This window comes from Lathyrus oleraceus, chromosome 1 (genome assembly GCF_024323335.1).
Source record: "Lathyrus oleraceus cultivar Zhongwan6 chromosome 1, CAAS_Psat_ZW6_1.0, whole genome shotgun sequence".
In the NCBI taxonomy this organism is placed as follows: domain Eukaryota; kingdom Viridiplantae; phylum Streptophyta; class Magnoliopsida; order Fabales; family Fabaceae; genus Lathyrus; species Lathyrus oleraceus.
Window position 1 is genome coordinate 350676395 of NC_066579.1, and position 144179 is coordinate 350820573.

At 34.8% G+C, this 144179-nt stretch overlaps 8 protein-coding genes, 1 long non-coding RNA gene and 1 other non-coding gene across 12 annotated transcripts; 5 read left to right on the top strand and 5 right to left on the bottom strand.

Annotated features, from left to right (window-relative positions):
• The first annotated feature begins 5154 nt into the window (after positions 1 to 5154).
• LOC127115738 (defensin-like protein 183) lies at positions 5155 to 5822 on the top strand. The gene is made up of 2 exons (XM_051047208.1): positions 5155 to 5297; positions 5429 to 5822. Exons 1-2 carry the CDS (start codon positions 5234 to 5236, stop codon positions 5752 to 5754), a joined length of 390 nt encoding a protein of 129 aa, XP_050903165.1. The 5' UTR covers positions 5155 to 5233; the 3' UTR covers positions 5755 to 5822.
• A 4704-nt stretch (positions 5823 to 10526) lies between these two features.
• LOC127136070 (increased DNA methylation 1) lies at positions 10527 to 11167 on the bottom strand. Its single transcript, XM_051062677.1, has one exon. It carries the CDS (start codon positions 11086 to 11088, stop codon positions 10579 to 10581), a length of 510 nt encoding a protein of 169 aa, XP_050918634.1. The 5' UTR covers positions 11089 to 11167; the 3' UTR covers positions 10527 to 10578.
• A 1148-nt stretch (positions 11168 to 12315) lies between these two features.
• Positions 12316 to 30119, bottom strand: LOC127106385 (centromere/kinetochore protein zw10 homolog). The gene is made up of 3 exons (XM_051043685.1): positions 30075 to 30119; positions 29810 to 29882; positions 12316 to 13941 (listed from the first exon to the last, which is right to left on the bottom strand). The coding sequence occupies exons 1-3, from the start codon at positions 30117 to 30119 to the stop codon at positions 12542 to 12544; spliced, it is 1518 nt and encodes a 505-aa protein (XP_050899642.1). The 3' UTR covers positions 12316 to 12541.
• A 6422-nt stretch (positions 30120 to 36541) lies between these two features.
• Positions 36542 to 37209, top strand: LOC127136081 (defensin-like protein 183). The gene is made up of 2 exons (XM_051062684.1): positions 36542 to 36684; positions 36816 to 37209. Exons 1-2 carry the CDS (start codon positions 36621 to 36623, stop codon positions 37139 to 37141), a joined length of 390 nt encoding a protein of 129 aa, XP_050918641.1. The 5' UTR covers positions 36542 to 36620; the 3' UTR covers positions 37142 to 37209.
• Positions 37210 to 41153: 3944 nt separating this feature from the next.
• Positions 41154 to 41259, bottom strand: LOC127116629 (small nucleolar RNA R71). Its single transcript, XR_007801440.1, has one exon. It is a non-coding gene; the product is annotated as a small nucleolar RNA R71 (small nucleolar RNA).
• A 13311-nt stretch (positions 41260 to 54570) lies between these two features.
• On the top strand, positions 54571 to 55281 carry LOC127136091 (defensin-like protein 183). Its single transcript, XM_051062691.1, has 2 exons — positions 54571 to 54703; positions 54940 to 55281. Exons 1-2 carry the CDS (start codon positions 54640 to 54642, stop codon positions 55263 to 55265), a joined length of 390 nt encoding a protein of 129 aa, XP_050918648.1. The 5' UTR covers positions 54571 to 54639; the 3' UTR covers positions 55266 to 55281.
• Positions 55282 to 63700: 8419 nt separating this feature from the next.
• On the bottom strand, positions 63701 to 82635 carry LOC127136097 (uncharacterized). The gene is made up of 4 exons (XR_007808666.1): positions 82411 to 82635; positions 82271 to 82322; positions 82063 to 82179; positions 63701 to 64010 (listed from the first exon to the last, which is right to left on the bottom strand). It is a non-coding gene; the product is annotated as an uncharacterized LOC127136097 (long non-coding RNA).
• A 1679-nt stretch (positions 82636 to 84314) lies between these two features.
• On the bottom strand, positions 84315 to 84981 carry LOC127136102 (uncharacterized). The gene is made up of 4 exons (XM_051062701.1): positions 84902 to 84981; positions 84742 to 84811; positions 84539 to 84634; positions 84315 to 84442 (listed from the first exon to the last, which is right to left on the bottom strand). Exons 1-4 carry the CDS (start codon positions 84970 to 84972, stop codon positions 84350 to 84352), a joined length of 330 nt encoding a protein of 109 aa, XP_050918658.1. The 5' UTR covers positions 84973 to 84981; the 3' UTR covers positions 84315 to 84349.
• Positions 84982 to 95656: 10675 nt separating this feature from the next.
• LOC127136107 (defensin-like protein 183) lies at positions 95657 to 96293 on the top strand. 2 transcript variants are annotated; one of them, XM_051062706.1, is made up of 2 exons: positions 95657 to 95824; positions 95909 to 96293. In XM_051062706.1, the coding sequence occupies exons 1-2, from the start codon at positions 95761 to 95763 to the stop codon at positions 96232 to 96234; spliced, it is 390 nt and encodes a 129-aa protein (XP_050918663.1). In that variant the 5' UTR covers positions 95657 to 95760; the 3' UTR covers positions 96235 to 96293. The 2 variants fall into 2 exon arrangements, with proteins under 2 accessions (XP_050918663.1, XP_050918667.1); XM_051062710.1 differs by having other exon boundaries at positions 95668 to 95824; positions 95924 to 96293.
• Positions 96294 to 116720: 20427 nt separating this feature from the next.
• Positions 116721 to 117357, top strand: LOC127115739 (defensin-like protein 183). 2 transcript variants are annotated; one of them, XM_051047209.1, is made up of 2 exons: positions 116721 to 116888; positions 116973 to 117357. In XM_051047209.1, the coding sequence occupies exons 1-2, from the start codon at positions 116825 to 116827 to the stop codon at positions 117296 to 117298; spliced, it is 390 nt and encodes a 129-aa protein (XP_050903166.1). In that variant the 5' UTR covers positions 116721 to 116824; the 3' UTR covers positions 117299 to 117357. The 2 variants fall into 2 exon arrangements, with proteins under 2 accessions (XP_050903166.1, XP_050903167.1); XM_051047210.1 differs by having other exon boundaries at positions 116732 to 116888; positions 116988 to 117357.
• Positions 117358 to 144179: the final 26822 nt, after the last annotated feature.

Genomic DNA, 144179 nt, shown 5'->3' on the forward strand with positions numbered 1-144179 from the left:
TTTCCTCTTTCTCTCTTTCTCCTTTTCTCTACTTTTCTCTTATTTCTCATTTCTTGATAACTCTCTTTCTCTTCTCTTATCCACTTCTTCTTTTCTTTTATTCTCATCTTCTCTTTTCTTTCTACCACTTAAATATATAACATATAATTAATATATATATATATATATATATATATATATATATATATATATATATATATATATATATATATTATAATATTAGATAGTAATACAAAATATCTCAATTGATATTTTGTCTTCTAGTACCAATTGACCAATTATTAATGTTACCAAAATGTCCCTTCTTGAACTTATTAATAATGGTCATTCTCTTTTAATAAGGATTGATCTCTTCAGAGTCCACTAGTTACTCTATTGGTTCAAAATGACAACTAATTGAGCATTTAAGCGTATATGGGATATTACATTATCCCCCTTTAAATTGAAATTCGCCCCCGAATTTCTTCTACTTAACAATTAAACACTTCTTGCATCACCGTCTTATGTCAAAACTTGACTTTGATTCAGTTTAATCCCCTGACATACTCAATCTTCCATCTTGTATTTATTGGAAATTTTCTTCTTTCACAAGCTCTCGAAACTTCCCGATCTTAATCCATATTCTCATTCCAATATTGGATTAACTTTTAACCTTTCTCCTACTGAATTCATCTGATATACCGCTCAATATCACTGGGTCACTTTCCTTCCGAAAACCACGACTTCCCTTCCTTGCACTAAGTTCCACAAAACATAATCACGACACCCTATCTTTATTGGTTAGTCAATACTTACTAAATCTTCAAGAGATAATTTACTGATTCCTTAACTACATGCAATACTGACGACTCTTTTCTTATAAATACTTCAACAATTGTGACAACTTTGTAATCCATCTATTGATAATCCCATCAACTTCACTTGATATGATACTATATGCTGCAAGTGTTTACTCCCACTGTTTCACTTCTCTCGTACTACTCCAATAAGATTACACCCTTAACATGAGATTGTCTTACTTCCATTCTTATGAGTAACTATCTTTCTAATCCCCATAATCTTGATTAAGCTCTTTCATCCATCACCTTTCACTGCGCTACTTTGATTCCAACAGTGGAACACCTGTGATTCCTAGGCACTAATGGTTAGATAACATTCTACATATAAGGTTACATCTATCCTCCAGAGTACCCACCACCCAAAACATTAATAGGACCTCACTGACATCCATTAGTAGAATAAATTTCTTGCTGACTCACAAAAGTTTAGAATATGACCAACACCCTCCATAAGATAGATATGCAGGAGTAACACGACTACAACCATAAAAGTGTACAACATTCATATTTATCATGTGCTCGAAGTAAATAATCCAAATTAGTTTGACAATATACGGTTTTGGTTACTATATTCCATATCAAATCCTCTTATAGGGTTCTGATTCATTTAAGGTTTATGCTGACACAAGATCTCGACCAATAACAGAATAACACCACCAAGGAACTTCAAGTCACTAACGAGACACCACTTCCAAGAAACCTTAAGCAATTTAGAATGTAACTGTGAGTTTCCATACTACTCACAGAGTCACACAACACTTCACACCTTTACAAATAACATTGCACTTCCTATCTAGAACCCTTCATCTCAACGTCCTGATCCATCTCCAATAATCTTAGCTCATGCTCTTACTAATATACAACCCGAGTTACATGGTTAACTTCAGTAATATCTGATTCTCGTTCCTCCTCGGAAGTATAACTCATGAATCCTTTCAATAGGATAGAGTATCGTTGTATACAAAAAAATACTACTCTCCTAGGGGTCCATATCTGAAGCAATGAATCCAAGAAATTATCAAATTCCATATTCCGACTAACCACTTTACACCTTACTAACATATATGTAAAATACATAACTAACCTCCTCAAGATCACCACTCGATAAGTCTCTTCCAGCTTCTCTCCTTATAGTTATTAGTAGTCATAATAATGGTACTTCCAAGACTTACTTAAACTGAGCATAGTTCACTAGGTTGGTTTCCCTTTGGACTTTTGTGATATCTCTACAGATGATCGACTACACATTACACCTTCAAAATTCCAATTTCAAGGCTATCAATCTGACTCGTAGAAACTTGTAATGCCATACTTAAATTCACACATCCATAATGGTACACCAATGAGATTTAGGATACACTCAAATTTAACACGATGTGAACATGATACTCCCGAATTAAATAATCCAAACACTACATAAGAAGATGAACGAAAACAACCTGACTTTCATTAACTCACTTTTACTCTTACAAACCATATAATACACACTTAAAGGTGAACCTTGACATTACCACATACTCATTGACTTGGATTGTCTCCCAAACCAATATCCATTGAACATTTCATCACACAGAAGCCACTTATCTGAATAACTCGTAACTGAGAACTCTTATCAACTACCTGCAGGACAACCCGATATAGTCCATTCCACGATTCACACTCAGTCCAGTATTCAATCTTGGTTTGTCTTCTTTTGCTTTCCACGACTCAAACTCCTCAAGTCACAAAACTCACAACTCAAAATAAAATAAAGAATGTGATACTCCACAACCATCCCAAGGAAGGATAGTCAATTTGACATACGTGTGACCATAATGCTACTACAACATACTTCATAATAACAATGTATAACTTCCTCCCCTCCATTTCATACTCTAGAAATCTTTGATATGAACAATCATCAACTACATGCTCATAACTTAGCCTTAATGAACCTTGATAATCCCATTGTGCCTTTATCTAAAAGATACCCCATTACAACAGTTGTATTACAACATTCACACTACTTCCACACTCCGCATTCACTTATCTTCATATGGTAATCATCTCAATTCCAATCACAGAACCATTCTACTAGAATTCCTTAAATCCAAATTACTTATTCTTTTCCTCAACACATATCTCCTCCAACCAATCCCTTTAGAGCTTCCGTTGTTATATAATGCTTGTTCTCTCTTTGACACAAATCTATTTCAACTGATCCTTGGGAAACCCAACATTTCCATAAAGGTCTCTCACTGAATATTGAATCTCAACGAACCTTCCTAAATTTGATTTCCCTTCTAAAACTGGGTATACTTGGTTTATCTTCTACTTTTTGCCTGATGCTTATGTGTTCCACTTGGGGTAGACAGTCATACCCTCGAACCTCTTCTTATACTTCACCACTACTTTAGACCCTTACAAAGATGATTAACTTCCATACCTCTCGAGACCTCACCCTTTTTGGAGATACCATTCTGAACAATTCCCTGAAATACTCATGTTCTCCCAAGATGTCCTAGTGACCTTAGAAGCTGAAACTCCGACACACTAGCTCACCTCCAAACCTGATTATTATTCTTAACACTCCCCTTCAAGTGTGAGTCCACAATGCTACTCTTCTACTCCTCAAGTGGAAACTCTTTTGCCCACATACATTTGACACTTGTACCGTCGTTGGCACCTCTTCCTGGGAATTTCGATTTCAACGGGACACCTCTTCTTGGCCATTTCGATAAAATTAAGTCGCTCTGTTTATTTGAACCAGACTCTGATACCATTTGTTGGGTCATGAGGAGGAGCATCAATATTGGGCTAAGAGCAACACACAAATGAGAGAGACACCACATATCCACAAAAAACCGTAAGGTGGTAGGTGTGTGAGTTCTTCCACTTATAAATGCTCAAGTCTCCACATTTATAATTAATGTGGGATTTCAACTCACACTTGATTATTATTCTTAACACACTTCACAATTGTTGCCTATTTCAAAATTCAAGCCTACTGCAACACTCCATAAGTGTTGCTTATTTTTAAACTAAAAAATTAATCTTTATTTAAATATTTTATTATTATTTTAAAACACACTCAAGATTATTAATTGTTAATAATTTACAACAAATATTTATAATAAAATTCCTTTTTAAAACAAACGACTATTTTTGCAACACTTCACTTTTTTTTTGGAGAGGCTTCCAATCATGTAGATATGCATAATGAAATGCATAATAAATTATTAGGTAATATTCAACTAAATTATCAATTTTTTAAATACTTATAAAAAAATTAAGGATTACTAACATCACAAATTATTGATAATTTTAAACAAATGAGGTATAATATATTCCCTTTTATAACAAATATAAATTTATAAGTATTGAATTGAATACTAAAAAGTTGCTTTATTTTATTAAACATTGTTTTCATAAATAAATCATTCATTCCTTATAATCCATTATAGAATAGAGAGTCGTACGATATGCATATGAAATTAATATAAGACACTATAAATACACTTTCGAAGCCAAAAAAAAATTAGGATTATCAAATTATGGCAAACCACATTATCTTTTAATATCTTTGTCCTCCTAGTGACCATTGCCGCAGGTAATTAGTCTCTTCTCCAACATTTTAAAATTTTAAGAACGTTAAAAAAATTAAGATAATATTATTCTATTAAGAAATAAATAAATATTTTTATTAAGAACGTTTATTTTCGTTGATAATTGTCTGTGACAATGTCCTTACTTATTTTATAGATTTTTTATTTTATTCCGTTGTGGATAATTTGTACGGATGACCACTAAAAATAAATTCAATTATCATTTCTAATACTCAATAATACTTTAGGATATATGGGTGTTTTATTAGGTACATCTAATATTTTTTAATATTTAGAATAAGAGTTTAATGGTAATGCACGGTCAGTATAAAAAAATGTTATATATGCATCCAATTAAAATACTTTAAAGTGTCAAATTATATAAATAATTTAAAATTTAACAGCAGATTTGACGGAATACGTGACTGTCATTGGTTGACAGTGTAAAAATAATGTACACAGTCGTATAACAACCTTTTTCTCTTAGACTAAAACTTATCTTTTAAATAAGCGGTAATTGAAGAATATCTTAAAAAGAATTTATTTATGCAAAAAAACTAAAAACCCATTAAAAGGAATTTATAGAGCACAATACTAAAACCACATTAAATTTTTTTTATTAATTGTTTATGTTTTTATAAAAATTATGTGTCAGGAGATAGTTTTTACAAACGTGTCAGAAATAATTTTTCTATAAATGAATTTTTGGTTCATTATAAAATAGAGAGAGTCGTATGTTATACATATGAAGTTAATATAAGACACTGCAAATACACTTTCGAAGCCAAAAGAAATTAGAGTTATCAAAACATGGCAAACCACATGATCTCAAAATGTTTTAATATCTTTGTCATCCTAGCAATCATTGCCGCATGTAATTAGTCTTTTCTCCAACATTTAAAATGATAAACTTCCAATTTTATTTTACTTTCTCTAATTTATTAGGAAAATCAGACATACACGATGTTATATAACTAAATTATTTATTTGTTTATGTGATGACAGTGCAATATTCAAGAGTGGAAGCAGGCATATGCTCAGAAGTTTTTCAGAGATGTGATGATATGGATTGTCCTTCACACTGTAAATCAACATACGGCAGTCGTAGTTTAGGGCATACATGTGATCTGTTCTACCTCTGCACTTGTTCTTTCAATCAAGATCCTTCTTCACCCAATTTGTGTCACATTGGGGATGGAACATGCTTTACTGGTGAATGTGATGCAGCTTGCTGTAATGCAAAGTGTGCTGGCAGTTTGAAGCAAGGTTCTGGGATTTGTATTCCAAACCAACATACCAAGGATAGATGCGTTTGTACTTATAGAAGCTAGATTACTCAGATTGTAGTTAAATAATACTATGAATCAAAATATTTTCTTTTGGAAAATTTTCATTTCAATTTATTACTATCTATACATTATTTTCTATCTAGTTTTCTTCTTTCTTTTTAACTAAAATGAGTGTTTAATGTCCATAGATATTTTTCCGTCACAATTGGGGAGAGAGGCGATTAGTCAACTATTTTCCTTTTTTTTACAAAGAGGATTGGTCAAAATTCAATTTAAAAATACCAACCAAGATTTTTAACACGGAGTTTGATTATGTAGAACGACATTTAAGAAGTATTTGACAAACATTAATAACACATAAAAAAACGTAATTGTAGAAAGATAGTCCATATTTCTCTTTTATGTATATTTTATAGACTTATTTATATTATAAAAAAATTGTGTCAATTGTTATGTGGTGGAATGTGAATTGGATAGCTAGAATGGAGTGAGTTCTTTTACTGTAGTGATGAAAGTCTCTAACGTTGCGGAAGAATAATGAAAATGTAAAATTAATATTCTAACGTTTAAGTCAGTAAAATCAGAGATATGTAGTTTGTGAAGTAAGAGTGAGATCATACATGTTCTAGTCCGTGGTATGACTTATTTATGGTTGACAGTTAAAATTGTCTTTCTACATAACTTCTACATAACCATCGATGTGTGAGTAGATGATATTAGGTGCCCGACTCTTTGACGAGGCTCCACCTATTTATTTGTCTTTCTGTGACGAGACTCTAGATTGAGCCTGCTAGATTGGGACGACTTCTATGGGCTTTGTATATTCCGAAACAGTTGCCCACAATTTCTTGCTACCACTTAGTGAGGTAAGGATTGTACTGACAGACATGAGACCGGTCCCAGGCCCTTTCTCCTCTACTGCTTCAAATTTCTTAGGTAGGTTTTCGGTTTAAAATGGGAAGCAAAGAAGCCTGTTGCTGAGTGGAAATAATTGATTACAAAAACATGTGCATTATATGCTTGCATAGTAATTGAAACGTTTTGTAGAGCGAACCCTACACATGGACATAAGTTGAAATGTAGAAATGACCTTTTTATAGTATCAAGTATCAAGGGATTTGAGGTTTAATCAGGTTTGTAGATGGTGCTGGTGCGTTTCCTTAGATCTCATATCAATAATAATTTGGTAATGACCAAGTAATATATGAAGGTTCAAGGGTATATTTGATGTTCTTTGCATTTTCGCCAATTATGAAGCTTATGGACTCTTGCATTGCTTTCTTTCTCTGATCAGTGGCATTTTGACTATGTTTTTAGTATGTTTTGCTTGCAATTCTTAAGTAGTTGATCTTTGTTAATGTGCACTTTTATGCTTGTTTGTGTGTTGTTTATATATTTCAGGTGACAAAGGACCAATCGTGGCGAATTGGGTGCCAAAAGGTATGAAATATGTTAGTACGTGAGGCACTTTTAATGAGGAGAGAAAGAAAGAGAGGATGAAGAATAAGGATTGTTATTATTGAATGTTATTGTCGTACCTCAAGAAAAATGAGAGACACGACCTAAGCGAAGCGCGATCGCACGCTCGCAATGATGGACTGAACAGAGTCGCCACCGAACTTTATTTATTCCTAAAAAGGAAAGGGGAAATATCGATAAAACCCAAGAAAGAACGACAATGATTATTGGTCGTCGCAACCAAATCAGGGTTCAGGAGTCGATTACGCAAGGGGAAGGTATTAGCACCCCTCACGTCCGTTGTACTCAACGGGAACCATTAGGTCAGTTGTCCGCGTTAATGTTAGTTTGAAATGTTAGGTTTTTCAAGTTATTAAGTGGGAAAGAAAGAATAGAAGAGAGAAGAAATGTTTTTGGATTTTTGACGAAGGACTAAACCTAAGTTTTTTATTAGTGGGCCTGACAAGATTTACAAATCTTGCTCCTACGTATCTCAACAGAGAAATCAAGGCTTACGTAGTTCTGGGTAGAAAAATGTTTGTTTGTTGGTCGATTTTAGCGAAAGCTACTTTGTGTTAAATCGACGAAAACATTGTTGGACTACCCAAAACAGGTGGAAAAACATTGCCTTGTATTGTTTTGAAACAAAGTACCTTTCGTTTGAGAAAAAGTTTGAAGGGTTAATCGCACGGCGCGCGAGAAAAAGAAATTGATTGGTTTGATGTGTTTTGAGTAATGGCGAGAACTTGGATGAGCGAGATATCCATCTCGAATCCTAGTCTCAGGAGTGCATGGTATACACCACGTTCCATTTCCATCTTATTTGCAAAAATGTTTAATAAGCATTAAGTGTTTTTTGAGGTTTGATTGAGAAAGGGTTTAAAGAAACCGTATTGATAATTTTAAATGATGGCGAGAGCTAAGATAGGCGAGGCATCCGCCTCGAATCTTAATCTCAGGAGTGCGTGGTATACACCACGTTCCATTTCCATCTTTATTGAAAAGTCTTGAATATGAATTAATACTTTTTTTGACTTTTGATTATGAAAAATGGCTTGACGTTGGATCAATCATTTGATGAAATTTTTGAAAGAAATGGAATAGAATGGGAAGAAGAAATGAATTGATTTGTTTATTGAGAAAATACTCGACGTTGGATCGAGTCATTATTTTTTGATCTTTTGGAAATGATTGATTTTATTCTTGTGTTAGTAGCTAACTAAACAGTCAAGCAAACAAAGAAATAAGAGCGATAAAATTATTACATGCCATGGGAGTGGGGGTACATTTTGTCAAATGGGGATTCAAAGTAATGAAATAATTAAATCAGATCAGTCAAAGAATAAATAATGTATGAGTGTAGGTGCAAGGAAGCTGTCTCATTGTAAGAAGGCCCAAGAGTAAGCCATGTAAAAAAATAACACAATAAGTTATATCTACAACACACTTAAGAATTAAATCGAAAAAAGGTAAAATCGGGATTTGTACGGATGGACATTGAGGAACACACAAAACCTAAATAATGTGCTCAAAGCCGGTTTGCACATATTGATAACAATTGAAATGTCATATGCGATTAATCGAAACGCGGCGAAATACTATCAATATATCGATAAAAATAATCATGGATAAATAACAAGAAAATTGTCAAATCCATAAATTAAAAAATCGATGTTTAACATTAAAATCAACAAGTGTTTAAAAAAGGAGAAAAAATAAAAATAAAAAATAAATAAAAGGTTTAAAATAATAAAAAAATGGTAATAATAATAAAAACTAGTAGAAAATAAAAAGTATGTTAAAAATGAGAAATGCTGAAAACCAGGGATCGAACCCAAAACCTAGGGTTTGCCAAAGCATCCATTTACCAACTCAGCCATACAAGCATCCTTGTTGTATGAACTCAAGCACTAATATATAAGATAAAAATGAACCAAACTCCTAAATAAAGCACAAAGTTAAAAAATAGTAGCAGGTTCTTATAAACATTTTCATTTTCATCCAGCGATATTTTTCTTTCCATTTTGAAACGTCAATTTTAACAGCAAGATAACATCACAAACAAACATGGCGACGGTATTGTTAAATCAAACATGGAGGCTTCGATGAAACCGAATCAGAAAACAACCATGGTTTCCTCGGAAGGATGCAAAGCAGAATCGAAACATAGAAATAAAACTCGGAAAGGAAGCTAACCGGTTGCGGCGAGCACGACAGGTGAATGTAGACAAGCGTTGCCTTCAATTATCTCCTTTTCTTTTCTGAATGGTAGCCGCCAATCCTCTACGGTTTTTTGTGAACAATGATCCTCCTTTTATATGCCATTGCTAGGGTTTTGAATTGGCAGCTGAGATCAAAGGGATGTCGGGCTTGGAAGTGCTTTTGGTGCCGCCAGTTTGTCTACCCTGTTTGGTGCTTATTATGAAAAAAGTAACATGTACCTTGTACTTCTTCTGTGAAAATGTTTCATTTTTGTTGCTTGTGAACTTTTACTGCCTTACTGAGTTATTTTGATTTTTTTTTATGCAGCGAAATTTCTCGACACACTTGAAGAAATGGAGTGTGTGTAATATTGATATAAAATGGGCATCCTGTCTACTACTTCAACAAGAAATGGAGCGGGTAGTGCAACACGGACATGTTCAAAACCATTATGAGAAGGCAAATCATTATCCACCACTTGAGAATCCAACACAGGATTTCGGGCAAGCCCCGACAAACCACAATTCATATCGGTAATAGCATGGAGTTTCCCGTTCGAAACAAGTTCAATTTTTATGGTACCTAGGTCAGAACACGCAGTAGCTTGACATAAAGCTGGAAGTTCATGGCAATCTGAGGGATCCAATGGAAGGCCATTTGTAGATTTGCCATTTTGTGAAATGAGTAGACATTTGGGTGACATATTATCGATAGGAGAAGACGTCGATATTTTCTTTTTCTTTTTGAGTACGCCATGACTAGAATTAGAAGGAGAAGCACAGTTTTCTGAAACAGAATCAGATAATCTTTATTCAGAATGAGATTTGGAGCATACAGTCCTGCCAGTCAAACCTTGACTGCTTATATCTTGAGAAGCATCACTGCATTCAGTGTTAATCTTATTGGCAGGATTAGAGCTACCATCCTCACTTTCATGGGGATCTTGCAAAGCCAAAGAATCAATACCTAACCTATTGACCACAGTGGGATTAACAGAAACCACGCCGCCATTCTCGAATTGCTCAGCATCATCAAGTTTTCCTTGCTCCATTAGAAGCTTCTGTAACATATCAATACCAGGGAACACCAACATATTCAATAACCTCATTTCTTGCCTGAGCGATTCCTCGAGATGTGTGAAGCCAAAAGCTGTTGTCCATGTATGAACAAGTTCAAAAATTGCAGGAATGACCAGTTTCTCAACCTTCAAAGAGCAGAGAGCATGTTCAATGGCAGGAAAAAAAGCCGGCGGCACATTCCCTGATGCCTATATATATGGCGAGTTCCAATGAATGGCATTTCTGCTAACTTAGTCCCATGGAACCTAATAGATACTGCAGATATTATTTCATCCCCCGGCTCCAAAATAGCAGTATAAAAGCCAGTGTAATTCAACCGACTGAAATTTGACCCGCTATTGTATAAACTATTATGGATTAAATTGATCCCACTCCTTCTATTAACAACAGGTAAAAAGCATTCGTCCATCACAGTCAGTGTAACAGCCAGCTTGGAGTTGCATTCCACCCACTGGGTAACTCCCCTACTAGCTGCCTCCGAATCATCGTCTGTTCTACGAACAAGACACCATGTAAAGCCTGCATCAAGTTCATGCTTGGTACCAAGGTACTTCTTCAAGTGCTCAAAAAGCTCTTTGCAACTTTTTCCACAAAAGGAATGCCCTGACATATTGGAGTTGGCATGCAGGGCACTCATATCCTTAGTACAACAGTCATGATATTTTTTCTCGCACAAATCACAAGTCTGTAGGGCATATACAGTTGCATCATTATTTTTATCATGACTTGAAGGTTCTAAGTTAGGAATCACCGCATTTGTTTGAACATTTGTCTGGGCTTCAACTCTGGAATTTTTCACATGATTTGCTCCATCATTTTTCAAGGTTTCCCCCATGGTTGGTGTTTCAATTTTTTCAGCATTTTGATTCAAAGAAGCAGCTTCTTATGGTTAACAGATGCATTGGCAGTTATTGGATTGCTTGCTGCAAGTGCAACGACATCATCAGAACTATGACCGTGGGATTCTGGATGTCGATTTTCCATTTGATTTTGCTTAAGCACTTTAGGGGTCTTCAATATATTTGAATGTGTACCATTTGAGGTGACACCATCAATTTCACCAGCAGTCCTTTTCCTGCTACTAAGAGCATGAGCAGATGGGTGAAGAGGGTTTCGTCGTTGACGAGGAACAAGAGAGGGTTATTAACAAACAGGCTTGCCAAGTATGTTCAGGTAAAAAGAGTAAAACTTCAATGAAAAGCTATTAATCATTCTCTGAATAGAAAGAACTTAGTGATGCCACATATTTTAACATGATTTATTATGCAAAAATTTATGAAGGGACCGGTTGATGATGATGGAAGTATTGACCTCGAGTGGCTGAGAGACGCTCCACTACTTGCAGCGTAAAGTTCGCTTTTATGAGTTTGTGAAATTTGAATTCATGCTTCATCATCGATCTCAGGTGGCGTTGTAGCAGAAATACTCCAACATGAATTTCGGGCTGGGGCGGCTGGAAGCATTGCAGAATTGGCATGGCTTTGAGATGGAGAGAATGCTATGGATTATGCTCATGGAGGATTGCAATTGCTGCAATGTGTTTTGCTCTTCATAACCAAAGATTATTTTTGAAGTATACATCAAAATGCATTCGACATATAGCGTCTTCATTGAACCATCTATTTCAAAAGTTTTAAGAATGCGACGAGCCACCAAGAGACCGGTGCAATAGGCTGCAACATAATTGGTAAGACCTACTTCAGACCATAGTGAGGAAGTTCTTGCGCATAAGCCTCTCTTCTCTGAAACTTGACTTGAAAACTCTTGAAATAAGCCTTGCTTGAATATTTATTTTGACATTTCGCTTCTTTGATCGATTTGGCAGGTTGGTGGCTCGAGTTGTAAAACATGGACATGGCGGAGAGCGTATTCAAATCTGAAGCAAACTCTTATCTTGAAGTAAAGAGCTCGATTTAGAACACTACATGTAGCTGACTAGGTGGACCGTAATCATTCAAAACCCGCTGAATCGTATTAATGTTGTAGGTCTCCGCATTTTCTGCAGTAGCATCAAGTTCATTTGTTCCGCGAAAAGATGGCCATCCAGAGTGTTTTAAGCTTTACGTATCATGTATTAAGTTAGGTTTATCCTAAAAGCTTGTATTTTGTATCTTCCGCAAACAGTCTTTTCTTAAAGGTGAGTCTGCAAATATAGCTTTTATGAAATCTTCCACCTCCGTTATAGAAAAGCCACAACTGAGCAATTCTTTATTCTCCCAAGACGGCAAATTCGGATCACCCGTGGCCAAGGACTCAAATAACGATGATAGGCTTTCCAACATTAAATGGATTAGTCTTTGTAACTGTAAAGTCTCATCTGCAGCTATGTCATCTAGCAGAAGTATATCTCTTGAAATTCTAGAGAAAACTGATTCTAATACTGCACACATGCCTTTCCTGTAAGTTGAAGGAAGCAAAAATGGTTCCCATATGATATGAACTTTTTCCAGAATGAAAATAACCTGATCAATGCTGAATTTAGCAAACTCAAATTGTTGCATTTGATGAGTATTCTGAAATCCATTAGCATTATCTATAGCCTCCTTCAAGTCATAAATAACCAAGTGGACTTGCCTCTGCAATATTTCTTCTGCCAAAAGCTGAAATCTTGGGGCCAATTCAGCAAACACGGCATGCTCCTTCATCGAACTAGGAAAATCTGCCCGATACTCAAATGCAAATCCAAGTGTCTCCTGGGAAAGATAAAGGCAGTCATTATGCATCAGAACAACAACTTGATTGAAGCTACCAAGCTGCCTCTCTAGCTTGACAGGTACTACCACTTCATAAAGAAGTATAGCATCTCTAGCATCATTACAAAATTCCAAAGCAACTCTTGTAGATGACAGGCAGACATCCTGCAGTGTCTGATGAATTAGTTCCATCAATTGTTTGGCTGCTTTGGATACCAAACATTTCTCTAATGAGAAAAGCAAATCAACCACATGGCTGGATGAAAGATCAGAAGTTTCATCATTCTTCCAAATAGAACCGTCCCTTGTATACTCTTGAGGAATGGAAAAGTCACATTCAATGAGAAGATTTCTAGCTTTTGCCAAGGTTTCTGTCTTTTTCTTAAAGGCAAAGTGAACTTCAACATTTTCAGTAAAATTGCTTAGCCTATTATCCTTGTCATCTGATGAAATGAACATGAGCTCCTTTAAAGCTGTTTCAAAGTCAGATGTACATTTGATAATCTTCTGAAAGTCAGGTAGTTTTGAAGCACCGGTTGGAACAACCTTTAAAAGAAAGCTTGATATTATTAGCTCTGATATCCTAGGCCATGTCAAACGCCCAAAACATCGGATCCAAGAACTGTTCTGGAAGCAAATACTTCTATAAATAAACTTAATAAAAAGCACAATCCCTGAATAGAGAAGCTCCCCATCCAAATACTCGAGCTTACAATCTGGTCTTGGAACTATCTTCAGTACGGCTGAATCTTGATTTGACTCTTCTATGAATGAAAGAGGTTTCAAATCTTGTATGGCTAAGGAGATTAATCACCTTATACCGAATAAAGTAACAAAAACCCAAAAGACCAACACGGACTGGTCGTGGTAGTGAGTCCAACAACAAACGTTTTTTTTGGGTAGTATCATGACCAGATGGAATGGTCATGAAGAAAGAACGCAAACGAATGATTGATGGGGAAAAATTTTCAGGGCCAAAATTGGGGTATGACAGTTATAAAAAGCTGAATTACAAAGTATCTATTTACATACAAATAAGTGACTTGTCTACTAAGTAACAATCCCTAACCCTAACTAACTTGGGCTTGGACTACAACTTGGATTATATCATAAAAAATGCACAAAGGAAATTGAATAGCAAAATCTTTGGTACAAAAAAATAGATACCATTACGGGTGACCTACAGTGCCTGCTGCGGGACTGTAGTGGCACTGTCCATTACCCTATACAAAATGTAGAAGCTGTTGTTAGATGCCCAAAAGTGCTTATTTGAGCTATCATATGTGGGCATCTTTCACTCCATTTCCTTGCTAAAATGTCGAAACCACCTTTGTTTCAGATGAAATGCAATACAATGATAATCTATCTTGGTACCTTTGATTTGTGTGTTATTATGCAGGAAGTAGGCATGAAATAATAGAAAATGAAGACACAAGAAATGTGGCAAAGGAATCAAATAAAACAAGCATTCATCAGCTTCCTCGCTAGGCGAGGGCTGTGGCGAAGGACTCGCTAGGCGAGCGTCCAGCGAGCGTCCAACGAAAAGCTCTAGTATTCAACAGAGGCAAACATCACCACACTCGCTAGGCGAGCTTCCAGCGAGGAATGTGGCGAACACGTCCAGACTTGGTGAAAAGCACAGCCAGCACTCACTCGCTAGGCGAGCCATTAGCGAGCTCCCAGCGAGCATTCCAGTAGCAAAACCTCTCAAGCTCGCTGGAGCGAAGGTTGAAGCGTGTCCTTCGCTAGGCGAAGGTTTTGTTCGCTAAGCGAACATGACAGTCTGAGAAAGGCTGTTTCTCTGGGCGCAGGTGCCTCCTGTGCCTCATTTAGGGGCTCGCTAGGCGAGCCATTCTGCTCACCTAGCGAGCATGACAGCCCAGTAACAGCTCTATAAGTAGCAAGTGCCACTTTTTGGAGCCATACCTTATTTTTCCATACTTTTGTACTTTTTCTAGATATTTTACAGCATTGTTCCAAGGATCTTTTGTGACCTAAAAACCATTTCTCTTCATCTCTTAACCATCTTTCACAAAAAGAAGGTGGATTCCCATCAAATCTCGATTATTCGACCCGGATGTTGATCAACCTTCTTCCGAAACTTGTTGACCAAGCTACCATGAAAATGAGTAGCTAAGTCCTTCATTTTGTCAAGGTTAGATGTAGATGATCATTAGCTTTGTGTGTAAATGTAAGGATCTTCATTTGTAAACTCTTTAATGGTGAATATATGGTGAAAACTTTGTTCTTATTGAAAACTCTTTGGGTTGGTTTATGATCGAGAGATGTTTACCAACTCTTAACCTAGGTTTTCATCCAATCTTGTTTGTTAGCTAGAGATAGTAATGAATGATTTTGTTCACCATAAGGTTGAACCAAAAAGTTGTCATTTTGATAGATTGTGTTAGAGATAAACAATGGATCAAAATGGGAAAACACACAATGTGTGTTAGAGATAAACACATTGGGAGGACTTTGTGAAATAATTTATCATCTAAAGGAGTTTATAAGTTTTGTTGATCTAACATATACATGCAAAGTGATCGTCGAACCCTAACTTTGGCAATATTTCTCAAATATTCAAACCAAAACTTTTACCGCTTTTTATTACATTTTTATGCAAGATACCGTGACAAATACCAAAACCGCATTGTTACCTTAAGCAAAGAATAAAAACAACTGTCGAAAGGCGGTGATATCTCACAATCCCTGTGGATACGATAACAAAAACCCGACACTTAAAATTTCATTTCAACAAAATGGCGCCGTTGCCGGGGATTGTGAATTGATATTGCGAGCATCGCAATAGTTGTTTAAGTTCTAGCTTTCGAATTTTTGACTTGTGCTTGTAAATTGTTTGGTTTAAGTGTGAAACTTACGTTTTATGCGAGGGCAAATCCCTGTGGACGAACTTCTTTTTGATCCTGAGATCGAGAGAACCGCAAGGAGGCTTAATAGCAAAACGAGACGTAGGAGGCAACAGGCTAGACAACTTCAAGAGCAAGGAGAAAGTTCTTCTACCAAAAATCCACCACCATTCATACCTAACATGGAGCCACCACCACCGCCTATTTCTACTCCATGCATAAACAGTCCAAGAAACACTGCTCAGTTTGCCAACCACACGGGAAGGCAAGCTGAGATGAAAACGGGAACTCTCAATTTATTATATGGAAGTCCATTCATCGGAATGGACCATGAAGATCCCTTTGCTTTCCTCACAAAATTTTATGAGATAGCATTGGCGGCCGGAGTGGATCAGGCTCAGGAGCTACCGTTATTCAGAAGACTATTTCCACACGCTTTGCTCGGCAAAGCAAAAGATTGGTACCTAGATCAAACACCAGCCGTCATGACAGACTGGAACGTGTTAGAAGAGAAGTTCATCGAAAGATTCTTCTCCCATAACCGGTTCATGGAATCCAAGACGGCCATCTCTGTGTTTGCACAAGGAATCAATGAATCCTTAAATGAAGCGTGGGAAAGATTCAAATCCATGCTTCGGAAATGTAAAGGGCATGGATTTGATGAGATGACTCAAATCCATATTTTCAAAAATGGACTTCAACCGAATTGCAAGACGTTGTTGGATGCTACCTCGGGTGGCTCTTTATTGTCTAAAAGTGCCGAAGAAGCTACAAATATCATAAATCGAATGGCTCTAAATGATCTTCAGAGTCAAAGTCGAGGCAACTCTTTGAAAAAGCCAGGAGTGCTTGAACTAGGGACGAACGATGCCATCCTTGCCCAAAACAAGCTCATCTCACAACAAGTGGAACTCTTAACGCAACAGATAAAAGAGTTGAGAGAACCTTCTAGATTGGTTGCTCCTCAAAGAAGTATCCAATGAAGGTGCATCCGAGCTTGGATGGCAATGATAAGAATAAACAAGTGAATAAGGCTAAGGTACATGGTTACCTCCGGCTAGAATTTTAGAATGCACTTATAACTTTACTGTTTTTTTGTAATTGAGTATTGTCTTTTTGCAACATAATTGAATGAATGTTTCATCTAGGACTTAAAACCACAAATTGTGAGGAAACCTCCATTGTACACTTAAATGCTGGATTCTAATAAGTTTTGTTGATTCATTTGATTCATGCTTTGTCTTTTATTATTGTGAATATGTGGAAGCAATTAGAAATGATCAAGGCACTTGTTTTCTATCGAGCACAACCAGTTCCAAATACAACTTACCTGTGAGCAGAGAGAGTATTCATTAACCCCTTTGAGCTTAAACAGTTGAATCTCAGCTTGAAATAAAGCGAGATTTCAAAAATCTTTTTTTTACAACCCGGAAAATCTTGATTATTGTTCTTTTGCCGTAAAAAGTTAAGAGCATTCACTTAGGGTGAGTAAGAAATCAGTTGGGGAGAACGAAAATGAGAATTGGTAAGTACCACAACTCTTGAAAAACCGAGCAAGCATAAAAAAAATATATATATATATATATATATAGAAAATATAGAAAAGAAACATCTGTTTTGTAAATATGATGTGAAAGAAAAGAACAAAAATAGAAAGAATGAAAATTAATGCTTGCTTGGAAGAAAAATAGTGAAAAACAAAAATTGAGTTGTGAAATAAGAGTTGTGAAGGTTTCAAATGAGAAATAAATGGAACGAAGTTGAGATGTGTAAATAATGTACAGTGCATGTCTCTTTTGCATCGGCAATCTCGTTTTCAATGGCCTAAGAAATGACCCTTGTTTGTTAACCTAACCAAGCTTCAACCGAAAAGCCCTTAGTGATCTTCGTGCTTCCACATTACCATTTATAATTGTTAGACATTGTATGAATCGAATTGATTTCTTCATTATTTGTTAGAGAGTGAGATTATTCCCGCGGTTGCAAACGCGTAAATTCTTCAATCCTTATTCGAAGAGGAGAGATAGGGTGATTCATTCAAAATAATATTGTTGTAGATAGATACATATTTCGCATTACTATTAAGTTTTAGTTCTTGTGTATTATTTTATTCGAACCGTTGGAAATTTGTACCTGCTGATTCGCTTGTGTTTGAGCCGTTTTATCCGACTTCGGAGAAACCTTTTTCTTAAAGCAAATCCTCTTGTCCTTCAAGGGGCATACTTTGCTTGAGGACAAGCAAGAATCTAGTTGGGGAGAGTTGTTAGATGCCCAAAAGTGCTTATTTGAGCTATCATATGTGGGCATCTTTCACTCCATTTCCTTGCTAAAATGTCGAAACCACCTTTGTTTTAGATGAAATGCAATACAATGATAATCTATCTTGGTACCTTTGATTTGTGTGTTATTATGCAGGAAGTAGGCATGAAATAATAGAAAATGAAGACACAAGAAATGTGGCAAAGGAATCAAATAAAATAAGCATTCATCAGCTTCCTCGCTAGGCGAGGGCTGTGGTGAAGGACTCGCTAGGCGAGCGTCCAACGAGCGTCCAGCGAAAAGCTCCAGTATTCAACAGAGGCAAACATCACCACACTCGCTAGGCGAGCTTCCAGCGAGGAGTGTGGCGAACACGTCCAGACTTGGTGAAAAGCGCAACCAGCACTCACTCGCTAGGCGAGCCATTAGTGAGCTCCCAGCGAGCATTCCAGTAGCAAAACCTCTCAACCTCGCTGGAGCGAAGGTTGAAGCGTGTCCTTCACTAGGCGAAGGTTTTGTTCGCTAAGCGAACATGACAGTCTGGGAAAGGCTGTTTCTCTGGGCGCAGGTGCCTCATTTAGGGGCTCGCTAGGCGAGCCATTCTGCTCGCCTAGCGAGCATGACAACCCAGTAACAGCTCTATAAGTAGCAAGTGCCACTTTTTGGAGCCATACCTTATTTTTCCATACTTTTGTACTTTTTCTAGATATTTTACAGCATTGTTCCAAGGATCTTTTGTGACCTAAAAAAACCATTTCTCTTCATCTCTTAACCATCTTTCACAAAAAGAAGGTGGATTCCCATCCAATCTCGATTATTCGACCCAGATGTTGATCAACCTTCTTTCGAAACTTGTTGACCAAGCTACCATGAAAATGAGTAGCTAAGTCCTTCATTTTGTCAAGGTTAGATGTAGATGATCATTAGCTTTGTGTGTAAATGTAAGGATCTTCATTTGTAAACTCTTTAATGGTGAATATATGGTGAAAACTTTGTTCTTATTGAAAACTCTTTGTGTTGGTTTATGATCGAGAGATGTTTACCAACTCTTAACCTAGGTTTTCATCCAATCTTGTTTGTTAGCTAGAGATAGTAATGAATGATTTTGTTCACCATAAGGTTGAACCAAAAAGTTGTCATTTTGATAGATTGTGTTAGAGATAAACAATGGATCAAAATGTGAAAACTCACAATGTGTGTTAGAGATAAACACATTGGGAGGACTTTGTGAAATAATTTATCATCTAAAGGAGTTTATAAGTTTTGCTGATCTAACATATACATGCAAAGTGATCGTCGAACCCTAACTTTGGCAATATTTCTCAAATATTCAAACCAAAACTTTTACCGCTTTTTATTACATTTTTATGCAAGATACCGTGACAAATACCAAAACCCCATTGTTACCTTAAGCAAAGAATTAAAACAACTGTCGAAAGGCGGTGATATCTCACAATCCCTGTGGATACGATAACAAAAACCCGACACTTAAAATTACATTTCAAGAGCTGTCATGGGTGATATGCATCCCCTACTACAGGTCGTAGCAGCCCCGATGCGAGCTTCATATTCTTTTTCTTTGAACCATATTTCTTATGCCTTTTCCTATTCCAACAATTATTATGATTGTAAAATGCTCTATGAAAGCCAATAATGAGAAACGAGTGTCATAAGCATGTTTTAGTACCTATAAATGGCTAGGATTTGGAGATAAAAAAGCCACACTTTCTATAATTCAGTCTTTACATTGTTTAATTTCTCTTCATTTTACATTCCCTCATTTTTTTCTTTCTTGTTTCTCTTTGTAAAAGTATCAATGGAGCAATATGTTGTAAGTACGAGACGCAACCTAATAAGGGGTGAATTAAGGTTGCTTGAATTTTTTCGAATTTGCGCTTATGTTCTTAATTTTCTTTTATCATGAAAATGATAAGTTTTTATCATGATAAAGTGAAGAAAATTAAAAAAAAATGAACACAGGGAAGTATCCTAGTTTCCTTTATCAACCAAGAGTACATCTAATCCCGTCATACCTTGAAATATTTTGCATTATGTAGATCTTTGTATCAATCTCACACCAAGACCTCTCTTACAATCTTATAACATAAACACCAAACACTTTAGTGGATATAGAATATCCCCGAATCAAAAAATCTTTTACAACAATCACCAAACACTATAGTATACTTTGAATTACACCAATTTAAAGAACCTTTTACAACATACAACTTATCACCACAAATTTGATGATTAAGTCATAACACACACTTCGAATAATATTGAATAATTTTTATCTTGGCTTGATTACAAGTATAACAATTTTCTCTTCTCTTTATCAATATTAAAATTCAAAATAATATATTTTAAATGCTCATAAATATTTAATGGAACTTTTATAAAATATATGAAAGTTATGTACAAGTTACCAAACTCAGCAGTTTGAACACTTTGAAAAATATGTTTGAATTGAATAAAAAATGATATGTAAAAGAGTAAATTGATTTTATGATGTATAGACCTTTATATACATCATTATGAATCTCTATGAATGTATGCACAAGATTGAGACATTTCAATGAAGTCTTGCAATGGTTTAGAATGACAATGGATCACGAAAAGATATAATTCAGCATTCTGTACGAGGTTTTATAAATCAGGTAAACGGTTACTAGATAAAAAAAGTGTTGAATAATTTTCAAATGTCAAACAACAACGGTTATGTAACTGGTTTCTTAAATTAGTTAACTGATTACCTAATTTAAAAAGTGCAGAAATCAACAACATCGTGTAACCAGTTACTTAAATAAGCTAACCGATTACCTAATTTAAGTGCAAAAATCAACTTTTGATGACTTATCTTCAAAGGTTTTCATGAATGATGTTCATGGCTTTTATAGATAAAGATTGATATTATTTTTTTGAGCATATTAAGAGATATATTATGAATTGTAATGCATAATTTAATCAAGATCAATTATCTCAACTCTTTCCTTTGATTTTCAAAGCTTACGATCACTTAAATTTTGACTTCAAACTTTTTCTTCTTTGATAAGCTTTTGTCTTCATAAAAACTAAACTAAGATAGATAATGAATATCTTCTTCACAATTGTAACATTGAGAACCATTGCAATGCATATCTTGTTTTCTTTATTGTTTATCATATTATGTTTGTGTCTTTACTTATTTCGATGCTTGTTTTATATTTAATAATGTTAAAGTAGGTTAGTAGGGACTAAAGGTCATGAGGATTGTCTTGTCACACACCACGTGTAAACTCTCTGTTATTCCATTACGAGAAAAATGTATAATTTGTTCTAGATTTTTGGTTTTTCACTTAGATGTCTTTATGAAAGTAATACATTTAGATATCATCCATTTTCCGAAAGGGTGTAGTTTGATATTTGATTGCAAAATCCCAGACAAGTGAGTTGAGGCGACTAAAGTATCTTGAACTCAAACGAGAATCTCATTTTAATAGTTTCTCTAAAATTCTTCTTAACCAAATAAACTACACTAACGAAAGTGGGTAGATTATTTATTTATGACAGGACAACACGCTGACGAAAGTAGGTATTGTCCAACTTTTCTAATTTTCGAGAACCTGATCATTTTCGTATTGAATTCAAATGTTTGCGCGATTCTATCAGAGATAAAAATCATGTACCTCAGGCTCTGTTTTAAGCATTTTATTCACTCAAACAAGAACATTAGTCTGGAGCATGGTTGCAATCTCTGCCAATAAACACCGTTACGATATGCGTTATTCCCACCGATTAAAATGACACAAATAAGAATCCAAATTTCTAATTTTAGGCAAGAAAAAGATGAGTCTCTTTTTTAGGCTTGGGAGAGATTCAAAGACTTGTTGAGGATATCCCTATTTCATGGGATTTAAAAATGGTTTGTTGTCCACACCTATTACAATGGTCCGCTTTATTCTACAAATATGACCCTTGATGCAACGGTAGGAGAAACCCTTATGGATTGTTCTAAGGATGTAGCTTATGCCCTTATTGAGGACACGACGAAGAACCACCACTATTGGGGAAGAGATTATGCTCTCACTACAAAGTCCCCTCAAAATGGAGGACTTTACAAAGTCATTGCCTTTGGCCATATGAATGCTAAGGAAGATGCCATATACAAAAAGGTTGAAAACGTAATCATCACCCCCTACATAATTTGTTGTGGATCTATGTGCTTACATGTATAAATTTTATAATCTCATAAAAGATCGTCTTTGAAGTTTTGATGAAGACAAACAATTATTTATGTTGAAGTCGGTAGAAAAAGCTTTCAACTCTCTGATGATGGTGACCAAACTCGAAATCATCTCAAGCATTATAAAGAAAAGAGAACCAAGATTGAAGTGCGTATACGATTGATTTATTTGGAAAATAATCTTGAAGTCTCAGAGTAATGAAAGAGAGGAAGTCTGAAAGCCCTCCAGGTTATGTTTGTCTATGTCCATTTGAGTGACTAGAGTTCAGTAAAAGTAAGGAAGTAACTTTTAAGTTTTAGGGAAACTATCTCATAATCCCCCCCCACCCCCACCCCAAACAGACTTAAAAGTCTTTTTCTAACCTTTTTATATCATAAAAATGTTTTCAAGAACTAACCAAGTGATTAAGAAATTGTCCATTATCTTTTTAAAGGTTTTTTATACTACCCAATCGATTAGGGGTTTTTCTAATCGATTAGAAAAACTTTTAACTAGCCAATCGATTGGACCATTAAGCCAATCAGTTGGAGAAGACTTAAACGATTAAGACATCATCTTAATGACTTATAATGTCTTTATATCCTTTCTCTCTTTTTAAACTTTGGCAACCAATTATTTTGAAGGCTTCCAATAGATTGTAGCAAGATATTAATCAATTGGCAATTCAATTCCACCCAGGTTTTTTTTTTTCCTTTTTTGTATTTTCCTTTTCATATATAAAGGTGGTTCGCCTCCTCTTCATTACACACCAAATTCCGAAGCTTTTCACTTTCTTTGGAATTTATCTCTCTAATTTCTCTCTATATAAATATTTTTTCTTTCACGTAAGTTGCCTTGGTGTTTTTGAGCAAAATAGTACTTGTGAGGAAGAATTTGTAAGTGGCTGTGTTATTGTTTTAATTCTTGAGATCACGATACTCTTATAAAATTGAGTTTGGTTTGTGAGATAAACCAGACATAAAATCTCTGTTTTGGTTTTTTGAACTTTACCGGAGAAAAGTTATGTTTTAGTTATTGAGATAAGTCTATATATCTCTAAAACAGTTTGTTCACTTAGCCTGTGGTAAAAGCTATCTTTGGTTAAGGATACGCCTGTGAAAATCTCAAGATGAGATTATATTAAGGTTTGTGGGAATAAGTTGTAAAATCTCAAAGTTATAGTAAAAATCTCAAGAAGATCTCTTGGGGACAAGACCAAGTCAATGTTCAGTTATTCCTAGATAAATATCTGATGCAATCTCTCTAATCATTATCCTCTTTAACTTATGCTATTTACCTTTACTATTTTTATTTTCTCAACTATTTACTCCACTCAAAATAAATTTCTGACATGATTTCCAGTAAAACTAAAAATATCACTAAAGTAATAGCGAATTTTAAATACCAAAATTCACCCCCTTGTGCTTGAAGTGTCTTGTCCAACACCTTATTCTCCCGTAGTCTTTACCTGTGAGACTTACAAAGTTAATCAACACTCCGCTATTGATTTCTAGATGGTCCTCACCAGAGAAACTGGCCAAGATATTGTTAATTATGTGAACAATAGTCAGCTCAACAATCCATACTCTAATACCTACAATCTTGGACGGAGAGATCATCCCATTGTTTCTTATAAAAATAATTCTCCCCAGTTTGTAGAAAATTGTAGTCCTCATGTTTCCCAAGGACATATGGGTGGAAACACCCCTATAAAGTCCAATCTAAAAGTAATTATAGAAATTTTCATCATATGTTAGACACAACAGAATAATGAATTCAAAAATAAAAATTTGCATATGAGTGAAGATCCGAATAAGCTAGCATCCATAGTAGACTCCATAGCTAACCACAACATGATGCTAAAAACACAGATCTTCCAAGTAGCATAGTAATAAGCATAACCGTTTGTCTCTCCCAGATTGTTTTTTGAATAACTTGAACCCAATCCCAAGGGACACTTGAATGTTGTTACACTTGGAAGTGGTAAGCAACTAGAGGATAATAGTAAGAGGGATGAAATGAAGGAAAATGAGTCAACATTGATAACACATAATTTTCATAGTTTATTTAGCTTGATTTAAACATTTTTTAACGTCATTTGTGTCTCATTTGTTGTGTTATACTGGTCTTGTGCCCTATATTTTAGGTATTATTCACTCAGTAACGTTTGCAAGAAAAAATAGAGGAAAATGAAGAAAAAAAAAGGAAAACAAATGCTAAGTTCAGACTGCCATGATGGGTACAACCAGGCCATGAGGACCGTCATGGCTCTACCAAGGCCACCTGTTAGTCTTTAAAGGAACAAAATAAAAGTGTGCATGTTCAGCCACAATGACAAGCATGACATCATCCCTAGTGACGCCCATCATGGACCCACGTTTAGTGACCTATTCAAAGAGTCATGTCGGACAGACGGTTTGACACCCATATAACGTTCAGGCTTAAATAAATAAAAATAAAATAAAATAAATAATATATATATATATATATATATATATATATATATATATATATATATATATATATATATATATATATATATATATATATATATATATATATATATATATATATATATATATATGGAAAAAAAGTTAATTTATTTGAATAAAACAAAAGGCTAGTGCTATATTTTTGTTTTGAGTCAAGTCAATTTTAATCCTTTTATTTATTAGAAGTCAGTCAATTTTAATTCTTTTATTTATTAGAAGTCAATATTAAAATTAGAAAGACCAAAAATTAATAAGAAGAATGGACTAGATACATATGGCCGGTAAAACTAAATTTAAAGGCATGTTTGTTTCAATACTACAAACATTTATGAGAAAGTAAAGTTAACATTTATGAGAAAGTAAAGTTAACATTTATGAAATTTATAAATATTATTTTTTAGGTATTATTCATTCATAAATATAATTAATAGACAATTTTCAGGTTTAATTCTCATATTAAACCGTGAGATTTTTTTATTTTCAAGAATAAAATATAATTATCAATAAGACGAGACTTTAAGTTGAATCTCTCATATAAGACTTTAAGTTGAGTCCCTTAAACGAGAGTTTTAAATTGAGTCTCTTAGGTGAGACTTTAACTTAAGTCTATTAGGCGAGATTTTAAGTTGAATCCCTTAGACGATATTTTTAGTTGAGTCTCTCAAGCTAGGCTTTATATTCAGTAGTTGTTTCATGCTTCACGGAAATCTTTCTATGGAAGTTCAATATTTATTTTTCTCATAAGGGCAGCAAGGATCTTCCAACGGAAGTCCAACATTTATATTGTCCTTGGTAGGCGATAAGGATCTTCTAATGGAAGTCCAACATTTAGATTTCCTCTTTAAGGGCGACATTGGTCTTCCAATTGAAGTTCAACATTTAGATTACCTTTTGGAGGAAACAAGGATATTCCAATGAAATTCCAACATTTATATTGACTAAGGAATGAAATAATATTTATTAATAAAGACTCGTAAATTGGCTGGCCAATCGCCTTTCTCCTTAAAACAAATAATACAAAAATAGCTAACTGTAATAATATCTCAAGTTAACAGTGTTCCATGTTTTAGGGATGAGTCATCCGCTCAGCTCTTCGAGCTTGTAGGCTCCATGATGTAGTTTCTGACATATGCAGTATGACCCCTCCCAGTTAGGCTATAGCTTCCCATACAGGGAGGGCACGATAACCTGCCTAAGTATGAGGTCACCTTTTTGCATTTCTCCCATGACCACCTTTGAGTTGTACCTTTTGGTCGCCCTTTGCATAGTGAACTCCCTCATACAGGGGAAGTCTCGCGTCTTATCCCTTCCTCGTCTCTTCTCCATTTAATTGAAAATGCCGCCAAGTAGGCATGTGTATTTCAACAGGCAGCGTGGCGTCAGCGTTGTACACCTTCATGAATGAAGTATCTTTGGTGGTTAAATACGGGGATTGGGGGTATGATATGACCATAATACCTTGTGAAGTTGCTCCGCCCAGATTCTTTTGACTTCATCTAACTTTTTCTTTATTCTCTATAATATTACTTTTTTTGCAGACTCGTCATGTTTGTTTGCTTGTGTATGGACAACGAAGATAAACTCTATTTGTAATTCAAGTTCGCTGCAGAAATCAACCACAATAGAGTTGGAAAATTGAGTTTCATTGTCTGAAATGATAAACCCTGGTAAGTCGGACCTTCACATGAGTCGATGCCAGTAGAAATTGCTGACTTTTTTTTGTTGTGATCTTGGAGACGACTTCAGCCTCCACCCACTTTATAAAGTAGTGTATTTTGACGACAAAAAACTTTAGATGGACACACGTTAGTGGGAAAGGACACAAAGTGTTTATCCCTCATTGGTAGAATGACCAAGGAGACATGACAAAATGGAGGATTTAAGTTGGTGCATGATGCATATTGGCGTGTTTTTGGCATTTGTTGCATTTCCTGACGAATATTGCACTATCCTTCATGAGGGTGGGAAATTAATAGCGCTCACCAACATGGTTGCCACAAGCTCCCTAGTGTACTTATTTGAGGACCAGGGAGATTTCATGTTCTCCTAGACACCTCAACTTTAAAAAATATTTGACAAGTTGAGGTTCCTTCACCTGATACTTTCCAACAAATTAATTTTCGAAATATTTGATAATTTTGTGTGAAGACGATAGGCATTTTTTGTTAGGTTTTGTGAATTCGAAATGAAGTATTTATAGGTCATATGGACATAGTTTCAGAAGGTTGCGACCCTTGGTGAAACACTTCCTTTTACCAAGAGTTACAAACTTTTACAAAAAACTTGTGTATTTTTTTACCAAAAGTTACATTGTTTCGTCCAAAACAATATTCTTCAAGAGTTGCATACTTTCATTCTGTAACACTTCACGAAGTGTTTCCTATTTTAGAATTCAAATCTACTATAACACTTCACAATTGTTACCTATTTCTGAATTCAAACTTATTGCAACACTTCACAAGTGTTGCCTATTTCTGAATTAAAAAATTAATCTTCACTTGAATATTTTCTTGTCATTTTGGAACACACTCAAGATTATTAATTGTTAATAGTATACAACAATCCCCCACTTGTTCTAATAATTACAAGACCAATTCCAAAAAAGGAGAAACAAGGAATGTTAATACAGTTAGATATCTTTCTATTTAAACTTAACCTTAGTAAGGATAATGCAAAGTCTAATCGGAATGTTAGGTAGCAATACTTTGAACCATTATCCCTTGTGATTATATCGATGTTACCTTACACACACTCTTTAATTGTTCTTCACCTACATATCTCTCATAGAACTATTTATGCCCACGTGACTTTCCTGTTTTTATGAATTTTTCATGAGAGAAACTTCAACTCTCACTTTGAGACAACACCATCTCAAAATTCATATAGGTAAAGTTCATTTTGTATCTATTTCTTGAGATATATTTTCTCAATATGTAATAGTTAACATTATCATAAAATGTTGCACAAACATCCAAATCAATGACTTATTATTACCCATTGAATCTTAGGTTAGTGTTTGTTAACTTCAGATTGGGTTGCTACCTTTGTCGGAATCCTTATTCAAGGAGTTTCAATCCTATACCTCCTGAGGTAGTCTTTACTAAATCTCTAACTAGTGGTTTAGTAAATGGATCAAGCAAATTATAGCTCGATTGTATATGAACGAAATGATTACATTCTTAATCAATTTTCTCACGAAAGAATGTCTAAGTTCTACTTGCCTAGACTTTCTGTTCTACAATATTTGTATGCTCTATGTAAAGTGGCTTGACTACCGCAATGTATCAACACCTCTGAAACACATTTCTTTAGTCAATGGAACTTCCAACATAAGGTCCCTTAACCCTTTAACTTCTTCACCAGCGGAAGAAAAAGCCTCGAACTCTGATTATATGGTTAAGATAATGATTCACATTTGTTTCTTGCTCTTTCAAGAATTTGCACCCCCGACTATTGTAGATATCTACCCAAATGCAGATTTATGATATTCAACACTCGATATCCAACTCAAATCAGTATATCCATCTAATATAGATAGAAATATACCATAATGGAGACCAATATTTTTGGTTTTCATAAGATATCCAAAAATCCTAATGATAGACTTCCAATTCTCACCATTTAAATTGTTAGTAAATTCTACTGTTTTTATGAATTGCAAATGCTATGTCGGGTCTAGTACATTGCATGCACTTGCATATTTTAATTCAGAGCTCTTCCATCATTCTTTTGAAGTTTGACACTAGGATCAAATGTCACTTTCTTGAAATGTAAGTGTTTGCACTTATCAAGTACTTTCTCAACATAATGTGTTTGACTAAGTTCATATCCTCACTATTTTGCTTTAATTTGACACCAAAATTGTGTCAACTAGTATAAGATCTTTCATCTTGATATTTGGAAGTTAGAAACCTCTTTGTTTCTAAAATTTTATTCATCTCGTTACTAATGATCAATCATATAATAAATATAGAGACAAATGAATATCACAATATTCTCACACAACTTTGTGTACAAACACTTGTAACAAGAATTAGATGAAGAATATTTTTAGATAACCATGCATGATGATGCAATAAGGTTTTTAAATGAAGTGATAGATGCAATTATGAGAAATTTATAAGAATTTATATGTTAAACCTTATTGATCAACTTCATCATTGATGTGCATGGATCTTTTGAACCATTTCTTCTTTGAAAATCTATGCCTTTATCAAAACTGAACTAGATATAAGACGTATTCCTCATAATCTCCCATTTTTTATGATGACAAACTCTTTGAATTCGTATTTTGATAGTGATTGAACGGTCTCCATTAAGTTGTGTGTATCCTCTTAATTGGTGAATCTTACAAAGACAGAGTCAAAATGTTGATGTCATTCTTTTGGTGCTTGTTTTAATCCATACAAGGATTTTTTGTCAAACTTGCACACCTTTTATTCATTTCCACATAATCTTCTAGCTGCTCCATGTAAATCTTCTAATTGAGATCTCTATTTAGGAATGCTATTTTGACATCCAGTTTAGGAACTATAAGGTTATGCAAACGATGTTCTAATTTTCATTGTACTTGATACTAATGCATATTTGTCAAATGATAAACACATGCTTTTTATTTAAAACATCCTTGTTCATTAATCTTGACTTGTAGGTTTTTAGTGTATCATCACACTATGATACTTCGTTCTAAACAAGAAGAGCCCCTTGAAGTTATTGCTTCCTTATAAGTCTTAGGATCATCTTCCAAGATCGGGTTGTTTTTCAACAATCCATGAAGAATCTTCCTCACGAGATTCTTCATTAGTGACAAACTTTTGGTTTATGTTTCAACAATCCGTGGAGAACCTTCCTCATGAGGTTCTTCATTTGTGGGAATCTCGAATTCCTTATCCTCCATAAGGTTATCAAAACTCCACATCTAGGATTCAATAATTACATTAGACTCCAAATTCAAAAGTCTACGTGCTTTAATGTTAGGTGTATCGCCTACAAAAAGACATTTGATCCCACGATGATCCAACTTGTTCCTTTTAGGGTCTATGTTCTTATAATAAGCTACACACACTCACACTCTAAAATAATTGATATTTTGCACTCTGCCTTTTCATACCTTATATGGAGAAATAACATTTTTCTTTAAAAGAATTTTATTCATTATAGGATATAAGGACTTTGTGACACAACAAATTTTATGTCATTCTTCCATTGTCAATAAAATATTTAATAATAATCATTTTACTTTGAAGTTACACTGCTACTTGAATACATCTAAAGTATATTCAATGGATTAAATATTTATAACAATCGACAACCATGATCATAACTTTTACCTTATAAAGAGGTTTAAAACATAAAAGTCATATACACCATACTAACTAACACCTATTTATTTATATTCTCTTAAAAATAAATATTTTAATACATAACTAACATATGCATAATAAATTAGATTGCTTAACTTCATTTTTAACAATGTTCAATGTTATATCCATTTAAGAATCACATTAGAAAATAAATAATGAAACAAAATGATTAATATTTTCTATAACTTTTTTGATTAACATTTGTCAACTTTCAATAATAAAGAAAATGTACAAATTACTTTTAATATCAAGATCATCAAAAAATAACTTTTTCATATTAACATGCACATATAGAAATAAGTAATTTTAAATTTACACAAACAACAATACAATTGAAACATGTCCTTCAAATAATAATAATAATAATAATAATAATAATAATAATAATAATAATAATAATAATAATAATAATAATTATTATTATTATTATTATTATTATTATTATTATTAGTATTATTATTATTATAATTATTTATACCATTTTATATTTCCAATACATGAAGCATAATCTCACATTCGTAATTTGTTTATCAACAAATAAATGCATTATTTATCTTATGCCATTTTAAATATTAATTATAAGTTAATATAATTTTCTTATAGAAGAAGACACAAACAAATGTCAAAATAAGAATTAAAGTTAAATGATTAATTTATTTTTATGATACATACAGTATTTTTCTCATGAATATATGATTCATTTATCGTCCATTTATCGTCCACTATTTTTTTTTGACAAAGATGATCGATTAAAATTCAACTTTAAAATACCAATATTTTTAACACAGAATTTGATTATGCAGAACAATATTTAAGAAGTATTTGACAACATTAATAACAGATAGAATATGTAATTGTACAAGGATAGTCCATGTTTCTCTTTTATGTATATTTTATAGACTTATTTATATTATAAAAAAATTGTGTCAAATGTTACGTGGTGGAACGTGAATTGGATAGCTAGAATGGAGTGAGTTCTTTTAGTGTAGTGATGAAAGTCTCTAATACGGTGGAAGAATTATGTAAATGTAAAATTAATATTCTAACGTTTAAGTCAGTAAAATCAGAGATATGTAGTTTGTGAAATAAGAGTGAGATCATACATGTTTTAGTCCGTGGTATGACTTATTTATGGTTGACAGTTAACATTGTCTCAGTCCAACCCGACGTGAGATGTGGTGGGTCGTCCGATAAGATCTAACGATAATCGATGTGTGAGTAGGTGAGATAGGTGTTCGACTCTTTGACGAGGCTCCACCTATTTATTTGTCTTTCTGTGACGACACTCTAGATTGAGCCTGCTAGATTGAGGCAACTTCTATGGACTTTGTATATTCCGAAACAGTTTCCCACAATTTATTGCTACCACTTAGTGAGGTAAGGATTGTACTGGGAGACATGAGATCGGTCCTGATCCCTTTCTCCTCTACTGCTTCAAGTTTCTTAGGTAGATCTTCGGTTTAAAATGGGAAGCAAAGAAGTCTGTTGTTGAGTGGGAATAATTGATCACAAAACCATGCACATTATATGCTTGCATAGTAATTGAAACGTTTTGTAGAGCGAACCCTACACATGGCCATAAGTCCAAATGTAGAAATGACCTTCATGATAATTAGAAGGAAGAAGATATTGTCTTGATTCATCACTTTGATACTTGAAACATAAGCCTTGACTGCCAATATATATACTACTTATAAGATTGTTAGAAAATTAATTTAAATCGAATGGACGACCTAGATTAGAATCGTGAATGAAATCACTTTCCTTATAAGTATTTCAAGCACTCTTAAATTTCTTAGAGTTGTAATGTAGGAATATCCAAGATAATTCAGCCTATACTCGAGTTTTCATAAGACCGATGAAAACTCGAAAGTAGGGAGTTGAATTCTGAAAAATTTGTGTGAAGATGATATGCTTCTTTTTATATTTTCTGAATTCGAAATGAAGTGTCCATATTAGTGTTATTTCTCAAGATTGCGGCCCTTGGTGAAACAACTTCCTTTTACTAAGAGTTACAAGCTTTTAACAAAAGTTACGTACTTTTTACAAAAGTTGCATTGTTTCGTTCATAACAACATTCTTCAAGAGTTGCATATTTTCATTCTGCAACACTTCACGAAGTGTTTCCTATTTTAGAATTCAAATATAATACAACACTTTATTGGGGAGCCCGGGGAAGTCGGGAGCACCAGCAAAACTAATGCTCTAGGACCACAAGAGAGGGAGATATCATATCTCAACCCAAAACCTTAAGATGTTAGGTAAATGGGTCCCATCTCTTATAAATCAAACATTCCACCCATTCATAGACAATGTGAGACTTTAACCACTAACACTTGCACCTAACACTCTCTCCCACATGCATGATTTATCCACATCCTATAACAGGATCCAACATCGGATCCAGCTCCTGCTCCCCCACAAAGCCAAACCACAACTCTGATACGACTGATTGGGGAGTTCGAGGGAGACGGGAGCACCAACGGGACTAATGCTCCAGGACCACAAGAGAGGGAGACATGAAATCTCAATCCAAAACCTTAAGGTGTTAGATAAATGAGTTCTCTCTTTCATAAATCCATCATTCCACCCATTAATAGGCAATATGAGACTTTAACCACTCACACTTTGACCTAACACTCTCTCCCACAAGTGTGAGTCCCCCACATCATATAACATGATCCAATACAAGATCACATTTGTTGGGTCATGAGTAGGAGCATAAACATTGGACTAAGAGCAACACACAAGTGAGAGAGACACCACATATCCACCCAAAACCTTAAGGTGATATGTGTGTGAATTCTCCCACTTATAAATGCTCAGGTCTGCATATTTATAACCAATGTGGGACTCCAACTCACACTTGATTATTATTCTTAACACTCCCTTTCAAGTGTGAGTCCACAATACTACTCTTCTTCTCCTCAAGTGGAAACTCTTTTGTCCACATACATTTGACACTTATACCGTCGTTGGCACATCTTCCTGGGAATTTCGATTTCAACGGGACACCTCTTCTTGGACATTTCGATAAAATTAAGCCGCTATCTTTATTTGAACCAGACTCTGATACCATTTGTTGGGTGTTAGATACCCAAAAGTGCTTATTTGAGCTATCAAATATGGGCATCTTTCACTCCATTTCCTTGCTAAAGTGTTCGAAACCACCTTTGTTTTAGATGAATTGCAATACAATGATAAACGATCTTGGTACCTTTGATTTGTGTGTTATTGTGCAGGAATTAGGCATGAAATAATAGAAAATGAAGCCACAAGAAAGTTGGCAAAGGGACCAAAAAAGGATGCATTCATCAGCTTGCTCGCTAGGCGAGGGCTGTGGCGAAGAGCTCGCTAGGCGAGCACCCAGCGAGAACCCAGCGAAGAGCTCCAGTATTTTACAGTAGCAAACATCAACAAACTCGCTAGGCGAGCATCCAACGAAGGGTGTAGCGAACACGTCCAGACTTAGTCAAAAGCGCAGCCAGCACTCACTCGCTAGGCGAGCCATTAGCGAGCTCCCAGCGAGCAATTCCAGTAGCAAAACCTCCTAAGCTCGCTGGAGCGAAGGGTGAAGCGTGGGCTTCGCCTAGCGAAGGTTTTGTTCGCCTAGCGAACATGCCAATCTGGCAAAGGATATTTCTTTGAGGACAGGTGCCTCAGGTGCCTCATTTTGGGGCTCGCTAGGCGAGCCATTCTGCTCGCCTAGCGAGCATGACAGCTCAGTAGCAGCACTATAAGTAACAGGGGCTACTTTTAGGAGCCATACTTTTACACCTCCATACTTTTGTACTTTTTAGATATTTTTTCCAGCATTGCTCTAGAGATACTTTGTGACCTAGAAATCATTTCTCTTCATCTCTTAACAATCTTTCACAAAAAGAAGGTGGATTCCCATCCAATCTCGATTATTCGACTCGGATGTTGCTCAACCTTCTTTCGAAACTTGTTGACCAAGCTACCATGAAAATGAGTAGCTAAGTTCTTCATTTTGTCAAGGTTAGATGTAGATGGTCATAAGCTTTGTGTGGATATGAGATGATCTTCATTTGTAAACTCTTTAATGATGAATATATGATGAAAACTTTGTTCTATTGAAAACTCTTTGTGTTGGTTTATGATCGAGAGATGTTTACCAACTATTTACCTAGGTTTTCATCCAATCTTGTTTGTTAGCTAGAGATAGTAATGAATGATTTTGTTCATCATAAGGTTGAACCAAAAAGTTGTCATTTTGATAGATTGTGTTAGAGATAAACAATGGATCAAAATGTGAAAACTCACAATGTGTGTTAGAGATAAACACATTGGGAGGACTTTGTGAAATAGTTTATCATCTAAAGGAGTTTATAAGTTTTGTTGATCGAACATATACATGCAAAGTGATTGTCGAACCCTAACTTTGGCAATATTTCTCAAATATTAAAACCAAATCTTTTACCGCATTTTCTTACACTTTTATGCAAGATACCGTGACTAAAACCAAAAACCATTGTTACCTTAAGCTAAGAGTTAAAACAACTGTCGAAAGGCGGTGATATCTCACAATCCCTGTGGAGACGATAACAAAAACCCGACACTTAAAAACACATTGAACATTGGGTCATGAGGAGGAGCATCAACACTGGGCTAAGAGCAACACACAAATGCGAGAGACACGACATATCCACAAAAAACCGTAAGGTGGTAGGTGTGTGAGTTCTTCCACTTATAAATGCTCAAGTCTCCACATTTATAATCAACGTGGGATTTCAACTCACACTTGATTATTATTCTTAACACACTTCACAAGTGTTGCCTATTTCTAAATTCAAACCTACTGCAACACTTCATAAGTGTTGCTTATTTTTAAACTAAAAAATTAATCTTTACTTAAATATTTTCTTATTATTTTAAAATACACTAAAGATTATTAATTGTTAATAATTTACAACAAATATTTATAATGAAATTCATTTTTAAATCAAACGACCATATTTGCAACACTTCACTTTTTTTGGTCGGAGAGGCTTCCAATCATGTAGATATGCATAATGAAATGCATAATAAATTATTAGGTAATATTCAACTAAATTATCAATTTTTTAAATACTTATAAAAAAAACTAAGGATTACTAACATCACAAATTATTGATAATTTTAAACAAATGAGGTATAATATATTCCCTTTTATAACAAATATAAATTTAAAAGTATTGAATTGAATACTAAAAAGTTGCTTTATTTTATTAAACATTGTTTTCATAAATAAATCATTCATTCCTTATAATCCATTATAGAATAGAGAGTCGTAAATTAATATAAGACACTATACACTTTCGAAGCCAAAAAAAAAAATAGGATTATCAAAATATGGCAAACCACATTATCTTTTAATATCTTTGTCCTCCTAGTGGCCATTGCCGCAGGTAATTAATCTCTTCTCAAACATTTTAAATTTGTAAGAATGTTAAAAATATTAATATAATATTATTCTATTAAGAAATAAATAAATATTTTTATTAAAATTTATATAATTTTGATAATAATATATTTAATAATATTTATAAGTTAACATGTATATTAATAATTGAACATATATGGAACGTGGTGTGTACTAAAGTGTCCATATCTACATTCGTATCCGTTTATTTTCGTTGATAATTGTCCGTGACAATGTCCTTACTTATTTTATAGATTTTTTATTTTATTCCGCTGTGGATAATTTTTACAAATGACCACTAAAAATAAATTCAATTATCATTTCTAATAATCAATAATACTCTAGGATATCTGTGTGTTTTATTAGGTACATCTAATATTTTTTAATATTTAGAATAAGAGTTTAAAGATAGTGCACTGTCGGTGTAAAAAAATATTATACATGCATCAAATTAAAATACTTTAAAGTGCCAAATCATATAAATAATTTAAAATTTAACAACAGATTTGACGGAATACATGACTGTCATTGGTTGACAGTGTAAAAATAATTTACAGAGTCGGTGTAACATCCTTTTTCTCTTAGAATAATACTTATCTTTTAAATAAGCGGTAATCGAAGAATATCTTAAAAAGAATTTATTTATGCAAAAAAACTAAAAACCCATTAAATTTTTTTTATTAATTGTTTATGTTTTTATAAAAATTATGTGTCAGGAGATAGTTTTTACAAACGTGTCAGAAATAATTTTTCTATAAATGAATTTTTGGTTCATTATAAAATAGAGAGAGTCGTATGTTATACATATGAAGTTAATATAAGACACTGCAAATACACTTTCGAAGCCAAAAGAAATTAGAGTTATCAAAACATGGCAAACCACATGATCTCAAAATGTTTTAATATCTTTGTCATCCTAGCAATCATTGCCGCATGTAATTAGTCTTTTCTCCAACATTTAAAATGATAAACTTCCAATTTTATTTTACTTTCTCTAATTTATTAGGAAAATCAGACATACACGATGTTATATAACTAAATTATTTATTTGTTTATGTGATGACAGTGCAATATTCAAGAGTGGAAGCAGGCATATGCTCAGAAGTTTTTCAGAGATGTGATGATATGGATTGTCCTTCACACTGTAAATCAACATACGGCAGTCGTAGTTTAGGGCATACATGTGATCTGTTCTACCTCTGCACTTGTTCTTTCAATCAAGATCCTTCTTCACCCAATTTGTGTCACATTGGGGATGGAACATGCTTTACTGGTGAATGTGATGCAGCTTGCTGTAATGCAAAGTGTGCTGGCAGTTTGAAGCAAGGTTCTGGGATTTGTATTCCAAACCAACATACCAAGGATAGATGCGTTTGTACTTATAGAAGCTAGATTACTCAGATTGTAGTTAAATAATACTATGAATCAAAATATTTTCTTTTGGAAAATTTTCATTTCAATTTATTACTATCTATACATTATTTTCTATCTAGTTTTCTTCTTTCTTTTTAACTAAAATGAGTGTTTAATGTCCATAGATATTTTTCCGTCACAATTGGGGAGAGAGGCGATTAGTCAACTATTTTCCTTTTTTTTACAAAGAGGATTGGTCAAAATTCAATTTAAAAATACCAACCAAGATTTTTAACACGGAGTTTGATTATGTAGAACGACATTTAAGAAGTATTTGACAAACATTAATAACACATAAAAAAACGTAATTGTAGAAAGATAGTCCATATTTCTCTTTTATGTATATTTTATAGACTTATTTATATTATAAAAAAATTGTGTCAATTGTTATGTGGTGGAATGTGAATTGGATAGCTAGAATGGAGTGAGTTCTTTTACTGTAGTGATGAAAGTCTCTAACGTTGCGGAAGAATAATGAAAATGTAAAATTAATATTCTAACGTTTAAGTCAGTAAAATCAGAGATATGTAGTTTGTGAAGTAAGAGTGAGATCATACATGTTCTAGTCCGTGGTATGACTTATTTATGGTTGACAGTTAAAATTGTCTTTCTACATAACTTCTACATAACCATCGATGTGTGAGTAGATGATATTAGGTGCCCGACTCTTTGACGAGGCTCCACCTATTTATTTGTCTTTCTGTGACGAGACTCTAGATTGAGCCTGCTAGATTGGGACGACTTCTATGGGCTTTGTATATTCCGAAACAGTTGCCCACAATTTCTTGCTACCACTTAGTGAGGTAAGGATTGTACTGGCAGGCATGAGACCGGTCCCAGGCCCTTTCTCCTCTACTGCTTCAAATTTCTTAGGTAGGTTTTCGGTTTAAAATGGGAAGCAAAGAAGCCTGTTGCTGAGTGGAAATAATTGATTACAAAAACATGTGCATTATATGCTTGCATAGTAATTGAAACGTTTTGTAGAGCGAACCCTACACATGGACATAAGTTGAAATGTAGAAATGACCTTTTTATAGTATTAAGTATCAAGGGATTTGAGGTTTAATCAGGTTTGTAGATGGTGCTGGTGCATTTCCTTAGATCTCCTATCAATAATAATTTGGTAATGACCAAGTAATATATGAAGGTTCAAGGGTATATTTGATGTTCTTTGCATTTTCGCCAATTATGAAGCTTATGGACTCTTGCATTGCTTTCTTTCTCTGATCAGTGGCATTTTGACTATGTTTTTAGTATGTTTTGTTTGCAATTCTTAAGTAGTTGATCTTTGTTAATGTGCACTTTTATGCTTGTTTGTGTGTTGTTTATATATTTCAGGTGACAAAGGACCAATCGTGGCGAATTGGGTGCCAAAAGGTATGAAATATGTTAGTACGTGAGGCACTTTTAATGAGGAGAGAAAGAAAGAGAGGATGAAGAATAAGGATTGTTATTATTGAATGTTATAAAAAGCTGAATTATAAAGTATCTATTTATATACAATTAAGTGACTTGTCTACTAAGTAACAATCCCCAACCCTAACTAACTTGGGCTTGGACTACAACTTGGATTATATCATAAAAAAATGCACAAAGGAAATTGAATAGCAAAATCTTTGGTACAAAAAAATAGATACCATTACGGGTGACCTACAGTGCCTGCTGCGGGACTGTAGTGGCACTGTCCATTGCCCTATACAAAATGTAGAAGCTGTTATGGGTGATATGCATCCCCTACTACAGGTCGTAGCAGCCCCGATGCGAGCTTCATATTCTTTTTCTTTGAACCATATTTCTTATGCCTTTTCCTATTCCAACAATTATTATGATTGTAAAATGCTCTATGAAAGCCAATAATGAGAAACGAGTGTCATAAGCATGTTTTAGTACCTATAAATGGCTAGGATTTGGAGATAAAAAAGTTACACTTTCTATAATTCAGTCTTTACATTGTTTAATTTCTCTTCATTTTACATTCCCTCATTTTTTTCTTTCTTGTTTCTCTTTGTAAAAGTATCAATGGAGCAATATGTTGTAAGTACGAGACGCAACCTAATAAGGGGTGAATTAAGGTTGCTTGAATTTTTTCGAATTTGCGCTTATGTTCTTAATTTTCTTTTATCATGAAAATGATAAGTTTTTATCATGATAAAGTGAAGAAAATTAAAAAAAATGAACACAGGGAAGTATCCTAGTTTCCCTTATCAACCAAGAGTACATCTAATCCAGTCATACCTTAAAATATTTTGCATTATGTAGATCTTTGTATCAATCTCACACCAAGACCTCTCTTACAATCTTATAACATAAACACCAAACACTTTAGTGGATATAGAATATCCCCGAATCAAAAAATCTTTTACAACAATCACCAAACACTATAGTATACTTTGAATTACACCATTTTAAAAAACCTTTTACAACATACAACTTATCACCACAAACTTGATGATTAAGTCATAACACACACTTTGAATAATATTGAATAATTTTTATCTTGGCTTGACTACGAGTATAACAATTTTCTCTTCTCTTTATCAATATTAAAATTCAAAATAATATATTTTAAATGCTCATAAATATTTAATGGAACTTTTATAAAATATATGAAAGTTATGTACAAGATACAAAACTCGGCAGTTTGCACACTTTGAAAAATATGTTTGAATTGAATAAAAAATGATATGTAAAAGAGTAATTTGATTTTATGATGTATAGACCTTTATATACATCATTATGAATCTCTATGAATGTATGCACAAGATTGAGACATTTCAATGAAGTCTTGCAATGGTTTAGAATGACAATGGATCACGAAAAGATATAATTCAGCACTTTGTACGAGGTTTTATAAATCAGGTAAACGGTTACTAGATTAAAAAAGTGCTGAATAATTTTCAAATGTCAAACAACAACGGTTATGTAACTGGTTTCTTAAATTAGTTAACTGATTACCTGATTTAAAAAGTGCAGAAATCAACAACATCGTGTAACCAGTTACTTAAATAAGCTAGCCAATTACCTAATTTAAGTGCAAAAATCAATTTTTGATGACTTATTTTCAAAGGTTTTCATGAATGATGTTCATGGCTTTTATAGATAAAGATTGATATTATTTTTTTGAGCATATTAAGAGATATATTATGAATTTTAATGCATAATTTAATCCAGATCAATTATCTCAACTCTTTCCTTTGATATTCACAGCTTACGATCACTTAAATTTTGACTTCAAACTTTTTCTTCTTTGATAAGCTTTTGTCTTCATAAAAACTAAACTAAGATAGATAATGAATATCTTCTTCACAATTGTAACATTGAGAACCATTGCAATGCATATCTTGTTTTCTTTATTGTTTATCATATTATGTTTGTGTCTTTACTTATTTCGATGCTTGTTTTATATTTAGTAATGTTAAAGTAGGTTAGTAGGGACTAAAGGTCATGAGGATTGTCTTGTCACACACCTCATGTAAACTCTCTGTTATTCCATTACGAGAAAAATGTATAATTTGTACTAGATTTTTGGTTTTTCACTTAGATGTCTTTACGAAAGTAAATACATTTTAGATATCATCCATTTGCCGAAAGGGTGTAGTTTGATATTTGATTGCAAAATTCCAGATAAGTGAGTTGAGGCGACTAAAGTATCTTGACCTCAAACGAGAATCTCATTTTAATAGTTTCTCTAAAATTCTTCTTAACCAAATAAACTACACTTACGAAAGTGGGTAGATTATTTATTTATGACAGGACAACACGCTGACGAAAGTAGGTATTGTCCAACTTTTCTAATTTTCGACAACCTGATCATTTTCGTATTGAATTCAAATATTTGCGCGAGTGTATCAGAGATAAAAATCATGTACCTCAAGCCCTGTTTTAAGCATTTTACTCACTCAAACAAGAACATTATTCTGGAGCATGGTTGCAATCTCTACCAATAAACTTCGTTATGATATGCGTTATTCCCACCGATTAAAATGACACAAATAAGAATCCAAATTTCTAATTTTAGGCAGGAAAAAGATGAGTCTCTTTTTGAGGCTTGGGAGAGATTCAAAGACTTGCTGAGGATATCCCTATTTCATGGGATTTAAAAATGGTTTGTTGTCCACACCTCTTACAATGGTCCCCTTTATTCTACAAATATGACCCTTGATGCAACGGTAGGAGAAACCCTTATGAATTGTTCTAAGGGTGTAGCTTATGACCTTATTGAGGATACGACGAAGAACCACCACTCGTGGGGAAGAGATTATGCTCTCACTACAAAGTCCCCTCAAAATGGTGGACTTTACAAAGTCATTGCCTTTGCCATATGAATGCTAAGAAGGGTGCCATATACAAAAAGATTGAAAAAACCTAATCATCACCCCTACATAATTTGTTGTGGATCTATGTGCTTACATGTATAAATTTTATAATCTCATAAAAGATCGTCTTTGAAGTTTTGATGAAGACAAACAATTATTTATGTTGAAGTCGGTGGAAAAAGCTTTCAACTCTCTGATGATGGTGACCAAACTAGAAATCATCTCAAGCATTATCAAGAAAAGAGAACCAAGATTGAAGTGCGTATACGATTGATTTATTTGGAAAATAATCTTGAAGTCTCGGAGTAGTGAAAGAGAGGAAGTCTGAAAGCCCTCCAGGTTAGGTTTGTCTATGTCCATTTGAGTGACTAGAGTTCAGTAAAAGTAAGGAAGTAACTTTTAAGTTTTAGGGAAACTCTCTCATAATCCCCCCCACCCCCCACCCCCACCCCTAACACACTTAAAAGTCTTTTTCAAACCTTTTTATATCATAAAAATGTTTTCAAGAACTAACCAAGTGATTAAGAAATTGTCCATTATCTTTTTAAAGGTTTTTTATACTACCCAATCGATTAGGGGCTTTTCTAATCGATTAGAAAAAAATTTAACTAGCCAATCGATTGGACCATTAAGCCAATCAGTTGGAGAAGGCTTAAACGATTAAGACACCATCTTAATGACTTATAATGTCTTTATATCCTTTCTTTCTTTTTAAACTTTGGAAACCAATTATTTTAAAGGCTTCCAATAGATTGTATCAAGATATTAATCAATTGGCAATTCAATTCCACCCAGGGATTTTTTTTCCTTTTTTGTAGTTTCCTTCTCCTATATAAAGGTGGTTCGCCTCCTCTTCATTACACACCAAAGTCCGAAGCTTTTTACTTTCTTTGGAATTTATCTCTCTATTTTCTCTCTATATAAATATTTTTTCTTTCTCGTAAGTTGCCTTGGTGTTTTTGAGCATAATAGTACTTGTGAGGAAGAATTTGTAAGTGGCTGTGTTATTGTTTTAATTCTTGAGATCGTGATACTCTTATTAAATTGAGTTTGGTTTGTAAGATAAATCAGACATAAAATCTCTGTTTTGATTTTTTGAACTTTACCGGAGAAAAGTTATGTTTTAGTTATTGAGATAAGTCTGTATATCTCTAAAACAGTTTGTTCACTTAGCCTGTGGTAAAATCTATCTTTGGTTAAGCATACGCCTGTGAAAATCTCAAGATGAGATTATATTAAGGTTTGTGGGAATAAGTTGTAAAATCTCAAAGTTATAGTAAAAATCTCAAGAAGATCTCTTGGGGACAAGACCAAGTCAATGTTCAGTTATACCTAGATAAATATCGGACGCAATCTCTCTAATCATTATCCTCTTTAACTTCTGCTATTTACCTTTACTATTTTTATTTTCGCAACTATTTACTCCACTCAAAATAAATTTATAACATGATTTCCAGTAAAACTAAAAATATCACTAAAGTAATAACGAATTTTAAATACCAAAATTCACCCCCTTGTGCTTGAAGTGTCTTGTCCAACACCTTATTCTCCCGTAGTCATTACTTGTGAGACTTACGAAGTTAATCGACACTCCGCTATTGATTTCTAGATGGTCCTCACCAGAGAAACTGGCCAAGATATTGTTAATTATGTGAACAATAGTCAGCTCAATAATCCATACTCTAATACCTACAATCTTGGACGGAGAGATCATCCCATTGTTTCTTATAAAAATAATTCTCTCCGGTTTGTAAAAAATTGTAGTCCTCGTGTTTCCCAAGGACATATGGGTGGAAACACCCCTATCAAGTCCAATCTAAAAGTCATTATAGAAATTTTCATCATATGTTAGACACAACAGAATAATGAATTCAAAAATAAAAATTTGCATATGAGTGAAGATCTGAATAAGCTAGCATCCATAGTAGACTCCATAGCTAACGACAACAAGATGCTAAAAACACAGATCTTCCAAGTAGCATAGTAATAAGCATAACTGTTTGTCTCTCCCATATTGTTTTCTGAATAACTTGAACCAATCCCAAGGGACACTTGAATGTTGTTACACTTGGAAGTGGTAAGCAAATAGAGGATAATAGTAAGAGGGATGAAATGAAGGAAAATGAGTCAACATTGATAACACACAATTTTCATAGTTTATTTAGCTTGATTTAAACATTTTTTAACATCGTTTGTGTCTCATTTGTTGTGTTATACTGGTCTTGTGCCCTACATTTTAGGTATTACTCACTCAGTAACGTTTGCAAGAAAAAATAGAGGTAAATGAAAAAAAAAATGGAAAACAAATGCTAAGTTCAGATTGCCATGATGGGTACAACCAGGCCATGAGGACCGTCATGGCTCTACCAAGGCCACTTGTTAGTCTTTAAAGGAACAAAATAAAAGTGTGCATGTTCAGCCACAATGATAAGCATGATGTCATCCTTAGTGACACCTCTCATGGACCCACGTTTAGTGACCTATTCAAAGAGTCATGTCGGACAAACGGTTTGACGGCCGTATGACATTCAGGCCTAAATAAGTAAAAATAAAATAATATATATATATATATATATATATATATATATATATATATATATATATATATATATATATATATATATATATATATATATATATATATATATATATATATATATATATATATATATATATATATATATATATATGGAAAAAAAGTTAATTTATTTGAGTAAAACAAAAGGCTAGTGTTATATTTTTGTTTTGAGTCAAGTCAATTTTAATCCTTTTATTTATTAGAAGTCAGTCAATTTTAATTCTTTTATTTATTAGAAGTCAAAATTAAAATTAGAAAGACCAAAAATTAATAAGAAGAATGGACTAGATACACATGGCCGGTAAAACTAAATTTAAAGGCGTGTTTGTTTCAATACTACAAACATTTATGAGAAAGTAAAGTTAACATTTATGAAATTATAAATATTATTTTTTAGGTATTATTCATTCATAAATATAATTAATAGACAATTTTCAGGTTTAATTCTCATATTAAACCGTGAGATTTTTTTATTTTCAAGAATAAAATATAATTATCAATAAGACGAGACTTTAAGTTGAATCTCTCATATGAGACTTTAAGTTGAGTCCCTTAAACGAGAGTTTTAAATTGAGTCTCTTAGGTGAGACTTTAACTTAAGTCTATTAGGCGAGATTTTAAGTTGAATCCCTTAGACGATATTTTTAGTTGAGTCTCTCAAGCTAGGCTTTATATTCAGTTGTTGTTTCATGCTTCGCGAAAATCTTTCTATGGAAGTTCAATATTTATTTTTCTCCTAAGGGTGACAAGGATCTTCCAACGGAAGTCCAACATTTATATTGTCCCTGGTAGGCAATAAGGATCTTCTAATGGAAGTCCAACATTTAGATTTCCTCTTTAAGGGCGACATTGGTCTTCCAATTGAAGTTCAACATTTAGATTATCTTTTGGAGGAAACAAGGATATTCCAATGAAATTCCAACATTTATATTGACTAAGGAATAAAATAATATTTATTAAAAAAGATTCGTAAATTGGCTGGCCAATCGCCTTTCGCCTTAAAACAAATAATAGAAAAATAGCTAACTGTAATAATATCTCAAGTTAACAGTGTTCCATGTTTTAGGGATGAGTCATCCGCTCAACTCTTCGAGCTTGTAGGCTCCATGATGCAGTTTCTGACATATGCAGTATGGCCCCGCCCAGTTAGGCTATAGCTTCCCATACAGGGTGGGCATGATTACCTGTCTAAGTATGAGATCACCTTTTTTCATTTCTGAAGGAGAATTGCCATCCAAGGCGCAGCGGAGTATAAAAATTTCTCCTTTAATGATCCTTACAAATGGGCATGATCAGTGATAAAATCGTTACCTCTTGTGGCGATTCAAACCTTTGGTGCAGATTCCTTGTAACGATCAAAACCTTGGATACAGATCCACGGGGTGATCACGAATGTTGAACGATGACAACGTCTCTACTCAGTCCACACGAACGGATTCCTTCAATCTCAGTGCTAGCTGGTACGAATGAAGGCTTTGAGTGAGAGAGAGAGGGAAACGAAACTCCAAGTCTTCACTTGAGTTTGAGTCTGAGTGGAGTGACAATGCTTCTACCCAAGGGGTTCTATTTATAGAACCACTTGTGTGGGCTTCAAGCTAAAAAGCCCACTTAAGTGTATTTTGGCCCATATCTCATAATATGCCAAAATCACTTAAGTATTTGGTACCTTACCATATTTCGTCTCCCACTTAAGTGCACCGTACCTTACGGTGTTCCTTAGTTACTCTATTTCTCATCAATCCGTCCTTTGTGTGTGACCCTGTAGGTTTTCGCGACGTTGGCAATTATATTAAATCACGCATTTAACATAATAAATAGTGAGCGGTATCTAGCAACACATCACTGCTACCCAAGACACGAAAATGTCATGTGATCTGACAAAACCTCCTGTGATAGTAATTATGTGTATAATTACCCCTTTGCCCTTATGTCTATATTGAACACAAGGTATAGACTGTGTCACCCTTGTCCAGTTCAATATTGGGCCCATAGACATTTATCCTGTTACGTAGGATTAGCAAATTCCATCTAGGACACTCATGTTCCTCAGCATGCTTTGTGGAGTACCCATCAACTGTCTTTATGGTTCTCCAGTTACGGACAATGTTGGCTCAACAATAAAGCACTCGACTTTACATCTAGGATCCATAGTGGTTTCAGGTCGAAGAGTGGTATACACTATTATCACCATGAGAATAACTTATGACACCTTGCATAAGTTTCTATATAGTATTCTCACAGTGGGTCAATCCAGTATAAATATTACTCTTAATATTCATACCTATGTTTAAGACTTGATAACTCTTTATCCATGATCCATGAGATGTGATCATCAGTCTACAAACATAATAGTCTTAATGCTTTAATATTATCCCACTTCACATTAAAGCTCGACTACGGATACTTTAAGAATAGTGTCCTTATGTTTAATGTGTTCTCATGATTAATTCACATTTAATACATTAAACGGACTATCTATTCCAGCGACTTTATTAAACAACCATAATAAAGAAAAAGCCTTTTATTATTAATAAATAATTCGATACAAGTACCAAAAGTATTGGCCTCTAGGGCTTACACCAACAATTTATCCTATGACCACCTTTGAGTTGTACCTTTTGGTCGCCCTTTGCATAGTGAACTCCCTCATACAGGGGAAGTCTCGCGTCTTATCCCTTCCTCGTCTCTTCTTCATTTAATTGAAAATGCCGCCAAGTAGGCATGTGTATTTCAACAGGTAGCATGGCGTTAGCGTTGTACACCTTCATGAATGAAGTATCTTTGGTGGTTAAGTACGGGGATTGGGGGTATGATATGACCATAATACCTTGTGAAGCTGCTCCGCCCAGATTCTTTTGACTTCATCTGACTTTTTCTTTCTTCTCGATAATATTACTTTTTTTGCAGACTCGTCATGTTTGTTTGCTTGTGCATGGACAACGAAGATAAACTCTATTTGTAATTCAAGTTCGCGGCAGAAATCAAATAGAGTTGGAAAATTGAGTTTCATTGTCTGAAATGATAAACCCTGGTAAGTCGGACCTTCACATGAGTCGATGCCAGTAGAAATTGCTGACTTTTTTTGTTGTGATCTTTGAGACGACTTCAGCCTCCACCCAATTTATAAAGTAGTGTATTTTGACGATAAAAAACTTTAGCTGGACACACGTTAGTGGGAAAGGACACAAAGTGTTTATCCCTCATTGGTAGAATGGCCAAGGAGACATGACAAAATGGAGGATTTAAGTTGGTGCATGATGCATATTGGCGTGTTTTTGGCATTTGTTGCATTTCCTGACGAATATTGCACTATCCGTCATGAGGGTGGGAAATTAATAGCCCTCACTTAGGAATTTATGGGATAGAGATTGCTCACCAATATGGTTGCCACAAGCTCCCTAGTGTACTTATTTGAGGACCAGGGAGATTTCATGTTCTCCTAGACACCTCAACTTTAAAAAATATTTGACAAGTTGAGGTTCCTTCACCTGATACTCTCCAACAAATTAATTTTTGAAATATTTGATAATTTTGTGTGAAGACGATAAGCATTTTTTGTTAAGTTTTATGAATTCGAAATGAAGTATTTATAGGTCATATGGACATTGTTTCATAAGGTTGCGACCCTTGGTGAAACAACTTCCTTTTACCAAGAGTTACAAGCTTTTACAAAAAACTTATGTATTTTTTTTACCAAAAGTTACATTGTTTCGTCCAAAACAATATTCTTCAAGAGTTGCATACTTTCATTCTGCAACACTTGACGAAGTGTTTCCTATTTTAGAATTCAAATCTACTGTAACACTTCACAATTGTTACCTATTTCTGAATTCAAACTTATTGCAACACTTCACAAGTGTTGCCTATTTCTGAATTAAAAAATTAATATTCACTTGAATATTTTCTTGTCATTTTGGAACACACTCAAGATTATTAATTGTTAATAGTATACAACAATCCCCCACTTGTTCTAATAATTACAAGACCAATTCCAAAAAAGGAGAAACAAGGAATGTTAATACAGTTAAATATCTTTCTATTTAAACTTAACCTTAGTAAGGATAATGCAAAGTCTAATCGGAATGTTAGGTAGCAATACTTTGAACCATTATCCCTTGTGATTATATCGACGTTACCTTACACACACTCTTTAATGGTTCTTCACCTACATATCTCTCCTAGAACTATTTTATGCCCACGTGACTTTCCTGTTTTTATGAAATTTTCATGAGAGAAACTTCAACTCTCACTTTGAGACAACACCATCTCAAAATTCATATAGGTAAAGTTCATTTTGTATCTATTTCTTGAGATATATATTCTCAATATGTAATAGTTAACATTATCACAAAATGTTGCACAAACATCCAAATCAATGACTTATTATTACCCATTGAATCTTAGGTTAGTGTTTGTTAACTTCAGATTGGGTTGCTACCTTTGTCGCAATCCTTATTCAAGGAGTTTCAATCCTATACCTCCCGAGGTAGTCTTTACTAAATCTCTGACTAGTGGTTTGGTAAATGGATCAAGCAAATTACAACTCGATTGTATATGAACGAAATGATTACATTCTTAATCAATTTTCTCATGAAAGAATGTCTAAGTTCTACTTGCCTAGACTTTCTGTTCTACAATATTTGTATGCTCTATGTAAAGTGGCTTGACTACCGCAATGTATTAACACCTCTGAAACATTGTCTTTAGTCAATGGAACTTCCAGTATAAGGTCCCTTAACCCTTTAATTTCTTCACCAGCGGAAGCAAAAGCCTCGAACTCTGATTATATGGTTAAGAGAATGATTCACATTTGTTTCTTGCTCTTCCAAGAATTTGCACCCCCGACTATTGTAGATATCTACCCAAATGCAGATTTATGATATTCAACACTCGATATCCAACTCAAATCAGTATATCCATCTAATATAGATAGAAATATACCATAATGGAGACCAAGATTTTTGGTTTTCATAAGATATCCAAAAATCCTAATGATAGACTTCCAATTCTCACCATTTGAATTGTTAGTAAAATCTACTCATTTTACGAATTGCAAATGCTATGTCCGGTCTAGTACATTGCATGCACTTGCATATTCTAATTGAGACAGAGCTCTTCTATCATTCTTTTGAAGTTTGACACTAGGATCAAATGTCACTTTCTTGAAATGTAAGTGTTTGCACTTATCAAGTACTTTCTCAACATAATGTGTTTGACTAAGTTCATATCCTCACTATTTTGCTTTAATTTGACACCAAAATTGTGTCAGCTAGTATAAGATCTTTCATCTTGATATTTGGAAGTTAGAAACCTCTTTGTTTCTAAAATTTTATTCATCTCGTTACTAATGATCAATCTTATAATAAATATAGAGACAAATGAATATCACAATATTCTCACACAACTTTGTGTACAAACGCTTGTAACAAGAATTAGATGAAGAAGATTTTTAGATAACCATGCATGATGATGCAATAAGATTTTTAAATGAAGTGATAGATGCAATTATGAGAAATTTATAAGAATTTATATGTTAAACCTTATTGATCAACTTCATCATTGATGTGCATGGATCTTTTGAACCATTTCTTCTTTGAAAATCTTTGCCTTTATCAAAACTGAATTAGATATAAGATGTATTCCTCACAATCTCCCATTTTTTATGATGACAAACTCTTTGAATTCGTATTTTGATAATGATTGAACCGTCTCCATTAAGTTGTGTGTATCCTCTTAATTGGTGAGTCTTACAAAGACATAGTCGAACTGTTGATGTCATTCTTTTGGTGCTTGTTTTAATCCATACAAGGATTTTTTGTCAAACTTGCACACCTTTTATTCATTTCCACATAATCTTCTGGTTGTTCCCTGTAAATCTCCTAATTGAGATCTCTATTTAGGAATGCTATTTTGACATCCAGTTTAGGAACTATAAGGTTATGCAAATGATGTTCTAATTTTTATTGTGCTTGATACTAATGCATATTTGTCAAATGATAAACACATACTTTTTATTTAAAACATCCTTGTTCATTAATCTAGACTTGTAGGTTTTTAATGTATCATCACACTATGATACTTCGTTCTAAACAAGAGGAGCCCCTTGAAGTTACTGCTTCCTTATAAGTCTTAGGATCATCTTCCAAGATCGGGTTGTTTTTCAACAATCCATGAAGAATCTTCCTCACGAGATTCTTCATTAGTGAGAAACTTTTGGTTTATGTTTCAACAATCCGTGGAGAACCTTCCTCACAAGGTTCTTCATTTGTGGGAATCTCGAATTCCTTATCCTCCATAAGGTTATCAAAACTCCACATATAGGATTCAATAATTACATTAGACTCCAAATTCAAAAGTCTACGTGCTTTAATGTTAGGTGTATTGCTTACAAAAAGACATTTGATCCCACGATGATCCAACTTGTTCCTTTTAGGGTCTATGTTCTTATAATAAGCTACACACGCTCACACTCTAAAATAATTGATATTTTGCACTCTGCCTTTTCATACCTTATATGGAGAAATAACATTTTTTCTTCAAAAGAATTTTATTCATTATATGATATAAGGACTTTGTGACACAACAAATTTTATGTCATTCTTCCATTGTCAATAAAATATTTAATAATAATCATTTTACTTTGAAGTTACACTTCTACTTGAATATATCTAAAGTATATTCAATGCATTAAATATTTATAACAATCGACAACCATGATCATAACTTTTACCTTATAAAGAGGTTTAAAACATAAAAGTCATATACACCATACTAACTAACACTTATTTATTTATATTCTCTTAAAAATGAATATTTTAATACATAACTAACATATGCATAATAAATTAGATTGCTTAACTTCATGTTTAACAATGTTCTATGTTATATCCATTTAAGAATCACATTAGAAAATAAATAATGAAACAAAATCATTAATATTTTCTATAACTTTTTTCATAAACATTTGTCAACTTTCAATAATAAAGGAAATGTACAAATTACTTTTAATATCAAGATCATCAAGAAATAACTTTTTCATATTAGCATGCACATATAGAAATAAGTAATTTTAAATTTACACAAACAACAATACAATTGAAACATGTCCTTCAAATAATAATAATAATAATAATAATAATAATAATAATAATAATAATAATAATAATAATAATAACAATAATAATAATAATAATAATAATCAGTATTATTATTATTATTATTATTATTTATACCATTTTATATTTCCAATACATGAAGCATAACCTCGCATTCATAATTTGTTTATCAACAAATAAATGCATTATTTATCTTTTGCCATTTTAAGTATTAATTATAAGTTAATATACTTTTCTTATAGAAGAAGACACAAACAAATGTCAAAATAAGAATTAAAGTCAAATGATTAATTTATTTTTATGATACATACAATATTTTTCTCATGAATATATGATTCATTTATCGTCCATTTATCTTTATTCATTTTTTAGTATATTAAACGTATTAACAACATCTTAATTTATTTAATATCAATATCAACTTGCATAAAAAATAACTAATAACCAACAAAAATTATTTACATGAAAGAGTAATCTAATATCACATGTTAAATATGTATCTTTCACAATGGTTATTAATAAAGAAACATGGATATTTATTTCTCCATAAAAATTGCATCCACAAATTAATCACAAAAAAATTATAAATTAAAACTTTATAAATTTTAAAATATTATATGAATTAATTATGTACCTTTCACCATCATAGAGAATTGATATCAAATTTTTTAATGTAGAAACATTTAATATTAATCGCAAATAAAAGATCTTCATGACAATTAAGAGGAAAAAGATCTTGTCTTGATTCATCACTTTGACACTTGAAACGTAAGCCTCGGTTGTCATTATATGAACTACTTATAAGATTGTTAGAAAACTAATTTAAATCGAATGGACGACCGAGATTAGAATCGTGAATGAAATCACTTTCCTTATAAGTATTTCAAGCACTCTCGAATGTCTTATAGTTGGAATGCAGGAATACCCAAGATAATTCAACCTATACTCAAGTTTACATAAGACCGATGATAACTCGAATATAGGAAGATGAAATCTGGAATATTGTGTTAAAATGATAGGTTTTTTTGTTAGATTTTCTGAATCCGCAATGAACTGTTTATAGGCCATATTAGTGTTGTTTCACAAGGTTGCGGCCCCTGGTGAAACAACTTCCTTTTACCACGAGTTACAAGCTTTTACCAAAAAATTACGTACTTTTTACCGAAAGTTACATTGTTTCGTCCATAACGACATTCTTCAAGAGTTGCATACTTTCATTCTGCAACACTTCACGAAGTGTTGCCTATTGTAGAATTCAAATATACTGTAACACTTTGTTGGGAAGTACGGGGAAGTCGAGAGCACCAACGAAACTAATGCTCCAGGACCAAAAGATAGGAAGATATCACATATCAACCCAAAACCTTAAGGTGTTAGGTAATTGGATCCTCTCTCTTATAAATCAAATATTTTATCCATTCATAGACAATATGGGATTTTAACCACTCACATTTGCGCCTAACATTCTCCCCCACATGTCTGAGTCCTCTATATCCTATAACAGTATCCAACATCGGATCCAACTCCTATTCCCCCACAAAGCCGAACCACGACTTTGATACCACTGATTCGGGAGTCTGGGGGAGGTGGGAGCACCAGCGAGACTAATGCTCCAGAATCACAAGAGAGGGAGACACCACATCTCAACCCAAACCTTAAGGTGTTAGATAAGTGGATTATCTCTCATATAAATCCCACATTCCACCCATTCATAGGCATTGCGAGACTTTAACCACTCAGACTTGCACCTAACGTTTTCTCCCACAAATGTGAGTGCCCCATATCTTATAACATTATCCAACATAATATTACATTTGTTGGGTCATGAGTATGAGCATCGATATTGGACTAAGAGCAACACACAAGTGAGAGAGACACTACATATCCACCAAAAACCTTAAGGTGATAGATGTGTGAATTCTCCCACTTATAAATGCTCAAGTCTCCATATTTATAATCAACATGAGACTCCAACTCACACTTGATTAGTATTCTTAACACCTCGTTCAAGTGTGAGTCCACAATGCTCCCCCTCAAGTGGAAACTCTTTTGTCCACATACACTTTACACTTGTACCGCCGTTGGCACCTCTTCTTGTACATTTTGATTTTAACGAGACACCTCTTCTTGGGTATTTAGATACAGTTAAGTTGGTCCCTTTACTTGAACCAGACTCTGATACCATGTGTTGGGTCATGAGGAGGAGCTTCAACATTGGGTTAAGAGTAACACACAAGTGAGAGAGACATCACATATCCATACAAAATCTTAAGGTGATAGGTGTGCGGATTCTCCCACTTATAAATGCTCAAGTCAACATATTTATAACCAATGTGGTATTCCAACTCACACTTGATTATTTTTCTTAACACACTTCACAAGTGTTGTCTATTTCTGAATTCAAACCTATTGCAACACTTCACAAGTGTTGCTTATTTATGAATTTAAAAATTATTCTTTACTTGAATATTTTCTTATCATTTTGAAACACACTCAAACTTATTAATTGTTAATAATTTACATCAAATATACATCATGAAATCCCTTTTTAAATCAAACGACTATTTTTTTGCTAAAACTTCATTTTTTAGACGCTCACATTATGTAGATATGCATAATAAATCGTTAGGAAAATTCAAATAAATTATCAATTATTTAAATATTATTATAAAAAAAATTAAGGATTACTAACATCAAATCATCTAACAATTAAAAAAATTATTGATAATTTCAAACAAATGAGGTATAATATATTTCCTTTTATCACAAATATAAAATCCCTTTTTATCAAACAAATGAGGTATAATATATTCCCTTTTATAATTTTGATAATGATATATTTAATAAAATCCATAATTAACATATATAATATTAAAAATAAAAATATGTTGTGGAGGTATGAGGCGAGGTGAATACTAATTAAGATATCCGTACTCATGCTCATACCCGTTTATTTTCATAAGTAATTGTCCATAATAATGTTTGTAACTATTTTATAGATTTTTATCCTATTGGATATAGATAATTTTTGCAAATGTCCACTAAAAATAAGTTCAATTACTATCCTTAATACTCCATTAAACTCCAAGATATCGGTGTGTTTTATTAGTTACATCTAATATTTTTTAATGTTTAGAATAATACTTATCTTCTAAATAAGCGGTAATTGACCTTATGATAGGTAAGAATATATTTTAATTTATTCATGCAAAAGAAACTAAAAACTCATTAAAAGAAATTTATTGAGCACAATACTAAAACCACATTAAAATAAATTTATTAATTGTCATAGATATGTTTTTATAAATATCGGAAATATTTTTTTTGGAAATGTGTCGGAAATATTTTTTCCATAAATGAATTTTTGGTTCATTATAAAATAGAGAGAGTCGTATGTTCTACATATGAGTTAATATAAGACACTACATATACACTTTGGAAGCCAAAAGAAATTAGAGTTATCAAAACATGGCAAAGAACATGATCTCAAAATGTTTTAATATCTTTGTCATCCTAGCAACCATTGCCGCAGGTAATTAGTCTCTTCTCGAGCATTTTAAATGATAAACTTCGAATTTTATTTTATTTTCTCTAATTTATTATGAAGTAAAGCACGGACAGATACAGGAAAATCGTACACGCTTACATATTGATATCGATAATAATATGACAAAAATGTCGGTGTCGTGTGTGTCCACAGATTGACACATATTTTTTTCGGAGGTCAGTGTTACATAACTAAATTTTTATTTGTTTATGTGATGATAGTGCAATATTCAAGAGTGGAAGCAGGCAAATGCTCAGAAATTTTTCAGAGATGTGATGATATGGATTGTCCTTCACACTGTAAATCAACATACGGCAGTCGTAGTTTAGGGCATACATGTGATTTGTTCTACCTCTGCACATGTCATTTCAATAAAGATCCTTCTTCACCCAATTTGTGTCACATTGGGGATGGAACATGCTTTGCTGGTGAATGTGATGCAGCTTGCTGTAATGCAAAGTGTGCTAGCAGTTTGAATCAAGGTACTGGGATTTGTATTCCAAACCAACATACCAAGGATAGATGCGTTTGTACCTATAAAAGCTAGATTACTCAGACTGTAATTAAATAATACTATGAATCAAAATATTTTTTTTTGGAAAATTTTCATTTCAATTTATTATTATCTATACATTATTTTCTCTCTAGTTTTCTTATTTCTTTTTAACTAAAATGAGTGTTTAATGTTCATAGATATTTTTTCTTCATAATCGGGTAGAGAGGCTATTAGTCAACTATTTTTTTTTGACAAAGATGATCGGTCAAAATTCAACTTTAAAATACCAATATTTTTAACACAGAGAATTTGATTATGCAGAACAATATTTAAGTATTGACAACATTAATAACAGATAGAATATGTAATTGTACAAGATAGTCCATATTTCTCTTTTATGTATATTGTATAGACTTATTTATATTATAAAAAAATTGTGTCAATTGTTACGTGGTGGAACGTGAATTGGATAGTTAGAATGGAGTGAGTTCTTTTAGTGTAGTGATGAAAGTCTCTAATACGTCGGAAGAATGATGTAAATATAAAATTAATATTCTAACGTTTAAGTCAGTAAAATCAGAGATATGTAGTTTGTGAAATAAGAGTAAGATCATACATGTTTTAGTCTGTGGTATGCCTTATTTATGGTTGACAGTTAACATTGTCTCAGTCTAACGCGACGTGAGATGTGGTGGGTCGTCCGATAAGATCTAACGATAATCGATGTGTGAGTAGGTGAGATAGGTGTCCGACTCTTTGACGAGGCTCCACCTATTTATTTGTCTTTCTGTGATGACACTCTAGATTGAGCCTGCTAGATTGAGGCAACTTCTATGGACTTTGTATATTCCGAAACAGTTGCCCACAATTTATTGCTACCACTTAGTGAGGTAAGGATTGTACTGGCAGACATGAGATCGGTCCTGAGCCCTTTCTCCTCTACTACTTCAAGTTTCTTAGGTAGATCTTCGGTTTAAAATGGGAAGCAAAGAAGTCTGTTGTTGAGTGGGAATAATTGATCACAAAACCATGCACATTATATGCTTGCATAGTAATTGAAACTTTTTGTAGAGCGAACCCTACACATGGCCATAAGTCCAAATGTAGAAATGACCTTCATGATAATTAGGAGGAAGAAGATATTGTCTTGATTCATCACTTTGATACTTGAAACATAAGCCTCGAATGCCATTATATATACTACTTATAAGATTGTTAGAAAATTAATTTAAATCGAATGGACGACCTAGATTAGAATCGTGAATGAAATCACTTTCCTTATAAGTATTTCAAGCATTCTTAAATTTCTTAGAGTTGTAATGTAGGAATATCCAAGATAATTTAGCCTATACTCGAGTTTTCATAAGACCGATGAAAACTCGAAAGTAGGGAGATGAATTCTGAAAAAGTGTGAAGATGATATGATTTTTTTTTATATTTTCTGAATTCGAAATGAAGTGTCCATATTAGTGTTATTTCTCAAGATTGCGGCCCTTGGTGAAACAACTTCCTTTTACTAAGAGTTATAAGCTTTTAACAAAAGTTACGTACTTTTTACAAAAGTTGCATTGTTTCGTTCACAACAACATTCTTCAAGAGTTGCATATTTTCATTCTGCAACACTTCACGAAGTGTTTCCTATTTTAGAATTCAAATATAATGCAACACTTTGTTGGGGAGCCCGGGGAAGTCGGGAGCACCAACAAAACTAATGCTCTAGGACCAAAAGAGAGGAAAATATCATATCTCAACCCAAAACCTTAAGATGTTAGGTAAATGGGTCCTATCTCTTATAAATCAAACATTCCACCCATTCATAGACAATGTGAGACTTTAACCACTAACACTGGCACCTAACACTCTCTCCCACAATCATGATTTATCCACATCCTATAACAGGATCCAACATCGGATCCAGCTCCTACTCCCCCACAAAGCCAAACCACAACTCTGATACGACTGACTGGGGAGTTCGAGGGAGACGGGAGCATCAACGAGACTAATGCTCCAGGACCACAAGAGAGGGAGACACGAAATCTCAATCCAAAACCTTAAGGTGTTAGATAAATGAGTTCTCTCTTTCATAAATCCACCATTCCTCCCATTAATAGGCAATATGAGACTTTAACCACTCACACTTTGACCTAACATTCTCTCCCACAAGTGTGAGTCCCCCATATCATATAACATGATCCAATACAAGATCACATTTGTTGGGTCATGAGTAGGAGCATAAACATTAGACTAAGAGCAACACACAAGTGGGAGGGACACCACGTATCCATCCAAAACCTTAAGGTGATATGTGTGTGAATTCTCCCACTTATAAATGCTCAGGTCTCCATATTTATAACCAATGTGGGACTCTAACTCACACTTGATTATTATTCTTAACACTCCCTTTCAAGTGTGAGTCCACAATGCTACTCTTCTACTCCTCGAGTGGAAACTCTTTTGTCCACATACATTTGACACTTGTAACGTCGTTGGCACATCTTCCTGGGAATTTCCATTTCAACGGGACACCTCTTCTTGGACATTTCGATAAAATTAAGCCGCTCTCTTTATTTGAACCAGACTCTGATACCATTTGTTGGGTCATGAGGAGGAGCATCAACATTGGGTTAAGAGCAACACACAAATGAGAGAGACACCACATATCCATAAAAAACCGTAAGGTGGTAGGTGTGTGACTTCTTCCACTTATAAATGCTCAAGTCTCCACATTTGTAATCAATGTGGGATTTCAACTCACACTTGATTATTATTCTTAACACACTTCACAAGTGCTGCCTATTTCTAAATTCAAACCTACTGCAACACTTCATAAGTGTTGCTTATTTTTAAACTAAAAAATTAATCTTTACTTAAGTATTTTCTTATTATTTTAAAATACACTCAAGATTATTAATTGTTAATAATTTACAACAAATATTTATAATGAAATTCCTTTTTAAATCGCACGACCATATTTGCAACACTTCACTTTTTTTTGTTTGAGAGGCTTCCAATCATGTAGATATGCATAATGAAATGCATACTAAATTATTAGGTAATATTCAACTAAATTATCAATTTTTTAAATACTTATAAAAAAAAACTAAGGATTACTAACATCACAAATTATTGATAATTTTAAAAAAATGAGGTATAATATATTCCCTTTTATAACAAATATAAATATAAAAGTATTGAATTGAATACTAAAAAGTTGCTTTATTTTATTAAACATTGTTTTCATAAATAAATCATTCATTCCTTATAATCCATTATAGAATAGAGAGTCGTACGATATACATATGAAATTAATATAAGACACTATAAATACACTTTCGAAGCCAAAAAAAAAAATTAGGATTATCAAAATATGGCAAACCACATTATCTTTTAATATCTTTGTCCTCCTAGTGACCATTGCCGCAGGTAATAAGTCTCTTCTCCAACATTTTAAATTTGTAAGAACGTTAAAAAAATTAAAATAATATTATTCTATTAAGAAATAAATAAATATTTTTATTAAAATTTGTATAATTTCGATAATAATATATTTAATAATATTTATAAGTTAACATGTATATTAATAATTGAACATATATGGAACGTGGTGTGTACTAAAGTGTCCGTATCTACGTTCGTATCCGTTTATTTTCGTTGATAATTGTCCGTGACAATATCCTTACTTATTTTATAGATTTTTTATTTTATTCTGTTGTGGATAATTTTTACAAATGACCACTAAAAATAAATTCAATTATCATTTCTAATACCTCAATAATACTCTAGGATATCTCTGAATATTTTTAATATTCAGTGTAAAAAAATATTATATATGCATCCAATTAAAATACTTTAAAGTGCCAAATCATATAAATAATTTAAAATTTAACAGCAGATTTGACGGAATACACGACTGTCATTGGTTGACAATGTAAAAATAATTTACACAGTTGATGTATCATCCTTTTTCTCTTAGAATAATACTTATCTTTTAAATAAGCGGTAATAGAAGAATATCTTAAAAAGAATTTATTTATGAAAAAAAACTAAAAACCCATTAAAAGGAATTTATAGAGCACAATACTAAAACCACATTAAATTTTTTTTATTAATTGTTTAACGTTTTTATAAAAATTATGTGTCAGGAGATAGTTTTTACAAATGTGTCAGAAATATTTTTTCTATAAATGAATTTTTGGTTTATTATAAAATAGAGAGAGTCGTATGTTATACATATGAAGTTAATATAAGACACTGCAAATACACTTTCGAAGCCAAAAGAAATTAGAGTTATCAAAACATGGCAAACCACATGATCTCAAAATGTTTTACTATCTTTGTCATCCTAGCAATCATTGCCGCATGTAATTAGTCTTTTCTCCAACATTTAAAATGATAAACATCCAATTTTATTTTACTTTCTCTAATTTATTATGAAGCACGGACACATACAGGAAAATCAGACATACACGATGTTATATAACTAAATTATTTATTTGTTTATGTGATGACAGTGCAATATTTAAGAAGTATTTGACAACATTAATAACAGATCGAATATGTAATTGTACAAGGATAGTCCATATTTCACTTTTATATATATTTTATAGACTTATTTATATTATAAAAAAATTGTGTCAATTGTTATGTGGTGGAACGTGAATTGGATAGCTAGAATGGAGTGGGTTCTTTTACTGTAGTGATGAAAGTCTCTAATGTTGCGGAAGAATAATGAAAATGTAAAATTAATATTCTAACGTTTAAGTCAGTAAAATCAGAGATATGTAGTTTGTGAAGTAAGAGTGAGATCAGACATGTTCTAGTCCGTGGTATGACTTATTTATGGTTGATAGTTAAAATTGTCTCAGTCTAATCCGACGTGAGATGTGGTGGCACTACTAGAAAAACTGTTTTTAGCGTCGGCCATTTACAGACGCTAACGGTGAAAAAACAGACACTAATATGTGGTTAGCGTCGGTTTAGCGTCGGTGTCGGGCCTTGAATAAAAGTTGCGAAGCTACTGTGTAACGTCGGCTAAAGATACACCGACGCTACGTAGCCTCGGGGAGACGGAGGCTAAAGCGGACACTAATGGAACCGACGCTATGTTGTTTCAAAACCATGAAAAGTCAATATTATGTTTAGCGTTGGCCGGTCCGACTCTAAAGTCAACAAAAAAAGTCAACAGATAGCGTCCGTGTCACCGACCCTAAAGTCAACATAGAAAAGTCTATACTAATATTTAGCCTTGCATACACCGACTCTAAAGTCAACAAAAAAGGACAATAACGGGTTGCAACATGACAACCTCACTCGAACAAATTTTTTCAATCCACAATATCATATTTATGGTAAAACATTTGGAAACAATTTTAAACATTCGTGAAAGTAACTACAAAAGTTCTACCCACATTAACTTTCAAAAAACATACACAAAAAGTAATCACATCCGAGATTAATTCGTTCTACTAAAAGTACAAGATCAATCTTCATCTAATGATTGATCATCCAAATCGTCATCATAATGATGAGAATGTGATACAAAAGTTGAAGTGTCAAATTTCTTCATCATAAATTCCTTCCAAGCATTCATCTCCCTCTCCATCCTTTGTGCAGTCTCGGTAGCAGCTTTTGCAGCCTCGGTAGCAGCTCGCATTGCTTCGTTAGCCTCTTGTAATTGGGTCGTTGCAGCCTCGGCAATTTGTTCAGCTCTAATTCTAGCTGCTCTTTCAGCTTCTAATGACATCCCAAACATAGAGTGTTGAGGAGTTTGAGATTGTTGGGTAAAACTTTTTGATCCACGTTTTAGATTAATAGCTAAATCTGCAGCGCCATAAACCCGACCACGGTTACGGCCCCCAGCAGCCTCTGTCCATAGCTGATTTACACGCTCTCCATCTAACACCTGAACAACCTCTCCATTCCCTTCTTCAGTTGGCTGAAGTTCTGCATCAAACTTCTCTTTAAAAGTCTTCTGCATAACACAACATTATAATGCTAAGTTAGTGCTCTGTTAAGAATTTAGAGATGATATGTTGGTTAGAAGTTAGTGCTCTGTTAAGAATTGTTAGAATTTGTTAAATGTTGTTAAAAGGTTGAATCAGTTAACTATTTATAATGCTAAGTTTGTTTGAGTTACATAGTTAGTAATAGTTAGTTTCCTAATTGATTTTTCAACCTGCGTTTCAATTTCATAAAAAACTGCAGCAACAACAACTTAACCAAATTTGTTCAATCACATTCATTTCCTAATTGATTCAATAACTTCGTAATTCAATAAAATGCCAACAGTAATAACCATCCTATTTAATATTCAAATAAGTGTGACAATAATGCATAATCAATTAACAGTAGGTTTTCATAAATCATGAATCAAATCAATTTGCACCACAAGATTGCTAGCATTTTCATGTGACTGAACCAATTAAGCTAGTTTCCATTTGATCAAAATCGACTTAGTAAACTCATGCATCTAGAAGGTAATATATGTGACAGAATTTCATTTTCAATGGAATCGATTCCCTAGCAGAATTCAACTTGTCCAAACATCTAACAAATTAACTCTAACCGAATTAACATTCCAACTGTCATCTAACAAAAGTTATAATTAATTGCATTTTAACAACTCTTTCCTAACTTCACTCACAGTGTAACAACCAAACAAAAAAACTAATAAAAAATATTACTAACTATGCTCCTTGTTGATTAATAGAACGAATTATCACAAAAGTTAGAGTTAGTTTACATGGATAGAGTTAGCAGTTTTGAAACTCTATTAGAATTATATACCAACCTTAATTGGACTGCAAGTAAAAAAAATAGTTCGAATTAGTGGTTAGCATATGGTTAATTGAATGTTTGATTTCTGTTAGTGTTAGGAGTCGGATTAGTGAGTAATGTTGAGTTGTTAGCACGTCACTGTCAGTAGGTTGAAAAAGTAAGGAATATTTAACAGCAAGATAACACAAGCAGGAATTTCAAACTGATTGCAGGAATTTCAAACTGATATCAAACAGCACAGCAAATATTGATGCAGGAATTTCAAACAAATATCAAACAGCACAGCAAACTGATTGCAGGAATTTCAAACTGATAGTTAAACATAGGACTTGTGCTATTATATCTAACTTACATTAGACTATAAAAATGGATAACTAGATCCTTTTTGGAGAGTTTAATTTGAATAAGTTTGCTTCTGAAAGCATGGATGCAAATATTGATGCAGTAAAATTTACGAGAACTTACATAAGTAGATGCAGCACGACTGTCAACCCATTCACCATTTTTCCTCTTGTGTGTTTTTAAAAATAACTCATCGGGACGCAGATCCCTTTGAAGTTCACGTGACTACAAAAATCAAATAATCCAATAATCAATACAGAATACGAGTAAAACTGTCAAGATATAAAGAATCTTCATAATAATAATAATTTGTTAGGATTTTATTACTTACAAGTTGAAGTGCAACATCAATATGAGCCTTACGGCCTGTGGTGTGGACTGCTCCGCCTCTTGCGGAAGCTCGATTGGTCTTGTTTTGAGAAGACACAGCCAAAAACTCGGTCTTTTTCCAATAAGTTTGAAGTTCAACCCAAGCATCATCACCAATCCATGAAGGTCGAGTCCCTTTTCTCCTCGCCTTCCCCAACATGTCGTTTAATCGTTTTCTTCCTTTTTTTTCAAATGCGCTATAGACAAATGCATGATCGAAAGGATCCCACGAAACCTTCTCCTAAAAATAATTAAAATCACATAATTAATATTAATAACCAATTAGTTACTTTTTTAAATATAATTTGATCAACTTAAGTGACAAAAGTCAATAAATACTTACTCCAAACAACTTAAACCAATCAGCTTTCGTATCAGGATCGAGTGCAGACCAATGATGTATAGGTTTATAAAATTGTTTGCGTATCGCATAATTAATGGCACCAGCAACTTCTTTGGCAGGAACTAGCCTACAAAATACAATAATAAAACTACTAAATTATTAAGAATCATATGGATAGTAATATTCTCAACTTTCTTAACAGGTTATATATATTTTAGACAAAATACAATAATAAAACTACTAAATTATTAAATTATGAGAATATATATGACTTACCCAGTACCAGATGGTTTTATAATAACTTTCCCATTCTCATCTATTGTTGGCACAAGAGGGGTAATAGTTTCTTGACCCACCGCCTCATCCTCATCAGCATCCACATCTTCCTCCTCTGCCAAATTTGAAGGGCTAGCCATTGTTTGAAGGTTTATACTTTGAGGGCCAGCCATTGTTTGATGGCTTAAAGTTGGAGTAGGCATAAAACTAAATTTCTCAGAGGTAGTGGCATGAACAGGTACTACAGTTGGAGCTGGTGTTGGCATCGACGATGCAGCCTGCACAGACGATGCTGCCTGAGCTGGTGTTGGCATCGACGATGCAGCCTGGACGGACGATGCTGCCTGAGCTGGTGTTGGCATCAACGATGCTGCCTGCACACACGATTTTTTAGAAGCTGATGTTGGCATTGATGATGCAACCTGCACGGACGATGCTTCCTGAGCTGGTGTTGGCATCGACGATGCAGCCTGCACAGATGATTTTTTCGAAGCTGATGTCGGCATCGACGATGCAACCTGCACGGACGGTGCTGCCTGAGCTGGTGTTGGTGCCGATGATGCATCCTGCATAGACAATGTTGTTTGAGCAGGTTTCCTAACGATATGCTTCTTGTTAATTATGCGATTTCGTTCTTCTTGAAGTTTTCCTGGTGCTAATACCTTAGCTTTTCCACCTCTTTTAGTCATCTGTTGTCATAAAAATAAAAGGATTAGTCAGTCTCACACTCTTAACAGTATCATAACATTATCAAATGCAGTTTCTGATAAAATTAAAAGTAAAAGAAAAGATGTGGCGAGTATAATATTAAATTAATTTTAGTTCAACAAATGCATAGTAAAGTCACTGCAAATTATTTCATCAATTGTGAAAGCATCACTTCTGAAAACAACAAAAAGCACACATCCTGCAAAATATCTTGGGTATGTGCATAGAACTACATAGAAGATACCATAGACATTTTGGAAGATGCAACAAAGGAGCGTGAAAACTATCATGTTGGAAAGAATGCATAAGATACATTTACACAACAGTGGATATGATAATATAAAATAATTCCTCGCAAATGTAATTTAACAGTCTATACTTGGCAGCATCAAGTTACAATGATATATCAAAATGAAAAGTTTAGTACGATATCCTACCTGCATCTGATTGAAGGAAAAGGTTGCAAAGTGGGAAACATAAATGCAACCGAAAAAGGACAAAATAGAAAGTACTCACAAGTCATCAGAAAATCAATTAATCAAGGAAATCTACAGTGTTCAAATATTCCATTATAGAAACCTTGTAATCATATCATACATACCAGTATTTTCAGGTTCACCAATATCAAAAAAAGTGTTGAGTAATTCAAGGATGCAAATATCTGCCTAAGCATCAAGTAATTCAAGGATATTAGAAATGGAGCCATTTCAAATACAAAGGAATGCTGCTAACAAAGGAGGGGTAAACAAAGAAAAAGTTCTCTACAGGGAAAAGATAAATGCACAGCGACTTAATTTATCTTCATCAATGCCCTCTATCTGCTTCACTAGTAGAGCAATCAAAAATCTCTTCAAACACATCTAATTGTGACATGTCACGCAAACAAGATATTGCTTCAATTTCTACATTGGGTAGCGCCGGTAACATCCCATCAGATTGATAAGGTACTTCATCCTCTATGTTGTCAATCTCTACGCGACCCCTTGGTTTTGTGGTGATTGCCGCACACCATCCACGCATATCTCTACACATTTCTGGATATGGGACATAATACACTTGTCTTGCATTTTGCACAAGGATGAAAGGATCATAAGGACGATAACGTTTATCCATCTTAATATCCACAGTTTTATATTGTGGGTGAACCTTTGTGCCCGTATTCCTTGTTGGATCAAACCATTCACAATAAAAAACTGGAATCTTATGCTTCAGACCAAAGTAATCTAGCTCAAAGATATGTTTGATTATTCCATAAAAATCAGTATTTCCTCCTTCTGCAAGACCTTTCACGTGCACACCACAATTGCTAGTTTTTCTACCTTTGCTCCATTCTTCAGTATGAAACTTGTACCCATTGATAAAATACATGTTCCATGATATGGCCATTGATGCAGGACTGCGAGACAAGGCAATTATATCTTGGTTAGTAACTCCATTTGTCTCCTCATTTACATATTTCTTCAGCCATATGGGAAACTCTATATGTATGCTCCCAGATGAATCTTCTATATCTAGAGAGTGGTTCTCTAAGAATATGCTGAAATAAATCACACGATTCATAAGTAAATATCTATTATGATATGCATCAATAATTTGATTGAATATATTATGATGCACACTTACTCAAGATATGGTTTAACCTCATCACAATTTATCAAGACATGCACATGTGAAGACTTCCATTCCTTATCAGATAGAAAATATTTTCGTGACTTCCCACTTGGTCGACCGCCACTTTGTAGAATGGACATTGTAGGTAGAATGTCATCATTGTCTAAATGAGGTTTGTTACTAAGATTTATGGTTGGCAACAAACGGAAAGAGTTGAAATAATGAGAGCAAAAGTAATTTGTCTCGCGATGTATATAATCACTGCATATGGAACCTTCAACTCTAGCCTTATTTGTCACTGCCCTCTTTGAGACTCCCATAAATCTGCACATTCAATCATTCCACGTTTATTAATTTATGATAAACATGCAATAACTTAATAAAATCAACCACAACAATTACCTTTCGAATGGATACATCCATCGGTACTGTACTGGACCACCTAGAATTGCTTCTTTGGCAAGATGGATTGGAAGATGCTCCATTGAGTCAAAGAAACCTGGTGGAAAAATCCTTTCCAACTTGCATATGATAATTGGAATATTCTCATCCAACTTAATTAAGTCGTCCATCCTCAATGTATTGCAACAAAGATCTTTAAAGAATCGACTTAGCTCAGTTAATGGTTTCCAAACCAAATCTGGCAATGAATGGAATGCAATTGGGAGTAAACATTCCATGAAAACATGACAATCATGGCTCTTCATCCCATGCACCGTACCCTTTTCTACATTGGCACACCTACTGAGGTTTGAAGCATAGCCATCTGGCATTCTCAATTCCTTAAGCCATTTACAAACCAACTTGGCTTCAGATTTGGTTAGAGTGTAACTAGCCTTTGGTTTACCATTCTTTCCGTTTTCTAAGGGTTGGAGCTCCAAGTCCCCGCGAAAGCATAATTTAGCCAAGTCTTCTCTTGCCTTTTCATTATCCTTTGTTTTATCCTTAACATTCATGACAGTATTAAATATATTATCGAAGACGTTTTTTTCTATGTGCATCACATCGAGGTTATGCCTTAACAAGTTATCCTTCCAATATGGGAGATCCCAAAAAATACTTCGCTTTTTCCAATTGTGATCCACTCCATACCCTTCGAATTCTTTCCATTTCGCCTCCCATCCAATTTCAGTAACTTTTGGAAAATTACTTATTACCGCCCATATATCTTTCCCTGTGGAAATGGGAGGTGGCTCATTGGTCACAACCCTATTTTTTAGGAAACTTCTTTTACTCCTTCTGAAGGAGTGATTAGATGGCATGAAACGACGATGACAGTCAAACCAGGAATTCTTATGGCCACTTTTCAAGGTGAAAGCATCAGTGTGTTCCATACAATGAGGGCATGCCAATTTACCTTGTGTTCCCCATCCAGATAACATACCATAGGCCGGAAAATCATTAATTGTCCACATCAAGCAGGCTTTCATGATGAAGTTTTGTTTTGTAGATATATCATAGGTCAATATTCCATTGGACCACAATCGATGTAGATCATCAATCAATGGTTGCAAGTAGACATCTATCTTTAATTTAGGGTTTTTAGGTCCGGGTATGAGGCATGCCAAAAACAAGTATGGTTTGGTCATGCACATTTCAGGGGGGAGATTATACGGAGTAACTATTATTGGCCAACATGAGTATGGAGAAGCAGACGCTTGAATGTAAGGAGTAAAACCATCTGAACACAGACCCAACCTTACATTTCTGGGTTCCCTAGAAAAGTCAGGATATACACTATCAAAATGTTTCCATGCTTTTCCATCTGACGGGTGGCGAAGGATGTTGGAACTATTTTTGTTCATGTGATGCCATCTCATTTCACTTGCCGACTCAGTTGATGCATACAATCTTTGTAATCTGGGAATGATTGGGAAGTAGAACATTCTCTTCACTGGGATATCTTTGTACTTTCCCATGCCAGTCTTGCGAGGAATGAACCTAGGAGCATTACAAAATTTGCACTCTGATAGATTGCTATCATCCTTGTAATATAACATACAACCATTCTTACAACAATCAATCTTCTCAACCTTTAGCCCTAACTTAGATACCAACTGTGTTGCTTGGTAATAGTTATCGGGCAAGCATTTTTGAACTGGACATACACTTTTAAGCATTTGTGCAACAAAATCTAAACCTTTTTGTGGTACATGCCAATTAGACCTAATTTCAAGAAGTTGAGTAGATATTGATAATATTGATTGGGTAGCTCCCTCATAAATGGGCTTGTTGAAAGATATCAACTTGTCATAAAATCGTTTGGCATCTTCGTTGGGAAACTCATCCTCCGTATATTCCTCAACTTCTATGTTATCATTCACGTGAGAGAATACTCCATAAGGCCTAAAAGCATCATACACCATCTGATTCATTGCCTCAATTTGGTCATCATGATGCACATGCTCACTACTATTTGAATCATTCCTTGTATTAACATTGAGCTCTACTTCTCCATGTTGAGTCCAAATCCAATAGTCTGGTTGAAATCCATCTCGATACAAGTGAAGTCTAACATTAGTTGGTGTTCTTATCTTGAGACACTTGCAATTTATACACGGACACCTTATCCCTCCCTCAGATTTACAAATAGGTTGTTGCAAAGCCCTCTTTACGAAGTCTTTAACCCCGCGAACATACTCTTCTTTCAATCCGTGTCTATTGGAATATACTCTATCGTACATCCAAGTACGATCCATTTTCTATAAGGCAAACAATTAACTCGTCAACCTCTGAAAATTAAAACATATATTAGACAAAAATGAATGGCTGATAAGTTCCTAATGGGTATTAGGAGAAAATCAGATAACTTCCTAATGGGTATTAGGAGAGAATAGAATACATGCATTCCAAGGGATTTTTATTTTATTTTCAGTGGTTCAAAAATTAAACATGACGAACATACCAAATTTTAATACTATTGTACATTATTATTTCAGACCGTAAACAAAATTGCTGCACAGATTTATAAATCTATTAAACTGCTGTATATTTTAACAAATCCAATAAGATATTGTACTCACTTCCTGAAATCTAACTAAAACAATGTAAGCCTTAATTCTTAGTTTATTTTTTAATGTAAACCGAACCAAAACTACATGTTAATGGAAATAACTAACAACTTGCAGTATGTAGTCACTATATAGACTGTAAGAACAAAAAGTGTTCTACAACAGACTCCATGATTTTGATGATAACAAAGGATGAAACCAAAAATGGCACCCTAACGAAAAGTTTCTAAGTGTGCAGGGTTCTAAAGAAAGAAGAAATAAATCTGATGATGTCATCAGATGCACAACAAGATCAGATACAAATTATCAAGTATCAGAAGCATCTAAAGTGGAATCTCATTCAAGAAGCTTTGACTCTGGACAAAACTGCAAAGTATCAGAAGCATCTGAACATGAAGTAAAGTCTAGAAGCTCTGACTCTGAACAAATGTCTTCTGTAAATTCTGAAGTTATCAGCGCCATCTGAACTTTCAAGAGATAACATCAGAAGCCAGTTTCTCCAGATACACAAAGACTCTAATCAGAATTGTTAATCATGATGAAGTAACGTTTAAGCCAAGTTAAAGTTCTGCAAATGGATTTCCTCAAATAGAAAGAGACGTTAATCTCCACTTCCAAGATAGAAGATACTAATTGTGGTAAGTAGTCACTTCTAAGAGAAAAAGTCTACTGCAGAAGCTATTAATGGAATGGCGTAACTACATCTCAATATCCAACAGATTCAACGCTACTTCAACTCTACTTCAACTCCTATAAATAGAGAAGAAATCTCATTCAGTAAATACGAAGAAATCACTAGCCAAAACTATACTGAAATCATATCACGCTCAAGAAAAACACCTTTGTTCTTCAAAGATTTTCACTAAGCTTTTGCTTATCAAGTGAAAAATTTGTTCTTAAGTTTGTAATATTTGCTTTCTTAGAAGCACTCTAGATTACACATCTTGTATCTAATTTTTATTTGATTTCCTCAAGTGACTCTTTGTAGTCTGTAGACTTGAGAGGACTAAGAGATTTTCTTCTCTCTTAGGGGTTGTTTGTAATCTTTCAAGATTAGTGGATTAAGTCCTTGTTGAAGGCGAAATCACCTTGGCCGGGTGGACTGGAGTAGCTTTGTGTTATAAGCGAACCAGTATAAAATCATTGTGTGACTTCATTTTGCAAAAGCGCTTATTTTTCAAACAATTCAAACCCCCCCTTTCTTGTTTTTCTCACCTTCAATTGGTATCAGAGCTCCGGCTCTGTTATTGATTTTCAAATCAAACACTTAACCGTGTAGAGAGATCCAGTGCGAGAAAAACAAATGGCCCACTCAAATGAGAAAGATTCTTACAATGCCAAGCCTCCTGTTTTTGATGGAGAAAAGTTTGATTACTGGAAAGATAGAATCGAAAGTTTCTTTCTGGGTTATGATGCTGACCTCTGGGACATTGTCACAGATGGATACAAACCTCCAACCTTAAATGGAGCTGAAGTTCCCAGAAGCAAAATGTCAGAAGATCAGAAACGTGAGTTCAAAAATCATCACAAGGCCAGAACAATACTTCTAAATGCTATATCATACAACGAATACGAAAAGATCACCAACAGAGAGACGGCTAAAGATATACTTGACTCTCTGAAGATGACCCATGAAGGAAACTCCCAAGTCAAGGAGACGAAGGCTCTGGCGTTGATCCAGAAATATGAAGCCTTCAAGATGGAAGATGACGAAGCTATAGAAGCTATGTTTTCCAGATTCCAAACTCTTATTGCAGGTCTTAAAGTGCTAGACAAAGGATACACGACTGCAGATCATGTTAAGAAGATTGTCAGAAGTCTGCCAAAGAAATGGAGACCTATGGTTACTGCTCTGAAGTTATCAAAGGATCTGAACAGTATCAGCCTTGAAGAACTTGTTAGTTCTCTCAGAAGCCATGAGATAGAACTAGAGGAGGATGAGCCTCAGAAAAGGAACAAGTCAGTGGCGCTGAAGTCCAGACCTGAAAGACGGAAGTCAGACAGAACCAAAGCTCTCCAGGCAGAAACTGCAGATACTGACGACTCTGAACCTGAAGACTCTGATGATGAAGAAGAACTGTCCTTACTAACCAGAAGAGTTAAGCAACTCTGGAAAAGAAGGAACAACAACAACTTCAGAAGATCAAGACCCAGAGGGGATAGATCAGAGTCAACTTCAAAAGGTAAACCTAATAAAGATATTACCTGTTTTGAATGTAAAGAAACAGGTCATTATAGAAATGAATGCCCCAAGCTGAAGAAAGATAACTCTAAGAAAGAAAGCTTCAAGAAAAATGCCTTCAGAACAAAGAAGGGATTAATGGCCACCTGGGACGATAGTGAATCAGGATCATCAGAATCTGACTCTGATGAACAAGCCAACGTAGCATTTATGGCTACCACATCCAGCAGCTCAGATGAAGAATCTGAAGAGGTATTTTCTGAACTTTCTAGATCTGACTTAGAATCATGTTTATCAGAAACTCTTACCTCTCTTCAGAAATTAAAACAAAAAGTTAAAAGCATTAAAGGCCTTCTTAAAGCAAAATCTGAAGAATGTAGTGAACTTGAGACAACAATTCTAGCACATGAAGATACAATCAAATCTTTAACGTTAGAAAGAGATGGAGCTAAAACAAAAAGCTTAAAATTAGAAGAAGCGTTGTCTCAAGCACCACAAACTTCAAATGAAATTATTTATAAATATGAAGAAGCCTTTCAGAAGTTTCTGAAGAGTGGAATAGATAGGAGTATTATGGCATCCATGATTTATGGAGTAAGTCAGAATAATAAAAGGGGAATTGGGTATGATTCTGATTCTGATAAAACTTCTACCAGTAACCAAATTAAATCACCTTTTTCATACCACTACACACACACACAAGAACACAAATTTAAAAATGCTAGAAGACCCAAAGTTGTAAGAAACTCTGGGAAAACTAATCTGAAAGGACCCAAGAGATTCTGGGTACCGAAAGATAAGATTATCTATGTTGCAGATATCCTATGCAGCAAAGTTCAGACACCAGTCATGGTACCTGGACTCTGGATGCTCGCGACATATGACGGGAAGAAAGTCTATGTTCCAAAGCCTGGAACTTAAAGACGCTGGCTTTGTAGGCTTCGGAGGAGATCAGAAAGGAAGGATCAGAGGCTCCGGAACTATTGGTAATGGTACTCTTCCCTCTATATCTGATGTTCTTTATGTAGAAGGATTAATGCATAACTTGTTATCCATAAGTCAATTAAGTGATAACGGTTATGATGTAATCTTTAATCAAAAAACGTGTAAAGCCATTAGTCAGAACGATGGCTCTGTCCTTTTCACAGGCAAGAGGAAAAACAACATTTATAAAATAAATCTTTCTGATTTAAAAGATCAAAATGTTAAATGTTTAATGTCAGTTCACGAAGAGCAATGGGTATGGCATAGACGCTTAGGCCACATTAGCATGAGGAAACTTTCTCAGCTAACTAAACTTGAGTTAGTCAGAGGCTTACCTAAACTGAAGTTTTCTTCAGATGCTCTGTGTGAAGCTTGTCAGAAAGGAAAGTTTTCAAAAACATCTTTTAAAAAGAAAAATGTTGTTTCTACCTCTAAGCCTCTGGAGCTTCTTCACATTGACTTATTTGGTCCTGTGAAAACAGCATCAGTCAATGGAAAGAAGTATGGACTTGTAATCGTTGATGATTACAGCCGCTGGACATGGGTAAAATTCCTAAAGCACAAGAGTGAGTCTCACTCTGTATTCACCAGTTTCTGTTCTAAAGTGCAAAAAGAATTTGACTCTAAAATTATTAGAGTCAGAAGTGATCATGGTGGAGAATTTGAAAATAAAGATTTTGAAGAATTATTTGATTCTAATGGAATATCCCATGATTTCTCCTGCCCTAGAACTCCACAACAAAATGGAGTTGTAGAGAGGAAGAATAGGACACTCCAAGAAATGGCCAGAACCATGATCAATGAAACAAATGTAGCAAAGCACTTTTGGGCAGAAGCTGTAAATACAGCGTGTTACATTCAGAATAGAATCTCTATTAGACCTATTCTGGATAAGACTCCCTATGAACTGTGTAAGGGAAGAAAACCCAACATTTCATATTTTCATCCTTTTGGATGCATTTGCTTTATATTAAATACTAAACAACATATGAACAAGTTTGATTCCAAAGCACAGAAAGGTATTATGTTAGGATACTCAGAACGCTCTAAAGGCTACAGAGTATACAACACAGAAACCAAAATTGTGGAGGAATCAATTCATGTTAGATTTGATGATAAGCTTGACCCTGAAAAGTCAAAGCTAGTTGAAAAGTTTGCAGATTTAGAGATCACTCTGGTAGAATCTGAGAAAACTCCAGAAGCAACTGTCACTCCAGACTCTGAAGAAATTAAATCTCCAGAAATTCCAAGGAAAGTCAAGAGTCGTAGCAACGTATCTGAAGATTTGATTTTGGGAAACAAAGATGAACCTGTTAGAACCAGATCTACCTTCAGAACTTCTGAAGATATTCCTCTGGGACTAGTGTCTCTGATTGAGCCTACGTCCTGTGATGAAGCTCTTCAAGATAACGATTGGGTGGCAGCTATGCAAGAAGAGTTAGATCAATTCTCCAAGAATGATGTCTGGGATCTCGTTCCTAAACCCAGAGGCACTCATGTCATTGGAACCAGATGGGTGTTCAGAAACAAACTGAACGAGAAAGGAGAAGTTGTCAGAAACAAAGCTCGACTGGTAGCTCAAGGTTATAGTCAACAAGAAGGTATTGATTATAATGAAACTTTTGCTCCAGTCGCAAGGTTAAAGTCTATTCGTCTTCTTGTATCATTTGCTATTAATCACTCTATAAAATTATACCAAATGGATGTCAAGAGTGCATTTCTTAATGGTTATATTTCAGAAGAAGTGTATGTAAATCAACCTCCAGGCTTTGAAAACTCAAACTTTCCAGAACATGTTTTCAAACTTAAGAAATCCTTATATGGACTTAAACAAGCTCCCAGAGCTTGGTATGAACGTCTGAGCAATTTTCTTCTGGAACAAAATTTTATCAGAGGGAAAGTTGATTCTACACTCTTCTGTAAAAATCATGAAAATGATCTCATGATATGCCAAATTTATGTTGATGACATTATTTTTGGTTCTGCTAATATCTCTGTTTGCCAAGAATTTTCCAAGTTAATGCAGGTAGAATTTGAAATGAGTCTAATGCAAGAACTAAAGTTCTTTCTGGGAATTCAAATTAATCAAACTCCAGAAGTCACATACATTCATCAAAGCAAGTACATTAAAGATGTTCTGAAGAAGTTTGACATGACTGAATGCAACTCTGCAAAGACTCCTATGCACCCAACTTGCATTCTGGAAAAGGAAGAGGTAAGCAACAAGGTTTGTCAGAAGCTCTATCGAGGTATGATAGGCTCTCTTCTCTATCTGACTGCTACTCGTCCTGATATTCTCTTTAGTGTCTGTCTCTGTGCCAGATTCCAATCAGATCCTAGAGAATCTCATTTAACAGCTGTTAAGAGAATTCTTAAGTATCTGAAAGGAACTCCTAACCTGGGCCTGATGTATGAGAAAACATCAGAGTATAGGCTTTCTGGTTATTGTGATGCAGATTATGCAGGAGATAGAATAGAACGAAAAAGCACATCTGGAAATTGCCAGCTTCTGGGAAACAATCTAATCTCCTGGGCTAGCAAAAGACAGTCAACTATCGCTCTATCAACTGCAGAAGCAGAATACATCTCAGCATCACTGTGCACAACTCAGATGCTCTGGATGAAGCATCAGCTAGAAGATCTTCAGATATTTGAGAGTAACATTCCTATCCTTTGTGATAATACTGCTGCTATTTGTTTGAGTAAGAATCCTATTCTACATTCCAGAGCCAAACACATAGAAATTAAACATCATTTTATTAGAGACTATGTTCAGAAAGGAATAGTAACGCTGAAGTTCATTGATACAGAACATCAATGGGCAGATATTTTTACTAAGCCTCTAGCTGAAGATAGATTTCGTTTTATATTAGAAAATCTGAACATTAAAAATTGCCCTGAGTAAAATTTGGCTCTGAACATGTAAAATGAGACTCTGATAAAAACAAATACACTTCTGCCTCTGACTCTGATACTTCTACCAAGTTAAGAAGATATCTGAGTTAGAAATCTTCAGAAATCCTTTGGTATTCCTGAAGATCAGAAACATCAACACGTGGGGAACATGCGTCTAACCCTAGAACTTCTAGACAGCTGTCAAAAGAAATCAAAGGTCAGAACGCTTGAAATCTCCTCGAGCAGTGTGCTTACTGTTGGGATTAGACATTCATTTATTAGCTATAATCATTTTTCCTCCCCTAGCGTGCAAATCTTGTGTTCTGTTCCAACGCAATTAAATGTGTCGTTTTGCATGTGTTTTTACCCTTAGGTATATAAACACTTTTCTCACATTTCACACACTTATCACTCTTCACTCACTCTTAAACCCTAAACCCTCTCTCGAAGTTTTCTCTGCAACCTTCTCAGTTCTTCATCTTCTTCATCAATCTTCGTCATGAATCCTCAAGAGCAAGCAGTTTTTAACTTCTCCCAACAAATGGAAGCCGCTTCTAATCCCCAAACCTCAAACACTCAAACACCCATGGTTGTAGACGTTACCACAACCCCAGTCTACAAAGAACCTCACATTTTGGAACGCGAACAACACATAAACCTTTCAACTCCCTTTGAAGGTTTAGATGTACTGTGTGAATCGCTGGTGGATTTTGAGAACTTAAGAAGAAACGGTGTTGATCTTACTGAAGATCTTCACAAGCAAGGTTGGGAAACCTACTTCAACAGATTGTATGGTCCAATCTATCCTCTTCTGGTGAAAGAATTCTGGAGATGTGCAGATGCTGATGACGAGTTCATTGTTTCTTTTGTTCTGGGAGTGAAGATCATTATCACAGAAGCGTCTATTGCTTCTTTGCTGAATATGGAGAAAGCTGGAGGTAAGAGGATTTACAACATTCCTCCAAGGTCCAAGCGCATCACAGAAGTCATTAACCCTACAATCTTCAAAGCAAATGTTGAAGGAAACCCATCTAAGAACAAGGAGCTTCATCAGAACCTCCGAGTTTGGCTGAAGATTATTCTGGGAACAATCCATCATCGTCCAGCCTCCAACTCTTCAGATTACATAAATGCTGACCAGAAATGCATCCTCTACTGTATTCAGAAGGGTATTCCAATTAACCTCCCTGTTCTCCTCTTCAGATATCTGAGGGATTCAGTCAGAGAAACGAGGAATAACATGAAGCCCAGATCCTACATTCCTCTGGGTAGATTGCTCTCTGACATCTTCATTGAGCATGGGCTGGTAGATGCTCTGGAGAAGACCAGATGTATGGATGATCTGGCAATTGATGTGGGAAAGCCTCTGAATGCCAAAAATCTGAGGAGTATGGGAATCATCAAAGACATCAGAGTCAAGCCCACTATGAATGTGACCTGGGAAGCTCTGAAGGATCAGAGGAAGATGCCTCATGGCCTTGAAAGGTTCTTCAAGAATGAACCCAGAGATGCCATTGCTATCTACCTTCAGGATCGTCTGGATGAAGGCATTGATATTTCTGATTTCCGCCTTGAAGACTGTCTGGACTCTGTAGAAGATCTGGTCAGATACAAAAGAGGTCTTTCTGAGAAGAAAATAGCTGAGGAAGCAAGGAAGGCAAAGAAAGCCAGACTTGGAGAAACCTCTGGCACCAAAGCTTCAGCACCTCTGAATGTCTCTTCTGGTAAGTCTATTCCTCCTGTCTCTTCTGAATCTATAATGGCTTCCTCTAACCCTCTCTCCTCTCAACCAATATATACCACCTCTGAAATACCACCCTCAATCACCAGAACCTCTCAACCTCCACCTGTTCTAAAAATTGCTCGAAATTTCACAACAACCTCTGACCCTAATCAACTATATCACCACAGCTCCTCCTCATCCTCTGAATATGAATCACCCCCTTACCTTTCCCCTTCTTCTGACCAAGAGTTATCTGATCATGAGTCCTCTGATCAAGAACACTCTGACCCAAACTCCCCAACAATAGCTGAAATCTATGCTAAAAATTTCGCCCCACAAACTCAAACACAAACTGAAGTAACCTCACCCCTCCAAACTTCACTTCCACCACAACAAACAACAACCTTACCATCTGAAACTCAACCATCTGATCCCTTCACCTCTAATATCACTCCACCAATTATTCCCGCTGTACCTGGACCAGACTCTGACCCTTTAGACCTAAATCCACTATATGCTTCATCTCCTAGTCTTCAACCAGACGTAGATTCTGAACTTCAAGCAGAATCTGAACCTCAACAAACTGAACCTCAACAATCTGAACCTCAACAAACTGAACCTCAACAATCTGAACCTCAACAAACTGAACCTCAACCTCTAAATCTCAGCCCTCAAAACTCTCCACCTCATTCACCTGAACCTGAACCTGAACTTACCATACCTACCCTTGAGGAGGCCATTATACAGGTTGCAGAAGCCTCAGTCCAGAAGATCAAGTCTCTGGCTAAAAACTCTGAAGTTAGTGATGATCCTAAATCTGTTAGGACACACTGGAACAGAGTCATTAGTTGGATGACCTCTGAGTCTTATAGGCTGAAGAGTATCTCTGAACAAGTCAGAAATGGCTACATCAGAGACTCTGAGGAAAGACTCCAAGAGAGACTGGCTAGAGAAGCTGAGGCCAGAAGGTTAGAGGAAGAAAGATTGGCTAGGGAAGCTGAAGAAGAAGCTAAGAGGTTGGAAGAAGAACGCCTGGCAAAGGAAGCAGAACTTCTAAGGATTCAGGAAGCTGAAGCCAAGGCTAAGGCAAATGCAGAAGCCCAAGCTGCTGCTGAAGCTGAAGCTCAGCAGGCTCTGATTCAGGGGGAGTCTTCCTCTGCGATCCCTCTGATTCTTAACACTCTGAAGGAAATCAAGCAAGATCAGCAAGAGATCAAGAAAGATCAGAATGAGCTTCGTGCCAGGATGGACAAACAAGATGCCCTGAATGAAAACATCCAGAACATGTTTGCCATGCTGCTTCAGAGACTTCCTCAACCTCCAAACCCTTAGGCACTTAGGATTTTTTTTTTTGTTTGTTTGCCTAAGTGTTTTTGCTTCTGTCTTTCTTTTTAGCTCTGATATTCTGTTGAATCTAATGTTTTGACTGCTGTTTGCCTTTGTGTTTTTCAATGAAGTGTTTTTTCTCTTTATTTTTCTTTTCATTTTTTTTATGCCTTTTTGATTATGCCAAAAAGGGGGAGAAATTATTAAATAGCTCTGATGAAAATTATGTCTAAAACCTTAAGCATTCTGCAACAATTATAGAATTAGTTCTGATATAAATAGCTCTGATTAAATAATAGCTCTGATTAAATAACTCTAACTTTAAAGTTAAGCATTTGCAGAAAGTTTTCAGAAACCTAATTACTTGGAAAGCTCTGGTAAGAACTTCTGAACTCCCTAGCGCTAACTCAGGGGGAGCTTTTGTTTATCTGATCTAATATTTTTCATGTTTCATCTGATAATTTTATTTGTTTTGTCATCATCAAAAAGGGGGAGATTGTAAGAACAAAAAGTGTTCTACAACAGACTCCATGATTTTGATGATAACAAAGGATGAAACCAAAAATGGCACCCTAACGAAAAGTTTCTAAGTGTGCAGGGTTCTAAAGAAAGAAGAAATAAATCTGATGATGTCATCAGATGCACAACAAGATCAGATACAAATTATCAAGTATCAGAAGCATCTAAAGTGGAATCTCATTCAAGAAGCTTTGACTCTGGACAAAACTGCAAAGTATCAGAAGCATCTGAACATGAAGTAAAGTCTAGAAGCTCTGACTCTGAACAAATGTCTTCTGTAAATTCTGAAGTTATCAGCGCCATCTGAACTTTCAAGAGATAACATCAGAAGCCAGTTTCTCCAGATACACAAAGACTCTAATCAGAATTGTTAATCATGATGAAGTAACGTTTAAGCCAAGTTAAAGTTCTGCAAATGGATTTCCTCAAATAGAAAGAGACGTTAATCTCCACTTCCAAGATAGAAGATACTAATTGTGGTAAGTAGTCACTTCTAAGAGAAAAAGTCTACTGCAGAAGCTATTAATGGAATGGCGTAACTACATCTCAATATCCAACAGATTCAACGCTACTTCAACTCTACTTCAACTCCTATAAATAGAGAAGAAATCTCATTCAGTAAATACGAAGAAATCACTAGCCAAAACTATACTGAAATCATATCACGCTCAAGAAAAACACCTTTGTTCTTCAAAGATTTTCACTAAGCTTTTGCTTATCAAGTGAAAAATTTGTTCTTAAGTTTGTAATATTTGCTTTCTTAGAAGCACTCTAGATTACACATCTTGTATCTAATTTTTATTTGATTTCCTCAAGTGACTCTTTGTAGTCTGTAGACTTGAGAGGACTAAGAGATTTTCTTCTCTCTTAGGGGTTGTTTGTAATCTTTCAAGATTAGTGGATTAAGTCCTTGTTGAAGGCGAAATCACCTTGGCCGGGTGGACTGGAGTAGCTTTGTGTTATAAGCGAACCAGTATAAAATCATTGTGTGACTTCATTTTGCAAAAGCGCTTATTTTTCAAACAATTCAAACCCCCCCTTTCTTGTTTTTCTCACCTTCATAGACTGTCATGTACAGTAGTACCAAATTATTACCATGCCAACACAAATCAACATACAAACCAAAACAAAACTTCTACCTACAAACATACGCAACCAAAACACATAAGCTAGCCGATACACAAAGCAACCGCCTCGAAACCAGAAAAAAAAACACAACACTGGGACAGTGATCACAACAACAGAATAGAACTTAATTCGAAATATAAACAAAATCTATGCGAATCAAATGCCACAAAGGTGAAAGGTTATATCCGATGCTAGAATTTCATTTACAACATAACCAATTCGCAATCCAAGGGAAACCGAAAAGAGAAAAACACAACATAGCCAATGCGTGTTCGAAATCAAAATAAAGTTCAAAAATTTGTAGGGTTCACAATTCCACGAATTCGCGATATAGGGTTCGAAGAGGTTAGAATGGTTATTTATGTTAGAACGTTCGAAGAAGCCGCAAAGTTATGAGAGAGTGAGGTTATAGTCATTTTTCAATTCTGTTTTCCTAACTAATTAACTCTCACAATTTTCACTTAACCGAAATTTAACAAACATTAACAGTCATAACAGAATTCAAAACAACCTACTAACTGATAGCAGACTTAACTCAAGTAAGAAATCTAACAGAAACTTAACTCCATCCTAACAGAAATTCAGTAATCACCAAACAGTTCGCTAATAGCAGTCCACAATAAAAGCATATAATGGTTTCATTTAAGTCATAACAACTCAACATTAACATTAACAGAAGCAAACTATTAGACTTTCAACAATAGTTCACAGCTGACATTACTAATAAGTAATAACACATTCAACTAATTAATTTCCTAACACTTAATTAGCTAAGAAGTTCATAACAGAAACTGTGCAGCAATTTTGTTTCTGTTAGAGGTTATTAGTTAGTTAGGATCTGTTATGAGAAGTTATAAAATCTGTTAGAGGTGGATTTGGTGAGTGAAATGTTTAACTCAAATTCTGTTTTGAAATTAAATTCCATTGTAAATTCAGTTAGTTTAGAAATTCAAAAGTTAGTTGAATCGAAATTGAGATTTAAGTGGAATGTAACTGAAATGAAAATTGTAAAATTTTCCCTCCTTGTTTTATGTGAATGTAGTTATGCAGGTTAATTTCAGTTAGTAAAAAAAGACTGTGAGGATGTTAATTTGTTAAAATTCCTGTTAGGACACTAAGAAACAGTTAAGTGGAAATTTGGAACTGTTATTGAAATGATTGGGTTAGTGACTTCCTGTTATTAAAAAATTATTAGTAATTATTCTCCCTGTTAGTCTATGTTAGTTTTTTTATTTGTTAATTTGCTTATGTGAAATGCTTGAAATTCCGGTTATATTGTCGTTAAAAGCTTGTCAATGTATGATGCGGCATGTTAATTAGCAAGTCAGTTAGAATACACTTGGATTTCTTGTACATTTCCGTTAAAACCACTGTAATTGAATTTTGGTATTAGTAATATTAATTCAGTTAGTTCCTATTGGTTTCTCCACAGGTTTGTAAACCACACTGACTTATTGTTATTTTCGTATGAATGTCAATGAGACGCACGGTTTTGAAAGCATCCCACTTTCACTAATAACTAACTTTGTTAATAGAAACTGAACCTCACTAACCAACTTCTAACTTCCAGGTGTCTTCAACAACCGCTCCGAAAATAACAAACTTCAAAACTCCTCTTCCCAACCTATAACAGAACTGAACCTTCACTCTTCACAACTAACGGAACCAACTAACAGAACCATCATTCTCTCATGACCAAAATCAACTAACCGAATTTCACAACAAATTCTAAACCGTTACCTAACAACTTTTCCCAACAAACTTCTCAAGCAAATCACCTGCAAACAGAATTGAAAAATGACTATAACCTCACTCTCTCATAACTTTGCGGCTTCTTCGAACGTTCTAACATAAATCACCATTCTAACCTCTTCGAACCCTATATCGCGAATTCGTGGAATGCACAACAGGACAACAACACAAGACAGAACAAAGGAACACTTCTCAATTGCAGTCACTAGAAGCAAGCAAAGCACTAACTAAGACACATCAACAACAGTTAGAAAACAAGCACTAATAATCAGGTCACAACAGCCAGATAATCAAGAACAGGATAATTCAAGAAGCAGATAATTCAGTTATGGAATGCAGGCACAGCAGATAATTCAAGAAGCACAACAGCCAAATCAGGTGGCACAATGAAAACATCACCTTCAGCCTGAAGCAAGGAAGGCTCAACAGCAAATATCTCATCAAGAACAGGACAATCTAGAGCATTAGAGGACATACATCAAGCAACAAAAGGGAAACTAAACTACAGATATGAGTTCATCTATAAAGCACTCAAGCAGCCGCATCATCAATACACAATGCAACAAACTTGAAATTACTCGGAGGCAACATCATCAAGAGAACCACATGAAGGACATTCAAGATAAGAGGAAGGATGAAAACATGCATCAATATCATCAACATACCAGAAACCTTGGTTCCACAAAAACAAATCTAAACCAGCACAAACTTTTTCAGCTCTTTTAGTTTGACCCCATAAGAAAAAATTAAGCAGAACTTAGTAAATTCCATAGCCTCCTCATAACCACAAAATCAATTCATAAATAATTCTCAACCTTGAGAAATACTAACTGATGCAAACACTAACTATTGCAAACACTAACAGTTCAGTCTGGTTCCAAATTAACATAGGGATGACTAACCTTGAGAAAGAGTTGTCTTTGCAAAATCCCGGATGATATAGTGCTTCGGTTCCAAATTAACTTGCATTCAACAACTGCTTACTGCCTCCACTAAGTAAGATGAGCATTCTTGAAAACCTACATTCAGAAAACCAATTAGCAAATAATTTGATTTTTGTAGTTTCAGACTTAAAGGAGACTTTAAACATATTTGGAAACAATACTAAACTTGCAAAGAAAAGTTGATTCCAGCATCCACAAAGCCGATAGTTCTGGAAAACCTACATTCAGAAAACATAAAACATATGACTATCTCATACTCATTAAACCAAAACTCCATGGAAATCACTTGAGATGAATATGCATTACCTTTGATGATTCAGAAACCCTTTAACGAGGGATTTTGAATTAGGGATTCTTCAATGGATTCACGGATTAGGGATTCACGAATCGGTTCACGAAATTGGGAAAAAACGGATTCACGATTTAGCATGGAATTAGGGTTTTCGTGTTGTGAAATGAAATGGAGGGAGAGTGAAAAATGACGAGGGAAAAGGAAAGAGGGAAATAAGCTGTCGCGCAATTTTTGGTCAGAAATAGAAAATTCCATAGCGTCCGCCAAGCGGACTCTAATTAATAAATAAAATACTTAAACCTTAAATATATATACATATTATAGATAAATAAATGGAAAATGTATATGTTATAAGAATAGCGTCGGCTACGCGGACTCTAAGTAAATAAATACTAATTAAAAAATAATGCTACTAGATAGAGTCAGTCACACCGACTCTAAATAAATTAATCAAACATTCTTCAAAGGTAACATAACAAGTAGTGTCGGTTTTGCCGACACTGATAAAAAAAATAACTTGTCTTAAAAGATGTACGTAGATAGAGTCCGTTAGTGTAGGCTTAGCCGACACTAATAGTGTCCGTGTCGGTGGCCGACTCTAAACTAGGAGGCTAAAATGACTTATTCTAGTAGTGTGGGTCGTCCGATAAGATCTAAAGATAATCGATGTGTGAGTAGATGATATTAGGTGCCCGACTCTTTGACGAGGCTCCACCTATTTATTTGTCTTTCTGTGACGAGACTCTAGATTGAGCCTGCTAGATTGGGACGACTTCTATGGGCTTTGTATATTCCGAAACAGTTGCCCGCAATTTCTTGCTACCATTTAGTGAGGTAAGGATTGTACTGGCAGACATGAGACCGGTCCCGAGCCCTTTCTCCTCTACCGCTTCAAGTTTCTTAGGTAGGTTTTCGGTTTAAAATGGGAAGCAAAGAAGCCTGTTGCTGAGTGGAAATAATTGATTACAAAAACATGTGCATTATATGCTTGCATAGTAATTGAAATGTTTTGTAGAGCGAACCCTACACATGGACATAAGTTGAAATGTAGAAATGACCTTTTTATAGTATTAAGTATCAAGGGATTTGAGGTTTAATCAGGTTTGTAGATGGTGCTGGTGCGTTTCCTTAGATCTCCTATCAATAATAATTTGGTAATGACCAAGTAATATATGAAGGTTCAAGGGTATATTTGATGTTCTTTGCATTTTCGCCAATTATGAAGCTTATGGACTCTTGCATTGCTTTCTTTCTCTGATCAGTGGCATATTGACTATGTTTTTAGTATGTTTTGTTTGCAATTCTTAAGTAGTTGATCTTTGTTAATGTGCACTTTTATGCTTGTTTGTGTGTTGTTTATATATTTCAGGTGACAAAGGACCAGTCACTACGCCAAATAAGGGAAAAGAGGGCGCTTATTTTGGCCTATAACAGCGCTTTTAAGCGCCCTCTAAAGTGGTGCTGGCATAGGTAAAGACAGCGCTTTGTTTTCCTGGAGAAAGCGCTGTCTAAAGTGGCCCTTTAAGGGCCACATTTTAGTGCGCTTTCAGAAAAAAGCGCCCTCTAAAGTTGTCAATGTAAAGTGTTTAGAGGGCGCTTCCTACAGAAAGCGCCCTCTAAAGTGTTAGTTATTTTAAAAAAATTTGTTTGAAAAACAGTGGATATTTAATTGGTAACCTGTTCGCATGCTGCAAAAGTGTAAAATTCATATTGATTTCATCCTTTAATCCAATGTTATACACCATTAATCCATTGATATATACAACATGAATCCATTTATATACAACATTAATCCTCCATATATACAACATTAATATATGATTCTTTGATCAACAATATACAACAACATATTCATGATTTAGTAAAAGTACAACAACAATATACAACATATATACAACAACAACATACAACAACAACATTCCATACATATATGTACAACAATATACAACCTAGCTATATGATTCTTTGATCAACAATGAATTGACACAATTCATCCTTCATTTCATCCAAATGAGCTCTTGAGTAAGATTTGTATTCCTCAAAGTACTACAATTAAGAGAATAAAACATATTCATGATTTAGTAACAAATTAGATGAAATATCTGATAATATTAAAATAAACCCTAAGTTATTATTCCATACCATTTTTGGGATGTCTATACGATTCAACGCAATGATATCTCTCATAAATCTCAATACAAAAAATCCGCAATCGACCGAATTGTTTTGCTGAGGACACTACACAGAAAAACAAAGAATATATATATAGTTAATTTCTTACAAACACTATTATAAGCAAAAAAACAAACACTATTATAAGCAAAAATAAGATACTTAATATATACCTGAACTCTGATCCAGGTAATGTCCTTCCTATTACGGTAATTCTTTTTCGATCTAAATTTTAGTATTGCCCTAACAAAATAAAAACGTATATTGAGATCAATCTGACAGACATAATTAAATACACAAATACACACGAATATTTAGGGGAATTTCACTTACGCGTCAACCGTCTTCTTCATACTCGGATATTTACTCCAATCACCCGATAACGAATCGAGATAATACACCATTAGTCTCGAAAGATCCATAGCAAGCAACACCCAGTGACCACTGTAAAATAAAACAAAAATTTAGATGCATGAAAATTTTCTACGTAAAAGATATACATAGATTAGAATGAAATTATTAGAAAGAAAATCTAACCCGTTGCCAGAATTAAACGGTAAAAAATACAAACTGGGTGTAGTATTATCGCCGGCCGCCATGAATCTATCGACTAGTTCATTCTTTACGGATGTTGGATTTTTCGTTCTAAACGTTGTGTTGATACGGGAAGCAGCAATAAAATTGAATCGGTTACACAATTCAGTTCCCCGCATCAATGTTACATACATATACCTTAAATAGAAACATAATAAACATTAGACTACTCATTGAAATGTGTAAATAAATTGTTCAACTAAGTAAATAATAGATTGATCGGAGTACCATATGTATGTATGAATGACAGCGATGCCCAATTCTTCGTGTTCAAAAAGTTGTTGCATGTCCTCCTTTGCAATTATTTCGGAATGAGCAAATCCGAAAACACCTTCATCAAAATCTACACTACGGATGGCGCCATGCATAATATCGGACTCTTCCACCATTTTCTCAAGACGCATCATAATTTGAGATTTTGTCCCGGACGTCGTTGGAATATCGTTACCAGCTTTTTTCAACTTTCGACCGGGAACCTAAAAATTCATATAAATTAAATCATGACTTTTTGTGATGCAACAGAATCGTTGCGTATATAATTCAATGGGTATATATATTTGTACCTCTTTTTGAGATGCAACCGACTCGATGCGTCTTGAAATCCCTTTACCAGCTTTATGTGTGGGTCTTGTAGGAGTCTAACATTACCATGTAATAAGGATTGATTAAATATCATAATTGTAGCTGAATTGAAATGTGAATACTAAATATTCATAATCATTTAGAACATATATACCTCGGCATCTGGGAAAATTAGATCTGACGGCCATCCAACAAAGGATCCGACTGCTTCTCGCATCAACGTTGTCTCTGAAACAACGTCAGGTAATGGTAGAAGCGCGTCGGTATCTAATACAAGGTCAACCGAAACTTTCATATATCCCACCGGGAGGGGATTATGGTGAAGTAATTCACCCGTAGTGTTGTGCACTTTTCCCTTTCCAACCATGCGATAAGTTGGTGACGATAGATACAGCTGACAAGGTGTAATGCCCTAAACCAATAATAAATGTTATTGTTAACGTATATATGTGTCAAGTAAAAAAGTGCTATTTTAATTTCATAATAACATATATAATTACCTCGGGAAATTTCGGTTGACAATTGATACTAGCTCGGTCACTAGTATCTTTTGCCTCGGAGCCGCACCTTTCGTCTCTATACCTTGCATTCTCCTTTTGCAGTTCGAGTACTTATGCCCTTAACTCCGCCAAGGTGTCCATCACCTCTTTGTTGGTAGGATTTTTTGTTTTTGGTTTTTTATAAAATGACGACGGAGTCACACCAAAACCCTTACCCCTCACACGACCGGAATACTCAGGAACATTTAGTACTCGACTAAGTACGCTCCTGCAATCCTGGACCTCGGTTGAAGGTAAGGTTTGGGATAAAGTCTCCTGAAATATTATTAGAGGAGATTAAAAATGAATTATATGTCTAACAAAATTTTCGATATAATTAAAGAAATAATGTTTCATATACTTACACATTCGTCATAAACATTTTGAACCGCTTCAACGACAACCCCATCCTTCCCAACCCGAGCAGCCTTCCACAATACGTGCTCCGGAAGAGATGTTGCGTCACTTTTCTCCTCGGTTAGCTACAAATTGAATCAGATTATAAGATCATCAATTATAACATATTGTGACAATGTATAAGCTCATAGCATTTGAATATACTCACAATTCTTTGTTGTAACCGTGCATATCCCGTACGCCCTTTTTTGTACGGATACGCGGGTTTTGATGCCCTTTTCCGATTTTTGTCGCTTACTTCCTGGATAAAAAAGTTTAAGGCATATTAGAACCAAGTAACTTAACAATTGTATAATACCATAATTAATAGACATTACATGGAATTTTTCGTTTCTTCGTTTGGCGACAAAGTTATCCCATTCTTCGGCTGAAATAATCTCCGCATACTTCATTGGCCGTTCTGCTTCAACAAAGTTTCCTTCCTCATCCTTGAGAAATTTGTTGGACAAAAAGGATCGAAATCCTCGGAGTCTTTTTCCGGCCAATTGAATACAATATTTTTGCCGGCTTTCATCGATGTGAAAGGATCTCTAAAAAACATACAAATGGAGTGTGTTATTATAAGTAATATTATAACAATATATGGTCAACAAATAGTCAAAAAAAAAACATATAATAATATATGGTAAGTACCTGTATCTCGGACCATATTTTTTCTTTGCCAACCTTCAATTCCGGACTTCTCCAATTATCACATGTAATCGGAATATGTTGTCGAACAAGGGAACCAATGTAACTTGCCAACATTGAACCGTTAGGCTCAATTAGTTGGTCTTCAGCACTCCAATGTACTTCGAATTTTTCACCCTTGTCTCTTGCACGAATGATTGACTTCATAACAGTCAATCCTCGTTTGATTTCTTTTTCAACATTGTTACGTGATCCACTCGCGTCATGGGTATCGTCTTGGTTAGCCATTTTATCTGTAATATAGAAATGATTCAATAAGACCCAAGTAAGACAATGACCATATTCGTGAAGCTACACAAAAAACACATTCATATACCTTCCATTTCTCTCATGTTACAACAATCTAAACTCTCTCTTTTTTTCATCATTATTGAATACAAACTCACACACACCTACTGCATACAAAAGACCAATGCAAACTTATGGTGTTTGGAACATGAACAAACTTGCATCCATAATCATCAAACTTCCAAGCACAAGCTCAAACACACTCCAAATGACATCAGTTTTCAATCAGAAATAAAAAAGCTTACAACAAGGTGCTCATGAACACCATATAGTGCTCGTTTGCCCTAAACAACATTAATCAACATAATGCACAAAATGTAAAACTCAGTTTAGAAAATGCCCTAATCAAACACCTGAAGAAAGTGAACGGTAACGATGGAGAAGAGAAATACCTTCAAGGTGACGGTAACGATGGAGAAGAAAGTGAACAACGACGGTGGACGCAGATAACTCAGTGAACGTGAACGCAGCAGCAGAAACAGGCGACGGCGACGACGACGGTGAGGGAGGGAGAACGAACGGAGGACGAGAGTAATCGCAGTAGAGAGTAATCGCAGTAGAGAGAAAACCCATTTACGTAAACGAAATAGCATATAGAGAGGGAAAATAAAGAGACATGCAGTATATATGTTATAATTTTAATGTTTAATAAAGGGGACCTTAGAGGGCGCTTGTGTAAAAAAAGCGCCCTCTAAAGGGGGCCTAAGAGGGCGCTTCTAAAAGCGCTCTCTAAGGCTTTCCAAAAGCGCTTTATAAACTGGAAATGTACATGGACTTAGAGAGCGCTTTTTTAAAAGCGCCCTCTAAGGGTACCCTTAGAGGGCACTTTCATAAACGCGCCCTCTATTGGTGTCCCTCCATTTCCTCATTATTTTTTTGCTTCACTTTAGAGGGCGCTTTGTTACAAAAGCGCCCTCTAAAGTGCGCAGTCTATTCCTCCTTATTTTTCTCTTCACTTTAGAGTGCGCTTATTTAAAAAAGCGCTCTCTAAGGCTTTCCAAAAGCGCCTTATAAACTGAAATGTACATGGACTTAGAGAGCGCTTTTTTAAAAGCGCCCTCTAAGGGTACCCTTAGAGGGCGCTTTCATAAACGCGCCCTCTATTGGTGTCCCTCCATTTCCTCATTATTTTTTCGTTTCACTTTAGAGGGCGCTTTGTTGCAAAAGCGTCCTCTAAAGTGCGCTATCTATTCCTCCTTATTTTTCTCTTCACTTTAGAGTGCGCTTCTTTAAGAAAGAGCCCTCTAAGGTGCGCTGTCTATTCCAGTTTTTGGCGTAGTGAGTCGTGGCGAATTGGGTGCCAAAAGGTATGAAATGTGTTAGTACGTGAGATACTTTTAGCGAGGAGAGAAAGAAAGAGAGGATGAAGAATAAGGATTGTTATTATTGAATGTTATAAAAAGCTGAATTACAAAGTATCTATTTACATACAATTAAGTGACTTGTCTACTAAGTAACAATCCCTAACCCTAACTAACTTGGGCTTGTACTACAACTTGGATTATATCATAACAAAATGCACAAAGGAAATTGAATAGCAAAATCTTTGGTACAAAAAAATAGATACCATTACGGGTGACCTACAGTGCCTGCTGCGGGACTGTAGTGGCACTGTCCATTGCCCTATACAAAATGTAGAAGTTGTTATGGGTGATATGCATCCCCTACTACAGGCTGTAGCAGCCCCGATGTGAGCTTCATATTCTTTTTCTTTGAACCATATTTCTTATGCCTTTTCCTATTCCAACAATTATTATGATTGTAAAATGCTCTATGAAAGCCAATAATGAGAAACGAGCGTCATAAGCATGTTTTAGTACCTATAAATGGCTAGGATTTGGAGATAAAAAAACCACACTTTCTATAATTCAGTCTTTACATTGTTTAATTTCTCTTCATTTTACATTTCCTCATTTTTTTATTTCTTGTTTCTCTTTGTAAAAGTATCAATGGAGCAATACATTGTAAGTACGAGACGCAACCTAATAAGGGGTGAATTAAGGTTGCTTGAATTTTTTCGAATTTGCGCTTATGTTCTTAATTTTCTTTTATCGTGAAAATGGTAAGTTTTTATCATGATAAAGTGAAAAAAATTTAAAAAAAATGAACACAGGGAAGTATCCTAGTTTCCCTTATCAACCAAGAGTACATCTAATTCCGTCATACCTTGAAATATTTTGCATTATGTAGATCTTTGTATCAATCTCACACCAAGACCTCTCTTACAATCTTATAACATAAACACCAAACACTTTAGTGGATATAGAATATTCGCGAATTAAAAAGTCTTTTACAACAATCACCAAACACTATAGTATACTTTGAATTACACCAATTCAAAGAACCTTTTACAACATACAACTTATCACCACAAACTTGATGATTAAGTCATAACACACACTTTGAATAATATTGAATAATTTTTATCTTGGCTTGATTCCAAGTATAACAATTTGTTCTTCTCTTTATCAATATTAAAATTCAAAATAATATATTTTAAATGCTCATAAATATTTAATGGAACTTTTATAAAATATATGAAAGTTATGTACAAGTTACAAAACTCGGCAGTTTGAACACTTTGAAAAATATGTTTGAATTGAATAAAAAATGATATGTAAAAGAGTAATTTGATTTTATGATGTATAGACCTTTATATACATCATTATGAATCTCTATGAATGTATGCATAAGATTGAGACATTTCAATGAAGTCTTGCAATGGTTTAGAATGACAATGGATCACGAAAGATATAATTCAGCATTCTGTACGAGGTTTTATAAATCAGGTAAACGGTTACCTGATTAAAAAAGTGATGAATAATTTTCAAATGTCAAACAACAACGGTCATGTAACTGGTTTCTTAAATTAGTTAACCGATTACCTGATTTAAAAAGTGCAGAAATCAACAACATCATGTAACCAATTACTTAAATAAGCTAACCGATTAGCTAATTTAAGTGCAAAAATCAACTTTTGATGACTTATTTACAAAGGATGTCATGAATGATGTTCTTGGCTTTTATAGATAAAGATTGATATTATTTTTTTGAGCATATTAAGAGATATGTTATGAAATGTAATGCATAATTTAATTAAGATTGATATTCCTTTGGAAATGTTTGGCGGTGGTGTTTGCCAAGCATACATCCTTCACACACACCAGATTTTTCTTCAATTATTGGCAGCCCATACACCATCTTCTTTTGATAAAGCAACTTGAGCCTATTGTAGTTCAAGTGCCCAAGTCTCTTGTTCCATAAACAAGAGTCATTTTCTTCTCTAGCCATCTTGCTGAATTTTTTTTCATAATTAAGAGAAAGTGGAAAGCTTCTATTACTGGTCTTTTTTACAACAACAACATTTCTTCTCTTTGAATCAAAAATTCTGCACTCACTATTCTCAAAATTTAGAGAATAGGCATGCACCAAAACTTGTCCAATGCTTATCAAGTTCTCATCCAACTTTCGCACATAAAGAGTGTCATGAATGACTTTGCTTCCTTGCTTTGTTGTAACTCCAATGCTGCCTTTTCTTTTTACTTCAACATGTTCTCCATTTCCCAATTTAACTTTTGAGCCAAATGAAGAATCAATGTTTATAAAAGCTTCTTTCTTTCCGGTCATATGGTTACTACAACCGCTATCCAAATACCACACATTTTTATCTTCTTGAAATGCTTTTTGACAAGCAAAGAACAAATTACCTTCATCATTTTCTCCTTCTGCAAATGAAGCATGTTATTGATTGACAAAACGACAATCCTTTTGAATATTCCCGAATCTCTTGCAATTGTGGCATTATGGTTTGCCCTTGTTCCAACAATCATTCTCTTTGTGAGTGTTACTCTTACATATTTTGCACCATTTATTTGATGCTCCTTCATGCCATCTTCCTCTATTCGTGCCTCTTCCTCTTCCTCTTGAAATTAGTGAGAATTTGAACTCTAAACCTCAAGTTGTATAACATATGACCTTTTGATTAAGCCATCCACATGAAAATGAAAATGACAACATAAAATTCATATATACCTTTGGCACATCTTCCAAATCATCCAGATGAGTAACCTTATGTGAATCAGACACATTATGGTTTTTTTTTTGGAATGACCCAATTACTTATATTCTCATTAATACTCATGAAACCAAGTTGTTGCTCTCATTAATACTCATTAATCTCCATATGACTTCATTTGATTCACCAATTCAGAGAGTCTATTAAAGTATTCATTCAAACTCTCATTCTCTTTCATTATTTCATTTTCATAGTCTCTCTTAAGAGATTGATGTTTCACAGTTCTCACCTTTGAGTCTCCTTCAAACTCTTGTTGTAGAATATTCCATGCTTCCTTTGATGTTTTTGCTCTCATAATCCTTGGGAAAATGGATATAAAGACTTCTCTTTGAATCATCCCGAGAACTCCAACATCTTTGATCTTCTTTTTCTTCTTCAATTCTTCAAGTCGTTGGCTTGATTCTTCAGCCTCTGTTGGTGCTGGTTCTTCATACCCGTTATGGACGAACTCCAAGACATCCAAAGAGGTGAATAGAGTCTCCATTTTAACATCCCAAAATTCATAATTTTCTCCTTCAAACAAGGAAACTTTAACATTGCTATAAACTGTAAAAGAGTTGCTTGTGGAAGCCATTTTTTTTGTTTCTGCTGCAGCTGCAAGGAACTGCAGCTCTGATACCACAGTGTTGGTGGTATTCTAGAGGTGGTATATGATAAATTATATTGTTGCATAATTTAGAGTAAGAAAATATATATTTTTGAATACTCTTATCTTATTGAATCCACCACACACCCACTTTTATATAGGCTTAAAGGAAACTGACATAGGAGACAATAAATTGGTAATCAAGATGAGGACTCTTTGGTTCTCTCAATCTTAATGATACAACTCTACCATAAATCTAAATAAAGACAATTATTATAATATGATGGTTACAATTCTTTCATAATATATTCTAAAGATATTGGTGGTTACAACACATTAATTTTAACAAAATGTTAAGATCAAGGAATTGATAATTATAAAATTCCTTTAAAATAAAATATACCTTTCCATATAAGTTTTCCTTTATGGATGATACACCATTAGACATCAACAACTTAATAACATCAACATGCTCACCTCTTGCAGCCTTACGAAGAGGCTACATAAACGGTCACAAGATATTGCAAACAAACCATAGAAATTAAGTAAACAAATAGGGTAAGGAATTGTGATTGAGTCGTGATCTTCCTATATGTCCATAAAATGTTTTTCTCCATAATCCTTATACTATTGAAAAAAAACAAATTTTAACATCAGTAACAAACAGTTCAATCATCAATCTAAACCGAACAAATTATTAAAGTTAACTATCACTAATTACCAAATACGCAATAACATCACAATCACTTCCAGTTCTGAAAATGTGATTAGGAAACTATTTCTTGAGATGTTAATCATTGTAAATCTCTCCATATACCCGATTTTCAATAACAATAAATATCACTAACCAAAATCCTCTATACAATTATTTAATCACTTTTCTCCTTTGAACTGTTCATAGTTCTTTTCACTATAGAATTTTCCAATAAAATTTAACTAAACAAATACAGTTACGTTCCAAAAAATTTGTAATCCAGAAAAGTAAAAAACAAATACCTGAATTTTGTAGGGATAAATATACTCAAAATTGAGTTTGGTGTATTTGCACATTGAACATGTTGAACCTGTTGTTAGCATATCAATATTGTTACATGATATATGCCAATTGAGTATGATCTCAATATTTGCTTGCAAGCAACTTGAGTATTCATCAAACCATATATCGGTTCAACAAACTTAAATGATAAGCCAAGTCTCAATCGATTAGAGTTTCAAGTTATCATATGATTGTAACATACGCCTCATTTATCATATGATGGAAGAAAAACTAGAACTTTAAAATTCAATGAGTACAGAGCAATGATAAAAACCTTAATTCAAAAAATAGCATTGCAATTAGATCCATTACCTAGATAAGCTATAGAGCGTGAAAACAACAAAGAATGTCATCTCAGCTACAAAAATCACATTACGCAAGTTGCTAAATCATACAAAAAATACAAGAAATATTACATATGGATGTAAAAGTCAAAGGAGAGTACCTCAATCTCAACATCACGATACAATACTTTAGGCTGGGCCAAATTATATTCATCAACCATTAACAATTGTCAACAACATAAGAATAACCTTATTATCGCATGAAGAAAACATCAGTTACAAAAAATATTCATAACAACAAACCAAAAGCAGTTACAAATCTATTAGAATTCTAAAGAATTGCGTTCTACAAATATATTAGAACACAAAATAAAAGCAGTGTAAATAGTGCAAACAAAAGTATAGTTTATTCGTTCTATCTAATGCGTCTTCATGTACCTTATCTAATGCGTCTTCATGTACCTCACCATCTTTCTGGATTTCCCTAGTGATAAGTAAAATACATATCAGACCAAAAAACGACGACTCGAGCATTCACGTAAAAAATAGCATAATCGAAATATAACATGGACCGTAGAACTCGATAACGATGAAATCGTGCTTGCGGATAGTGTCATGGAAATTGGTGTTATCCAATGTGAGGACAAATTTCTTGACCAATTGTTCCTTAGTGCAGATCTGAGCAGGAAGCAGCACAAGAAGAGAGAACAAAAAACTAAAAAATCAAAACGTTAGAGACAAATCTATACAAAACCAAAAATCTACAATCACTTCTAAATCGTCATTTGCCAAATATGCAATAAATCAAATAAAGATAAATTTCAGAAAAAATTCTAAATCACATATCAACGTTATTCCTCACCTAGTAACAACAAATCCCAATGCCACATCAAGCGATTGAAGATAGAAATCTACATAAAAATTCAAGATTTAGAAACATAGCTTTGACAATTTACGAAACTTACTTTGATTGCTTTTTCGGCTTTTGTTAGGGCTTCGAAAGCGATATTGTTGATAACAGATATAGATTTGTTTTTGGAAGATCATCATTACAGTTTGTAAAAGAGGAAGAAGGAAGAAGATATATATATATATAGAACCTAGGACCATAGTTTTCTCATGTCTTACCATTAGGCCAACTACTCTAATTTATGAAGCTTTCCCTCAAAATTTGTTAGTAATATACTTAGCATTTCATATATATATATATATATATATATATATATATATATATATATATATATATATATATATATATATATATATAATATGAAAAGTATATTAGTAATAAATTTTGAGAGAAAGTTTGAAGTAGTTGGTCTAGTGGTAAGGTGCTCTTGTAGAGGGGAAGTTGTGATCCTTGGTGTAGAATTCATTGAGATATTTTTTCTATTTCTTAAACATTTTAATATTAAAAAAATTAAAAATACTAAAAAAAACTTTAAAAAAAAATAATTAAAAAACCTTTTTAAAAAATTAAAAATAAAATTAAAAAAACGTATTAAAAATTAATAAAAAAAGAATTTTCTTAAATTAAATTAAAGTTGATTTAAAAACTAAATAAAAAATCACGTAGAATAAATATAAAGATTTCATAGTTGACTGATGAACTAAATGGTCAAGGAAACAGGATTTAAACATTATAAATGAAATTCAATTTTTTTTATAGAAGATAAAACAAAATTCGCTTACCATACACCCTTCAAAATATCAATAAATTTTTTGAAGATTCACTAATCTCTAAAACCGACAATCGTTTCAATACTAGTTTCAAGAATGATTCTACTTTTAACTATCATTTACTATTTTTAATCTCTTTTATTTAGATTTTGACATACTTCCTAAATCTTGCAAACTTTATTTAAATATAAATTTAAATATATTAATAAAAAAGAATATAATTTAATAAAATATGATAACAGTATGAACAAAAAAATATTATAAAATTCTCTATTCAATTAAAATATGCATTGATTGCATGTTGTTATACATATACAATTTCAATATCAAAATACTCACAAGGGAATCAGTCTTATAATAACCGCTTATAAATACACCTATTTTGATTGACCACCAAAGCAAAAGAATTTAACTTGGCAACATGGCAAACCACATTATCTCAAACTGTATCAATATCTTTGTCATCCTATCTACCATTATCGCAGGTAATTAGTCTCTCCACCATCATTTCAAATGATAAATATCTAATTTTATTTTCTCTAATTTTTTATTTGTACATGTGATGTTAGTGCACTATTCAACAGTGGAAGCAGGCAAATGCTCAGAAGTTTTCCAGAGATGTGATGACATGGATTGTCCATCACATTGTAAATCAACATATGGCAATCGGAGTTTAGGGCATACATGTGATCTGTTCTACCTCTGCACTTGTTTTTTCGATCAAGATTCTTCTTCAACCAATATGTGTCAGATTGGGAATGGAACATGCTATGCTGGTGAATGTGATGCAGCTTGTTGTAATGCAAAGTGTGCTAGCAGTTTGAATCACGGTTCTGGAACTTGTATTCCAAACCAACATACCAAGGATAGATGCGTTTGTTCATATAAAAGCTAGCTAGAGTATTATTGGGATGATGAAGAAATAAAAATTTTAATATGAAATCTTATATGTAATGTATTGTGTTATTGTCTTCATCCTTTTAGTTTATTAAAATGTTATTAATATCTCGTTCAAATTAAACTTCATAATACAAATTAGTCAAATGTAAGTAGTTGATACATAATGCATGACTATTGTAAACTATGGAGTAAGTTCCTACAAATATAAATACAAATCTGAATTTCATAAATAAATAAATAAATAAATATATATATATATATATATATATATATATATATATATATATATATATATATAAAAATAAATATATAAATAAATATATATATATATATATATATATATATATATATATATATATATATATATATATATATATACATATATAATAAAAGTCAATTTTAATCCTTTTATTTATTAGAAGTCAATCAATTTTAATCCTTTTATTTATTAGGAGTCAATATTAAAATTAGAAAGACCAAAAATTAATAAGAAGAATGGACTAGATACATATGGCTGGTAAAATTAAATTTAAAGGCGTGTTTGTTTCAATACTACAAACATTTATGAGAAAGTAAAGTTAACATTCATGAAATTTATAAATATTATTTTTTAGGTATTATTCATTCATAAATATAATTAATAGACAATTTTCAGGTTTAATTCTCATATTAAACCGTGAGAATTTTTTATTTTCAAGAATAAAATATAATTATCAATAAGACGAGACTTTAAGTTGAATCTCTCATATGAGACTTTAAGTTGAGTCCCTTAAACGAGAGTTTTAAATTGAGTCTCTTAGGTTAGACTTTAACTTAAGTCTATTAGGCGAGATTTAAAGTTGAATCCCTTAGACGAGATTTTTAGTTGAGTCTCTCAAGCTAGGCTTTATATTTAGGCTTTATATTCAGTTGTTGTTTCATGCTTCGCGGAAATCTTTCTATGGAAGTTCAATATTTTTTTTTTCTCCTAAGGGCGGCAAGGATATTCCAACGGAAGTCCAACATTTATATTGTCCCTGGTAGGCGATAAGGATCTTCTAATGGAAGTTCAACATTTAGATTTCCTCTTTAAGGGCGACATTGGTCTTCCAATTGAAGTTCAACATTTAGATTATTTTTTGGAGGCAACAAGGATATTCCAATGAAATTCCAGCATTTATATTGATTAAGGAATGAAATAATATTTATTAAAAAAGATTCGTATGGCTGGCCAATCGCCTTTTACCTTAAAACAAATAATAGAAAAATAGCTAACTGTAATAATATCTCAAGTTAACAGTGTTCCATGTTTTAGGGATGAGTCATCCGCTCAGCTCTTCGAGCTTGTAGGCTCCACGATGTAGTTTCTGACATATGCAGTATGACTCCTCCCAGTTAGGCTATAGCTTCCCATGCAGGGAGGGCACGATAACCTGTCTAAATATGAGGTCACCTTTTTGCATTTCTCCCATGACCACCTTTGAGTTGTACCTTTTGGTCGCCCTTTGCATAGTGAACTCCCTCATATAGGGGAAGTCTAGTGTCTTATCCCTTCCTCGTCTCTTCTCCATTTAATTGAAAATGTCGCCAAGTAGGCATGTGTATTTCAACAGGCAGCATGGCGTCAGCGTTGTACACCTTCGTGAATGAAGTATCTTTGGTGGTTAAATACGGGGATTGGGGGTATGATATGACCATAATACCTTGTGAAGCTGCTCCGCCCAGATTCTTTTGACTTCATCTAACTTTTTCTTTATTCTCTATAATATTACTTTTTTTGCAGACTCGTCATGTTTGTTTGCTTGTGCATGGACAACGAAGATAAACTCTATTTATAATTCAAGTTCGCGGCAGAAATCAACCACAATAGAATTGAAAAATTGAGTTTCATTGTCTAAAATGATAAACCCTGGTAAGTCGGACCTTCACATGAGTCGATGCTAGTAGAAATTGCTGACTTTTTTTTGTTGTGATCTTGGAGACGACTTCAGCCTCCACCCACTTTATAGAGTAGTGTATTTTGACGACAAAAAACTTTAGCTGGACACACGTTAGTGGGAAAGGAAACAAAGTGTTTATCCCTCATTGGTATAATGGCCATGGAGACATGACAAAATTGAGGATTTAAGTTGGTGCATGATGCATATTGGCGTGTTTTTGGAATTTGTTGCATTTTCTGACGAATATTGCACTATCCTTCATAAGGGTGGAAAATTAATAGCCTTCACTTAGGAATTTATGGGACAAAGATTGCTCACCAATATGGTTGCCACAAGCTTCCTAGTGTACTTATTTGAGGACCAGGGAGATTTCATGTTCTCCTAAACACCTCAACTTTAAAAAATATTTGACAAGTTGAGGTTCCTTCACCTGATACTCTCCAACAAATTAATTTTTGAAATATTTGATAATTTTGTGTGAAGAAGATAGGCATTTTTTGTTAAGTTTTGGGAATTCGAAATGAAGTAGTTATAAGTCATATGGACATGTTTCATAAGGTTGCGGCCCTTGGTGAAACAACTTCCTTTTACCAAGAGTTACAAGCTTTTACAAAAAACTTATGTATTTTTTTACCAAAAGTTACATTGTTTCGTCCAAAACAATATTCTTCAAGAGTTGCATACTTTCATTCTGCAACACTTCACGAAGTGTTTCCTATTTTAGAATTCAAATCTACTGTAACACTTCACAATTGTTACCTATTTCTGAATTCAAACTTATTGCAACACTTCACAAGTGTTGCCTATTTCTGAATTAAAAAATTAATCTTCACTTGAATATTTTCTTGTCATTTTGGAACACACTCAAGATTATTAATTGTTAATAGTATACAACAATCCTCCACTTGTTCTAATAATTATAAGATCATTTCTAAAAAAGGAGAAATAAGGAATGTTAATACAGTTAGATATCTTTCTATTTAAACTTAACCTTAGGAAGGATAACGCAAAGTCTAATCGGAATGTTAGGTAGCAATACTTTGAACCATTATCCCTTGTGATTATATCGATGTTACCTTACACACACTCTTTAATGGTTCTTCACCTACATATCTCTCCTAGAACTTTTTATGCCCACGTGACTTTCCTGTTTTTATGAATTTTTCATGAGAGAAACTTCAACTCTCACTTTGAGACAACACCATCTCAAAATTCATATAGGTAAAGTTCATTTTGTATCTATTTCTTGAGATATATATTCTCAATATGTAATAGGTAACATTATCACAAAATGTTGCACAAACATCCAAATCAATGACTTATTATTACCCATTGAATCTTAGGTTAGTGTTTGTTAACTTCAGATTGGGTTGCTACCATTGTCGGAATCCTTATTCAAGGAGTTTCAATCCTATACCTTCCGAGGTAGTCTTTATTAAATCTCTGACTTGTGGTTTAGTAAATGGATCAAGCAAATTATAGCTCGATTGTATATGAACGAAATGATTACATTCTTAATCAATTTTCTCATGAAAGAATGTCTAAGTTCTACTTGCCTAGACTTTCTGTTCTACAATATTTGTATGCTCTATGTAAAGTGGCTTGACTACCGCAATGTATCAACACCTCTGAAACATTGTGTTTAGTCAATGGAACTTCCAACATAAGGTCCCTTAACCCTTTAATTTCTTCACCAGCGGAAGCAAAAGCCTCAAACTCTGATTATATGGTTAAGAGAATGATTCACATTGTTTCTTACTCTTCCAAGAATTTGCATCCCCGACTAGTGTAGATATCTATCAAAATGCAAATTTGTGATATTCAACACTCGATATCCAACTCAAATAAGTATATTCGTCTAATATAGATAGAAATATACCATAATGGAGACCAAGATTTTTGGTTTTCATAAGATATTCAAAAATCTTAATGATGGACTTTCAATGCTCACCATTTGAATTGTTATTAAAATCTACTCATTTTACGAATTGCAAATGCTATGTCGGGTCTAGTACATTGCATGCACTTGCATATTTCTATTGAGCCAGAGCTCTTCCATCATTCTTTTGAAGTTTGACACTAGGATCAAATGTCACTTTCTTGAAATGTAAGTGTTTGCACTTATCAAGTACTTTCTCAACATAATGTGTTTCACTGAGTTCATATCCTCACTATTTTGCTTAACCGTTTGACACCAAAATTGTGTCAACTAGTATAAGATCTTTCATCTTGATATCTGGAAGTTAGAAACCTATTTGTTTATAAAACTTTATTCATCTCGTTTCTAATGATCAATCATATAATAAATATGGAGACAAATGAATATCACAATATTCTCACACAACTTCGTGTACAAACACCTGTAACAAGAATTAGATGATAAAGATTTTTAGATAATCATGCATGGAAATTGCGGGAATCATGGGTTGCTCTTCCATGTGGGGATAGATCGTGCATTAGACATAGTATTTTATGGTCCTATTTTATGGATATTTCACAAGTTTTGTTGGGTAGGAGTTTGTTAATAAATAAAGGGACATTTGGCAAAGAGTCAAAAGGCTTATCAGTCACAAATTTGCAATACTTCATCGATCTTAGAGATATCAAGATACTTTTCTTCCAACCATATTATACCTTTAGGCCTCTCATATGGTGCCTAAAGGTATAATATGGCACATAGGCATGAGACTGTAGAGTTCTTTTCTTCCAACCAAGAAGGCTTACCAGGAAACAAATATCATGAAACATACTTCATCTGTAGAGATATCTATAAGTTCCTAGCACAATCAATCAATTGGAAAGAAAACCTTTCACCGGAAAGGTTAATGAAGATGCCAAAAAACACCTGCAGAGATTTCTGAGCATGAGCACCACCTTGAAAATTGATGGTCACACTGATGAAGAAAAAAAATTAAGAATGTTCCCGTTCACTTTAGCTGAAGACGCGGAAGAATGGTTCTATTCTCTCCCTGCCGGTAGTATCACTTCCTGGGAGGAGATGGAAACTGCATTCATAAATGAGTATTTTCCAGCATCAGTATTCCTGAGAAAAAGGTATGAAATTCTGAATTTGTTAAAGAGTCAGAGAGAAATTTATCCTTAGAGACTCTCATATGGTGCATTAGACATGAATTAAGCCACTTGCAAAAGGTGTTGTTTGTCAAAAGATTGGAGGGATAGGTATTGACTGTCTCATTCAGAGAAATTAGGAACTTATAGAGAAATTCAAGCTCTGGAATGAGCTATATATATGGCCATGTATATAAAGATGCCTTTACGAACTTATGTTGTGACAACTATAAAGTAGAGACCTCCAGCTCTAGGGTTGTGTATTCTCATTGGATACATCCCGTACATGTCCGTTCAGAAATTCAAGCTCTGGAATGAGCTATATATATCATAAGTTCGTAAAGACCTTCAGTCAGTACTTTATTCAATTATTAGCTATATATCTGCTAATGAGAAATGTCTTCTCTGTATCGTATGATTATACTATTGTTACTAACTCTCTGCATAGGATATAAAATGAGAAATTCAAGCTCTGTAATGAGTATCAGAAATATAGAAGGGGAAGTTTACAACTGTCTCATTATAACAACTAGTTAGTTCAGAGAGTTAGTTACCTGGAAATTTTTCATCGAGGAGTCAAATAGAGAAATTTCTGATACTCATTACCTGCTCTGATACCAACTGTAACAACCCTTATAATATATATTTAGTATAATATCATACAAGTGTTAATTATTGGTACTATCACAACATAAGTTCCTAACGACAACTTTATATACATGCCCATAAAATAAAATACAACATATGGCACACGTCATACAATAATGCCTAAATAAAAATCTAAGAACTATTTATAATACCTATAATTATACAAAATGCACAGCGGAAGAACATACTAAAAACTATGTCTCGTCTTTAATAAAGTGAAACCCTTACAAATATTTGTAAAGATATATATGCATGTGGATTTGGAAGGAGTTCATTATAATACTCTCTAATATTACTATTATTATTATATACATCTCCGTTTAATTTAATCGTAAAAACCATTGTTTAATATAGATTTAATTTGTGATTGTAAAGTTTATTCAATTATTAGCTATATATGTTAGTGAATCAACAATAAAAACTTGAATTCCTTAAGGAAAAACTTACATATTTTGATGCATATTTTTTTCTTCAATATTTTTATTACTATCTAGGTAAAAAAATTATAAACCCAAAACATTTTAAAATTAGACTATGGTGTTTCATTTTTCAAAATGAATTGCAAAAGCTTTTGTATTTATAAACCACGGAAAATTAGGTAGAGAAGTTTTGATTTGCGATCACTACAACTATGTTCACATAAGGAAATTGAGTTTCTTGTGTTATATAAAATATTTAAGGAATGTTTGTTGTGATTTTAGAAACAATTAATGAAAGTTTTGTATGTTATTTGAAACATTTAACGACTTCCGGTTCTTCATTTTTTCATATATAGTTTGTTTGTTATTATTTTTAAATAATATTTACAAATTATTTATGATACCTTATCTTTGATAAAATTATATCATTACAAATATTTGTAAAGATATTTGCAAATATGTTATTTGAAACATTTAACGACTTCCAGTTATTATTATTATTATTATTATTATTATTATTATTATTATTATTATTATTATTATTATTATTATTATTATTATTATTATTATTATTATTGTCTTCTTCATTTAATTTAACCGTAAAATCCATAGTTTTATATAGATTTAATTTTTGATTGTAAACTTTATTCAGTTATGAGCTATATATATGTTAGTGAATCAACAATAAAAACATAATTTCTTTAAGAAAAAACATACCAATTTTGATAAATCTTTTTCTTTTTCAATACATTTATTACTCTCTAGGTCACAATAAACCTCCCTTTAATTAAATTTATTTAACACTGGAGGTTTGCTTGAACAATAGACCTCCTTTCAATTACATGCTACCATGACCATAACTCTTATTAAGACTCCAACTGAGCTAACCAGCTCCCCTTACTTCCAACTCTTGACTTTAATCCACCCTCAAACACATCTCTACATACACTTCAGAGTCCTCGTGGTCGCTCAACCATGACCTTATCTACCACGCACATAGAATTAGGTTGATCAGGCCCAATAATACATACATTGATATTAAGAATCTTGTTGGCTAAACTCACATATGAGGAAGGAATATAATTACTTATGATGTTTCAAGGCTATGTTAAGAATTGACCTGCTCTGATACCAACTGTAACAACCCTTATAATATATATTTAGTATAATATCATACAAGTGTTAATTATTGGTACTGTCACAACATAAGTTCCTAATGACAACTTTATATACATGCCCATAAAATAAAATACAACATATGGCACATGTCATACAATAATGCCTAAATAAAAATCTAAGAACTATGTATAATACCTATAATTATACAAAATGCACAGCGGAAGAACACACTAAAACTATGTCTCGTCTTTAATAAAGTGAAACCCTTACAAATATTTGTAAAGATATATGCAAGTGGATTTGGAAGGAGTTCATTATAATGCTCTCTAATATTACTATTATTTTTATTATATATATCTCCATTTAATTTAATCGTAAAAACCATTGTTTAATATAGATTTAATTTGTGATTGTAAACTTTTTTCAATTATTAGCTATATATGTTAGTGAATCAACAATAAAAACTTGAATTATTTAAGGAAAAACTTATCAATTTTGATACATCTTTTTTTTCTTCAATACATTTATTATTATCTAGGTAAAAAATTTATAAACCCAAAACCTTTTGAAATTATACTATGATGTTTCATTTTTCAAAATGAATTGCAAAAGCTTTTCTATTTATGAACCACTAAATATATAAGGAAAGTTTGTTGTGATTTTAGAAACATTTAAGGAAAGTTTGGTATGTTAACTGACACATATAAGGACTTCTAGTTCTTCATTTTTTTCATATATAGTTTTTTGTTATTATTTTTAAATAATATTTACAAATTATTTGCGATACCTTATCTTTGATAAAATTATATCGTTATACATATTTGTAACGATATTTGCATGCGTATTTGGAAGGCGTTCGTTATAATATTCTCTAATATTACTATTATTATTATTATTATTGTCTTCTTCATTTAATTTAATCGTAAACACCATAGTTTAATATAGATTTAATTTGTGATTGTAAACTTTATTCAATTATGAGCTATATATGTTAGTGAATCAACAAGAAAAACATAATTTCTTTAAGAAAAAACATACCAATTTTGATAAATCTTTTTCTTTTTCAATACATTTATTACTCTCTAGGTCACAATAAACCTCCCTTTAATTACATTTATTTAAGACTGGAGGCTTGCTTGAACAATATACCTCCTTTCAATTACATGCAACCATGACCACAACTCTTATTAAGACTCCAACTGAGCTAACCAACTCCCCTTACTTCCAACTCTTGGCTTGAATCCACCCTCAAGCACATCTCTACATACACTTCAAAGTCCTCGTGGTCGCTCAACCATGACCCTACCTACCGCACACATAGAATTAGCTTGATGAGGCCCAATAATACATCCATTGATATTAAAAAATTTGTTGGCCAAACACACATATGAGGAAGGAATATATTTACTTATGATGTTTCAAGGCTATGTTTAGAATTGACCTGCTCTGATACCAACTGTAACAATCCTTATAATATATATATAGTATAATATTGTTGGTACTGTCACAACATAAGTTCCTAACAACATCTTTATATACATGTCCATAAAATAAAATACAACATATTGCACATGTCATGCAATAGTGCCTAAATAAAAATCTAAGAACTATGTATAATACCTATAATTATACAAAATGCACAACGGAAGATCACACTAAAAACTATGTCTCGTCTATAATAAAGTGAAACCCTTACAAATATTTGTAAATATATACGCAAGTGGATTTGGAAGGAGTTCATTATAATACTCTCTAATATTACTATTATTATTATATACATCTCCATTTAATTTTATCGTAAAAACAATTGTTTAATATTGATTTAATTTGTGTTTGTAAACTTTATTCAATTATGAGCTATATATGTTAGGGAATCAACAATAAAAACTTGAATTCTTTAAGGAAAAAATTATCAATTTTGATACATCTTTTTTTTCTTCAATATATTTATTACTATATAGGTAAAAAAAAATATAAACCTAAAACCTTTTAAAATTACACTATGATGTTTCATTTTCCAAAATGAATTGCAAAAGCGTTTGTATTTATAAACCACGAAAAATTAGATAGAGAAATTTTGATTTACGATCACTACAACTATGTTGATATACGGAAATTGAGTTTGTTGTGTTATATGAAATATTTAAGGAAAAGTTTGGTATGTTATTTGAAACATTTAAGGACTTCCAGTTCTTTATGTTTTCATATATAGTTTGTTGATATTATTTTTAAATAATATTTACAAATTATTTGTGATACTTTATCTATGATAAAATTATATAATTACAAATATTTGTGAAGATATTTGCATGCGTATTTAAAAGGAGTTCCTTATAATATTCTCTAATATTAAAACTATTATCAGTGCCTTCTCCATTTAATACAATAGTAAAAACCATAGTTTATTAAAGATTTAAATTGTGATTGTAAAGTTTATTTAATTTACAGTAAAATAAGTTAGTAAATCTACAACTGAAACTTGAAATTTATGAAGAAAAACTTACCAGTTTTGACTCATCATTTTCTTCCTCACCACCTTTATTACCAAATAGGTCATAATAGTTTATAAATTCAAAATATTTTGAAATTACATTATGATTCTTCATTTGCCAAAGGAGGTTGAAAAATATTTTTATTTTTGAATAATGGTAAGTTAAAAGATAAGTTTTCATTTATGATCACTTTGTTCATATAATTAAGAAACAATTTTTTTGTCTTATATGACATATTTAAGGAAAGTTTATTGTGAATTTAGAATCATTTAAGGAAAATTTGTTATGTTAATTGAAACATTTATGGAGTTTTGGTTCTTCAATGTTGTTTATATGTTATTTGTTGTTATTGCTTTTAAATAATATATAAAAAATATTTGCAATGTCTCGTCTTTAATAAAGTAAAATCGTTACAAATATTTGTTATGAAATATGCATGTGGATTTGGAAGGGTTTCATTATAAAATTCTCTAATATTATTATTATTATTGTCTTCTCCATTTAATTTAATCATAAAATTCAGAGTTTAATATATATTTAATTTGTTATTATAAACTTTATTTAATGATGAGTCATATATGTTGGTGAATCAAGAACAAAAACATGAATTCTTTAAGGAAAAAAACTTATCAATTTTGATACGTCCTTTAATTCCTAAATACATTTATTACTATATAGGTAAAAAAATTATAAATCCAAAACCTTTTAAAACTACACTATGATCCTTCATTTTCCAAAGGGGATTGCAAAATCTTTTCTATTTATAAACTACGACAAATTATAAAGAATTTTTTTGATTTATGATCATTACAACTATGTTCATATAATTTAACTCAGTTTATTGTGTTATATGAAATATTTAAGGAAAATACCATAGGGGCATGTGAATGCAGTCTTCTCTTGGTCTTCAGGGGCAACCGCAATCTAGTTGTACCCCGAGTAACCGTCTAGGAAACAATAGTAATCGTGTCTTGCTAACCTTTCCAGCATTTGATCAATGAATGGTAACAGGAAGTGATCTTTCCTTGTTGCCATGTTTAGTCTTCTGTAATCGATGCACACTCTCCAACCTGTAACAGTGCGGGTTGGAATCAACTCATTCTTTTCATTCTTTATTACCGTTGTGCCCCCCTTTTTTGGTACCACGTGGACTGGACTTACCCAAGAGCTATCGGAGATAGGGTAGATCAGGCCAGCATCCAAGAGTTTTACAACTTCTTTGTGCATCATTTCTTTCATGGCTGGGTTAAGTCTTCGTTGTGGTTGCACTACCGGTTTATGGTCATCTTCCATTAAGATCTTGTGCATGCAAACAGTAGAGCTTATACCTTTTAAGTCCTCAATTGCCCATCCGATTGCACCCTTGTATTTTTTTAGCACTTGAATGAGTTCTGCCTCTTGGACACTCTGTAGACTAACATTAATGATAGCTGGACATTTTTCTTCAGTGTCTAGAAATACATACTTCAGATTTGTTGGTAACTGATGACATTTTGGAGATGTACCATTAATAGGGTCAAAAGGGTGCATTAACTACAACCCTATTTTAAAAAAGATTAGGATCAAGAATGTATTACATCCATGGTGCTTGTTTGTCAATCAATGTTAAATTTTCCAAGGGCCAACATAAAACTTGTGAAAGGCCCTTGGAAGCAAATGTACTTTTCTTCCAACCAAGAAGGCTTACCACATATGTATATCACGATCTTATCAGTCAACTATGCTTCTTGAAAGGCTTAACTCCCTTTCAAGAATGATATATCCACATCTCCAACTTGTAGCGGTAAATTTAGTATAATTCATGATACAAAGATTTATGTTCATTTATGAAAACATTGTTAAAACATCATGCACACTCTATTACAATGCCATGTACACGTCCAAACCTGATCAATTACACTTCAACATGCTAAACCAATTGCATTTGGGCCTCCCATGCGCCTGTACAGGCCCATGCATGGAGACCCTCATTACACATGCACATGAATTTTTCCTTGCTTGCATCATGCTTCACTATAAACAGAGATTCTCAGCTTCATTCAATTCCAATCTTAAGGCGCCTAATACTTTGCAGAATTGGAATCCCACACCTCACCTAAAGGAATTTTGCATTTCACATTCATTTTTTCAGTTTCAATTTTCAACTTCCTTGGTTGATTATTGAACTCTAATTCCTTAGCCTAGCTCTATTTCCATCTCAAGAACAAGCTGCAACAAAGAATTGGGAAGGATCGTGCCTCATAAAGTTGCACTTCAAAGGTTGTTGTTCAAACTTTTTCAATTCGAAACTCACTGGATCTTGCTCATTTCTTGTGTTTGTTGGTTCCTCATAGGGTTATATCCTCATTGTGTCTCTCTAGCTCGGTCCTAGATTGACTACTCTTGTATTTCCCCTGCACTACCCCGTAGTTTAGATGAACGATTACTCAGTAACCAGTAACTGTCCATCTTTTCCCCAGTGGAGTTTGTGGCCTTCTACCCAGTAACTGGTAGTTGTAAGTACTATCTTTGTGGTTTTCTACCCTCATACCGGTAGTTGTAAACCCCATTTTATCCCCTTGCAGAGTTAACCTTATTTTGTTCATCCTAACCGATGGTGGTTACTCTTCTGTGGTTTTCTACCTAGTATCCGGTAGATGTAATCCCCTCTTTGTCGGTTATCTTTATCCAATATTCGATATCGATATTCCTTCATTTTTCGAGTATATCTCCCAATAACCAGTGATATATGTTTTGGATAATTGTCCCGATTAAGCAATTTATCCCCAGCGAGTCATCTTTCATTTACCCTTGTTTGGTAATGATTGTTTCTCCCTCTGATTAGTCATCATTTTATACCTAATATTCGGTATCCCGATGTCCTTTCTTTTCGGTCGATTTATCCTTTATTAACCCAGTAACCGGTTGTGGATAATCTTCTATGCGAGTATGTCATCTACGTTCTGACGGTAATAGATAATATATCTCATGCACTCTTCAGTCGAAGTCTTTTTCTTCCCCAATTGGGTAAGATTCGTATTCCCTTATGGAATCGAATGTCCATCCTGTAATCGAGTCTGCTTTTTCAGCTCTCCCTTTGAATGATGAGTGTCTTGGAAATATTCCCCAATTCACGTCTGGTTGGTCACCTATTATATGCCCAGTAACCGGTATCCCTGGTGTTCCTTCCCTTCTGCTCCCTATTATGACTTTTGTCCCCTGTGGAGTCAGATTTTCCTGAGTTGAAATATACCTTTTTAGGTCTTCCTCAGATGTTTTGGATGATTGATATCTCTCACCCTTATACCGGTCTTAGATATTCATTCTCTTTGAGTGTGTTGATAGTCTCACCCTTATACCGGTGTTTTGATCACATGTCTCTTTGAGTTTATTACCCAGTAGCCGATAACACCTTATGTGCCTCTTCCTCAGCTGAGTCCTCTATGGATTTCCCAGTCTGAGTCCCTTGATGGGTTTTCCCCATTCGAGTCCGGATTTTTATCCGAAGTATCCTTTGTGGATAGTTTTGCTGTATTGGCATATTCCCCAATACCTGCATCTTTGTGTCAGCTTGAGTCTTTCCATTGATTTATTTTCATGGAATCCTTCGTATCTCTCAGCAAGTTTTAAATCGTGACCTGCTCACGCATTTTATTCCCCTTTACTCCCGGTAAAATCCCCAGAGTCTCTGTCCCATTCATGAGTGTATTACTCATATGGATTTGAAGTTTCTCCTGATTTCTTTTTCCTTTGTGGACATATATCCCCACAGAGTATTACCTTTTGCATACATACATTTGCATCATGAGGTCTCTTAGGGACCAAAATTCGTCTCTTTGTTATTATTTAAGCCCATTCTACCTCGTCGAGACGAAGATTTTAACCTTCATATCTCCGGCTAGAATGACCTTAAATAGGGGCATCTGTAAGACCCTAATTTTGACCCTAAGATCCCTCATGGCATCATTTCATTGCACTTTGCATTTGCCTCAAGGATCATAACATCTTGGCTCCTTAACCCTTGGGTTGGGACTTGTGTGAGTTGGTTTGAGACCACCAAGCATGCTGGAATTGTATATTATTGCTTTTATTATTTTTTTTACTAACCAAAAGCACAAAAATATGTCACTAACTTTGTTTGTTTTGTAGCTTGAGCAATCATAAGATCCAAGGCTCCTAGGAGACCCTATGCTTGTTGATATGGCCAGGTGAAGGTGAAAGCAAGCATGAAAATGGTTCCCAAAGCTCTCAATCATCATATAGGCCTCCCAAGTATCTCAATTTGTCAATTTGATCAAAGAAAACAAAAGGGCTTGAGGATTGTTTCCCAAGGAAACCCTAATTCATCTTTGCATCAACTATGCCTTGCTCATGAAACAACCTCAACCCATGATCAAATAAAATCAAGGGAAGTTCTTTCATTCATCATTTCATGCATATTTGAGCTTGTCTGAGTGTCCTCAATCATCAATTCATCAAGATTTGAAGTTTGGACTTGAGAAGTTGATCAATCAATTCATCTGACTATTTCGAAATCCACTGAGACCTAACTTTTAATGTGTTTGTCAAATGAAGATGACCCTAAGAGAAACAATGTTCTTAAGAACCATATGAACAACTTTAATGTTCATCAAAAATTTAGTTGAAGCTTGGAAAGTCATCATCTATTTCAAAACATTATAGGTCATTTTGACTGAAACCCTAATTTTGTGTCAACTTCCCAAGGACATAACTCTCTCATTTTTCATGATTTTGAGGTGGGATAAAGTGAATTGGAAATTTTAAGATGTCTAATTAATTTGTTATTTTGAAAAAAGTTTCATAATCCTAAAATAAATACATGTGATAATGCAAAACATTATAGGTCACTTTGGACCAAAAGCATTGAAATGTGAAAAAGTCCAACTTCAAGTGCCCATAACTTTCTCATCAACAATCAAAATGATGCAAAATTTGAGTGCAAATTGATTTTCTTGAAAATATCTATAACTTTATTGTTGAAGGTTTTGGCATTTGGAGCTTGCATCATTGAAACAGAAGGGCTTGAAGTTGGTCCATTTTGGAAATTTTCACATGCACATGTTTTGCACCTTGAACTTTATGACCAATTTTCACTAATTTCTCAACTCCAAATGAAGTTTTGTTCAACATAACAATTGATCCTCATGTCAAGACCTTTCCAACCATTACCCACAAGGCCATGTTTCATTTTGGAAAAAGGTATTTTCGAAGAGGGGAATATTTTGGTGCATTTATGGAAACCACTTGAAAACTGATTGCACACTCCAAATCAATTGCATTTGCACGTCCATTTCATCTTGTTAAGACCTCATCTTGCCAAACCAATCAGATTTTGGCCCTTCATGCGCCTGTACAGGCCCATGCATGGAGGCCCTCATCATTCATACATATGCAATTCTCATGTTTGGCTTTGCCTTTCACTATAAATAAGCATGCTTGGCTTCATAATTCAGCAACCTGAGGCGCCTGGTATGCTGCACAATTGAATCCATAACCATACCTAAAGGAATTTCTCTCTTTCATTTCAAAATTTCAGATCTAATTTTCAACTTCATTGGTTGATTATTAGACTTAAAATTCCTTGGCCTAATCTCCTTTCCACCTCAAGAGTACACTGCAATCAATAGCTGTGAAGAATTGTGCTCCATAGATCTACTTTTCAGAGGTGGATGTTCAAACTTTTCTTCTTCGAAACTCACTGATTATTGCTTGTTTCTTGTGTTTATTGGCTTGGCTGAAGTCCTCTCATCAGAGGCATTTGAATTGTGCTTTTAATTTTGCAAAATCATCAAGTTCAGTTTGAACTCTATTATTTTCCTCTTCTGATTTCTTTTCCTATGGGGATCTAGAAGGAAAACCAATGGTACAGGGGTGATGTACATCACCCCAGCTTTCCAATGATATGATGATCGCTTCATTTGGTTAAGATTTTTTGTCTGCAACTTTGGCCGATATCCCTGGTCTCGCCAGAGAAGACGGTGGTGTACACCACCATCCATTTACCAGGTTGAATATGGGCCCTTGGATCTAATTTACAGATCTAATCTCCACCTTCCATCCTTATGACTTTATTTAATGCGTTGTGTTTCTCATTAACTTGGACTCATGGTGAGCGCGCGCGTATGGAGCAGTGGATGTGCCAGCTCAATTAATGAGACTGGATCTAACGTCCCAACTTTTTTCTGTTTTCTGAATTAATCCATTTTATTTCTTTTATTTCATTTTATTTCAAAAAATCATATCTCTCTCATTTTAATTCCAAAAAATATGGGACCAATTGCATTATTTCCCTTTTAATTTCTAGTTTCTAAAAATGATTTTTAATAATTTTTATTTTGTCATTTGATATTTTTTATGAGTTTTCTCTTTTCTGGTTATTTTTAATTCATTTTAAGTGGTTTTCAATATTCAAAAAATACCAAAATATTTTCTTAACCTCTTTGAATGATGATGGATCTATGAAAAATATTCTCATCAATTTATTAATTGATTTGATATTTTAGTTCAATTAGGTTATTTTTTATGCACTTTAATTGATTAAAAATAGTTACTGGTTTCTAAAAATGCTGAAATTTTTTGTCAAACTTTTTTTGACCTTGTTGAACTTAGGATGATCCATTTGGACTTTTCAAAGTTGATTTGAAATGGATTTGAAGTTTGGCCTTTAATTGTTTATTTTAATTCAAGTATTATTTTAATTTTGAAAAATACCAAAAATATTTTATTTGTTTCTTGACTTCTAAGTATCATTTTGCTTCTGTTTACTATTGTTTGACCTTGATTCCATTTGTCTTTGGTCAATGCACTTTACTTACTTCATTTGAATTCCATTAATGTACATTCTTATTCAACTCCTTCATCTTTTCTTTTTTGATCAATGAGTTAAAGATTGGTGGTTAGCCTTGATGTATGAGAGGTTTAACCTTCATTGATTCAAATCTAATTCATCTTGATCATAGATCAAGTGAATGGCTTTGCATTAAGGATAGGTTGCTTCCTAATCAAGCAAAAAACCTAATACAAGATCATTCCTTCTTTTTCTTTTGGCATGGCAAGTTGTAGGAGCTTGATTTACTAATCAAGATCTCTAACTTGTGTTTGTTGCCTATATTTTATTGACTGGCCTCAGATAGGTGTGACTACTACATTAGTCCACTTATGATTGCTTAACATAGCGCTAAATTGCCTTATGGCACACTAACTCTAACTATTGACCATTAACTTTTAATTCTTGCACTTTATATTAATGCAATTTAATATTCTTGTACATATTATTCATTTGCTTTTGCCCTTTGCTCACTTAAGCCCATGTTTATGTTAATGCAATTTGCTCACTTGAGCACATAATTGTGTATATACTATTGTGCTTGTGTTTTGTTTTGATTAATGTGAACCAAATGCAAAAATGGACAAAAGGACTTAGAATTTAGAACATTCCCTATGCAAAATGGAGTCAAAGAGAAACTAGGCATCATGCCTTTAGAGTTCTATAAATGTCAAAGTGCAACTAGGCCTCATGCCTTTACAATGCTTAATGTTGAAGATGAACTAGAAAGGACCTAATCTCTAAACTCACTCTTGTCCATTCTTTGTTTGTATTATAGAACTTCTTGATGTGTGTGTTCTTGTGCTAGGGATTCCAAACTTGAGCAAATTGAAGAACCATTGTCATGTGCATCTAAAGTCAGAGATACAAGAGCCATTGGAAGATTCCTAAGAGCTTGTTTGATTGATTGATTGCTTGAGTATTTGCTTATTTGCTTGCTTATTCCAAAGGATGAGAGCTACTTGGATCATCATTATGATCTCAAGAAGGGAACTCCATTGTGTTCTTATTTCTCTTCCTTCGCCTTTGTATATTTAAGACTTAGCCATTCTTCTTCTTCCCTCCACTCTAACCCAAGCCAAAACTTTTGTGCAAACATTAACACTTGTTTTCAACATTAGAAACCTAAGCACTATGCCTTTGATTTTCAAACTTTCTTTTCATAACACTTATTTTGAATTGAATACTAAGTCCACTTTGACCATATTTTATAAGTACCTTTCATTGGTAAATATAACTCATTCAAATGTTTTTGTGGTTTCAATGGCCACTTCTTGCCAAAACTTTCCATAAACCTTAGCTATTAGGTTTGAGTTATCCTTGAGGTTGATATAATACTCACCTATATCCTTAGTGATGGACGATGAGTCTTCCATGCTTATTATAGGGTTAACCCCTCACTATCATGTTGAAGCTATCCTCACATGGTGGATTTGTGGTTTTAGGTTGAGTTTTCTCCCTTTGATAACAAAAGACCTTAAGGCTTTTGGACCAATCAATTCACCAACTTGTTTTGAGATTTTTACCCCGAACTACGAGGTTTTGATCCTAATCTTTTTAAGATGGTACGTAGGCAATGAGTTTATCCATTCAAACACAAAATTGTAAATAATTTGTACATTCTTCTCTCATCTCCCCAATCATGTTTGCACAAATAAATTTTTTCACAAATACCAACCTACCTTACAACAATTGTGAAAAGGGCTCCCTAGGAGTACCTAGGATGTTTTGGGTGCTTAAAACCTTCTCATTGCATAACCAACCCCCTTACCCCGATCTCTGACATTTTTATTAGTTTTTGATTCGATAAAACTACTCGGTTTTTGTTCGCTTTCTAACCTTTCCTTTGGATAAATAGAAGTGCGGTGGCGACTCGATTTGTATGATTTAATTTTGATTTAGTCAATAAATCTAAAGGTAACGAATACCCCGCTACAATCATCATCACAGTTTGTAAAAGAGGAAGAAGGAAGAAGAGAGAGAGAGAGAGAGAGAGAGAGAGAGAGAGAGAGAGAGAGAGAGAGAGAGAGAGAGAGAGAGAGAGATGATGAGTTGACACATTGTGAAAAAAGAAAAAGTAAAAATCTTGCTAAGAATCCCATTGCACAAGGGAGAAGCAAACATATTGAGTTGAGATTTCACTACTTGAGAGGACTTGTTAATAAAAGAAAGTTGAGGTTTAGGAATTGTAGAAGTGAAGACCAAGTGGCTAGTTTACTAACCAAAGGAGTGTCCAATGAAGTATTTAAGAGATTGAAGTAGCATATAGGCATGTAAGACTTAGCGCACATGAATTAAGGTGACGTGTTAAGAAAAAAAATTAATTCATGTGCCTGTAACTGGTTACTGCGAGGTTGTAACCACTTCCATCTCTTTTAAAAAGGAATCAGAATATTAGTGTAGTCGATTACAGTTTATCAGTGACTTGTTACAGTAGAAACATAAGTGTTCAGTAATCGATTAAACTACATCTGTAACTAGTTTTAACTATAGATTTTTCTGATTTTTTGTTTGTTACTTATACCTCACTCAATATAATTGTATATATACCCTTTGGATATCTCATTAACAAATTGATCACCATTCTTAACCTTCAATAATTACTCTTTTTCATTCCCATTCTCTCCCACTATTCACATTAAAAATCACCATCATTATGGTTTTTTGTTCCAACAAATTCTTCAACATTTTTGTGGCAATACAAAGAACAAAGATATAGAGAATTGTTGTAGCTTCAAATTAATGATGAGAAAATCGACTGTACTCAATATCTTTCAAAATAACATTAAATACATTTTACCTTCTGCAATATGAACAAATTTCAATTTACCCCTTATAATTTTTTTTATCCCCTCTTGTAATATTTAGAAATTGTGTATATATATATATGAATAAATAAATATAAATAAATAAATAATTATATATATATATATATATATATATATATATGAATATATATATGAATATATATATATAAATATATATATATATATATATATATATATATCCATATATATATATATATATATATATATATATATAATATTATATATATATATATATATAATATATATATATATATATGAATATATATAATAAATATCTATATTATATATATAAATATCTATATTATATATATGAATATATATATATATATATATATATATATATATATATATATATATATATATATATATATATATTATATATATATATATATATATATATATATATATATATATATATATATAATATGAAAAGTATATTAGTAATAAATTTTGAGAGAAAGTTTGAGAAGTTGAAGGAGTTGGTCTAGTGGTAAGGTGCTCTTGTATAGGGGAAGTTGTGATCCTTGGTGTAGAATTCATTGAGATATTTTTTCTATTTCTTAAACATTTTAATATTAAAAAAATTAAAAACACTTAAAAAAACATATAAAAAAATAATTAAAAAACCTTTTAAAAAAATTAAAATTAAAATTAAAAAAACGTATTAAAAATTAATAAAAAAAGAGTTTTCTTAAATTAAATTAAAGTTGATTTAAAAACTAAATAAAAAATCACGTAGAATAAATATAAAGATTTCATAGTTGACTGATGAACTAAATGGTCAAGGAAACAGGATTTAAACATTATAAATGAAATTCAATTTTTTTTATAGAAGATAAAACAAAATTCGCTTACCATACACCCTTCAAAATATCAATAAATTTTTTGAAGATTCACTAATCTCTAAAACCGACAATCGTTTCAATACTAGTTTCAAGAATGATTCTACTTTTAACTATCATTTACTATTTTTAATCTCTTTTATTTAGATTTTGACATACTTCCTAAATCTTGCAAACTTTATTTAAATATAAATTTAAATATATTAATAAAAAAGAATATAATTTAATAAAATATGATAACAGTATGAACCAAAAAAATATTATAAAATTCTCTATTCAATTAAAATATGCATTGATTGCATGTTGTTATACATATACAATTTCAATATCAAAATACTCACAAGGGAATCAGTCTTATAATAACCGCTTATAAATACACCTATTTTGATTGACCACCAAAGCAAAAGAATTTAACTTGGCAACATGGCAAACCACATTATCTCAAACTGTATCAATATCTTTGTCATCCTATCTACCATTATCGCAGGTAATTAGTCTCTCCACCATCATTTCAAATGATAAATATCTAATTTTATTTTCTCTAATTTTTTATTTGTACATGTGATGTTAGTGCACTATTCAACAGTGGAAGCAGGCAAATGCTCAGAAGTTTTCCAGAGATGTGATGACATGGATTGTCCATCACATTGTAAATCAACATATGGCAATCGGAGTTTAGGGCATACATGTGATCTGTTCTACCTCTGCACTTGTTTTTTCGATCAAGATTCTTCTTCAACCAATATGTGTCAGATTGGGAATGGAACATGCTATGCTGGTGAATGTGATGCAGCTTGTTGTAATGCAAAGTGTGCTAGCAGTTTGAATCACGGTTCTGGAACTTGTATTCCAAACCAACATACCAAGGATAGATGCGTTTGTTCATATAAAAGCTAGCTAGAGTATTATTGGGATGATGAAGAAATAAAAATTTTAATATGAAATCTTATATGTAATGTATTGTGTTATTGTCTTCATCCTTTTAGTTTATTAAAATGTTATTAATATCTCGTTCAAATTAAACTTCATAATACAAATTAGTCAAATGTAAGTAGTTGATACATAATGCATGACTATTGTAAACTATGGAGTAAGTTCCTACAAATATAAATACAAATCTGAATTTCATAAATAAATAAATAAATAAATAAATAAATATATATATATATATATATATATATATATATATATATATATATATATATATATATATATATAAATAAATATATAAATATATAAATAAATAAATAAATATATATATAAAAATAAATATATAAATAAATAAATATATATATATATATATATATATATATATATATATATATATATATATATATATACATATATAATAAAAGTCAATTTTAATCCTTTTATTTATTAGAAGTCAATCAATTTTAATCCTTTTATTTATTAGGAGTCAATATTAAAATTAGAAAGACCAAAAATTAATAAGAAGAATGGACTAGATACATATGGCTGGTAAAATTAAATTTAAAGGCGTGTTTGTTTCAATACTACAAACATTTATGAGAAAGTAAAGTTAACATTCATGAAATTTATAAATATTATTTTTTAGGTATTATTCATTCATAAATATAATTAATAGACAATTTTCAGGTTTAATTCTCATATTAAACCGTGAGAATTTTTTATTTTCAAGAATAAAATATAATTATCAATAAGACGAGACTTTAAGTTGAATCTCTCATATGAGACTTTAAGTTGAGTCCCTTAAACGAGAGTTTTAAATTGAGTCTCTTAGGTTAGACTTTAACTTAAGTCTATTAGGCGAGATTTAAAGTTGAATCCCTTAGACGAGATTTTTAGTTGAGTCTCTCAAGCTAGGCTTTATATTCAGGCTTTATATTCAGTTGTTGTTTCATGCTTCGCGGAAATCTTTCTATGGAAGTTCAATATTTTTTTTTCTCCTAAGGGCGGCAAGGATATTCCAACGGAAGTCCAACATTTATATTGTCCCTGGTAGGCGATAAGGATCTTCTAATGGAAGTTCAACATTTAGATTTCCTCTTTAAGGGCGACATTGGTCTTCCAATTGAAGTTCAACATTTAGATTATTTTTTGGAGGCAACAAGGATATTCCAATGAAATTCCAGCATTTATATTGATTAAGGAATGAAATAATATTTATTAAAAAAGATTCGTATGGCTGGCCAATCGCCTTTTACCTTAAAACAAATAATAGAAAAATAGCTAACTGTAATAATATCTCAAGTTAACAGTGTTCCATGTTTTAGGGATGAGTCATCCGCTCAGCTCTTCGAGCTTGTAGGCTCCACGATGTAGTTTCTGACATATGCAGTATGACTCCTCCCAGTTAGGCTATAGCTTCCCATGCAGGGAGGGCACGATAACCTGTCTAAATATGAGGTCACCTTTTTGCATTTCTCCCATGACCACCTTTGAGTTGTACCTTTTGGTCGCCCTTTGCATAGTGAACTCCCTCATATAGGGGAAGTCTCGCGTCTTATCCCTTCCTCGTCTCTTCTCCATTTAATTGAAAATGCCGCCAAGTAGGCATGTGTATTTCAACAGACAACATCACATCAGCGTTGTACACCTTCGTGAATGAAGTCTCTTTGGTGGTTAAATAGGGCGATTGAGTGTATGATATGACCATAATACCTTGTGAAACTGCTCCGTCCAGAGTCTTTTGACTTCATCTAACTTTTTCTTTATTCTCTATAATATTACTTTTTTTGCATACTCATCATGTTTGTTTGCTTGTGCATGGACAACGAAGATAAACTCTATTTGTAATCCAAGTTTGCGGCAGAAATCAACCACAATAGAGTTGGACAATTGAGTTCCATTGTCTGAAATGATAAACCTTGGTAAGTCGGACCTTCACATGAGTCGATGTCGTGATCTTGGAGACGACTTCAGCCTCCACCCACTTTATAAAGTAGTCTATTTTGACGATAAAAATCTTTAGCTGGATAGACGTTAGTGGGTAAGGACCCAAAGTGTTTGTCCCTCATTGGTAGAATGGCCAAGAAGACATGACAAAATGAAGGATTTAAGTTGGTGCATGATGCATATTGGCGTGTTTTTGACATTTGTCGCATTTCCTGACGAATATTGCACTATCCTTCATGATGGTGGGAAATTAATATCCCTCACTTAGGAATTTATGGGCTAGAGCTCGCTCACCAATATGGTTACCACAATCTCCGTAGTGTACTTATTTGAGGACCACAGAGATTTCATGTTCTCCTAGACACCTCAACTTTTAAAAATATTTGATAAGTTGAGGTTCCTTCACCTGATACTCTCCAACAAATTGATTTTTGAAATATTTGATAATTTTGTGTGAAGATGATAGGCATTTTTTGTGAAGTTTTGTGAACTCGAAATTGTTGATTCCTTAGGATTGGCATTAATTTTAGAAAACAAATAATGTAATCATCTCTGTTGTTTTAATATGTTGGGTTGAAGAAATTCAACATCTGGACCAACATGTCATGTACGATGTCACGACATCAGGTCTGTGACATCGCACATGTGTAGAAAACTGAATTAATTAATTCAGTATATATTCTGGGATCAGCAAGGATATCTGGTGAATATCCTAACTCCCATGTAGAGGTCTTGAAGACTCAATCAGAAGATATATAGGCTCAAAATATGGAGATATATATGGAGAGATTCTAGGATTGAAGACCTTGTTTGTAGCAGAATTTTTCTGCTGAAGTTGTAACAGCAAAGAACAAGTCTGCTGCGATTTCTGAAGGCCTAAATCCAGTTGGGTGATTAGGTTATAAATAGCTGATTGTAACCTAGTATTTGTAAGCCTCTTAGAATGAAAATTTAGGGGTGTGTGTGAGGTAAACCTCCCAATCTGTGGGAAGCTTACCATATGTTTCTCAGTGGTAAAAGCTGAGAGTTTTGTAACTCAAAGCCTGTAGGCAAGAGTGATTTTGTTCTTGAATGAAGTTGTGAAGCAAGTTCAAGGTGTGTTAACATTACATTGTATTTGTAGTGATAGGAATGGAAACTTGAGGTTTATATCTAGGAGTTCCTAGGTATAGATTGCATTGGGTAGGGATTAAGTGAGGAGTTGTAAACGGGTGAGTTTAACTCTGAATTGATACTACTAATAGTGGATCTTCTTCCTGGCTTGGTAGCCCCCAAATGTAGGTCATGTTGGACTGAACTGGGTTAACAATTTCCTGTGTTTGTTTTCCTTCTGCTTGTGTTTTTATTACTGTCATAACTCAGTAGGTATTCCAGTCAGCTTATCAAGATGATAACAGACCTGGCATATAGCCTTCTGTTTGAATGTTAATCAGAATGTTGTAACATTCATCATGGACAGTAGATACTGAATGATAAGCAGGTTAATTTCAGTTCAGTATTTATTTAAGTCTGTTCTTTTCAAGGATAACAGACCTGGCTGAAGGATCAATGTGAAACTGTCAAACTGGATGTCTTGACAGTTGATACTGAAGGTTGATACTGAAGTAGAGACTAGTTAGTCTTTTACCGTACTGCAAACTTAGCACAGTACAGTTCCAGGAACATAACAGAATCAGCATATGTTCTGGATGTCGGACTGAATGTTGTGACATTCATTCTCAACAGCAGGAGCTAAAGTGTAGGATGATTGGTTTTTCTGGTTCAGTATTTTTCTCAGGCTATTCTTCAGGGATTCAATAGCTTAGAGAAAAACCAGGAAACCAACTACCAACCTACAATTAATGAACCTAACAAATAGCCTAGTTGTTAGCAATCTAATAAGTGGAAATTAGATTTACGTGTTCAACCTTTAATTCAGGAAATACAAGTAAAAGATATACACACTGGAACAATGTAACAGATGATGTCCTCAAACAACAGTAAGACATCATGCTGATAACTGTGGAAGAAAACAACAGAAGTGAGTGCTAGGTTTGATTTCTGTTGAGTCTTCCTTCCTGATGCACAGAACCAGGTGTTCATAAATTCTAGGGTGACATAGAATGAGATGTCGTGACATATGTGAACTTGTGCATATTAGTACAGTGGTTAATAACTATCTTGCTGTATTAGTTACAATGTTAGATCAGATGTCATGACGTGGAGTAGAACATCTGAATTCTGACTACACCAGAATTTCAATTGGTATCAGAGCAGGCATCCTGTTCTGCTTCTGGATGAGATCCATGGGTGATACTTTCTGGTATCTTGCAAGAAGTTATGTTGGAACCAGTGGAAGGTTCTGTAATTTCCCTGAATGGTCCCTTGAAGTAGGTGGATGGACTGTTCATGACAGGAATAATGTGTACCTGTATCTGGAGGTTGGAAATTGGCCTGTGTGTGGGACAGCTGTGCCAGTATTGAATCACATTCAAACTTGGTATGGTCTTTGAGGCTGATCTGGTGAAAAGTGTGCTCCTAGGTTGAGTTGTATTATGATTTCCGCTGCATAATACCTGGCAAAACTCAAACTCTGATGTAGTTTCCCCTCATGTGGATGAAAGGCTGCTGTGTTCAAGAGTTCATCAGAACCTCTGAAGATGTCAAAGCTACTTGAGTCCCCTCAAGTCCACTCATCATGATGTCCTCACGTCAGGATGGTAAGAATCACCTGATCACTGATTCTTTTACACTCTTGGGTAGTGTATATGAAGACCTTGAAGTCTTTCAAGGAGGGTGTGTTCCAAGGAGGTGGAACCAATGTTCTATGTGATGTTAGAACATATTGTTCAACAAGTATGCAGCTGCTGGTTGAAGAACAGATGTTTTTAGGTGTCAAACAAAGGGATACTCTTGTTTGGAACCTACTCCTGACCGGGAAGAGGAGACACCTGTGTGGGCTAAGTTGACAAGGGTAGGGTCAACTGTGTGTATGCTCAAGAAGGTCACATGTAGAGGTCTGGTCTCTAGAAGTGGAGCTGGGTGAGATGTGACATTGAGCAATTTCCTGCTGCTTGTCCTACTCCTGTAGATTGATCAGGGATGGATGGCTGTTCTCTGGAGTACTATGGAGTGTTGGAAGACAGGTCCTCTGGATGTTAGCAGTCAACAATGGGGTAACCTGACTGCTGCTTCAACTCAGAGGATTGGGACCATGAATCTTGTTATTCAAGCACCACGATCAGAAGTGGCAGTTCTTTCAAGGAGTGAGAATATGAAGATTCATGGGTTGGTTGATGAAGTGTGCTCTGGCAATGCATATCTGCTATTGACTGGTGTTCCTCTAGTACTTATGGTCAGCTAAAGTCTGATTGGTGTGGTAGGAGTATGCGTAGGTAGGGACGGAGTATGTCTGTATAATGCATGGATAGTGGTGTGAAGTTTTCATGATTGTTGATTTGAGGGGGAGTTTTGGTTAACCTCCTCACATTTGGTCAACCTAGGATCTGGTTGGCTGTTGACCTGTGTCACATGGGTTCTGGTAGTTGTGTGACACAATTTGCAAGGAAGAATTCATCTCTCTCATTCCTAAGGGTGAATTTAATCTGGGAAGACTATCAAAATTGTCTAGGTGCTTGCAAGCAGAAGATGTTGACACAAGAAGAGTACTTTCAAAGTAGTCTTATGGTGGAAGTATCTGAAAGGATAATTGGGAAAGGATTTAAGATCAATGTCTACTTGTGCCAAGTACAAGTGTTTAATTGATTATCCTTGGAGCTCAAGATAACTGATGTTATTAAAGATGTTGGAACATCACTTCTTCAAGACCCTGTGCAGAATCACAGGAAGGATAGTACATTGGCTTATGATCTATCTCTTTGGTGGCAGCAAAAGCATATGATCTCTGAAAAGGTTTCCTGGCAAGAAACATGTTCAGCCTTGGTATGTACAAGAAGAAGAAGACATCATAGTCTTGATGGTGGTTACTTGGATCAGTTTATTTCTGATCTAGGTAAGGAAGTGCATTAGCTTATGCACACTGTGGAGTCAAGATCAAGTGGCAGCAGTCTTGACATCATGGAAACAGCCTTGCCTTAGGATATGGATTCCTTGGTAGAGCTGAAGGGTTAGTTTCTAACTGGTCCTTCTGAAGACTCATACATCAGAGTGTCTGATGTCTTTGGAGAAGAAGCAGGGATTCATCAAGGTGTGAGCTTGGATGACTTAGCTGCAAACCTGCAGGATGGAGGTTGTTTACTCAAACTTGGTTCCACAATCAAGTCTATGAGAACATTGAACTCAGTTCTGTGAAGGGAGGAAGTTCTTTCAAGTGGCAGAAGAAGGAGCTGAATTCAACAGCTAGATGTCAAAACACAATGTTGTGACATTTGGTTCAACATCAGATTCTTAGTTGGTGAGGTGGCACATCAACTTGAGATAGAAAGGTCTGCAGGGTTGTAGATTGGATACTTCAAAAAGCTTGAAGTTCTAGTCTCACTTGGAAGGTCAGAATATCTTTGGGAGAAGTCTGATAAACTTGGGGAGGTCAAAAAGCAGCTTTTGACCTTTTCATATGAGGATTCATGAAGGAGGTAATCAACCAGTGGCAATTGGGTTACCTCAGAAGTGAGTTCGAAGAATCAAGATAATCAACATATGGCAGCTGATTATTCTTGAGGAAAGTCTGAGACAAGTTACTCTTGAGTAGAAAAGTAGTAAGTTGAAGACTAAAGGAGGTGCTTTCTATTCATCCCTTGGAGCTTGTGGTAGGAGTTCTGAGCCATCTATGGAAGATTATCTCTTGTAATGGGATGAAAATGTATATGTCCCAAGTTAGGTCTGGGGTCTTCTTAATCAAGCTGATGACTCAGTGATATATGAAGACTATCAGATGGTGCTCCTCGCTGATGTTGGAACATCTTGTGAAGTGGTCTTCTGTTCTGATTAGAAGAGAGATTGACACAGAGTGTGAATGTGTTCAGCTAAGAGGGTTGAACAGAGGGTGTTCTCTTGAAGACATGAAGATGCGTCTTATGTTTTCCATTCATCAAGTGGTCTGGATTCTCTTTGAATTAGGAAGTATGTGAAGTTCCAACTTTGGGGTGTTGGATATGCTCATGAGTGATCTCCAAGCTTCAAGAGGAGAGTAGGGCATCCATGACTGGGGGAGTTCTGTCCTTGAAGCTGCAAGTAATCATCAAGCTTGTGGTCTATGTGTACTCAGATAACCAGGTATGGCACCTTGCCAGTTATCAGGATGCTGTGTCAAGGCTGAGTAAGCTGAAGAATGTCTGACTGAATGTCATGACATTGCCCTGGACAATGCTGCTAATTCCTTCTAAAACTTAAAGTCAGTAGGAATTGTGAAGGTGATGTGTCAAATTCTGGTAAATCAGAATAAGCCAGATGGCTACAGCTGTGTGGAACAGGGGGAGTAACCATCTGCTGAAGTGTGGGAATTTGACTGTATCAGTGCCAGATGTCAAGTCTCTTCTAGAGGTATGACAGGAACCTTGGAAAATGTTGAATACTAGCAGAATGCAGGAAATGTTGAGACATCGCGTGCAACGTGTCTGACTGCATATATGGAATAGTCTCCATGCACTGGAACGGCTGTTTTGGAAAAGAAACAGTCAAGAGCTATAAAAGGTATTCAAAGATAATCTGAGATTTTGTTGGTGATTCTCTGACTGTTTCTCAGCAAAAATAAATGCATCTTGACCAAGCATTTATTTCTTCCTGAAATTCCAAGGCACGGGCTGGACTATTTAAAGGATGCACTAGCTCTCTTCCTCCCACAAGAAAAACACTCCATTATCAGATTCATGGGGTATGTTAAGGTTTGGGCAAGCTGCGCCTGGATCTGGTTTTGTGAAGGGTGCCTTTACAAATGTTTAGCTAAAAAGGGGGAGAGAAATATAATCCTGGGGTTGAGAATGTACCAGAAGCAAGCCAACTGTGGATGTGGCAGCAAACAGAAGTTGGCATCAGGCACAAAATCCACCAACTGGGGTTACCACTTGTGTCTTGTGATCTGAGTTAAGAAGACAGTTGTGCCTTGTGATCTGAGTTACATTGACTATGTACTCAGTATTACATATTCTTCAAGAAGCTCTCCGGTTGAGGGGAAGGGTTCTGGTACAACTGAGTCTTGTCCCTCTTCTTCCCCATGTACACCAACTTTGGTGTTTGTGGTGGTGGAGCCAATGACGGAGATGAAGAGCATTCCCAAATTGGGATGTTTTGTCCAGTGTATTGTTTATTTGTTTTAGCTAAAATTTGCCAAAGGGGGAGATTGTTGATTCCTTAGGATTGGCATTAATTTTAGAAAACAAATAATGTAATCATCTCTGTTGTTTTAATATGTTGGGTTGAAGAAATTCAACATCTGGACCAACATGTCATGTACGATGTCACGACATCAGGTCTGTGACATCGCACATGTGTAGAAAACTGAATTAATTAATTCAGTATATATTCTGGGATCAGCAAGGATATCTGGTGAATATCCTAACTCCCATGTGGAGGTCTTGAAGACTCAATCAGAAGATATATAGGCTCAAAATATGGAGATATATATGGAGAGATTCTAGGATTGAAGACCTTGTTTGTAGCAGAATTTTTCTGCTGAAGTTGTAACAGCAAAGAACAAGTCTGCTGCGATTTCTGAAGGCCCAAATCCAGTTGGGTGATTAGGTTATAAATAGCTGATTGTAACCTAGTATTTGTAAGCCTCTTAGAATGAAAATTTAGGGGTGTGTGTGAGGTAAACCTCCCAATCTGTGGGAAGGTTACCATATGTTTCTCAGTGGTAAAAGCTGAGAGTTTTGTAACTCAAAGCCTGTAGGCAAGAGTGATTTTGTTCTTGAATGAAGCTGTGAAGCAAGTTCAAGATGTGTTAACATTACATTGTATTTGTAGTGATAGGAATGGAAACTGGAGGTTTCTATCTAGGAGTTCCTAGGTATAGATTGCATTGGGTAGGGATTAAGTGAGGAGTTGTAAACGGGTGAATTTAACTCTGAATTGATACTACTAATAGTGGATCTTCTTCCTGGCTTGGTAGCCCCCAGATGTAGGTCATGTTGGACTGAACTGGGTTAACAATTTCCTGTGTTTGTTTTCCTTCTGCTTGTGTTTTTATTACTGTCATAACTCAGTAGGTATTCCAGTCAGCTTATCAAGATGATAACAGACCTGGCATATAGCCTTCTGTTTGAATGTCAATCAGAATGTTGTAACATTCATCATGGACAGTAGATACTGAATGATAAGCAGGTTAATTTCAGTTCAGTATTTATTTAAGTCTGTTCTTTTCAAGGATAACAGACCTGGCTGAAGGATCAATGTGAAACTGTCAAACTGGATGTCTTGACAGTTGATACTGAAGGTTGATACTGAAGTAGAGACTAGTTAGTCTTTTACAGTACTGCAAACTTAGCACAGTACAGTTCCAGGAACATAACAGAATCAGCATATGTTCTGGATGTCGGACTGAATGTTGTGACATTCATTCTCAACAGCAGGAGCTAAAGTGTAGGATGATTGGTTTTTCTGGTTCAGTATTTTTCTCAGGCTATTCTTCAGGGATTCAATAGCTTAGAGAAAAACCAGGAAACCAACTACCAACCTACAATTAATGAACCTAACAAATAGCCTAGTTGTTAGCAATCTAATAAGTGGAAATTAGATTTACGTGTTCAACCTTTAATTCAGGAAATACAAGTAAAAGATATACACACTGGAACAATGTAACAGATGATGTCCTCAAACAACAGTAAGACATCATGCTGATAACTGTGGAAGAAAACAACAGAAGTGAGTGCTAGGTTTGATTTCTGTTGAGTCTTCCTTCCTGATGCACAGAACCAGGTGTTCATAAATTCTAGGGTGACATAGAATGAGATGTCGTGACATATGTGAACTTGTGCATATTAGTACAGTGGTTAATAACTATCTTGCTGTATTAGTTACAATGTTAGATCAGATGTCATGACGTGGAGTAGAACATCTGAATTCTGACTACACCAGAACTTCAGAAATGAAGTATTTATAGGACATATGGACATTGTTTCAGAAGGTTGCGACCCTTGGTGAAACAACTTCCTTTTACCAAGAATTACAAGCTTTTACAAAAAAGTTATGTATTTTTTACGAAAAGTTACATTGTTTCGTCCAAAACAATATTCTTCAAGAGTTGCATACTTTCATTCTGCAACACTTCACGAAGTGTTTCCTATTTTAGAATTCAAATCTACTGTAACACTTCACAATTGTTACCTATTTCTGAATTTAAACTTATTGCAACACTTCAAAAGTGTTGCCTATTTCTGAATTAAAAAATTAATCTTCACTTGAATATTTTTTTATCATTTTGGAACACACTCAAGATTATTAATTGTTAATAGTATACAACAATCCCCCACTCGTTCTAATAATTACAAGACCAATTCCAAAAAAGGAGAAACAAGGAATGTTAATACAGTTAGATATCTTTCTATTTAAACTTAACCTTAGTAAGGATAAAGCAAAGTCTAATCGGAATGTCAGGTAGCAATTCTTTGAACCATTATCCCTTGTGATTATATCGACGTTACATTACACACACTCTTTAATGGTTCTTCACCTACATATCTCTCCTAGAACTATTTATGCCCACGTGACTTTCCTATTTTCGTGAATTTTTCATGAGAGAAACTTCACCTCTCACTTTCAGACAACACCATCTCAAAATTCATATAGGTAAAATTCATTTTGTATCTATTTCTTGAGATATATATTCTCAATATGTAATAGTTAACATTATCACAAAATGTTGCACAAATATCCAAATCAATGCCTCATTATTACCCATTGAATCTTAGGTTAGTGTTTGTTAACTTTAGATTGGGTTGCTACCTTTGTTGGAATCCTTATTCAAGGAGTTTCAATCTTATACCTCTCGAGGTAGTCTTTACTAAATCTCTGACTAGTGGTTTAGTAAATGGATCAAGCAAATTATAGCTCGATTGTATTTGAACAAAATGATTACATTCTTAATCAATTTTCTCATGAAAGAATGTCTAAGTTCTACTTTCCTAGACTTTTTGTTCTACAATATTTGTATGCTCTATGTAAAGTGGCTTAACTACCGCAATGTATCAACACCTCTGAAACATTGTCTTTAGTCAATGGAACTTCCAACAAAAGGTCCCTAAACCCTTCAACTTCTTCACCAGCGGAAGCAAAAGCCTCGAACTCTGATTATATGGTTAAGATAATGATTCACATTTGTTTCTTGATCTTCCAAGAATTTGCACCCCCGACTATTGTAGATATCTACCCAAATGCAGATTTATGATATTCAACACTCGATATCCACTTAAAATTCTCCCCCCCACCCCAAACACACTTAAAATTCTTTTTCTAACCTTTTTATATCATAAAAATGTTTTCAAGAACTAACCAAGTGATTAAGAAATTGTCCATTATCTTTTTAAAGGTTTTTTATACTACCTAATCGATTAGGGGCTTTTCTAATCGATTAGAAAAAAATTTAACTAGCCAATCGCTTGGACCATTAAGCCAATCAGTTGGAGAAGGCTTAAACGATTAAGACATCATCTTAATGACTTATAATGTCTTTATATCCTTTCTTTCTTTTTAAACTTTGGCAACCAATTATTTTGAAGGCTTTAGATAGATTGTAGCAAGATATTAATCAATTGGCAATTCAATTCCAACCAGGTTTTTTTTCTTCCTTTTTTGTATTTTCCTTATTATATATAAAGGTGGTTCGCCTACTCTTCATTACACACCAAATTCCGAAGCTTTTCACTTTCTTTGGAATTTATCTCTCTATTTTCTCTCTATATAAATATTTTTTCTTTTTCGTAAGTTGCCTTGGTGTTTTTGAGCAAAATAGTACTTGTGAGGAAGAATTTGTAAGTGGGTGTGTTATTGTTTTAATTCTTGAGATCGCGATACTCTTATAAAATTGAGTTTGGTTTGTGAGATAAACCAGCCATAAAATCTCTGTTTTGGTTTTTTGAACTTTACCGTAGAAAAGTTATGTTTTAGTTATTGAGATAAGTCTGTATATCTCTAAAACAGTTTGTTCACTTAGCCTGTGGTAAAAGCTATCTTTGGTTAAGGATACGCCTGTGAAAATCTCAAGATGAGATTATATTAAGGTTTGTGAAAATCTCAAAATAAATTTATAACATGATTTCCAGAAAAACTAAAAATATCATTAAAGTAATAGCAAATTTTAAATACCAAAATTCACCCCCTTGTGCTTGAAGTGTCTTGTCTAACACCTTATTCTCCCGTAGTCATTACCTGTGAGACTTACGAAGTTAATCAACACTCCGCTATTGATTTCTAGTTGGTCCCCACAAGAGAAACTGGCCAAGATATTGTTAATTATGTGAACAATAGTCAACTCAACAATCCATACTATAATACCTACAATCTTGGACGGAGAGATCATCCCATTGTTTCTTATAAAAGTAATTCTCCCCAGTTTGTAGAAAATTGTAGTCCTCATGTTTCCCAAGGACATATGGGTGGAAACACCCCTATAAAGTCCAATCTAAAAGTAATTATAGAAATTTTCATCATATGTTAGACACAACAGAATAATGAATTCAAAAATAAAAATTTGCATATGAGTGAAGATCTGAATAAGCTAGCATCCATGGTAGACTCCATAGTTAACCACAATAAGATGCTAAAAACACAGATCTTCCAAGTAGCATAGTAATAAGCATAACCGTTTGTCTCTCCCAGATTGTGTTCTGAATAACATGAACCCAATCCCAAGGGACACTTGAATGTTGTTACACTTAGAAGTGGTAAGCAACTAGAGGATAATAGTAAGAGGGATGAAATGAAGGAAAATGAGTCAACATTGATAACACACAATTTTCATAGTTTATTTAGCTTGATTTAAACATTTTTTAACGTCATTTGTGTCTCATTTGTTGTGTTATACTGGTCTTGTGCCCTATATTTTAGGTATTATTCACTCACTAACGTTTGCAAGAAAAACTAGAGGAAAACGAAGAAAAAAAATGGAAAACAAATGCTAAGTTCAAACTGCCATGATGGGTAAAACCAGGCCATGAGGACCGTCATGGCTCTACCAAGGCCACCTGTTAGTCTTTAAAGGAACAAAATAAAAGTGTGCATGTTCAGCCACAATGACAAGCATGACGTCATACCTAGTGACGCCCATCATGGACCCACGTTTAGTGACCTATTCAAAGAGTCATGCCGGACAAACGGTTTGACGCCCGTATGACGTTCAGGCCTAAATAAATAAAAATAATATATATATATATATATATATATATATATATATATATATATATATATATATAAAAAGTTAATTTATTTGAATAAAACAAAAGGCTAGTGTTATATTTTTGTTTTAAGTCAAGCCAATTTTAATCCTTTTATTTATTAGAAGTCATTCAATTTTAATTCTTTTATTTATTAGAAGTCAATATTAAAATTAGAAAGACACATAATTAATAAGAAGAATGGACTAGATACATATGGCCGGTAAACTAAATTTAAAGGCGTGTTTGTTTCAATACTACAAGCATTTATGAGAAAGTAAAGTTAACATTTATGAAATTTATAAATATTATTTTTTAGGTATTATTCATTCATAAATATAATTAATAGACAATTTTCAGGTTTAATTCTCATATATTAAACTGTGAGATTTTTTTATTTTCAAGAATAAAATATAATTACCAATAAGACGAGACTTTAAGTTGAATCTCTCATATGAGACTTTAAGTTGAGTCCCTTAAACGAGAGTTTTAAATTGAGTCTCTTAGGTGAGACTTTAACTTAAGTCTATTAGACGAGATTTTAAGTTGAATCCCTTAGACGAGATTTTTAGTTGAGTCTCTCAAGCTAGGCTTTATATTCAGTAGTTGTTTCATGCTTCGCGGAAATCTTTCTATGGGAGTTCAATATTTATTTTTCTCCTAAGGGCAGCAAGGATCTTCCAACGGAAGTCCAACATTTATATTGTCCCTGGTAGGCGATAAGGATCTTCTAATGGAAGTCCACCATTTAGATTTCCTCTTTAAGGGCGACATTGGTCTTCCAATTGAAGTTCAATGTTTAGATTACCTTTTGGAGGAAACAAGGATATTCCAATGAAATTCCAACATTTATATTGACTAAGGAATGAAATAATATTTATTAAAAAAGACTCGTAAATTGGCTGGCCAATTGCCTTTCACCTTAAAAAAAATAATAGAAAAATAGCTAATTGTAATAATATCTCAAGTTAACAGTGTTCCATGTTTTAGGGATGAGTCATCCGCTCAGCTCTTCGAGCTTGTAGGCTCCATGATGTAGTTTCTGACATATGCAGTATGACCCCTCCCAGTTAGGCTATAGCTTCCCATACAGGGAGGGCATGATAACCTGTCTAAGTATGAGGTCACCTTTTTGCATTTTTTCCCATGACCACCTTTGAGTTGTACCTTTTGGTCGCCCTTTGCATAGTGAACTCCCTCATAGAGGGGAAGTCTCGCGTCTTATCCCTTCCTCGTCTCTTTTCCATTTAATTGAAAATGCCGCCAAGTAGGCATGTGTATTTCAACAGGCAGCATGGCGTCAGCGTTGTACACCTTCGTGAATGAAGTATCTTTGGTGGTTAAATACGGGGATTGGGGGTATGATATGACCATAATACCTTGTGAAGCTGCTCCGCCCAGATTCTTTTGACTTCATCTAACTTTTTCTTTATTCTCTATGATATTACTTTTTTTGCAGACTCGTCATGTTTGTTTGCTTGTGCATGGACAACGAAGATAAACTCTATTTATAATTCAAGTTCGCGGCAGAAATCAACCACAATAGAGTTGAAAATTTGAGTTTCATTGTCTAAAATGATAAACCCTGGTAAGTCGGACCTTCACATGAGTCAATGCCAGTAGAAATTGCTGACTTTTTTTTGTTGTGATCTTGGAGACGACTTCAGCCTCCACCCACTTTATAAAGTAGTGAATTTTGACGACAATAAACTTTAGCTGGACACACGTGTCGCATTACGCGAAAAAACCGGCGGGAAAACAAGAACAACAGAGCCGCCACGGTGCGTTATTTATCCCAAAAGAGGGAAAGGAAACACTCCGAGTAAACCTGGAAAAAGCATGGTCTCGCGACCAAAGAGAATGGGATCGGGAGTCGGTTATGCGAAGGGAAGGTATTAGCACCCCTACGCATCCGTCGTACTCGACGGGATCCACGCACAATAGGAAGGAAAATGGTTGCTAAAACACTGCTCAAATAAACATCTGCACAGGCTGAAAGAGACACAAGAAAACAAGCAAGACTGACTCGGCATGATATCGCATCCTGGGCCTACTTAGTCTATCAAGCATAGACATCAGAGTCAAAGTAGTTCGGACTGGGGAAACGACACATGCTCGCTAGGATATCGCATCCTATGCATACGTATCTCCTTTGGACGAAGGAGAATCAGAGCATCCGTAGCTCGGCTAACACGCACACAAACAAACACGGGAAAAGGCAAACGTGGAGCCTGAATCCCAATCACTGGACTTACATCAGCATCCGAACCTAACACACGCACAAGAAGGCAAACGTGGAGCCTGAATGCCAATCACTGGACTTATATCAGCATCCGAACCAAACACACGCACAAGGAGGCAAACGTGGAGCCTGAATGCCAATCACTGGACTTATATCAGCATCCGAAGCAAACACACGCACACTGGAACCCGAACGCCACTCGATGGACTTACATCAGCTTCCAAGCACACAACAACACAAAACAAAGACACAGGCGCCCGGAGAGATCTGCTCATCTCCTGCCTACGTACCTCATCTGGTATGAGGATCAGGGCGACGTAGTTCCCCTACGAAGGGACACAGGACTAGCCTAACCAGATGCCAGAGGGAAACACAACTAGGGAGACTACGACTCGAGCCTAGCTGTTATCATGCAAAGTTGTCCCTAAGTCAAGGTTTCTAGCTAACTTGCACAGGAAGCAAGCCTATCCTATTCAGCACAAATAAACAGCAAATCAAGCATTCACAAGTAGCACACACTATATGCACACAAATGGGGCTCAATCAAGGGGTAAGACTGCAAGAGCAAGTCATCTGTACAGGGGTGGTATTAGCTCTTAACCTTGCCATTGAGAGGCTAAGGTGAAGCTGATGAAAGGAGAGTGAAGATAAGACTTCACAGCTCTTATCCCTGGTCAGGGAGAGCTTCAGACAAAGGAGTGTGGGTTCAGAAAGGAGGAACCCTTCTACACTCGAGACTCTGACACAACTGTACATTGTACAAGATCTTGGGTTTGTGTCCCAATGCATCAACACAGTGGTGTGAGCAGAGGGACGACTCAACAGAATAGCGGGGGATAGATTGCATATCCCTTGGGTTCCGCCAATTGCCTCATAGAGGTCTTTACCTGCTTGGGGACAAAAGTAAACAATCACAAACATCGCCTCTTAAGGAGGACTTCAGACAGGTGCCTGGCCAAGTAACAGGCCAGGTCTTCCAGACTACATGGAGACAAGAATGTTATACCTCAGTGCAAATTGCTTATCAAGCAAAGCAAAGCAATATTAGCAACTAATGTACCTGAAATCAATCAAATATCATCAGTATACCAATCACATAACTACACAGCAAATGGTTCACAATTAACTATAAACAGACAAACACAATCCAATGCACCAAAGTGCAAGCAACTCAAAAGCCAAACATCCTACAAGACAAAACAAGTTAGTGTACAATGGCAAATGACATCTCAATCAAAAGTGAATCCACCTCCTTAAGGTATTTTGCCTCTTATCCTGAAAATCACATTCAAACATGAGATACAAGACCACTAGGACAAGCCTAGGGTCAAAAAGAAGTGAAAAAGTCAAAACAGCAAGTGAAGCATGATCAAAATCAACATTAATCACATACAAAGAGAATCCAATTGGTCTCATGTCTAAACTATACACCAAATTAATTTCATGCACAATTTAAGTCAAGCTAGGCAATTATGAGTCATATAGGAGCAAACAGAAAGGTCACACTCAATCAAATACCTAAACAGCTCAATAAATTCCACAAAAATTCCAGCCTAAACAGGACACATTCAATGAGCTACATATCAATTTTCATGCCATTTGGACAACAGGAAGTAGGTCAATGAAAATCATAAAGTCAGCAGCAACCCAAACAAGTCAACACATGGTAGCACAATGATCATCAACTTCAATCAAATGCCAAACAGTGAAAACAATTAAGAAATTAATGGGACCAAAGCCAAACTACACCTAAACATGTTATGAATCACTCCATCAAATTTCACATTCATATGATATAGTATGAGCATTTCATGAGACATGGAAGTCAAGTAGTCAAGCAAAGACCAAAAAATGCTAAACAGCAATCAAAAATCTCAATTAAATGGAAAACGAATCAACAATTCATGCAAAAATTCATGGTGAAATTAGACATATACAAGACACAGCATGCAAAATTTGAGATCAATTGGAAAAGCCTAGGCATGTCAAATAAAGTCATGAAATTGACCTAACCTAGTGTGACACAAATTGTCACACTCAACTTGCACACATCATAACTACCAAACCAGAGATCCAAAATTCACAAACTATACATCAAAATAACCAGCAAGGAGTCAAGAATTAGCATGTGAAATTTCATTCAATTTGGATAAGGTATGAGTATTTCATGTTAAAAATGGTGAAACATATAAAAAATGCACACAAGTCAAAGATCAATAGACAAAAGCAAAAATCTACCAAGCACAACTTGAGCTATCATACCTATAAAATTCTAGACAAATTATGAAGCTAACAAAAAAACTCCCACTAATTTTGGATTAAAAATGGATTTTATTTGATTTTTGTAAGATTTGTGGAATTATTGAATAATTATTTAAGTGGAATTATGGAATAAATATGATACGAGTGGCAGAGTTGTAATTATTATCAGCCAGTCCAAAACGGTGCGTTTGGCATTAATGTGGTGTCAGCGCCTGATTGGGTGACTTTGGAGGGAAACAGCATTTTCAAACTGGCCAGGCATGAACGCGATCAAACACGGGAAAATCTCCAGAATTCTGAAGCTGCACTCGCGTTCTTCGCTTCATCATCTCCAAAATTCGGTTACGCTCAAATCTCCACCAAAATTCGCAAACGATATATGAATGGAAAGGTCTAAGCACGTAGATCACAAATATCACTATGAAATCGTCCAGAAATTCATGTACAAGGCGAATCGAACGAATGAAGTTTGTGCATCTAAACTTTGATCTAAGATATCTCTCTCAATAACGGATGAAAACGCATGATACAAGCTCTATGCTACTCTACAATGCACAATCTATCAAATCCCTATCCTAATTGAAGCGATTATTGAGTTCGATTTCCAACCTTGATTGAGGTACAGTCATGGAATTGTTGAGTTCAAGCCTTGGAAGTCGAAAACAGACGAAGCACAAGCTCTAGGGAGATGATTGATGATGAGAATTCAGCTCCAGGTTGCACCAGATCCAAGAACTCTTCAACTGTTGTGCACTTGATCGAACTTGAACAGTGGCGATTTTGATGAAGTTGAGCTCCAATTGATGCAAACAGTCCTTGATCAACACCTGCAAATGAGAACTACACCACGAATTTGCAAGAACAATGGTGAAATATTGATGAATTTGGAAAAAAAATGTGAAAGTTCAAAGTGAAAAAAGTGAGAGAATTCTTGGAAATTTCTGTTTTGATCTGAGAAAAATGAGATATGATTAGTGATTACAGTTGCAATTATCTATTTATACCAAGGCTTAATCACAAAATTAATCCCAATTAGCAAAATGGAAGGTTTTGTGTTAATGTGGAATTTTTCAAGTGTGGCCAAAATGCCCTTGGTTAATGCAGCTGGTTTTTCTGTCCAAACTTGGTTCCAACAGGTCACAAATGACATTTAGAAAGTGTTGCAAAAAGCCTCATTTCAAAATTCCAAGTATTTCTCAAATTGGACCATTTTGCCCTTGGATTTTAATTAGTGCACTTGAAAATTGACCTTTTTATGTGAATGCTTTTGGCAAAATGTGATGATGGATTATGAAAGTACACATTAAATGTGATTTTCTCAAAGAAAAACCATCCAATTTGGCCATTCCATGTGAAAGTTATGCCACTTCGAATTTGGACATTTTTGGAAAATGACTGGACCATATCTTGCCAACCACACATGGGAATTTCAAGTTCTTGGACTTTTTGGAATGGTGAGATCAAGATCTTCAACTTTCATGTTGGACCAAATTCCATTTGAAGCTTGTATGATGAAGTAATTTTGGGGAGAAAAACTTTCCATTTTGGGCAGCTGAAATTACAGGTCACCTGCCATTTTAGGAAACTTCTTGTCTGACTTTATTTTCTTCAACCTTGATCTTTGATATGTCAAATGAGACTTATATGGACATGAATGAGGCCTTTCAAACCATCTCACACCTTCCAATCCATAAAATCAGGCACAGTTGACCACAGTTGACTTTCTATGGTTCCAGCTGAAATTCAGCTTGACTGATGAGCTTTGATCATCCAATCTTTGGCCAAACCATTTCAAAATGATACTTAGACCATATGAACTTGATAAATCAACCATAGGGCTTTGTTCCAATGAAAATAGCACATGCTTGCTGGATTGACTGATTCTCCTGACCAGTTTGACCTAATTTGTCAGTGGGCTTGCACTTGGGCAAATGGACAATGCAATGTTATGCAGTGGCCTATGTTATGTTAATGACCTAATATGAAATGCATATACAAAAGGTAGGGTGCAAATTTGAGGTGCTACAGCTGTCCCTATTCAATCAACTAGGAACCCGAAGGGATGAGAGCAACGGCTGTCAGACTTTCAGGGTAAACAGGGATTGAATACCAAGAACCGTAGAAATTTTCACACTGCTGGGATTTGTCTTTTCTCGTTGTTTTTCTTCTTTCAAAAGCACAACCACATTCAGACATCAACACACGAGGAATGGGAACAGAAATCTCAACTAGATGCCAGCGGACAACTAGGAAAAACTCAACGTTTACCAAGACCAACGGAGAGGTAAATCAACTCTACTGGGGATAACCAGGAAAGGATACAACCATACGTCAGCGGACGTAATGGGAAAAACCCGACGTTTACCAAAACCAACGGAGAGGTGAATCAGCTGGGGCGACCAGGAAAAACTCGATGTTTACCAAGACCAACGGAGAGGTGAATCAGCTGGGACGACCAGGAAAAACTCGACGTTTACCAAGACCATGGAGAGGTAGCCAGACATCATCGGATGAATGGGAAGACTCGACCAGACGTCATCGGACAAAAGGGAGACGCTCGACGTTTATCGACACCAACGGAGAAGGAGACCAGACATCAACGGACGACGGATGAACTGGGAAGACTCGACCAGACGTCGTCGGACGAAAGGGAGAAGCTCGACGTTTATCGACACCAACGGAGAAGGAGAAAACTCGACCAGACGCCAACGGACGAAAGGGAGACTCGACCAGACGTCATCGGACGAAAGGGAGAAGCTCGACGTTTATCGACACCAACGGAGAAGGAGAAAGCCACTTCACGAGGGAAAGGCACCACAATCAGAAACCTAATAGGACATCTACTGGGGATTCTGGCTGGGAATCAACCAGACATTAATGAATGACTGGGAATGGGGTACACAATCAGACGTCATCGGACGAATGAGAAAAACTCAACGTTTATCGAAACCAACGGGGAGGTAAATCCGCATGGGGAAAGGTACAACTAGACATCATAGGATGACTAGGAAAAACTCGACGTTTATCGACACCAACGGAGAGGAGGAAACTCTGAGGGGAATCATCTGGCATTACAAAATGATCTGCGGGGAATAAGCAACTAGACGTCATCGGACGACTTAGGAAAAACTCGACGTTTATCGACACCAACGGAGAGGAGGATTCTTCTGGGGACGACCCTGTGGGGAAAGATATCAACTATACGCCAACGGACGCATAGGAAAAACTCGACGTTTATCGACACCAACGGAGAGGAGGAAACTTCTGAGGGGAATCAACAGTCATTAATGAATGATCTGCGGGGAATAAGCAACTATACGTCATCGGACGCATAGGAAAAACTCGACGTTTATCGACACCAACGGAGAGGAGGAAGCTCTTCACTAGGGAAGGAAGGACGACGTTACGCACATCGAAAGATGATGTTTACCGACACCAAAGAAGACCAGACACTACGCATGACTGGGAAATCACCGAAAGATGGTGTTTACCGACACCAAGGAAACAACACACGCGGGTGCTGACAGGATACTGACATCTACATGCCTGGGCAAGGCTACACACTTACAGGGGATCTCACTGGGGAACAAGGTCACGACAGTGAGCAAACAGGAAGGAACACCACGGATACCGGGTTGTAGGTATGAAACGGGTGACCGACCAAACGTGAATTGGTTTGTGTTCCAAAACACTCAACATCCTGAAGAGGGCTAGAAAAGCGATCTTGTTAAAGGATGGACATTCGATTCCACAGGGAATACGAATCTTACTCTGCTGGGGAGGACGACTTCGACCCAAGAGCGCATGAGACACATTATCTATAGTCGTCAAAACGTAGATAATATACTCGCATGGAAGATTATCCGTAACCGGGTTGTAGGTTGTTAAATGGATAAACGACCCACATCATCCTGAAGAGAGCGAAAGCAAACTTGTTAAAGGATGGACATTCGATTCCGAACAAAGGAATACGAATCTTACTCAACTGGGGAGGACGACTTCGACCCAAGAGCGCATGAGACATATTATCTATAGCCGTCGAAACGTAGATAACATACTCGCATGGAAGATTATCCATAACCGGGTTGCAGGTTGTTAAATGGATAAACGACCGACACCATCCTGAAGAGAGCGAAAGCAACCTTGTTAAAGGACGGATATTCGATTCCACGAGGAATACGAATCTTACTCTGCTGGAGAAAACAATCAGAAGACTGACCAGAGAGTGCATGAGATACATTATCTATAGCCGTCGAAACGTAGATAACATACTCGCACGGAAGGTTATCCTAACCGGTTCGTAGGTTGTTAGATGGATAGATCGACCGACATCATCCTGAAGAGAGCAAAGGCAAACTTGTTAAAGGATGGACATTCGATTCCGAACAAAGGAATACGAATCTTACTCTGATGGTGAAAACAATCAAAAGACTGACCAAAGAGCGCATGAGGTATATTATCTATAGCCGTCAAAACGTAGATAATACCCTCGCATGGAAGATTATCCTAACCGGTTCGTAGGTTGTTAAAGGATAAATCAACCGAAAAGAAAGGCATCGGGGTACCAGGACTAGGTATGCAAAGATGACCAATCAAAAGGGGAAACCACAAACATTACCAGCAAACGGTGAATGAAAGAGGACCCACTGGGGATAAAGTTGCTAACTCGGAGTAAATACCCAAAGGGAAGGGGAAGACCCACTGGGGACAATACTGCTTGATCAAGGCCAGTATCCAGAGGGGAAAAGAATATCAATACCGCAAACGGGATACTGATAACTGCAAAGAGGGGATTACATCTACCGGTTTGTAGGCAGAAAACCCCGGGAACAGAAACCGTCATCAACTAGGATGAGCACAGAGGGTTAACTCCACAACAAGGAGAGAACGTGGGATTTTACAACTACCAGCTAGTAGGTAGAAAACCACAAAGATAGGACTTACAACTACCGGTTTGCAGGTAGAGACCAACAAACAGTCAACGGGGAGCCAATTTAGGATCAATCCCAAAAGGCAGACTGAAACAAGACTCATCCTAATGAGGAAAGAACTCAATAGAGAAACCCGTCCCGTGAGGGAGGGAACGGAAACAACCGTCATCCACGAGGATCTAACTCAGTGGGGGAACACAGAAGGAAATGGTAGACACTTTCTGCTTAAGGGGTAGACTCTACATGGAGAGATCAGACACACCCACACCTGCTAGGGGAATTGTACTGCTGGGGATACTCGCTCGACTAAGGAGTCGCTTGTTGAGACAACACCAACCTCCCAACCATGCTGGGGAACCCAACTCTGAAGCCGATCCAATGGCGCGATGCTAAACTCTTTCCAACAACCCAATCTCGGCTGGTCACCACTGCCTAGGGCTAATGGACATGTTTGCAATGTTGATGCATGAGTTTTTTCCTGTTTTACACAATGCCCCATGATCATGGAAATGCTATGCACTAATGATGCAATATGCTATGCTTATCTAAATGATGGATGCATAAAAACACGTCTCCTCCAGAGACAATACCGGGGAACTCCAGGAACTGTACTGAGGATCTCATTACCACGTCAATTTCCACCCTGCTGGGGAAAGACAATCCTCGCTGGGGATGAACTCCATCGAACCCGAACTGCTTGGCGATTACCCTGCTAGGGGAGGCAACCCATGCTTGTCTCTACTGGGGGGGTGATTTTCTCCGAACCCGGTCCGCTTGGGGACCTCTCTGAGAGAAAACCATCAACACAAACTCTGTTGGGAAGACAGCTTCAGACTTGGGAAACAATCACAACTCCGCTGAGGATATGGTAACCTTCAGGCTTGCTGAGGAGGCACCGAACTCGAATCTGCTAGGGAGATGACACTCTCAAACCCATTGGAGGAATACGGCCTATCGGACACGGGCCGCCCTTCGATTCGTCGAACACTGGTGTTCACCATCCCACCACAGTGTTGACTTTCCACTTTTGAGAACTCCCAGACTCGTCTGAACTCTTCTGATTCATCACCTTGTATTCCCGGCTCCTCCGTACTCCACGGGGATCGGACTCCTGGGATTCATACAACTTTCCAGTCCTCAGACTTTGAAGAGTCTTCTTGATTAACTACTTCCAGGATCGTCGTCCTTCTTTCGCCGTCTTTTCATTGTTCGTCTATCCCTTTGCCCCTGGTTGGACTCTGTGGGGATCTTTTGTCAACAGGCTTCGTATCACTACTTGCCAGCGAATGAAGATATCTAACAGCACCTGCACAAGAGATTGTTAGATAAAATCGTGCCCTAGGTGTGCCCCACGTTTCAACATTTTGGTCACTCAAACTTCCGAATAAGATTTCCAGATTTCAATCTTATAAGCATGCATCGGAAGGGACCTCCATGTTTCAAAATGCAAATATTCTTATCAAAACGAACGGATGTTTTCGTAATCAAAGCGGTAATGAAAACAAAAACAAAACTATTTGACTGAACACGCACTTATTGACTGAAACAAAAAAAATGGCTCAGAATTAAGCAACACACAGGAAGCAAACCCTGGAAAGAGGTGATTGCGCACAAAGGAAAAAATCTATCCTATTGGCAATGCGGAACCGTGATCTCATCGGGTTCCAACTCGGCTACACCCCATATGTCCTCAAGACTTTCCGCACTTTCGGCCTTCTGAACAAGACGCTTCCAATCGATCTCCGTCGGAGACTGGCCGAGTCATCTAAAGCTCAAACGATCATGCTAGACGCAGTTGTTCGTTTCCTTCCCTCTTTTGCCTGGACCGCCCTTCCAGGTTTCAGTCCATCGGGATACCCTTTTTTGCCCAAGTCGCCCTTGTGGGGTTTTCGACTTGCCGGGTGTACAGCTTTTTATTATCCCTAACTTTTGCCCGAACCTTTTCTCTTTTTTCTTGGTTCGCCGGGATGTCCCTTTTTTTGCCTGGACTCTTTTATTCTTTTTGTCCAGCGGTCTTTTTTTTTTTTCACGAAGTATCTTCTAACTGCGTCCGCATTCACAGGGAATGGAAAATCTTCATCATTCGTGGTCATCGATCACAAGGCTCTGTCAGAGGAGACCTTTTTCGACCACGAATGGACATTCATAATTGTTTATCCATTTGCCCCACGATCGTTGAGGAGAAAGGATCCTTTTCAACACCACATCTCTTCCATGCTACCCACGAGGTCGCACTTCTCGGTTAACAACACGCTTCATTCATTGGGTACAACTGCCCCATGACAAGTAACTGTCGAACTCTTTTCTCAATCAGGCTCAACGCGTCATACCGAGTCCTCATCCACTCGCCCTTTTCTAACTTCTCATCCATCTAGACTCTCCACAATGAGATCTAGCCTCCAGCATGCAATATCACTTCCATCCCGTACTGAATGAGGAAGGTGTTGCCCCAGTAGATGCACGTATCGAAGTACGACACTCAGGATACCAACTTCGTACTCAGCCACCATCGTTGGTGCTTTCAACTGTTATCGGGGAAGCACTAGCTCATTCACTTTAAACTCTCCCCATCAGACATCAGAATCCTTTCGGATTCAGGGTCAGGCCCCTCCTCCGGGATCGGTCACTCTCAATCTTTCGATTCGAGTACCTCGAGATGTCCTCATCAGGGACTTCAAACTTCCTTGGTTGAGAATCATCGATGGGTTGTTGGGCGAGATAACCATACGGTACCCTCCTCTTGATTACTTTCTAGGAGACACCCTGAACATCGTATTCAGTCGACACCATTCGCCCTCTCGCAACCCGTCCGGTCCATGATGACTTCTCAAGCACGTACTTGATCAGATCCATTTTGGACATCCAAAAAGTGGTATGAATCAGCACACTGTCTCAGTCGGCGAGCAGCCTATGCCAAAGTACATCAACTTTTCTCGAACAGTGAGTGTATTGTTTCACAGTCGATAAACTTTTTGCTTAGGTAAATTGCATGCTCTTTTCGACAAGACTGATCATTCTGACCCAATACACCTCATAGACCCCTTGAGGGCTGTCAAGCATCAGATTAACAATTGTTTCTTCCAAGGAAGGTATCAGAATCAGAGATTCCTGCTACTCATTTTTTTCTTTCCATGCCCCTTGGCAGTCATCATTCCACCTGACCATTTGATTTCTTTTCTCTCTTTTTTTTGTTTGTTTTTGGTTCAGGCGTTTCTTGCACTGTTCCTTTTTTTTCTTTTTTTTTCATTTTTTTCTCAGGATCGACCTCGATTCCTCTTATTCGCTCGTAATAAGCCTCGGCAGCTTGCTGGACAGCACTCCATAAGTGCACTGATTCGAACTCAACGGTATGAGCTATCTCAACCGGCCAAACATCTTGCCCCGGTCTACCGGATGCCCCTCTTCTGCTTGGGACTTTGCCATCATGTCATCAACATGGCATTTGCTTTCACGATGAGTCATATCATGAAACAAAGTCACCGTAGCCCTTTGATCCGTGTCACCGGCCTTCTTCTTCACTAGAGGATAATCTTCTCTCGATGGTAGCTCGTGCCCCACAACATGGGTATTCCACCCTGGTGTATCTTGATGCCACCAGGTGAAGATATCAATCTGTTCTTTCAACAGGGCTACCATTCTGTTCTCGACTCGCCCTCTGAAGCGGCCTCAACTTTCGTTTCCCCTCTGACCTCGGCGGTACTTGGGATTACCATCTTGACACGCCCCTCGTGTGGTTGAATCACCTTCTTCTCTTGTTTTAACGCCCTGGCTAATTCCAGCAGATCACAATCTTCTTTGCCTTATTCTTCGGCATGATAGATCGGATTGTCGAAGTCATACAGAGGTGTAACCAAATTGTTATCGATGAGATCAGGAGGGTAATCACTTTTGTGGTTGGAACGAGACAAGTTCAAAAGAAAAACGAAAAACATTTCCATTTTTATTTTTTAAAACTGCAAAAAAATGAAAAACAGGGAACACCGCTTTTGATCACAAAAACATCCATTTATTACTGATGCAAAATGTTGCAAAATGAGACACATGAGGTGGCCCTTACAATGGACCAGTACGTTTCGGGCAAAACGTATGGCTTTCATGCAAACAAAATTAACACAGAAAAACTACTCTTCCGGATGAGCGACAGTGGTGCTTTTGGAGGCCTT

Excerpts from the sequence above, each read along its gene's own strand:
- LOC127115738 (XM_051047208.1), top strand. The coding sequence starts at position 5,234 with ATGGCAAACCACATGATCTCAAAATGTTTTAATATCTTTGTCATCCTA. Across the intron at positions 5,298-5,428 it reads CCTAGCAATCATTGCCGCAT|TGCAATATTCAAGAGTGGAA; the intron begins GTAATTAGTCTT and ends ATGTGATGACAG.
- LOC127136070 (XM_051062677.1), bottom strand. The coding sequence starts at position 11,088 with ATGAGTGCCCTGCATGCCAACTCCAATATGTCAGGGCATTCCTTTTGT.
- LOC127106385 (XM_051043685.1), bottom strand. The coding sequence starts at position 30,119 with ATGAATAAAATTCTTTTAAAGAAAAATGTTATTTCTCCATATAAG. Across the intron at positions 29,883-30,074 it reads ATGTTATTTCTCCATATAAG|ATGTGGAGTTTTGATAACCT; the intron begins GTATGAAAAGGC and ends ATTGAATCCTAG. Across the intron at positions 13,942-29,809 it reads TGAAGAACCTCATGAGGAAG|CCATACAAGATTTGAAACCT; the intron begins GTTCTCCACGGA and ends TAATCTCCTTAG.
- LOC127136081 (XM_051062684.1), top strand. The coding sequence starts at position 36,621 with ATGGCAAACCACATGATCTCAAAATGTTTTAATATCTTTGTCATCCTA. Across the intron at positions 36,685-36,815 it reads CCTAGCAATCATTGCCGCAT|TGCAATATTCAAGAGTGGAA; the intron begins GTAATTAGTCTT and ends ATGTGATGACAG.
- LOC127136091 (XM_051062691.1), top strand. The coding sequence starts at position 54,640 with ATGGCAAAGAACATGATCTCAAAATGTTTTAATATCTTTGTCATCCTA. Across the intron at positions 54,704-54,939 it reads CCTAGCAACCATTGCCGCAG|TGCAATATTCAAGAGTGGAA; the intron begins GTAATTAGTCTC and ends ATGTGATGATAG.
- LOC127136102 (XM_051062701.1), bottom strand. The coding sequence starts at position 84,972 with ATGGTGTATTATCTCGATTCGTTATCGGGTGATTGGAGTAAATATCCG. Across the intron at positions 84,635-84,741 it reads TTACCTGGATCAGAGTTCAG|TGTCCTCAGCAAAACAATTC; the intron begins GTATATATTAAG and ends TTTTCTGTGTAG. Across the intron at positions 84,443-84,538 it reads GTATAGACATCCCAAAAATG|TACTTTGAGGAATACAAATC; the intron begins GTATGGAATAAT and ends TCTTAATTGTAG.
- LOC127136107 (XM_051062706.1), top strand. The coding sequence starts at position 95,761 with ATGGCAAACCACATTATCTCAAACTGTATCAATATCTTTGTCATCCTA. Across the intron at positions 95,825-95,908 it reads CCTATCTACCATTATCGCAG|TGCACTATTCAACAGTGGAA; the intron begins GTAATTAGTCTC and ends ATGTGATGTTAG.
- LOC127115739 (XM_051047209.1), top strand. The coding sequence starts at position 116,825 with ATGGCAAACCACATTATCTCAAACTGTATCAATATCTTTGTCATCCTA. Across the intron at positions 116,889-116,972 it reads CCTATCTACCATTATCGCAG|TGCACTATTCAACAGTGGAA; the intron begins GTAATTAGTCTC and ends ATGTGATGTTAG.